The sequence below is a fragment of the Squalius cephalus genome (genome assembly GCF_949319135.1).
Source record: "Squalius cephalus genome assembly, chromosome: 14".
Taxonomy (NCBI): Eukaryota; Metazoa; Chordata; class Actinopteri; order Cypriniformes; family Leuciscidae; genus Squalius; species Squalius cephalus.
Genome location: NC_137135.1, coordinates 16,906,617 through 17,047,088, shown reverse-complemented (window position 1 = coordinate 17,047,088; position 140,472 = coordinate 16,906,617). Strand labels below are relative to the sequence as shown.

The window sequence follows — 140,472 nt, the reverse complement described above, 5'->3', positions numbered from 1 at the left end:
TCAGCCGGATCCAGGCCGTATCCAGATCAGAAGGTGGACCTGCGCCTGGACCCATCCATGATGCATCCCTGAAGTGCCAGCCTCATCCGCCCTGTGAAGGCCTCATCGACACGACTGATCCTCAACAAACTCGTCTCCATACCGGTGTGATGACTACAACTTCCAACCAGATAGAACTGGATAAATATTCTGAATTTTCTTATTCTATCTGACCTCTGATCTGTAATGCTGCCTGGATCATAATCATACACTGTTCGCTCGATGGCCAGAGGAGAACTGAACGACTGAGCCTTCTTCCCAAGGTTTTTCTTTCTCCGTTCTGTCACTGATGGAGTTTTGGTTCTTTGCCACTGTTGCCTTGGCTTTTGGCTTGCTTAGTTGGGGACATTTAATATTCAACAATATTATTGATTTGCCTTAAGGTGGACGATGACGCAATTTTCTTCTAGAAACAAACTTTGTTGTATTATATTCATGTTACAGTATCACTGTGAAGCTGCTTTGATACAGTCTGTATTGTAAAAAGCGCTATATAAATAAAGATGACTTGACTTGTGTAATCAACAGGTGAGGACCAACATGGTTGAATATTTACAAAATGAGATGACTGGTGAATTGCTGCACATTCCTTGCCTCAGGGATGAAATGAGGTGGGCCTTTTTGTCAGACCTTTGACATTGATTAACATTTGTATTTGATAAAGAAGTATTAAAGAAATGTATAAAATAAAATAAAATAAAAAATGAGATTGAAATCATACAGTGGCCTCTCTGGTTTATTGTATTACAGAGATAATAATTATTTAATTCATAATATAAAAAATATTTGTTTCTAATTTTATTAAGGCAATGAGACAAGAAATAACCCAGCACATGAGTAAGATTTAACCCAGCAAGAGGGTTAATTTCACCCACTGGTTGGGTCAAATGAATGACCCAGAAATATGGGTTAAATGGTAAAACCCAGCACTTGGGTCAAACCAACCCAGCGCGTGTTCTGTCCAATAGTGACCCAGCGGTGTGGTTAAGGTTGGGTTATTTTTTAACCCAGCAGTTTTTAGAGTGTAATAATAAGTGTGTGTGAGTGTGTGAGTGAGTGTGTAATATATATATATATATAAAAAAAATATATATATATATATATATATATATATATATATATATATATTAAAAAAAAATATATATATATATATATATATATATATAAAAATATAAATATATATATATATATATATATATATAAAAATATAAATATATATATATATATATTTTATTTTGTTTTGATTTTCCCTTCTGGGATTTGATCTGGATTTCCCCCTTGGGGTTAAAGTGCAATGAGAAACAACAAGCCAAAAACACAAGATGGCCCTGCCTTTATAAACAGTGAAAATGTAACATAACTTAAAATGGGTGGATTGGGGGGGGGGGGGGTTGGTTTAGTGACCAACATTTGGTCACTAAACAGAATTTTATTAAGTTTAGTGACAACAAAATGTTTACATGGTACAATGGCTGGTATGCTACTGTTTTTATGCTTGACACAAATTTCACAATTTCAATTCAATTCAATTCTTGTGATTTGATTCTGATCTTGATTCAATACTGATTATTTTGGATAAATATTAGGTAACGTTAATGTGTTATGTTAATTGTTCTCCAAACACAAAAATCTCACCTAATGCTGTAAACATACAGAGCCCTGTCAGCTGGTATTATTATTAAAGGTTAAAAATAACATCTCAAATTAAATATAATGCGTTTTTTATAATAACAATGTTATAATATTTTAATGATATAGGTAAAAATATAATAAATATGTAATGTAATTATCATATATAGCAAAATACTCCTCTCTATAGCAATTTTTTAAGTCCAACTAACATGCTATGGTCATTAAATGGCTTTCCTGAGGTAAATGTAATGTTATCTGACATTGTTCTCCAGCTGTTTTATGGACCTCTTTCCACGGTTGAAAAACACTGATCGATCGATGTTATTACAAGTTGAACTGTATCTTTCAAATTGCCTATTGATCATTGTGTTTATTTACTATTAACTAGTAGTAAAGAGTAACAGATGATCGGTTCACGTGCCGCTTGAACTCTTTAAGAGATCTGTCACGTCACATTTACAAGTGCCAAAACAGTGTTTATTGTTTGAAATTCGTAATTAAATTGACAATCTAAGAGCTGAGAATTTGTTTCATATCAATAGTAACCTTCTCTGTCTTGTCTATCGGTGTCAGTGTCATCTTTGCATCGCGATTCTTCTCTGCGTGAGAAAATGGATACGGCGCGAGAGCATGTAAAAAGTGATACACGGTGAATTCCTGAGAGTTGGCAGCCCTGCAGATCCAGTTTGTAAATGTTTTTGGCGGGTGTGCTTGTACTGTTGCAGTCTTGTTCATTTGCCATGTTGTTTGTGTATCTCTATGGCAAACGCTGAGCCCATTCGGAACTACGGGAGCCCAGAGGGGATCGTTGGCGGATGTTAAAGAGAAAACCCATTTTCATTCAAACAAGTCGACGTGAACTACACATTCGAGTTAATCGATAAAATCTATTTATTGCCCAGCCCTACCCCACCCTATCTCTCTTTCTGTCTCCACCATATCTCTCTATTTCTTGGACAAATTTTATATTTCTAGACGTGTGCTTGTACACCTAAGATAAACCAGGCAAAAAAATTATATAAATAAAACAGGTTGTATGGAGATAAAGAGAAATTGATTGCCATGTGCAAAGTGAGCTGTGATTGCACCACGATTTACGTCTTTATGTGTCCTGCAATTGTACATGCCGCGTAGAGATTTGAGTGTTTCTGATGATTTTTTTCATAAACACACACACACACAAAAATGTTCTTTGCCAGCTCTCTTGGGGAGATTGGTATAACAGGCAACAGGACTGTCAGAAGAGCATAAGAGAGACAGACACATCAGGGAGATGGGGAAGGCATGCTTGAGGGACTCCATCTCTTTACATCCGCACACAATATGACTCCTCACTTTAAAGATCTGTACCGGTAGTTTTTGCCATTACACACCGGTTAGATGTAATTCTGACAGGAATTACAAACCAGAAATGAGCAACAAAAATATTCGACAAAAGTTGTGTGCTGCATGAGCTACCAAGAAAATGCATAGAGGAAACCGAAGGCTAGTTGTCACTTTTTACTCCAGTTTACAGAGTCTTGACTTCAATCAATCAATCAAATCAATCAATCAATCTCTAATTTACCAGCAGCAGGACGTTATTACAAAGGAAGCTGCTAGTCAACAGATTTTCAGCTAAATTTTTATAACAATGAGGCTATAAAACAAAACAATCAATTAAACAGCACAAATGTAAAATGTGGCATTCAGAAATATTAAAACATCGTTTTGGCCAACAAGCATTTTAATAAATAAATTGTAAAGACCTTAATATATATATTTTTTTATTAACTAGTACTGAACTAGTTATTTGAAACAACATACAAAAGCACTGCTGGAGAAATCACATGTGTAGCCTACTTGTTCTTATGACTCTAGTTTTTTTGATTTAGCCCTTCTGACAATTAGCCTCGGTTGAACCTAATACTCGCACACAGCAAGGTTATTATACTTAACTAAAACTAAATCCATAAAAAACAGATTCTTTACTTGAAATAAAATATAAAGACCTAAACTCGTCAAAAAAAAAAAAACATAGACATTTAAAACAAAAACAATGACTATTCAAAATGACAAAAAATATTATAACTGATTTATTTTGACAAAAATCATATATGTGTGTGTTTGTAGCTGTATTTAGTTCAAATACTGTAGTGATTTAAAATAGTTTTCCTCACTGGATGACTCCTGTAAAATGTTCCCAAAATACTGCACATAAAAGTAAATTGTGGAAAAAATGAATTGAGTCCATGTGATAGTGAATTTCTCTTCTTTTCAAGTTCATTTCAACACTCCATTCCTAAGTCTTGTCGGCCTTTATCTCAGCAAACATCAAAATCCCTATACAAAAAAGGAGAAAATGAGCTATTGATTTTTGCACTAACGCTTTTTTTCTACTTTCTCCCCACAGCATTATCATTCGAGAGTCTAATTGAAGGTCAGAGTCGGTTTCCTTGTCAAAGTCTGCCTCCTGACAGTCAGCCTGGCTCACAACAAAATGAATTATCTTAGTTTAAGCATTCTCCAACTAAAAATCTCAAGCAGTTTCCACAAAGTGATATTCTCTTACCCTCTCCTATGTGCGGGTAGTTAACAGTGCGTCAGACTGGCTGAGAATTCAGCTTTATTAAGTAATTTGTGTGCCTGTCAAGAATAATAAAACTGTCAATTTTTACTGTACTCAAGATTATGTACCATCCTGGTGAATGTCTGAAGAGGCCTCATTGGCAAAAAAATGGCACACGTCAAGAAGGATTGCTAATGATTGGTCTTAAAAGAAAGAGGTGGCTTTCCTCACACAACAGTCAATACAGAAATAAAATTGATTCACAATCGTCGGTTTAACAGGACAATTGACCTATTTTCTGGCTGTGGCAATCATGTCTGAAGCCTATTCTTACATGCGTAAATCATGGCTCAGTTGTCTGTTGATACTGGAATAGAAACACGGTATGACAAAAACACAGTACATGCAATAAGATAAACTGTTTAAACTGCAAGTAGAGCTGTCCATTTAATACATCAATTGAGCATGATGTCAATGACGTAATGTCTTTGAAAGATTTTAATTTGACTGCTTTTCTAAGCAAAGTCAGATGTGTGGGATTATTTGTGATAATATCATGTAATTAATTTGATTGCATTTTTAATCAATTGACAGCCCAACTTATAAGTCGTAAAATAATACCACTAATTTTTATATTTTTATATATCACCTTTTTCACAAGGTTGGCTTTGAATTTATTGGCAGTCTCATAGAAAAGCGCACTGTAAGTGAACTATTATTATTAAAATCATAAGTTTTTTTTTTATGAACTTGACATATTTGATGTGAGTGTACATTTGACTCAATGTTGTCAGCCAAGTCATTGCCAAGAAAATACTGTTTAAATATAAAACGGAGCGTAATGTAACTTCTGGCACCCACACAATGAAGCTTTGCCAAACACCTTGTGCAGCAGTGCTATGCTTTTCATTAAAAAAAAGTACTCTACTGAGAATGGACAGATTGTTCCATTCCCGAGGAGACTCCTGCAAAAAACACGGGTGAAGCAATCAACGGATGCGAGCGCCCACCATGTGATGGTGTCAAACAGGTGAGACAATGTACTGCAGGTGGAGGGAAATCTGGTGATTCAGACAAACAGATGGTTTACACCTCAGAATACATGTACAAAAAAAAAAATTATAATAATTAAAGAAAATATGTTGGGACATACTGGAACTCAGGTTAATAAAACTTTTTGTAAAAGGTTTTGCTAAATTATGTTACTGTAACTGTACATCTTGAAGGCATCCACTATCTTGGTATTGCCCTTTGAGCTATAATAACATTACGCAATACTAGGCTATATAGTATTAAATGTAAAACAAAGATTTATAGAAAATGTATATTTTATATACATAAAATATACTTTGTCATAATTTTAACTAAGTTTTTTTAATCTCATAATTATGATTTACCAGAGTCATAAGCATAAACATTACAAGTAACATGAGATATGTAATCAGATTACTTTTTTCAAGTAACTAGTAAAAAGTTTCTTTTTCAAAGATGTAAAGCAAGTTACTTTGTTTTCCCATTTATTGACTGACAGCTCTCCTCTCCCCATGTTGAGAAAAATCAGGAGTAAGTGCAGAGGCGTTGTGTGTGCTGTGTGAAGATGATGCTAATTGTAGTTGTAGACTAAATGTGAGCATGCATTTACTCATCTCACTTGCACAAAACAGAATCAGTATTCCTCAAAATGAATAAAACAGGGAAATGCAAGCTCAAAATATTACGCAAACCTGCAATAATGACATGTTAAACAATACAAACATACTTTGGCCAGGGGCCAATTCCATGATGGTGGTTGAACAAACTCAAGGTTACAGGATTAGTTTCAAGCTGACAAAACCAAACTAATTCAACCAGGCTTTGTTGGTACCATGACACTGATCAACTCTCTCTGTTAGCTCAGGCTTTGCTCCCGAGTTCATGGAGCAGTGTGACATCAGTAGCAAATAGTCAATCACTTGGTTCAATTTCGGTTTGATATCACTTACCCAGAACATAACCTGCCCTGGAGCAGGTTAGCCGTAGAGCGCAAGTTACTAAACCTGCTTCATGGTATAGCCCCTTGTTTCACAGACAGGGCTTAGATTAAGCCATGGTTAGGCCTTAGTTCAATTAGGACATTTAGGCTAAGTAGTTTTTTTTTAATAAACATGCCTTAGAGGGAAAAAATTACTGGTGTGCATCTTGAGACAAAACAATGGCATTGCCATTTTAAGACACATGTCAGTGCAAGTTGCTTTCAGTTAAAACAGCCTTGTCTGTGAAACCGGTGGCTATATTTAATCTCACTTTATAAACCAATGTCTTTGCTGCTGACCTTCGACGATCCAATTCTAACATACTCGTAAGCAAAAATGACTTTAGATAAACATCACATTTGTGTTATATATATGACATACAAAGCTGACATAAAAAGACATGTTCTAAGTCATTTTATATCATGATTTACCAAAGCATGGGATAATTAAAGTAATTAGTAAATATATGGTACGCATTCAAGTTGTTATAAGTCTCCCAACGCAAGGTGAAATGTAAACAACATCCGTTCCTACAAAGTCATTGCATATTCTTCAGACTTATTTATGGTTTACTGAGCAGGTCACTTCCCTGCTTGCTTGAACAGCTGCTGCCAAGCTAGCCCTTTCAAAAAACGTTGTTGTTTTGAGGACAACACTTGACCTGCTTGCTGTCAGCTTTCTCATTGCTTATGAAGCTATATGATGACCTCTTAAAACAGCCTTTGCCTGGGTCAAATGAATTATTTATCTAGGTTTTGCATGACTGTGACATGTAAATGCTTCATACCCAAGAGCCTCCTCTCAACTTCAGTCCCGTTGAGCATTTCTCTGCCTGTGACAATAGGCATAAAGTTCACTTGTCTGTACAAAACTTTTATTTACATATTTTACCCACCATTTTCCAATAATCCATCATGTATGCATTTTTACGTACATTCTCTATTGTGTCTTACACTGTAGGCAAGGCTCAAAAATGGTCGCATATGCTCCTGAAATTGAATCTGTGCGACCTACAAATATATTTGAGAGCATTTGTGCGAGTGTAAATAATGGTTGTGGTGCGACCTGTTTTCATTTCTAAACAAAACGTTCGCAAATTACTGCACAGTGTGTACCTTATGTGAGCTGATACGTGTGGCCGGACAATCATTCTATCCAACGTTACATAACCAATTAAACTTCATCCTTGCGTTCTTAACTTTAAAGCAGATTTTAGATTGGTTAACATTAGCTGTCAATCACTCCCACTCCCTTTCACTGCGCTCCGTTGTCACGTGACAACCGCGCAAAATTTAAAAGGCTGATTAGACGTTTACTTGACTGACAGGACAGCTGTTTCGTTGGTTGCCTAGAAACATAAAAACGCAGCGCACTGCTCGTTCTGTGTGATCAGGGCAGTGCTGTGCACCTCGCGTTTTCGAACATGAAAAACGTGTTTGGTGTGATCGGCGAGAGAAGATGAAACGAACGCTGACAGATTTCTTTTGTAAGCCGTCACCTAAAGAGGTGGAACACGCCAATGCTGATGGTGAGGATGTTTTTTATTTTTAGTTCATTTTTTTTATTAATATTAATACATGGCTTATTTAATTATATAGTAATTTTGACAAATATCATAATAAATACTTTGCTTGTTTCATTACTGGATAAATCAACATTTTTTGAACGAATCTCTTGAATGAATGATTCAAAAAGTGTAACAATGTAATCGATACAATTGTTATTTGAAGCTTCAAGTTACTTTCAAAAGGTGCTTTTCTCTATTTTGATCGCTTCTGTAGACGTCAGTGTTTATATCCAAACCATTCTTTAATTCTAGTTCCAATTCAAGTTCTTCTGTGATAATAAGAATATTTGTAACACAGAAATAACAATACTGTGTAGTTGAATGTACTCTCTGTGTCCTTAATTTTTGGTGGGTGCTCCTACATTTTTGCTGGTGCTCCTAACTTTTTGAAGTTGGGAGTACCAGTGCTACTTAAAGTTAATTTCGAGCCCTGACTGTAGGTACCTTGCTGAAAGAAATACCTATATCTTAAACCAGGTTAAACTGGTCTACTAGTCTACAAAACAAATATTACAAAATATGGGAATAAACAGATGTAACCCGTGATAGCACTCTAGAGTGGGGTTCTATAACAGATCAGGTTGAATGGGCACAGTAGCAGGACACTATACTGAACGTCTAAGTTCGTAAGGAGGATTTGAGACCACAACTTGTGAAAGAAGACAAATTTAGGCTACTGAAAACCATAAGTAGTCATGTGACAGAAGAAAGATTTACTACCTGGGTAGTTTTAAACTCGAGTTTTCACTCAAGGTATCCGAAGTGTATGGTGTGTTGCATTCTCTTACCTGTTTGCAGGGATTGATGACGGATTAAGGATACTGAATTCGCTCCAGAAAATGACACGTTACGACATCAGTTAGACACTGTTTGATCACCTTGAGTCTACCTTGGATGGGTGTACGAAGTACTGCATCAACAGGAAACAATAAAATAAAATAAAATAAAATAAAATAAAAACAACCTGCACAATGCAGAGAACTTATCACTCATTCACTTAATCTTAATTGGCAACAGATATGTCACATGAAATTACTCTTTTCTTTCTTCAACTGCATTTTACAAAGAAAATCCTCGTAGAGTACTAACCCACCTAATCAACACTAAACAGAGCAATGTCTGACATTCCATGAAATTAAACAACGGGATGTCAAACATGTCATTAAATAATCACATAGGCCAACTGTTTTTTGCTTTTTTGTTTTTTGTTTGCTTTTTTTTTTTTTTTTTTTTTTTAACATTATATCCCCAGAGAGTTGATTAATACCAAACTATCACAAAATGGCACCGTTTGCATTCATGCACATTAACGTTAATTGGCATGAGACGACATTTGCGACGATTGGCAAGTGTGATCACATTTGAATCAACTCCGATTGGTTTTATGACAAAACTATATTTTATCACTTTGTCACAACATGCATATTTCAATATGTATTTATCATCTGTTGTTTATCAATCAGATTTCTTACCATAAATCATTAATTGAACTCATATGACCGATTACAGAAAAACAATGGAGGAACAAAACACTCACCTGAGTTCCACGAAATACAAGTATGATGTTTCTCCCCTCGGATTTCACTGGAAAAATAACAAACTATTTGTTAGAGTCTATTTCACTATTTTAAAATAGTTACGCTCTGAATCAACAGTCTATTTATCTGCTCTCTCTCTCGTTTGTAAAATGGCTGCTTCCTTCTTTCTCAATTATTTTACTCATCACAGAGAAACGCCCCCTTGTGGGAAATAGTAGGTACTACCTTTTTTTTCTAATGTAGGTGGTAAAGTTTCATGCAGTGGTTTCACTTGAACAGTTAAGCGAAACCCCACACCGCTGCTAATTTCATTTGTCAACTCAATCACAAAGCCAGTCTCCTCAATCAACAAAAGTTCAAATGCAGTTCACTTCACAGTTCATGTATGAATCCGAGCGCGACAAACAATAATGCAAACAGTTAAGGACAGGTCAGGATTTGTTTCAGCGTTGTGTACATAGACAGTAAAAGAAATGGACATAGCGACCCCATAGATTTCAACGGAGAAAAGTGAAGTCAATTAGCTCTCACTTCCTGATGGCTGACCATACTGTGCAGACCATAGATATCATATAAAGGCTAGATGTCTCGTCCGCACTGCTGGCCAATGGAGCTCGACATCCGCACACGGCGGCCATCTTACGACAGGGTGCTCGCTCACTTATAACATGGTGCATGTACTTTTAAATAACCATAACTTGCTCAATTTTCTACCGATTTTCAAACGGTTTGGTTTGTTATAAACGTCAGAGATGTAGCTATTATACTGCATACATATGAATAATTATGTTCAAAATGTTTAAGCATTCAGAATTATAGCCACGTTAATAACGTTTGTAAGAAACCAAACCGTTTGTAAATCCGTCCAGATTTCAGCGAGATAAGAGGATTTGTGTGCGTGCTGCTCACTCACCTTAATTCACAGAGTCCTGTCCTAAGATGGCCGCCGGTGATGCCGGAAGTGACTCCGCCTTAATGGTGCCTTCACGTGCTATGGTAATTATGGTAAATACCAAAAGCCGACATGGAAAATGCACATGAACACCCCCTCATGTGGTATTTTCCACTGGGCAACTCTAGAATATTTTGATGCACGAGTTGCCGAGATGAGATAACCTTTGACCTTTTCAAAATGGCGGAAAGCAACGCAAGAGTCGTGAATACTGTTAGCGGATAGTTTTTGTAGTATACAATGTTGTGTCATTAACGATTGTAATATAATGCGTTAACACTCAATTTTCAACTTCGCCGCAATTTCCTTGGTTCATATTTAATCATTTTATGTCATGTTTTATTTTTTTAAATGATTAATTATGTTTTAATCATCAGAAAGCACCACATTTACGTTTTTTTTTTTTTTTTTTGTAAAGATAAAAAAGATACTCTACTGACACAGACCTTGCGGGTACTACATTACGACATCAAAAGCACTTGAACACAACACACTGGTAAATACCAGTTCACAAGTGGAAAATATCATCTTTTCCATAGCACGTGAAGGCAGCATAAGACATCTAGCCTTTATCTATGGTGCAGACTCACACCAGAGAATGTCTAATAAGGCGAGAACTTCCACTCCGGCTTCTGAACTGGTTGCAGTTCCACTCTGATTCCATATGAGGGCGCTCACAGGACAAGTGCAGAATGAATGGAGATCTATGGCGCTATATCCATCAAACTCCACTTTTCTCAGGATATAATTTTTTGTCTAGTAATTTGAATGTTGTATTCGAAAGGAGATGCAAAGAAATGACACATTGCTGGGTGTTAGATTTTTTAGAGTCACTTATTTGCTTTAAAAAGTTTTTTAAAGTGTCAATGACGTCATACACATCGTACGACCAGAGATACTGCTTTACGGCAATCCTTTAGTCACTCTGGTGCTTTCGCGCTCTGCACTTTCTTTTCTCTCGAGGCATCGACAACACAGCTGACACAGGTAAATGCACGTGCTAGACGAGTTTTTGGTTTGTTTGTTTCTGGTCCCGCTTCGGATGCCACGATGCCATCAAGCGGTATCTCTGGTCGTAATCAGTCATTAGCACAGTTCATTAGCAGAATGCTAGCGTGTTATGGGCAACAACATCTCAACTTGTAAAAAAATAGAAAGGACATAAGTACTCGTTCATTCAACTTTCGACCTATAACTCATGTTGAACTTGCAAAACCTACAATCAAATCTGAGATTTCTCAACGGCAATCGGGTGAAAGAGACAAATTTAGCCGTCTAGCCCCATAGACTCCCATTCATTTTGCACTCATGGGCGATCGCTCCCAGTGGAACTCTGGTGGAACTACAACCAAAATTCGGTACAATAGGACTTAATAGGGAGTGGGCAGGCTCTCCGTAGACGGGCTCTACTCACACTGAGCTTGACGACGTAGATGTGACGTGAGCAACCCGTATGTCTTCTAGTAGCGGTGCCTAGAGAAATCTGAATCATTCCCTTCCGAATCTTGCAGAGACGGAGATCGTGAGTAGGAGCTGTCCATGAGCTAGGAGCAGGAGCAACTTTTGCTAAGTATTCTGATTAATTATTTTGTCATTTGCCTCCACGTCCCCCCGATTGCCCGCGAGCTTCTCCTCCTGTCCATACGGTAATCTTTCTACTGTGCGACAGAGAGTCGCGTGGTTATGACGCAATCGTTAGCCTATTTTTACAAAAACTGCTTCTAAGGGGCCATAACATAAGATACAAGGTAATGGAGCCTTTTATACATTTTTGTGTTTCTTTAGAAATAAATAATGGACAAATGGAGTCTTTAAACGCCTCAGATGTAAAGTTATTCGCTGTCAAAGTGACGCCAAAATGAATGGGAGTCAATGGAATGCTAACAGCAGGTGATGGTCTGCTAATCAATGGCGGCGTCCGGGGAAGCTTCAATGTTTTATGAAAGATTACACCCCTGGTTGTGTAGGCGATCAGCACTGTGACTGACTGACCAATGAAATCTTTAAATCGGTGGCAGGGGCGGGTTTGTGTATAACTGGATGCCTCCATCAAGCTATGATTGGTCCATTCACACTGGTCATCAACAAATCCCGCCTATCATGTTCATTTCTCTAATCGCTCTGAAAATTCACCAAAAATAACAATCTTTGAGTCGGTTCTTAGTCAAACTGAAGGTAAATACATCCTTGTGCCTGAGCAGTGAGACCATCATGACATCTGCATTGTTTACCAAGCTGTTGACTAATGATCTGAAAAGAAGGTGAAGAATTAATAAATGTAAAAATAACACTAATTTGATATTAAGAATACTTATCTATAATAAATATAATGTTAATATAGACATTTAAAATAGTATTATATTGGTTGTTGAATGTGTAAGGTAGAGATTTGTACACCAGAAGTGTAAACATTGTGAAAATATTAATTTACATTGGACTAAAAAAAAAAAAAAAAAACAGCTAGAAGTCCTCATTTCAGAACACCACCATACAGACTGCTTATATTTTCAGGCAAATATAAGGAATCAGTTTAGAGATGTCTTAAAAGTTAAAACTAGCTTAAGTAAGGGTAAATTAAGCACAGATTGAGTTCTGAACTGAAATGTGACAATATTTTTTCACTTTCCCTACATGTTTGGGATTTTGTTGCCAACTTTTGCCTCTGAAGAATTCAGTGGGTATTATTTTTCCCTTTTGAAAATCCTTGAACGTAAAGTGATTTACTTTTACAGGTTTCGGATTTGACTTTTTTGTTCTTCAAGGACATTCATCCTGCTGCCAAGAACTGTCAAACAGGAGCATCTCAGTATAAAGAGGTGAGAGGACACCAATTAGAAAGCCATCTCTGGCCAGGAGAGCCAGCGGCACAGCTTGCCACAGGAAGTGGGATGCCTGACTTCCTGCGTGGGGTCACAGCTGTTTATAGAGACACTGATATTTCGAACCAATACAGGAGCCGTTTAGCTCGGAAGGAGACAGAGCTCATTTGAATAGCAAAGTACCATCTCAATGTCACCAGTGAATTTACATTGTCTTAAACATCTGTCGCTGGAACAAGGACTTCAGGGAAATTATATGAGCATGTGGGTGTCAAAACATTTTTTTCAGAGCAAGAGGCAGATTGTTATGAGCAGGGAGAGGCAGAAATGCAATTTCATCATTATAGATATGAGATATTCATTGTGAGCGTCTCTCATATCTATAATGCGATGTTCATTTTGAACGCAAATACGTTACGCTTTATATTTGTGGTTTCATGTACACAAAAGCATTACGCATGGGATCATTTCCACATAAATATGTTCCACACGTTAAACTTTTATAGATTTCCCCCTTGCTGTACATTGATGTGCAGTTGTCTAATATAAAAAAATATATATAGGCTTTTGCTGAAGTTTTTGAAACAGATTCTTTCAAAGTCATAACACATGACCTGGACCCACAAAAGTGCTTCTACAATCATTTAACCAAAATAGAACTTTTATTACATCAAAATTGCTTTTGAGATAGAAGTTAAAACACATTTTCACTCACCTAGAATCCTCATCTTGGTATCCTATCACAGTTCGGACTGGGATACTCTTCTCTTGGGTGAACAACTGGAGGTATGGAAGTGATGACGAGGTGTGATTGGCTCCTGCTATGCGCAGCTGTCCATGTCCATACTTGCCCCAGCGCAATTACACTCCCTGATCCCTGGCCGCTCCGCTGCCATGCAGTCAGACCCATTAATCTCCCTGGCTGAGTGGTGTGCCATGTGTTAACAGGGAGGTCCCTACTCACTCTGCACCTGGCCAGTGCAGTCAGGGCCTTGCCAGTCATTCTGCCTTCTCCACACGCCTATCTTCTCTCATTGATTACACCTAACAAACCGGCTGCAACAACATGGGAATGTCTTCAAACATCTTCATTTGCTTTCAGCCTGTGGCAATACTCACCAAAAATACATTAACAGTTTTAAGTCAGCAGAAATTGTCAGTGCTGTGGCCTGGGGGTTAGCGTATATGCACTGCAACATTGAGCCGTGGTGCTAATGTGGGAAATGTGGGTTTGAGTCTGGCTAGTGAAATTTCTTGTCCCTTCCACTCTTTAGCAATATAGCTAGCGCTAATCTGATTTGCTGACTTCACGCAGCCTTTAGGAGCCAATGTGCCCTGCAAGTGGAGTCAGAAGTATCATAAATATTAGTTTCGATAGATGATACAAGAACTGCAATGTTAGAAGGGGCATGTCGATTTGAGACATGGCAGGAACACTTATCTATAATATAGATAATATGTACACTCTTGAGAAAAAAAAAGAAAAAAAAAAAGGGCCAAGCCAAAAAGGGCACAATATTTAGTGGTCTTTTAATGGTCTTAAAGGGATAGTTCACCCAAAAATGAAAATTAGCCCATGATTTGCTCACCCTCAAGTCAGGTGTATATGACATTTTTCTTTCAGATGAATACAATCAGAGTTATATTAAAAAATGTCCTGGCTCTTCCAAGCTTTATAATGGCATGCCATTGAATGGCTGTTTCTGTTCTGAAGTCCATAAAAGTGCATCTATCCATCATAAAAGAACTCCACACGGCTACGGGGGTTAATAAAGGCCTTCTGAAGCGAAGCAATGCGTTTGTGTAAGAAAAATATTCATATTTAAAACTTTATAAAGTAAAATAACTAGCTTCCAGCCAAACAAACATCCAGATTCGACTTAAGTCTAAACGCAACTTATGCGACGTACTGCTGATATTTACGCTATGCCTTGACGTACTACGCTACTTCTGACGTCGCAAGTTGTGTAAGTTGCGCTAGGCACAAGTAAATTGAGTATGGTCGTTTGGCCGGAAGCTAGAATTTGATTTTGTAACATGATAAATATGAATATTTTTCATACACAAACTCATCGTTTCGCTTCAGAAGGCCTTTATTAACCCCCCAGAGCTGTGTGGAACACTTTTATGATGGATAGATGCACTTTTATGGACTTCAAAACAGAAACAGCCATTCACTGCCATTATAAAGCTTGGAAGAGCCCAGGACATTTTTTAATATAACTCTGTTTGTATTCGTCTGAAAAAAGAATGTCATATACACCTAGGATGACTTGAGGGAGTAAATCATGGGCTAATTTTCATTTTTGGGTGAACTATCCCTTTAACCATTTTAATCACAAATCACTGGTCAGGAAATTAGCAAGAATTGCACAAATACTGATAAAGTAAATTAGTATGGGATAGCCTTGCCCTTTGCTTTCTTTAAATGTTTAAGCTGTGTGGCTAAACTTACAGACAGCTTTTTACAGCAAGAAGAGTCAGTGTTGTTCCCCTCAGTGTTATTGGCTTCAAACAGTTCATGAGTAGATGAAAAATGTTTTCCAGTTATTTAAAAGTGAGACCAAATATCCACTACTGGGTTCAAATCTAGATTCTGGCCCAGGCCAAAACATTAGCCTGATGGACTTGTTCTCAAGCCACTTATTCATTGTGTTTGCATTTTGGGCAGGAGCATTTTCTTGAAAAATAACATCTCATCAGTCCTCTTTAGATAACAACATTCAGTTGTGGGAAGCAAACCATTCTGCAATATTCTCCTGTACTCCAAAGCATTTAATTACTTTTCAGAGTGAAGTAGCTCACCAGTACCAGCAGCTGAAAAGGTTCCTTACACAATGACACCGCTTCCTCCATGCATTTGTCGTTATATTTCTCACCTGATTTTCGAAGACACCATTTTTGAGCATCAACATGCAACTTGTGTTTCATTGTGATTAATCACTCCACACAACTCTGCTGAACCACTCTGAATCAAACTTTCTATATTCTGCCAAAAAAACTACTTTCTGTCGTTGATGTTTTCTGAGATGGCAATAGATTTTTAAGTATGGTGGAAATCAAGTCTGTATAGCGAATGTTGTTAATCACTCAACTTTCATGTTCTGCTTCACATTTAGTGAGATACCATGTTAAAAAAAAAAGTGATAAAACTTAATATTTTTCATCATTTTGAATTCAAATGTTATTTGGGTTTATATTTCTTTTTTGTTTATACTACTTCAATGTTATGTTTCAGAAGTGATTGCGTAATAACGAATAATGCACGACTCAAGGTATGAGTTTCCCATACACTTAAAGGCAGCATAAGTGTGCAAAGGATTTTTTTTAATTATTTTAAAAGTACCGGGTTGATAGAATGAGCACTTTTGAGGATGACATAAACACTGCAATCTGGCATAAAATATTCAGAATTTAGTTTGTGGCATCTAGTATCAAGTTAATAAGATATTCACAGGCAAAGATGTGTATTTGTTTTTTTCTGAATTATATCCGTGAAATAGTCTGTACTTATTTGTCTTTATACTTAGTCTTAATTAGTCTGCACTTAATAGTCTATACAAATTTGTCTATATTTTTTGTGTTTTCACTACAACCATTTACTAAAGCTGCCATACCATTACTATTATTACACCAAACGGTAGAACACTTGATTTTGATTGGTCAATCGCGCCATCCAGCCGTATGTTATGAAATGGATAATATAAATCCAGCCGGTTGTTATCGCAGAATAAACCCCGACAGGGTGATCAGGACCCCGACGACTCGGATCAATATTTAATGTCTAATTATTTACTTATGTGTCAAGTAGCCATGTAATAAGTGGGATAATGTATATCCAGCCGGTTGTATCGCAGAATAAACCTCCACAGGGTGATCAGGACTTGCATCACACTGAAGGGGTTTATTCTGCGATAACAACCAGCTGTGTACATTATCCCACTTATTGCATTATGTACATCATGCCTTACTTATTATTGTTATTATTAATTATTACTATATATATATATATATATATATATATATATATATATATACACAATACTTTCTTTTTAATAATTGAATGCCTGTCAATTATTGTATACAATACATTTTAGATAAAGCCACCTACATGGCAACAGTCTTGGCCAGAATAAGCTGCAGTACAATGTGCACTAGACCTTTCTTTTGCTGATTAATCCAATATCTGGCTATATTTGAGACTATTTATTCACAATTGAAATAGAAAAAAATAAGAAGGTCAAAAATGACCTTTTATTCATTTTTATTTTATGTAGAAATTTTGGGGATATGTTGGCAATGCCTAAACCATTATGTATTGATTGAGGACACAGTATATTCTGAAAGGATAATTGCCTGGATACCTTCAGTAATTTACCGCTTTTGTGTATTTTTTTTTCTGAGTAAATTAGCAATCAGGCATATCCATTTGAAACAGCAGATACTATGCACCAGAATCCAGTCTTCTTTTTTTTTTCTTCTTTCGGTCATTGCTCGTTGATTGGCTGCTAACTTGTGATTAACACTGATAATACAGAGAATTAATAGAGATCCAACATAATGTTAATTTAGGAGCACTGGTTTAATCATGGTCTGAATAACAAGGTCCCAAAGTTATGGTTTAGCAAGCCCTTTTTGTTCACTGAGATTAAGGGAGGGTCAGACAGTGCTCCATTGTTCAACTGGGAATGGAAACTCATTTGCGAAAATGAAGAATGTCTTGCCGGCATAAATCATGTTCCCTAATCCCTTCACTAATGCCACATAATGCAAATTGTCTCTTGCTAACAGATCATACAATAGAGAAGAGGAGTGAGAAAAAAAGTTCACAGTATTCCTGCCATTTCTGGTTTAATTAATGTGATCAAGACTACACATGTTGATTGAAACAGGGACAAAACAAGTCCCTAAATGCTGGAACATGATTTACAAAGCCAAGCTTTAAAAGCTTAATTATGTGTGCCAGATTATTAAACTTAAATGATTAAATAAAGGTAAAATAAAATAAAATAAACAGTTTTGTCTTTTATTAGTTGCTTTCTGTGTTGTTAAACATCACAATGGTTAATGTCATCTCTGGTTGCTATTTATTGTGAAATGATGTCTAAAGGAGTGGATGTATTCTGTTTAAAAGGTATATCCACTGAAGCAGTGTTCGTTTAATGCACACTGGTTTTATTTGTGTCGTAAATGTCTTTTTAATTAGCCAATTTAACAAAAATGAGGTTAGGACTGTCAAGGGGCTCATTAAGTTGAGGAAGGTCTCAAAGTCCCTCTTGTGACATGTGTATGGTTGTGATGTCATGCAGGAGGACAGGCTTTCACAAGTCGAGTTTAGTAGTGTACTCACATGGTTTGCAGAGCTTGTAATTACATGCTAGTGTACACTTCATCCCCAGCTCTCTTGGGCACTGGACATAAGACAGCTAGAGAGATTCTAAAGCTGGTAAAGCAGGTGCTCTGTCCTGTAGCACACATACCTAGTAAAACATAGTGTTTTTATTGTATTTATTATAATATCTACACTATAGGCTACACGGTATCTGATGTACTGTTCGTCACAACATCTTAAAGGTTTAGTTCTACCAGAAACACACATTATACCAGAGATAAAATGGTGTAACAAAAGCATATATTTATTAACAGCCCAGAAAGCAAATATTTATAAAGTTCTTATCCGTAGCGCGCAATCCGAGGGTAGTGGAATCTGCATTTCCTGCCTGAAGATGAAGGCAGGGGCGCAGCCGACCCCCCGGGAGGTATGGGAAGGGACCATCCTGGTGGTGGTTGGGAGGATGGAGGGGAAGGGACCATCCTGGTGGTGGCAGGGAGGATGGAGGTGAATGTAGGAGTCAGCATCTGCAAACTCAGATATGTGTAAGTACCGATCTTTTATACTGCAAGTATTAGAACATGATTGGTTAGATGTGAAGGTAATAATTAACGTAATGAAGATTGAGTCTTCCTGGCAGAACTTACGCTAAAGCTTTCATTTCACCAAAAAATGAAAATGATGTTGTTAATTACTCCCCCTCATGTTGTTCTAAACCCATAAAACTTTCATTCATCTTCAAAACACAAATGAAGACCTTTTTGATGAAATCTGAGAGCTTATGTCCCTCCGTTGACTTTTATGCATATATAAACATTAATTAACTCACACATCAGTTGTGGTAAACAAGCTCAAGCATGTTCGTTTGACCTGCGAGAACCAATGAGATTCATTCTCATGTGTTACGCAGCACGCTTGAGCTTCAACAAGAACCAATGAGGTTCATTGTGTTACGCAGCACGTTTGAACTTCCTCAAGAACCAATGAGCTTTGTTCTTGTGCATTAAATCAAGTACACTTGAGCTTCTGTTTATGTCCGCTGATCAATGTTTATATGTGAATAAAAGCCTAATTCAATCTGTTTTATAAAACACAGTAATCGAGCCTTTTCAGAAAATTAGGACTAAACCATTCAATTCATTTGGATTATTTTTACGTTCTCTTTATGAACTTTTTGAAGCATCAAAGTGGTAGTTGCATGGACTGTCACACATTTTGTTAAAAATATCTTAATTTGTGTTCCAAATATGAACAAAAGTATTTTGGGTTAGGAACGAAATGACGGTGAGTAAATAATGACATAGTTTGCATTTTTGGGTGAACTAACCCTTTAATATTGAATAATAAACGATAGCATACAGTGGGGAGAACAAGTATTTGATACACTGCCGATTTTGCAGGTTTTCCTACTTACAAAGCATGTAGAGGTCTGTAATTTTTATCATAGGTACACTTCAACTGTGAGAGACGGAATCTAAAACAAAAATCCAGAAAATCACATTGTATGATTTTTAAATAATTAATTTGCATTTTACTGCATGATCAAGTATTTGATCACCTACCAACCAGTAAGAATTTCGGCTCTCACAGACCTGTTAGTTTTTCTTTAAGAAGCCCTCCTGTTCTCCACTCATTACCTGTATTAACTGTACCTGTTTGAACTTGTTACCTGTATAAAAGACACCTGTACACACACTCAATTAAACAGACTCCAACCTCTCCACAATGGCCAAGACCAGAGAGCTGTGTGTAAGGACATCAGGGATAAAATTGTAGACCTGCACAAGGCTGGGATGGGCTACAGGACAATAGACAAGCAGCTTGGTGAGAAGGCAACAACTGTTGGTGCAATTATTAGAAAATGGAAGAAGTTCAAGATGACGGTCAATCTCCCTCGGTCTGGGGCACCATGCAAGATCTCACCTCGTGGGTGATTAATGATCATGAGGAAGGTGAGGGATCAGCCCAGAACTACACGGCAGGACCTGGTCAATGACCTGAAGAGAGCTGGGACCACAGTCTCAAAGAAAACCATTAGTAACACACTACGCCGTCATGGATTAAAATCCTGCAATGCACGCAAGGTCCCCCTGCTCAAGCCAGCGCATGTCCAGGCCCGTCTGAAGTTTGCCAATGACCATCTGGATGATCCAGAGGAGGAATGGGAGAAGGTCATGTGGTCTGATGAGACAAAAATAGAGCTTTTTGGTCTAAACTCCACTCGCCGTGTTTGGAGGAAGAAGAAGGATGAGACCAACCCCAAGAACACCATCCCAACCGTGAAGCATGAAGGTGGAAACATCATTCTTTGGGGATGCTTTTCTGCAAAGGGGACAGGAGGACTGCACCATATTGAGGGGAGGATGGATGGGGTCATGTATCGCGAGATCTTGGCCAACAACCTCCTTCCCTCAATAAGAGCATTGAAGATGGGTTGTGGCTGGGTCTTCCAGCATGACAACGACCCGAAACACACAGCCAGGGCAACTAAGGAGTGGCTCCATAAGAAGCATCTCAAGGTCCTGGAGTGGGCCTAGCCATTCTCCAGACCTGAACCCAATAGAAAATCTTTGGAGGGAGCTGAAAGTCCGTATTGCCCAGCGACAGCCCCGAAACCTGAAGGATCTGGAGAAGGTCTGTATGGAGGAGTGGGCAAAAATCCCTGCTGCAGTGTGTGCAAACCTGGTGAAGAACTACAGGAAACATATGATCTCTGTAATTGCAAACAAAGGTTTCTGGACCAAAATTAAGTTCTGCTTTTCTGATGTATCAAATACTTATGTCATGCAATAAAATGCAAATTAATTACTTAAAAATCATACAATGTGATTTTCTGGATTTTTGTTTTAGATTCCGTCACTCACAGTTGAAGAGTACCTATGATAAAAATTACAGACTTCTACATGCTTTGTAAGTGGGAAAACCTGCAAAATCGGCAGTGTATCAAATACTTGTTCTCCCCATGTATTTAAAGAAAATATAGATTTTTTTTAATATAGCATATTTGTTTCATTATGTATTATACACAATTAAAATTGAGATGTTTTTATTATATTTTATTTCATTTCATTTACTTTTCTATTTAATTTAAATTCTATTTAAAGTTATTTTAAGATCCTGCCTGAACTAAACATGAAGTTATCAATACTTAAAATTTACCCTCCTTTTATCAATTACCTATTTAGATTAAGCAAGTGAAATAAGATTTCCTAAATTGTATAAAATGTATAGTGGGGCAACTAGTATACACTTCTGACCCCAAACTTTTGAACCATACTGTATGTGCATTTTCTATGAGAAATATATATGTCGTGGAGAGCCAAGTACTTCTTGTTTCAAACTATTGACATCATCACATGAAATAAAACTCTTATGAAATACTTTACATACACTTCTGTACTTTGTAAATAACAAAATCCATATGCTTGGAAGTAGAATAAGAAAAATTGGATTATATCGTAATAGACAAGGTGCGTTTTGTATTCCTAAAAGGTATAAGTTGACCTTTTAGTTTACTAAAAGTTTGAGCTAAAAGAGCCAGAACAGTTGGAACAGTATGAAATAAAAACACAACCAAAAGCGCAGTGGTTCTGTTTGGTCCCACCATTAGGAGATCAAGCCAGCAAGCAGAGAAAAAGGCCATCACCATAAGCTCTTTGGAGAGATTCATTGCTGTGATGAAGTTCACCACATTGAGCACTCATTGACTCAAATCCCGCATGTCTTGTTAAATGGCAGTTTTGCTCTGAAGGGACTTGCCCCACACTCACAAGGCAGATGTTGTTGCCGAGAGCGACAGAGTCTTCAGAAGCAATGTGATCCTCCAGGACCAGGCAAAAACAAACACAAAGCAGCATTTTATCTGGGGGGTTTTCTCTTGTTTGGATCTACAGTGTACACAGAGAAATGTGTGGCTCGTCAAAGACCCTTAAGTGAGATCACATATGAGGGGGAATATAGGCAGGCCAGGTGATAAAGGATTAATTCATGGAGATCTTTTTTTTTTGGTGCACAGCTGCCAGGATAATTAGAGCGCAGACACACAAACTCCAGCGGATGTTCTCCTAAAGAGCTGCTGGGGCCATGTCTTGTCATAGGGTGTCTCTGATGTTGTTGGGTCAACAGTTCTGAGCTTCTGAGAGCCACTGTGAGAATCAAAACCCACTCACACATGCAGGTGGACCAGTCACTCATGACCTTATTTATTTATTTAGCTTTATTTATTTTTTTTTAATTAAAAAAAATATATATATTTTTTTTTTTGCTTCCAAGTGTTTTATTTTTCTAAGCATTTTATTAATTTATCCAAAAGAACATACAAGTGTATTAGCAATGTGGATATTAGCATAGTGGATATGGTATTAGCAATTGCACAGCTCTGCAATTCAGCGCGCTAGTCAAGTCACGTCATGTTTAGATCTATTTATATATCACTACACAATTGATTACTTTAAAGCAGCAGTTTGACAGTATTTTATTTTATGTATTTATATGCAATCCCTTGGCAATGTTCTCTATGCAATTGTTATTTGAGCATTAAAAAATGTAACTAAATGAAATAAGAGCGGGAGAGAGAGAGAGAGACTGGTTGAGACTGAAGGTAAGCTGTGCCTGATACATTTTATTCTTACGGTTTTAATTAAATGTTACACTTAAGTTCTATACAGATGAGAATGTGACGATTTTAATACTGGTCTGCAGAAAAGCACAGGGGCGCTCACCCAATCAGAAACTCGGCCCACCCTGGCCCCATTGGAGTTTTCCCCCCTTTTCCACCTCGCTTTTAAATCGCTTATGAATGCCTGTGCGGCTGTACGCATTTTACCTTCAATTTCGAATTAGTTGCAATTCGGGAGCGGCAATTGCTTGAATGGTGGGCTCATTATTATTCTTAATGAAAACCACAACAACAAAACAGTACAATGACAAACTTAAAACAGAGATATTTTCTTAAAGGGCACCTATTATGACTCTTTTCACAAGATGTAAAATAAGTCTCTGATGTCCCCAGAGTATGTATGTAAAGTTTTAGCTCAAAATACCCAACAGATCATTTTTTACAGCATGTTTAAATTGTAATTTTTTGGGGCTCAGAAAAATGCGCTGTTTTAGTGTGTGCCCTTTAAATGCAAATTAACTGCTGCTGTACGGCACACTGAGCTCGCGCTCAGAGTCAGGACAATCTCATCTGATAATATCAGAACAGAAACTCTCAGTTGCGGTGTTCATTTCGACTCGGAGTCGGACAATTATGCCCACAGAGCCAGAGAATATATGCTGTATGGACATAGAACAGGTATAGTTTAGTTTAATTATGGTTATAACTTATTTGTCATCTGCTTTTATCCACTAATACAAGCCTGCTGTAGCAAAACCCGTCCGAATGATGACCAAAATATACTGACGAGTTCAGTGAAGTTTATTGTACATCACACAAAAGATGAGCGTTAGTTTTACTCCAGAGAATCTCTGTAAGAGCTGAATAAACATAGTATAAGAAGTGCGCATTAAAGTCTTATCCATAAACTCTCTCTCTCTCCCTTTCATTATCAACAACATACACAGCGAAGTACACAAAACACTCGTTACAACTAACAGTAAACAAATATACACACCTTTTCAGTGGGTGCTAAATAAACTGGTAAACCTTATATCCGTAAAATGACTCGAAGAGCTGTCATAAAGAGCGCGCTCGCACTTTCATTTCTTCCGTGTCCAGTCACGTTAGGCCTGTTGCTCCGGAGAGTGTAAGCTTGATCACAAACAGTACAGATCCATCCTCGAGTAACAACGGGAGTAAATGAAGACTGCTATGTTCATTCTTACATCCATCAACAACACACCTCAATCGCTTAGGAGACATTCTTGTCTACAGCTGCTCAAGCGTCGAACAATGGCGGACTCTGTGTCCAGCTCACTCAGGGCGGGTCTAGGCTCAAACTGAAGTGTCACTCAACAGTCGTGGGAGGGGCCTGCTCAATTCTACGTCACATTGCGCCGAATCTGAGAACAGCTCATTCTGAGACAGTTTATGATTTATTGAGATTGTAAAAAAACCACTGGGTGGATTTTTATCATTTTAGGGTGGTTTTGCTCACACACTGCCAACACACATTTATGTTCAAACACCATGTAAAAGTGAATTTTGCATAATAGGTGCCCTTTAACAAAACGAATAAGATGGCTTAATTAACAAAACGAATAAGCACGCCAGCCTCATTCTTGTGGTGCGCTTGAAGGGGTGTAAGTGTTACTCCGGATGCTGCCACCTTCATCAGGAAAAGTTTACAAAACTCCTCATTAATGTTTGCAGGTCCCCTATTAGCATCGGGTTTAAATCCAAAATATTGCCAAATAGGATGCAGTGTTGCGGTGGGTGACACTGTGATGTAATCAGCTGAACACCGTGTAACACCGGTAACACTGACTATCGTAGCAAGCAGAGATCATGCTTTTTAGCCACTTTGCATCAAAAATCTTGCCATGCAGTTTAAGCAATCAAGCTATTTTAAACTGTTCAAGCACGATAAAACGCGATAGACAACTAGTAAGTTTTTCTCTGTGCATACACCCAAAGCGTGCACAGAGAGCCGCATCTAGACAGTTCTCTTTTGGGACTCATATGTTCACACCTCATTTATTTACAAATAATTATAAATTCTGTTATTTTTCCTCTAAGTAATGTGATCTGAAGAGTTTTGAGCGTTCTCTCCCGTCTCACTGGTCAGAAATGTCATCAAAATGAGTAAAACAAATCTATTTAATGAGTTCCTGTTTTTTATATTTATAACACAAGTCTATGATATATGAGTTATCACACAAGCAATAGTGCTATTTTTCTGAACATCAGCACGTTTGCAAATGTGACAATACAATACAGTTCAACAAAAGAGTTACAATAAACATGTAACTTTCATAGACACATTCTGTTTTTGCTCCATCAAAGAAAACAGAACGAACAGCAGAACCGCTGCATCTCCGAGCAACACAGTGTTTTATTCTTCAAAGAATTAGTGTATTTGAATAAATCAGATGAGTAAATGATTTAATTAGGCTATACATTCATAAAAACATTTTGTTTGCTAAGTTAAATAAATTAGCATTTTGAACGAATTGGTTGAATGAAGGATTCAAGGATTACTTATTAAATACTAATAATATTTTAAAGCCAAAACTTAACGTCCAAGTCAGCTAGATCAGTGATTGTTGTAAAATAAAGTACTGTTGCTAAACTGCAGGACGTGCTCGATAATAAAAAGAGTTATTAAAACTGCATTAAACCGCGAAGGTGAAGCTGTTCCCCAAGGGGTTGTCTTTGCGTGTGCTCCGAGACTCCGAGAGTGCAACACAGACAAGAAAAGTGAACTTTGAGCTGCGAGTTTGCGCCTAAATTCTTAAATACACACAGAAATATGTAAAAATGCCCGGCTTGGTGAGTATTAACTTAAACCCCATCGATTATGTCTTCAGTGAACATAAAAAGTTGGGAAATAAGTTGCATGTGTAACAGTATATTGGATCTGTGCATTTGGTCTTAAAGTGACAGCAGCCTAATATTCCTGCTGCCGTCTATGTCATTAATGTTAATCACACAACAAAAGACAAAGAAAAGAAATCACTCACTGCTCTTTAGTAGATTTAGTATGATTAGTCTATATTTAATTTATTCAGTGATGACTATTTTTATTAATGTCGTGTTTTTATTAATGTTGATTTCTCACAATTTGTGTGCTTTTTCTGGGCAGGTCAGAGTGAACTGCGGCGCTAATAGAGTCTAACTTTAAATAATAATAAATTAAAAAACATTCACCAAACCCGATCGAATACCCCCAGGACACTTGGAATATATGTTGCATGGGTTTGTTCTGTGATACTTTTGTGTCTTTTTAAAAAGCTTGATGCTGGGAGCTATTCACTGTATTATATGGATGAGCGGAACATTTTTTTTAAATACAACTCTTGTGGTCCAAAAAAAAAAAGAAAAAAAAAAGAATGACATACTACAAAGAACAACATCAGGGTGAGTAAATGATAACTTAATTTTCTTTTTAGTGTGAACTATCCTTTTAAGAATGATTCTGCTTTTCATCACCTCTGTTATATAGCTCAGCACCTTGCCTGAATCTAACAAGATGTCAACACATCCATGCATGAACTTGACCAAATAGACTTCATTATAAGAAAACTGTCCTTTTAGATATAGCCTACCCTTATTTTGTGTGTCCAGTGAAACAAATATATATGATTAATAGGCACTAGCTGAACTTTGATGTATTTGATAAAAGCATCAGTTCCCATCACCCTAATGGCACATTCCTTATGATCCTTTATGCAAAGGCTTGCAGGGGATCAAAGAAACTGATTTTTACCCGAGGCTATAAAATATGTATTAAAAACGAGTTACCCTTGAACGATATATATAAACAGGTTGAAAATCACCCAATTTATTCAATTGATTAGGGAGACAATTCAAAGAATGTTCACTATTTACATGTACTAGGAAAGATACTAAATAACCAGCTGTGGTCATTTAAATGGGGAAAACAGCCTCACCAGTATTGAAATGGATAGTTTTTCAAAGTCAAGCACACATTTAATACTGTTGATCATACAATTTGTGATCACACTGTTGGATCACAAATATCACATAATGGCCCATGGAGAAAGCACTTCCTCAAAGTTTTCTATTGCATTAAATCAGCTCTACATTTGTATTCCAAATGAATATTGTCTGAGGCTATGACACCATTCAGAATCTATTATTATTTTTTTTTTTGTCTTCATTTAGACAGTACATCTAGAAACCCTGAGAGATTGACAATGGCTGTCCGACGGACAGATCTATGATGGGAAAGTGTCATGAAGGTGCCAAAAAGTTGCGTATTATCATGTGTTGGCATGCTTACAATTAAACAACAATATTGAATTCAGAGCTCAGCAACAAGAATGGTAGGTTGTATAGTATTTGGTGTCTTCTAAATCCAGCGCAATATTTCGAAAGTGGATCCTCTCTCAGTTACAGATGCCGATGAATTACTTCATCAGGGCATCATTAGGCATGCAGCTGAGAGCTGCTTTTAAATGCACTTTGACAGAAGCATACAAGAAAGAAAAATAATGTTTAGCAATAAAGTTTTAACTTAAGTTATGTTTTAAGTTTTAACATTTATTTCAGCAATTTCATAGGGTTGTATGCATGGTTTAAGGACCGTTCACATCAAGAACGATAACTATAAATATAATAATGATAACTATTATAAGTTCACACTGCAGTATTGTCGTTTGCCGCTTTAAATGCATGAGGTCTTTAAATCAGGATGGATTCTGATTGGTTGTCACTCTTTTATCATTTATCGTCTGGAAAAGAAAAAAAAAAGTTCTAAAAGTGATTCCAATGGTATTGGCAGATATTGGCCTTGCAGATATTGCATGACTTGCTTTGGCCTAAGATTCTCCACTGCGAGTGTATTCAATTTTTTGTTTTCTTTTTATATGTCTACATACAGTTCCCTCCTTATAATCGCAGGACATGAACTATAGTGCACAAATCAATATTTGTAAATAATTTTGCAAGGATTTACTGTGTGATTTAGCATTTCCTGTGATTGTTATAAAATGAAGAAGAAGAAGAAAATCATTAACATTAAAGCTTTAGTGCTTCTCTTTGTTGTCCATGAAAGACAAGATTGTGAACTTTAAGACCTTCATGAACCCATGGTTAAGAATGTGCTGATATTTTGGGTGCACTTGAGGAAGTGACAGAAAAATGTTGGGGAAAAGTGTAGGACTCCATACAAGAAGAGAAAGCAGAGACACAAAAGAGTGATCAATTTCTCTTTTCTCAGGCCTGCACTTAGATTATACTCCTCACTCAGTGTGCAATGGGACTCTGCAGAGCAGCACAATAGGTTTTTGTTTGTGAGACAGAGTCTCGTTTTAGCCTGTATTTTATATATATATATATATATATATATATATATATATATATATATATATATATATATATATATATATATATATGTTTCTGAGTGCATATTAAAAACATTCTTTGGATTCGCATAACGACAATTGAAATCTAGCAAGTTCAGCTTTAATAGTTTGAAAGTGACTTCTGGCATGCCTAATCTATTTTGCTTGGAGTAAAAATGTAGCACAGGGTTGTGTATTAGTTTTATTTCTTGATAGTCACAATAAATGAAAATATTACTGGAGAGGAACAATTCATGTACTATAAAACAAAATGAGATCATAAAGGGTATGCAACGAAGCATCACTGTAGCAGATTAAATGAAAATCAGGCAACCAGTAAGGCTTTAAAACTATACTCTGTCTAATAATAATGACAAAATGTTAACGCTGACATGCATCTTAATATTCCATCTCTAAATAAACAAATGCATTTTTTTAAATTCCACAACTTTTAAACAACAAATGAGACATCAAGGCATCAGACAAACATCTCTGAAAGGGCAAGAAGATGAGATGTGCATTTAACTACAAAGGAGAAAAATAAATAATATATCTATGTACAAAGGAGAGAAATAAATTATATATATATATATGTATATATATATATATATATATATATATATATATATATATATATATATATATATATATATATATAACATAGGCTAATTCTAGGCTTTTTAATAAATGTAATTGTTTAAAGGTATTTTATTCTTCATATCGGAGACAGTTTGGGTCTTCATAAATTAAAATTTGTTTATGCATAATTTGACAAGGGTGATAATAGAAACACATTTTCATTTCCCATTATAATCTTAAACAAGCTGTTTACATTCCAAAGTAGGCATTCTAATAAGTTTTAAAAATCCTTTAAAAATTTGCTGTTTTTTGTTGTTGTTTCAACATCATCTTCACAAAGCAACACATATTGTTCTAAAAATCGAAACAATTAATGAACGTGCTAGAATAACTAAAACAGAAAACAAGGGTGTGCGTGTTTGTGTGCGCGCGCGTGTGTGTGTGTGAGAACCCCTTTGGGTAGGCTACGTTAAAGTCATGCAATCGCAATTACAGGTGCATTCTTTCATGCTGAGGAGCTGACAGAATGGTGTGATATAAAAAAATGTCCTTGGTAAAATGCTTGTGCTTTGAAAACCTGCATATCTTGAATGATCCCTTTTCACAGTTAAAATATTGCCTAACACTGTTTGGCATTATAATGTGGAAAATCTTGATATTATGGAATTAAACGAAGATATTATGAGACGTTCAGTTCAACCCTGTGAAACTTTATTGCATCGTTCAGCAGCCGTGGATTCGTATATTCATAGCAGAAAATCTTCACACTCCTTATTCCTCAAGGCAAAATGTGGGCAAACATGATGTGGAATTCAGAATGGGTCCAATGAACAGGTCAAGTTCAAAACACATAGCCTGTGCTTCTTTTCTCTTTTTCTGAACATCTATACACTGACAATTTCTGCAGCGTACAATGCCATACAATTCATTGACAATGATGCACATTGCACAAACTATTAAAGATATTGACATTTCATTTATATCTGGCTGACTTCTCAAGCAATTAAACCTCACATCGCTGTGTGTATTCATCTATTGAAAAACAGGTCATTTATTAAAGAAGCCAAGGCCTGGGAACATTAGAAAAATAAAGTCAACTTAGTCTTGAACATTCTTTGCAAGGCTGTAAGATTATTCAACCATGGCAATCAATTTTCAAAACCAGACATGTTTCTGGCCCTGTCTTTCTGTTCTGAAAGGTGTCTTGAGTTGTTAGTTACCATGGCAACATTTACCCTGACCATACCCTATTGCATTGCTTTTCAATCCTCGACCTGCATGGGCACCCACAGCACTGCACATTTTGTATGTTCTTTATTTAACACACCTGATTCAGCTCATTAGGAGAGAGCAGCGTGAACTGAACTGAGATCAGATAGGAGAAACATACAAAATGTGCTGTGCTGTGCTGTAACTTATTTGTGCTAGTCCACGTCTTCAAGAGCACCCTTAGGGTACGTTTACACGTCAATGGTGTACTAAAAAAAGTAAACGTTTTCTCTTCGCGTTTTTTTGCGCACAGATTACAACGTTATCAAAAGATCCCAGTTCAGATGGATCTGCGAAAAAGTCTAAAAATGCTGTATTATGCATTCCTGGCCAGTAGTTGGCGATGTCACTTTGTAAAGAAACAATACGCACCTATAGGAGGTTTTACACAACATCGTTTTTAACTAAAAACTTTGCATTTTGGCTGTTCACTTACACGACAGCTGCAATTTGGGGGCCTGAAACTAACTTTTGAAAATTAGTTTCAAAGTGCACGTTTTAAAAAACTATACTGTTATTGTATATTGTATTATATACCGTTAAACGATACCGTTATTAGCGTTAATATTACATAAAAACGCAAATTTGTGAAAAATGTGACGTCATGTGCTTGCGTATTACGTGTTCAGTCTATAGCTGTGTTGTGTTTCTTTACAAAGCGACATCGCCAAATACTGAATAATACAGTACAGCATTTTTAATCATTTTCACAGATCCGTGTGAACGGGGATCGTTTGGGCTACATTGGCGTCTATGTGAAAAATGCAAAGAAAAAAAACCCTGTTTTTTTCAGTAAATCGTTATTGTGTAAACGGTACCCATATAACATGTAATACGCATGAGCAAGACATCACCGTTTTCACAAATTTGCGTTTGAAAACTGAACGGTTTTCAAAAGTTTGTGTTTTCAGGCCCCCGAATGCCGCTGTCGTGTAAATGAATGCCCATAATGCAGTTTCCCATTTTTAGTTAAAAATTGTGTCGTGTAAACAGTCCCTTTTAACTGTTTATTATGCTACTTGGTATAAGGTCATTTTAAAACACCTAAAAGACCAAATTAAATCTTAAGAAGTTTTGCAACTACATTTAACATTTTTTCCTCTTATTATTTTTCCTCTTATCTCTTTAATACACAGCATAATTCACTGAAAACATATATTGATTGATACCATTCTGTCTATGTAACACTTCCACCAGTCCTGAAGAAAGATCACATCATTAAAAATGACAGAATAAAGATATAACCTTTATGATCTGATCTGAATTTTAATCTCAAAGCTTGAAAGATGAAGCTAATTTATGACTACTATTCATTTCAACCAGGTAAGTAATTTCCTGATGCTTATAAATGATTGACATGAACATTATGACCTGCTTTAATGTCTTATCAATACAATATAGCTATAGAAAATATAAGTCAATGTCCTTGTGCTTTCTTGCCTTGAGGCCACTGAATGAATGAGATGACAAAACTCACTATCACTAAAGCTCCTGACAGCCAACAGTATAACTCGTACTCATTTGTTGGAGCTCTCCACACTGATTGCTGAGTGACTCATCATTTTGAAGGAAATTGGCTGCTGAAGCAGTTTGTAGGAACAATGTTGCCTCAATTTACAGAGAGGGGCAAGAGACTTACATTTACTGTATGTCTTACATGTTTTATAAGTGACTGCTCTGGTGCAGATTGCTTTTTAAATCAGTATAGTTTTTAGTTTAGTTATCTATTAGCAGTGTCTTTTAATGCTCCAGAATGAATGAGCTTATACTCGTATGAAAATAAGGCCCTCAGAGAGGAAGTCTACACATAGCAAAGGCATTAAAGGATTAGTTCACCCAAAAATGAAAATTCTGTCACTGTTTACTCACCCTCATTTCTTTCCAAACCCATTCCAAAATGTTTTCCCCTCTGCTGCAACTCTCAAATTCCCATTTACTGTACATATATTCATATACGTATGAGCCTATAACATGTTGCATGAAGGTTTTGGTCTCAGTGACTGGTTCTCATGTGCAAGTGTAAAAAAAAAAAAAAGACAATTTTCAGTGAATAATGAATCACATTTAAATCTATTGTATGGTTTCAGAAGACTTGGAATTTAGCATGCCAATTCTATGGACTACTTTTTTGAATGGTTTATGTGGGGTTTTTTTTTTTGGGGGGGGGGGGGGGGGGTTGTGGCCCCTGGCTATTGTGTGTGATCATGTGATCACTTTATTGAAAAGATAAGCATCACTATCCTTTTAAACTACTAATTTTGTGTTCCACGAAAGAAAGTTATGATTGCACTAAAACAGCATTGAGTAATTGAACACAATTTTTTATCAATTTATTTTTTAGGGTGAAATTTTCCACTGTTCAATAAATAATAACATTTAATAACAACAATAATTGACATTAACCATTGTTAGCTAATTAACCTAACTGCTGGCTGGTGAATGTTGCCAAGCAACATTCTGTTTTACTGTGACTTCAAAGACGGTCGATTGAATCAGATTTTAAATATATATTTTATGTAATAAAATTGATAAATGAAGAAAGTAAAGGTTTGTGATTAGATGACATGCCTCTTATCCTCATTTTATCTTATCAGAACAACAACTTTCTGTTAACAAAAGCAAAAAACATGCTGTTGTTCAGAACCGAACACATCCATTCAGCTTGTCACTAACCTGCAAAAATTCTTTTTATTATACTCCATTTTTTTTCCCCCCGTTAAAATCCGGGCTGAAAATCAATGTGGTTAAACTGGCAGAACTCCAGCCACCAACATAGACCTGCAGGAGAGAGCTGCAATAATTGACACAGCATTGACAAATAAAGCTAATGAAAAAAGCTGTGTGGTGTGTGAGTAAAAACCCCATTACATCTAAATGAATAGATAAAATAGAAAGACAGCACTTAGTAAGAGTTTTAAAGATGACCTTATTTAATCATGTTTCAACTTGTAGAAAATATACTAAGATGAGATGCTTGAATATATTGTGTAAAACTCTCTTGACTAATTTGTTGATATAAATCAGCAATTCATTTTCATTAATTCTAAAAGTTTACAGTTGTAGCAAATTAGCTACAGGGAAATATTAACAATTAAATATAACTCGTTATAATTAAATATAAATATTTGGATCAGTTAATAAAATTAACTTGATGTAGCAGAATTAATATTCAGCCAATTAATATTTGTCCAGCAAACACTTAGTATTAATCATCTATCAACTCTCAGAAAGGTTATTTTCATGGCCACAGAAAAAAAAGCCTTCTTACTGGGTACAGTGGCACTCAGAGCATGTAGCTGTGATCGCATCATTAAAGGGACTTTGTTTTGCAAGCAGTAATGTCTCGGTTACGTATGTAACCCTCGTTCCCTGAAGGAGGGAACAGAGATGTAGTCGGACGTACCATACTGATTGGGATCACGCTTAGAGAGCCTGTCATCTTTGAGTACTGAAAAAATGAGTCAATGCACATTGGCGTACGAGATTTGCATCTCGCGCTCCGCCCTGCAGCGTTGGTATAAACACGGAAGCGGATGCACGCACCACTTGTTTTTCGCTGAGAAGCCAAGCGGAGCCCGGGGTCAGCGGTGATCCAGCACTAGTGGCGACGGGACTACGTCTCCGTTCCCTTCTTCAGGTAACGAGGGTTACATACGTTCCCTTTCAGTTCGGTCATGTTCGACGTAGTCGGACGTACAGTACCATACTGATTGGGATCCCAATTAACACGTCACCTAGTGCTGCCACCTTCCAGTGCCTAGCGGAAGCCTTCTGACCCCCCGCATTATTGAGGCGGATATGGGACAGGGCTTAGGCCAGGGAAGTCCACTGCTGTTCCGCATGACCCACTCAGACAGACTTGGATAACACTTGGAAAGCGTGCCCTTTCGATGGAAAGGGAGACGCTGTGGAAGCCATATCCTGCCCGTAGGGAGGTATCATGTGGAGGTTACACATATGGACTGGGCGTTTCCAGGCAGTAGTGTTGTTTTTGGCTGCCTGTTTTAATTTTAGTTTTAGTCTAGTCTTTGTGTCAAGCTGTCATTTTAGTTTTCATTAGTTTTAGTCATGTTCATACTCTTTTTAGTCTAGTCAAGTTTCAGTCGACTAAAAGTCTGAGCATTTTAGTCTTATTTTAGTCAGAATTATCCATGACTATTTTCGTCTAGTTTTAGTCGACGAAAACTGATGACATTTTAATTTTAGTCAATGAAAATTGTATTTTAGTCTCTTTTTAGTAATGCAATTCTATTTAACCCAGTCAGTATAGTATAGGTACCTAGTAGTATAGACGAAACCAAAATTTTCTTTTAGCCAAACCCATTTCAAACAAGGTTATCTTATTATATTATTGCTACCTTATAGACTCAAGAATACATTAAATCCATACACGGAAGACACTCTGATTTGAATTTACAACATATTTATTTTACCAAACAAACATGTTAGAAGTACACACATAAATTTATCTGTCCCTTTATCTGTGTCACACCCGTTTCACGCCCGTTTCACACATACTCCGTGTGCAGTGCATATGCGGTGCATATTTTTTTCCCACCCATGTTAACAGGTTAGAGCTTTCTCACTGCGGTGAAAGATGCGGTCCGGCAATGCGTTCCAGGTGCAGAGCGTATACAGCAGTGCAGCGATCGTTTCCACACAGAGTCTATTTTTGCTGTGCTGCACATGCTGAATTAAAGTGACAGAGCACACGGGAAGCTACCGGCTCAACACGTAGGCTATAAAATCTAGCGAACGTGTTTGGTGTCGCCCAGCCAGGCACCCTGTGCCAGTGCCCAGGAAGAAATGCGGACGGGACAGAGAAAAGCCAGGGCTGGGTCTGCCTCCGCCGGGGCCAGCGCTTGCAGGTTCACCACCTGGTCCCGAAAGGGAGTGGTAGGAACCTTGGGCACATATCCAGGCCGGGGTCTCAGGATTACATGAGAGTTGGCCGGCCCGAATTCTAGGCACGATTTATCTACCGAAAATGCGTGCAGGTCCCCTACCCTCTTGATAGGGCCAAAGCAAGCAGGAGAACTATTTGTATAGACAGGACTTTTAACTCTGCTGCCTGTAATGGCTCAAAGGGAGGTCTATGCAGTGCTGTATATGCAATACCAGAGACAAGTCCCAAGAGGGTATAGAGGGAGGGCGAGGTGGATTCATTCTCCTCGCGCCCCTCAGGAACCTGACGATCAGGTGGTGCTTCCCCAAGGATCTCCCATCAACTGCATCGTGATGTGCAGAAATAGAGGCAACATACACTTTGAGGGTGGAGGGAGACAGCCCCCGCTCCAACACCTCTTGCAGGAAGGAAAGCACAGAACCGATCAAACATCTTCAGGGGTCTTCTCGGTAAGAAGAACACCACTCAACGAACAGGTTCCACTTCAGGGCGTAAGTATGCCTCGTAGAGGGTGCTCTCGCCGAAGTGATGGGGTTGGAGTCTCCACTCTCTCTGGGCCACAGGCTGTCGTGAGAGCTCGTTGGCGGCACGATTGAGCAGGCCGGGAATATAAGTGGCACGAAGCGACCTCAGATGTTTCTGACTCCATAGGAAGAGGTAGCGGGCGAGTTGCGACATGCAACGGGAGCGTAGACCACCTTAATGGTTGATGTACACAACGGTCGCAGTGTTGTCCATAAGGACCAGTACATGCTTGCCGAGCAGCGGCATTTTGAGGCGTCTCAAAGCTAGGTGTACTGCTAGCAACTCGAGGCAGTTGATGTGCCAATGCAATTGGGGGCCTGTCCAGATCCCTGCTACCGCATGCCTGTTGTACATGGCCCCCCAGCCCCCAGCAGTTGGAGGCATCTCTGGAGACCACAGCATGCCTGGACACTTGTTCTGGGGCACTCTGGACCGGAGAAACGAAGGGTCTGACAACGGGCTAAAGGTTTGGTGGCAGGCCAGGGTGATTGTCGCACAGAGCATGCCGCTCTGCCATGCCCACCTCAGGACTCGGCCGTGAAGCCAGTGCTGAAGCGGTCTCATATGGAGCAAGCCGAGTGGAATTACTGCAGCTGCGGCTGCCATATGCCCCAGGAGCCTCTGAAAAGTTTTCAGTGGGACCACTGTTCTGCTCTTGACAGTATTCAAGCAGTTCAGCACTGACCGGACACGTTCCTCTGTGAGGCGTGCCATCCTTTGGACCGAGTCCAGCTCCATACAGAGAAAAGAGATCCTCTGCACGGGGGCAAGTTTGCTCTTTTCCCAGTTGACCCGAAGACCCAACTGTTATGATATGTTGGAGCAACAAGTCCCTGTGTTCACACAACTGCTCCCGAGACTGAGCTAGTATCAGCCAGTCGTCAAGATAGTTGAGGACATGAACACCATGCTCTCTCATGGGATCTAAGCGACCTTCATAAAGACGCGGGGCGACAGGGCCAGCCCGAAGGGTAGGATTTGTACTGATACGATCAACCCTCGAACGCAAAGCGCAGGAATGGCCTGTGTCACGGGAGGATGGAGACATGAAAGTATGTGTCCTTCAGGTCGATCGCTGCAAACCAATCTCGGGGACGGATGCACTCGAAAATTCAAAAACTCGTTTCTGCGTTAGCATCTTGAACGGAAGCTTGTGAAGGGCCCGATTCAAGACACGCAGGTCCAAGATTGGTCGTAACCCACCGCCTTTCTTGGGTACAATGAAGTACAGGCTGTAGAAGCCGGTCTTCATATTGGCTGGAGGGACCAGCTTTATCGCATCCTTCGCCACTAGGACTGCGATCACCACGCGCATGACACGGGCATGTTCACTCAACACCGAAGTGTAACGAATACCGCTGAACTTGGGCGGACGCCGCCGACCGAACTGAATCGTATAGCCGAGTCTGATGGTACAGAGGAGCCAACTTGGACCGGTTGGGAAGCGCTCTCCAGGCTTCCACAAACCGGGCCAGGGGGACCAGAGGCACCACAGACGTACCCGGGGTGGGGCAGTGAGGTGGAGGACAGGGACCCGGTTAGGAAGGCCCGGGGGCGGCCCGAAGCGGGGTCTGAGTGTGCGGTGTCATACTTACCTGACTCCACGAATCGGCAGGGGGTGTGTGAGAAGGTGTGACCGTGTCCTCGAACCGCACCCAGCTGTTGGCTGGCGATACAATAGGGGACTGAGGGTGGCAAGGCTTTGCAGGGCGCACACCGCCAGTCTGGCCCTCTTGGGACCCTGGAACAGAGGAATTTGCTCTTTCTTTGAAAATGTAGGTGCCGCTGGACTCCGAGGAGTGGGGAGGGAGGGAGTGGCCCTCCTCTGGGGGAGGGAGTGGTTCTGTGACCATCTTCCAAAGAGCTCCTTCCTCCATCCCTGTGTGGCCCGTCTCAGGGACGCTTGTTCTTGAGCTTGCCACCTGGCTTGGTAGCGCCTGAAACGGGCTGGGCGGCCCAGGCAGCTCCACGCTGAGGCATGGGTTGCTGCGGTGACCTAGCGGGAGCGGAGGCAGGAGCAGGAGGACACCCTCGGTGACGAGCAGGCGGAGGATCTGCCACCGGCAGATGGGTGGAGGCAGCAGCGGCCTCCGTCTGCTTCTGGGCAGCAGAGAACTGTTGGGCGAAGTTCTCCACCGCGTCGTCGAACATCCCAACCTGGGAAATGGGAGAGTCCAGGAACCGAGTCTTGTCAGCATCCCTCATGACGGCCAGGTTGAGCCAGAGATGGTGCTCCTGGACCACTAAGGTGGACATCACCAGACTGATCGTGCAAGCTGCAACCTTCGTGCCCTGGAGGGCGAGGTCGGTTGCGGTGCGGAGCTCACCCATGAGCTCACGGTCTGGACTACCCTTGTGCATGTCCATGAGTGCCAGGGCCTGGTGGACCTGGAGCAGCGCTATGGCATGCAGAGAGGAAGCGGCTTGCCCACAGGCTTTGTAAGCCTTGCCCGTGAGAACGGAAGAGAACTTACAGGCCTCAGAGGAATCAATCATCCAACCGAGATGGTTCGGGACACGGTAGAGGATTCCACATGAGCCCGACTGCCTCGGCGGCCTGTTTCAGCATAGCTGTCATCTCTGGATCTGGCTCGGGCAACGCTACTCTCCCAGAGGGAGGTAGCGCAGGCGAGTCGTCATCTCCAGAGCCCAGCTCACCCTCCGACACTGCGATTTACATCCTGTCCTCTGGAGGGGCCACAAATGAAACGGCTGGTCAGTCCACTACAGAGGGACCAGCACGTTCAACGTGGAGCTCCACCGGCTGCGGTGCGACAGAGGAGTGAGGGACCCACGGGGATTTACCGGGCGTGGAACCTCTCACTGTAATCCTCAGATCACCCAACCCACACCGCACTTCAGCTCTCTTTTGTGGTTGGCCAGAAGGGACACTAGAGTGGGGCATGGGAATTGGGACTCCACCTTCACGTATGAGTCGTGATCTCAACACCGCGATGGTCATGTTCCCACAGTGGGAACATGAACCATCCACAAAAGCTGCTTCAGCGTGCTGTAAGCCCAAACATGTGATGCAACTATTGTGACCGTCAGAAGGGGACAGGGCACGACCGCATCCAGAAACACACGGGTGGAACGGCATCTTGAAAATTACGCAAACGCACCCATGTTGCTCTTTCAGGAAATGGGACCCTCACCAGTGCCGGAGCACACAGGGGAATGACCGCGGCAACACTGACAGGAGATGGTGCAGCCTGTAACAGTGAAGCACTCACTTCTTTGCCCTCTAAACGACCGTCAAACAAACACACACAAAGGATGCTGTTAAAACAGCAGTTGAGAGCTCAGAAGCTCACAATCACCGCTGCACTCACGCTGTAGAACCACCAGCACTGGGAGAGTCTTTCAGAAGAACACTGACACACTCACTCGTTGAAAACAACAACACTCTTCAGAGACATCGACAACGATCGGCTCCAAAGTGAAAGACAAGTGGTGCGTGCATCTGCTTCCGTGTTTATAGCGCAAATCTCGCACGCCAATTTTTGGCGTAAGTCGACTTGTGTACGGCCGTCTGCCGGTAGCTAGTTATTTTAGTCTATAAATTTTTCTTACAATAATGCAACGATAATGCAATAAGCTTCATTTCAGAAGGCCTTTATTAACCCCTCGGAGCCGTTTGGGACACTTTTATGATGGACAGATGCACTTGTATGGACTTAAAAAAAATGGTGTCCATTCACTGTCATTATAAAGCTTAGAAGAGCCAGGACATTTTTTTATATAACTCCGATTGTATTCGCCTGAAAGAAGAATGTCATATAGGATGGCTTGGGGGTGAGTAAATCATGAGCTAATTTTCATTTTTGGGTGAACTATCCCTTTAAGAGTCAGTTAAGAACAGAGCCATCAGCGGTATTGACTATAAGTGATATTCAAAACATGAAATATCGATATAGTGTTAATTAAGGTTGTGACAATATACCGGTATTGGCGATTAAATGTAATATTTAAAACAAATAGTGCACATGATAATATGACACATAAATAATCCAGCGCCAGTACCTGGTTGACATCCCAAAATGCAATAGGTGGCGGTATTGTACCTTAACGCTACCATCTGCCATAAAGCAGAAGACAGTGAGCGCAGAGCATGCAAAATCATGTCGCCCGATAAGACAGAGGAGATTCTCTACCAACACTCCAATAAAGTAAGCTCGCCAGTATGGGAGTTTTTTTTTGGGGGGGGGGGATTTAGAGAAAATTACTTTTACAATTACAATTTTGCAGGACTTGCCAATCAACAGTGAGCACAAAAGGTTGCAAAACCACCTACCTTTTCACCCACCTCCTTGTCCATCATCTTGTGGATTTTGCCACCATAAAGAGAGTAAATTCCAATTATTTTGCTAGTACTGAAACAGGAAATGTTTCATTAACCTGCTCTGCTGATGCATTTCTGTGTTAAATTTACATCCGGCTTTGAACCAAAAGTGTGCTCATTCGGATAAAAATGTGTGAATTAACGTATGTTTACTTCAAATATTTTTAGAGATGAATATTTTTGTTGTATGTTTACCCAAAAACGGACGATGTGAGTATTATGGAATGCTAAACTCTCACATGTAATTTATTTCATTCATACTCGTCACTGGAGGGCGCCGTCAGGCAGAAAATCCACAAGTGAGACCCTTAGAAGTATTAAACTTTTGACATTCCAGGGAATCCCTAATATGGACAAAGACATTTAGTTATTGCTTTAGCTGAATAAAATGCAGATAGAGATGTTTTGACTGATCAAACATGAAGAGAATTAACACACCATTGTGACAGTATGGTTTATCTGTGTTCTTCAAGCTATCTTGATTATTTGCTTAAAGGAGCTGTATGTAAGATTGTGGCCAAAACTGGTACTGCAATCACTTTCAAATTACTGTATAGAGCGGTGTATCCCCTCCCCCTCCCCATGACTCGAGGTTGCCAGATAGGCTGCAGGATCCAGCAGGAACGTAGGCTGCAGTTTGTAGCTGCAGCTGTGGTAACTAGAGCAGAGCTGGCAACCCGGATGCAGAAACACTACTGACTTCGTGATTGGTAGATAGATGGAGGGCGGCGCTTCAGGCCAAAACACAAGATGACAACATCAACATCAGTTGAGGGCTGCAACTTCACTTTTTAAATGACAATATCCTGGCCGTACTACTTTTGTCAGTGATATAAGTATTTGAAATAAACATGATTTCTTAATGTCTAGTGACATATCAGGGCCATTTTATGATTAATTGAAATACATTTCTTACATACAGCTCCTTTAAAGATAATGTATAATGCACTGCTAATTGACATAGGCTTTATCACTGTATAGAATGCTATACAATTTCTGCCTCACTCTGTGATAAGAAGTCACATCAGTTCACAGAAGGAAGTTAGCATGGTTTAAAAATGTTCCATAAATCTCAGACTTATATCATTGAATTAATTCATTCTGAAGATTTGTCAACCAGCTGATGAATGTTTTCTTTTAAATTAATCTACAATGTTTGAAGTCCAAAGGCTTCATGAACTATGTATTTTAATTTGGCTATGCCATTCTTGGATTTGGGTTCCAAGTGGGGATGCAAGTGAACAGGTTAAAGGGATACTCCACTTTTTTTTGGAAATAGGCTCATTTTACAACTCCCCCAGAGTTAAACAGTTGAGTTTTACCGTTTTCGAATCCATTCAGGCGATCTCAGGGTCTGGCGGTACCACTTTTAGCATAGCTTAGCATAGATCATTGAATCGGACAGGACCATTAGCATCTCTCTCAAAAAAATGACCAAAGAGTTTCGATATTTTTCCCATTTAAAACTTGACTCTTCTGTAGTTACATTGTGTACTAAGGAAAATGAAAAGTTGCGATTTTCTAGGCTGATATGGCTAGGAACTATACTCTCATTCCTGCGTAATAATCAAGAAACTTTGCTGCCGTACCATGAGTCCAGCAGGCGTAATGATATGACGCAGCGCCTGAAAATAGTCCCCAGCTCAGTAACTTCCAACGTGACCAGGACTAAGTTTGTCTAACCTATTAGACCTATTTTCAGGCGCTGCGTCATATCATTATTACGCAGGATTATTACGCAGAGAGATGCTAATGGTCCTGTCCAATTCAATGATCTATGCTAAGCTATGCTAAAAGTGGTACCGCCAGACCCGGAGTTCGGCTGAATGGATTCGAAAACGGTAAACTCAACTGTTTAACTCTGGGGGAGTTGTAAAATGAGCCTATTTCCAAAAAAAGTGGAGTATCCCTTTAAGGTACTAGTTGTGTTGTTAAAGCTTATTTATAATACTGTTGAACTTGACAGTACTCTCTCTCTCTCTCTCTCTCTCTCTCTCTCTCTCTCTCTCTCTCTCTCTCCTGGCTATCTCTTAGGCAGTCAAAGAAGCCAGAGAAAGAAAGAGTCACAATTGTTGTATACAATGGGCTGCATCCGAAATCTCATACTTCCCTACTATATAGTAAGTGAAAAACAGTGTGTGGCAAAAGAAGTATGTCCGAATTCATAGTGCTTATAAATCAGTAGGCAAAAAGTACTTAGATGACCTACTTCTTCTGGTGAGAATCTGAATTGTGCATTCGATGGACATTTTGCTATCACATGAGGCCACTAGAGAGGATTTGTGAATGGCAGTGAAGCGACAGAACTGATGCTGTAGGTCACATGATAACGGCAACATGGCGAATGTAGTATGTCCAGATTACATTCATACTACACACATTCATACTATATAGAATGTACTTTTTTAGTGGTCGTGAAGTAATTACTTATTCAAAATAAGTACATGCTCAAGAGGGTATGCGATTCCGGACACAGCCAAGGTGTGATTCATTGGCTAAAAAAAAAGAAAGCAAAACACAAAATAAAAGGTGAATTTGACAGATAACATTGTTTTTGTTTTGTTTTTTATAGATATCGCTATATATCGTTAATGTGAATTATTTTGTCCACTATAATCGTAGTGTGAAAAATCTGATATTGTGACAGCCCTAATCAGCACCTTGGTAACAAAGGGTTATGCAAGCTTATACTAACCTCTGTTTAGTTATTTAAATGCACAATATACTTGCAATGCCTTAGCCATTGAACGAGCGTCTAGAAGTAGTCTAAGATAAAAGTCTGGATGGTTCAATAGTTTGATGGTGATGAAGTTGCAATCATCCGGGTTGAGTGAAGGACGATGAACTTCAGTGATGTTAGTCTGACTCGGTTATGGTCAGGGAAGTTACAACAGGGCTGGTTGACACTTTGATGCCCCTCTGGCTGTGCACCAGGGCAGAGGTCCCTCTGCAACGCGGTTGGACCGGATGTCTCCAGTCTTTTCCACACAAACAGCTACCAGAAGAAAAAGAGGAGAGAGGGAAGGGTCACTGAGACAGTGTCCTTTAAACTTCTGTGGCGGTCACACCTCACGAGTTTGGCTTGACTAATGAAGAGGATGTAATTTCAGGCGACAAAAGTTTCTTTGTTTGGAAGTTGTCTCATTTGCATAAGCAGAGTGGGCTGGCAGTTTTGTGTCCCTTTATACTCTGATTAATATAACAAGAATACAATGCATATTATGAGGATGTGATATACACCAGTGGGAAGGAAACTAAACGAGGATGATTTTGACATGAAGCATGAAGTCAATAAGGTTATATTATTTAATAGTTAGGCAAGCATAAAACAGTATACAATACAAAAAGACACTATACAAAACAGTAATAATACACACAATGTTCTGGGGATGTGCATGTTCATTCATAGAAAGGTTTGTCTATGAATTAATGGAGAGAAGTCTGTTTTATGGGCCTGTGTCTTTTCTATGGCCCGTGCCGTTGCATGTGGCCACCTTTCTCCAACTGGAATGTCTCTGAAGTTCACTGGTTAGTGTCAGCAGGGGAATAAAAGTTAATACTGATCAGTGGAAAGCAGATTTCTAGGAGCTTGCTTGGACCTGCTTGGACCTTTGCTTTTTACGGTCTTGAGGGGTCTGTTGGATATTTCATTAAATATAATGAATAATTGTGTCTGATTGGTCCAGCTGCTGCACTGTTTTAGATGTTTACCAGTGTGTCTGTTTGAAAAGTCTTTCTGTACGGATTCAGATGTCCTTTTTTTATCCAGCTCTTATAATTCAACTCTAATGTAAGGATTTTGGCTTTGTGTGTGTGTGTGTGTGTGTGTGTGTGTGTGTGTGTGTGTGTGTGTGTGTGTGTGTGTGTGTGTGTGTGTGTGTGTGTGTGCGCGTGCGTGCGTGCGTACATGTGTGCGTTCACAATTAGACAAATCTTTCTTTGTAACAGAGATAAAATATTCAAACATACTGCAATCTATCATATTATGTTTCAACAGTTAGTCTATTGTGAAAGCGATATTTCTGTGCATATTTTTACTCTATCATACAGTAAGTAGATGTGGGCTAACTGACTTTGACACCTCTGTAGTTGTTATTGACTGTACTGTGAAACTTAATGCAAGCCGAATTACTCTACAACAGAAGGTGGTATTAAAGTGATCAAAATAGGCACTCTTTCAGACAGGTTAACAAGCATCAAGAAATTAGCTGCTACTTCTTGACAGATACCTTGAAAACACCCCCACCTCCCTTGAACTGAATTGATAAATAGAAGTGTTTCAAGTAAGCCAGTGAAGGGTGTGAAGAATGTATTGACATGGGAAACCTGCAGAGCTACAGCAAGACTTTATGGTATATAGAGGGTGTGGTACATTTGAGTTGAACTATCATGCACTTTTTTGACACATCTGATGCTTTCATGATACACAAGCTCTTTTGTTTTCTTATTGAATGGCTTTTCATCCTTTTCTCCGTGTCCCTTGGACTGAGCATTACCATTCTGCTCTCTAGTATGCTTTGGTCATCATTAATTAAGACTGCTTGGTGTTGGCTTATTGACCTCCATGGCACAGGGGATTTTGATGGGTTGTGAAGAGCTCATGGAGTCTGGCCCAAAGCCTATTTTTCCCCCCTTTCGGTCATCCACAGTGTTTGATGCATGGCAATTTAAATCCCCTCTTCTAATTAAATGTGATCTGCACTTGAGCTAAATGACATTTTTACAGAAGGCTATCTGGTACCTTCAAGACAAGGTGACATTCCACTTTCCATTATACAGGATTATAACAAGTAGCCGGACTCTCAGAAAGTATGACTTGAGTGGTGGCTCTCCCTGCAAAAATCAGTTATGGTGATGTGTAGGCAGCTTTGAGGAATCAAAGGGATTTGGGACTTAATTCACAGCTTAGCCATTGCATCCCAGGTGTCAGCACAATGCAAAGTTCAGCACTAAATCATTAATAAAATAATGTCATCAGTTATTTTCTGCAGAGTTTGTTAAATGCTGGGAATTCACATTTGTAATCAATGGATTCTTGCTGTATATATACTACACACTGGATAAAAACACTGTATACAACACTTCTGATCCATGAATCAGACTGGTCCAGCTACATTCCAAGAGTTCTCATAATTACAGTCTAACAGCACTGGGACATTTGTTTCTATCACTCTGCTTGTCTGTGTTTGCTCCAGTGAGTCTCCAGTGAGGATTTTTCATTGACTCTTTCTGTAGGTTACATTGTTATACCAGTAGGTGGCGACGAGTGATTGTCTTGACAAGTGTCTTTACAATAAAGGTGATTATACACAGGGCAACTTTTTGAGCAATGTTGCTGTCAACAGGCAACCAGTTGAGACACAGGGCCCATGACCGATCTAAAGTATCCAGATTTGTTGCCCATTCTCAATGGGAAAGTGCCCAAGCAACATCGCTCGACAACATTGCTCAAAAAAGTTGCCCCGTGTATCATCACCTTTAAGCATTCATTCAACCAATTCTTTCAAAAAAGCTGATAAATTCATAAGCGATGTGTGAGTCATTGAATCATTCACTCCACTGATTTGTTCAACAAAGCTGATACATTTATACATGATGAGTGAGTTGAATCATTGAATCATTCACTCAAAAAATAACTTCTGGAACGAAAGTCTTTATGACGAGTAGTTTGAATCATTCAGAAACAAAACAAGTGAATGTCTTTATAAATGAGTCAATTAATTATTTACCCAACTGATTTATTCAAAAACAATGAATCATTTTGGAACAAAACACCAATATTGTGATGCAGTGCTTCTGCTGTGGATTTGTTTGGTGCTATTTTTGTTTAAATTTAAGTCACTATCAACTACAATATCACTCAATCGTGCTGCCACCTTGTTAGGCCAAGAACTTCTCAGAAACGATCCAAGCCATTGCCGATAGTAATAATGTAATGTTTTTGGATTAGTAATGGTATCTTTGGCACATCGTGTGAATGGCAGATCCTGAATCTGTAGTGTGGAAAATTCCACACTAGACACTACAGAGGGCTTTTGGAACACTCTTTTGCTTTTCCTTATTTGCATACATGTTATTTGGACTGTTGTATAAAAGAGATATTATTAGAGTTTATTGTTACTTTGCAACACACAAACCCAGTAGCCCGTGACTTTTATGGAAATATTTTGTTGGTAGAAAAAAAAAGTCACTCCTAATTTGCTGATGTTCAGTGCAACAGTTATGTATGCATAAAGTTCAACATTCAATATGTGCAGACCAATATATTCGACCATGTATATATTGGAAAACCAGGACTATTATGGAAGTCAATGGATCTCAAATGTCTATTTAAGATGCTCTGTTACTAAATTTGATTAAATTTGATTGTTAAGGTCAGTATTTATAGTTTAAAACATGGATTAACTTGCATAAAAGTGAATCTTAAAGTTTAAAGAAAAAAAAAAAGTTTTCTGTTAATGCTCCTATTGTGGAATGCTACTTCCAATCAAACTTATTGTTAGGCCAAATTTGTCTTCCAAGGGCAATGCTGCATCTGCCAGGCTGAATTACATTCACATGTTCAGTGACATATAAACAGTGCAAACAGCTGTTGTAAGCAAATAATTCATATTAAAAGATAAAGCTGTCTTAACCCCTTACTTTTTTACAAGGCTGTGTTGTACAAAGCAACAATTTGCTAATTGTTTTTCTATCACCAAGGTTTGGCATCTACAGAGATTGCATTCAATTGTTCATTATCTACAGTAAGAAGATACAGTAGTGTACTGTTACGCAAGTCTTGTATACATCCTAATTGGCGTATAAAATAAAGAGTGTTGCAGGAGTCTTGTGTTTAATATTTTCTCACATACTGTGTGACCTCTGAAAAGCCTCAGCAAGAATTATTGCTTAACATGATGGCACATTCCCAGTCACTGCAGATTTAGGGTTGGCAATACCATTAGCACATTTGCAAGCCTTTGGAACAGAGAAAAGCAGCAGTGTGCCGCCAGTGCAGTCAGCAGGGAAGATCAATGAAGGACAAGAGCGTTTAGTGGCTGGGACTGAGAGCCACATTCCCTCTTGCATTGCTTGTAACATGAAATCAACTCCGTAAGCTCTCAACATTTTTCCATATATGACACAGAGAGGGTCGTATTCACTCCAGCAGTGTAATTCATTGGGTGATGAGCATCGGGTGGCCAAATATTCATGATTTGACGGGAGCGTCCCCCACGGTTAAAGCTAAGTGTCGGGAGTTGATCGGAAATCAAGTTTTGCGCACTGAGTTGTTGATACTCCTAGACAGAATAATTCTCTCATCAGACATCATTTTTTAACCAAACATGACTGGGCCTAATATGACTGGTAGCTGCAGATCCAATTTCAGTGGCTTTGCTGGAATCCAATTTTATCTAGCTTTGTGATAGCAGGGCTAGTTGAAGGTGTGATAAATTCTGCTTGATAAGAACAACTAATGAAGGACTGGTAGAGGGAAGAAGATGATTATGTTTTACATACTAACCTTGGCTGCCAGGGCCTGTCCTTTAATGACAGCATAATTCAGCATTCACCTTGGGAAGCTGCCATGGATTTTAGTTTATGAGGTCACCTGCATAACCTCAATCATTCAAGTACAAGCTCAGTCTTTGCATCAGTATCTCTCTCTTTCCCATTTTTAAGGAAAGGCTTGTGCCACTGATGCACTGCTGACTTATTCTTTTCTCTTTCTTCTAAACCTGATTCCTGAAAGGGATAGTTTACCCAAAAATGTCCTTTCAAACCCGAAACACTTTAGTTTATCTTCGGAACACAAATGAAGATCTTTTTGATGAATCTGAGAGATTTCTGTCCCTCCATAGACAGCTACGCAACTGAAGAGATGAAGAAGTTCATAAAGAGATTGTAAAAATAATCCATATGGATTGAGCAGTTTAGTCCAAATTTTCTAAAGGGACTCAATCGCTTTATACGATGAAAAGATTGAATTTTAGCTTTAATTCACATATAAACCAGTGATGTTATTGAACAAATTAAGTGGCTTGTTGTTAATTTGTCACCATGAAACCTAGGGTAAATAAATAAACTATTAAATGTTATATTTATGTACTTAAAATAAATAGCCTGCAATTGTACTTCTGGTACAGTAAATTGGTATACTTAAAATCTGCTAAATTGGAACAACTAATTTTGTACTTAATGCACTTTGGTTATCCAGAATTAGTGCTGAGGTCCAACTAAAGATACTTTATAATACTATTTATAATTACTAATTATAATTATATCAGTCTCAAGCGATACATTTTAGTATCGTTTTTTTCACTAGGGAATCAAAACTATGGAATATTCCAGTTTCTGTCAGGACCACTATCATCAAAGACGATTGACAATTAGCATACAGTTTGGATTGGCGGTATAACATAAATGTATTGCAGATATCATTAATGTCAATATTTCATGTACAACATAATTTGAGAATTTAGTCTGATTCAAAGGGGAATCAGAATGCCAAATCCTGAACGAGAGGATGAGCTGGGGATGGAGGAGGGTAATTAGCTCCTGAGAACGCGATAGCTGCTGATAATACTGAAGGAGCTTATATATGCTTGCTGTGATAGGCGTCGTATTCCATAGGTAGACGTAGATCAGCTGAGAGTCAGCGGATGCGAGCTTGACCAACGTGACCTGCCAGATAAGGCTACGCTTGATATTTATTACAAATGATTTATCTTATTAATATCAAAACTGTTATGCTTGTCAGTATTTTTGTGTAAATCATTATACATTATTTTCAGGATTGTTTGATGATTAGAAAGTTCAAAAGAAAAGCATTTATTTAAAATAGAAATCTTTTGTAATATTATAAATGTATTTACTGTCACTTTTGATCAATTTAATGCATCATAGCTGAATAAAACCCCTGTGGCTCAGCTTTTACACACACACACACACACACACACACACACACACACACACACACACACACACACACACACACACACACACACACACACACACACTCTCTCTCTCTCTCTCTCTCTCTCTCTCTCTCTTTCTCTGTGTGTGCATGAATGTTGTATGAATTTAATTACAGTATGTTGATTAAAACTTGTTGTTACCCTTTCATGGAAGGGATCTCAAGTTTTTGAGGTCCACGAGCATCATAGTTCACTGATATGTGAAGTAACTTCTACTGCCACCTCATATTTTGTGAGCTCCTTTTGTACAGGACAAAGTGTCCTGTGGGATTTGCATTATTAAAGCACTTTGATGTGCTTTACTTGTTTTTATTCTGGAGAATGTGTCATCCCGTGGTGTGCGAGGAGGTAAAGTATAGCACTGATATGTTAAAAGGCACCGCCAGCCTCCAACCAAAGCATTGGGAGAGGATGCTTTACTCCTCAGACATCACAGAGGTGCCATCTGTGAAATAGTACATAAGGTGATGTGAGCGAATTGAAGGGCTGAGGAAGTTTTCCAGATAACCTTCTCAGACCCTTTATTTTCGTTTATGCCAGATCACTTTATGATAGTGCCTAGCTTGCATATTCCCTCAGGGAAAGGATTTTCTGTCTGTAGCACTTGTCAACATTGACATCCATACACAGATCACAAAGGGGCTTTAGTTCTAATGCCGCAAGTGTGTGTGGCACAGTGACATTGCTGTGTATGCATTTTTTTTTAACATAGCAATTTCGTACCCATGTCTCCATTCCCTTTAGAATTTTGAACGTCAGATACTCAACTGAATTTCTGCTGCATTTTTAATAAATCAGACCTAACAATTTTGTTAAATCAAATGCACATGTCTTTTACCTTCTTTATGTTCCAAACATTGAGTCGATAGACTTTTTACAGCACCTAATGTATTTTTCAAGTAGCTATTTTTCAGGCTGCTTGTACCTTTTTGCTATAAGAACCACTTTAATGCTAATGTGAAATAGCTCTCTCCGAGAAATCACTGCAAGGTCTGACAGGCCTTGCCATTTCAGCTCATTTACCAGGGTCTGTCATTGTTCCCGATGCCATAGACAGCAGAAGAGCTTTGTGAGATATTGGAAAAGCTTTATGTGTGAGATAGTCATGCATGTCTTTGACCAGCTGTCCATGGCGATTTCTTAAAGGATACAGGCAGGAATGAGCAATTTAGATATTTTCCCTGAAGTCCCGAGTGAAAGACGTTGCTTTTTTTACCTTTTTTTTTTTTTTTTATGTAGTTATTAAATAGTTAGGGATTCAACACAGCAGTCAACTAGATATATTAGAGTTGTTAGGCAAAAATTACACATTGCACATCCATTTATGTAAGTTATGCATGCTATTTATATATGCGAATGAATGCATCTTTCATCATTTTGAGAAACCTGTCAAGTGGTCTAACAAACGATTTTGAAATGCCTCCGATTGAATTAAGAAAATTAGTGGATATGCTGTAGACGGTATGGTGAATTGCTGCTCTCTAGACATGCATTTGGGCTGCAGGAAACACACTGTTCATTTTCCTGTGTCACTACATTGCCACCTAGTGATGGCCACTCTCTTATCTTTGTCCGGAAAGATCAGAAATGATCTGAGATTGAGAAAATACTGCTGGCACAACATTGCTTGTGAAAGTTGCCACTCAGCATATGATGCGGTGCGTATACAGGGGTATATTGGAGACTTTTTATCAATATCATTCAAATAGAATGGTGGGATATTGTGAAAGGCATAACCTGCAATGATTGAAACCACTCAGAAATGCAGCCTGTTGAATTTTGCATTATGTTCACTGTAATAAACAGCACGAATAGACTTGTTTTCTTTGCCGTGCTCCTGAAGTTACACAGTAACTTGGATTGTAATAAATGTTTAATCTGCAAAGTGTATTACTTGACATAGGTTATTACTTGACAAACTGCATTTTAAAAAGTGATTATCGAAGTAACAATAATGCAATGTTGATGGTAATAATACATTATGAATGACGCTCCACATGAGAAATTCATTTGTCGACTAGGACCTCGCAAAACTTATTTGAATATCTGATGCAAGGTTGAATGAGGGAAATATTGTGAGATTTGGTTGAAGTTTGATTTCCTAAATGTTTTCTGGGCATTTAAATGCTGAAAACAAGTTCTAAAGGCCTAATGTGAATACCAAAAAGCCCCCAGTGTAAGAGAGTCTCTTTTCATTTATTCAGGGTTGTGGATGTGTTTGTAAGACTTGCCTAGCTAAACTTAAGAAACAACCTTAGGGACTTTTCTGTCCAATCAATAGTCTATTCATCAATCGGAACTGGCTCATCCCTGCTTGCTTGTGCTTGATCAACGGTTTACATGCACTAGGGACAAGGCCTTAACTTAAATCTCCACCTCCAGCCCAGTGAAAAGTAGGAAACTATAGTATAGTTCTTAGGCTATTTTTTTCTGACGAAAACCACCATAGCATTGGCGAACTTGTCTCAGGAGAAAATTACTGTACAGTATGTGTTGATCTGATGTGACAATAAAATAAGAGTCAAGGATCATACTTGGTTTTGTGAGGTTTTTTTATTGACTTATTTGCATTTTCTTCATATGATTTAATTGCAATGCCATAGTAGTTTGAAATCTTAGGTGAGGAATCAGATCAAGCAATTATATATGTTGCTATGGTTGCAAGACAGAAGTTAACATGCCCAAGACCAAGTTATAATGGTGGCTCTAGCTTTCTGGAAGACATATCTCTCCGAATAATAATAATGATCATCACACTTACCACTTACAAGTGTCATTATATTGCCAAAAATAAAAAGTTATACTTTGTTGATCAATCTAATCCTTATACCCTACTGCAGAAGTATCATGTCCATTGAAACTGAGGGAACATGTCAGCCATCAGAATTTTTAGCCAAATGGATTTTAAATGCATTTAAATGCATGTTTGTCTAAACACTGTGGCAGAAATTCACATGTCTAAATTAGATCAGTCTAATCAAGTCTCATTTTCCGCAGATCATTGCTTTCAAAAAACTGAAAATTTTGCCATCATCTTCCCTTGCTCGTTTCTCTCAACTTTTCCCTCAAAAAGCTGTTATTTTCTATATAATAAAAAGACATGCTGATCACTGCCTGTCATGTACGTGCAGTTAGGTTTTTCTATTGTATTATATAATACTTAATTCATAGTTTATAAATATATTTCATTATATTGTTTTATATAATATGTTTATTCTTTGTTTATTAAAAGAAATTCTATATTAGACCAGCATTTGTCACCTTACTTGCTAATCAAACACTGTGCCACTAACATATCATATGTTTAATGAACTACTAAGCTGTTCAGTTCATTTATTTTTAATTGGTCATCTTGCCTTGGGAAGCAAGTGAGCCAGTTCTGCCATTGGTTTCCACTCCAAAAAAAAAATGTAAAAAAATACATGATGCACCTGATAATTCATCATTTTGTTGTGTTTGTGAGTGAACATTACATCATGTTGTTAATAAAAATTCACATTCTACTGTCAAAGAAGGATTTTCCTCTCTTTATTTCTTCCTTTCAGACAGAAGCTGGTCGCACAAACTAAGCAACCTAATTGGACAACTTTATAAGCTGAAGTTCACCTGGAAATGTAAGAAGTGTAAAAGTGATAGTAACAGACAGTAATGTTCATACACCTTTATCTACAGATGAGATGAGACACATTCCTTAAAGAGACATTAGTGATGTGTCTTATCCGAAATAACCACTGTCAAATGCCTTGCGCTCATTAATATAATGTAATATCTAACAACACAAGTAAAAAATCCTAATATGATTTATATGCTTATTGTAGGCACAGATATATTTAAGTACAATCATTATTCACAAAAACAATTAAGTTGTTTAAACATAGACTTGTCTCTGACCTTTGCTTAAAGGAAATTATGGAATCAATACAGTTACAAATTATGGTTGTTAAAAATGTAACTAGTATTTTATTTTCTTACCAAAAAAAAAAGAAAGACAAAGAGAAGTTACCGACACTTTCAGTCAATATAAATGGGGCCAGTTTTAAAAGTAGAAATGTGAAGTGTATAATTTTATAAAACTGATGAGGTGCTCGATGATGCAGCTTCAACTCAAGCTCTGATATACCCCCCACAGTGGCTAAATGTAGGATATGATTACGAAGGGTACCTAAGATGTAGGTGGAGTTTGGGGAGGTGGAGGGATGCTGAAACAGCTGATGCTAGAGAGAGGTAAGCGGCTGCTTATATACTGTTGATTGAAAGATTAGAGGGGCTTGCTCCTCCCTAACTTACGTTCAGGAACTTCATATTATTTGAGCTGTAAAGCTTTTTAGTTTATCATTTTCACAGTTTTAGGGTTTTTGATGTTGCATTGTCATGGCAAGTTAAATTGGATATAACTTTATAGAGAAATATTATAATGATAATAATGTTAGTACATAGTGTTTCAATAGTTCATGGCCATATTATTAAAACAGTGTCTATTTTAACATTTACGGACTGGTCCCATTTGCTTGTAAGTTCCTCACTGACCCCAGTTGCATAAACAGTTTTTTTTATGTTTTAATGGTGCAGTAAGCGATTTCTGAGAAAACGCTGTTGAAAGTGGATAAGACTGAGCAGCACAACAAACTTGTAGCCAATCAGCTGTAGGGGGCATATACCATAGATATGTATATGTAGAATCCACATTCAACCGCTCCAGACACGTCGGTGCATCTGCCATCTTGGAACATTCAGCATGTCATAACTCACAGTAAGAATAAATGATGCAACAACATTGCGCAGCTTCTGGTTGTGAAACCGTCGAGATTTAAATTCCCAAATAAATGGCACCTTTCACAGGTGAGAATGTGTTGGTTTGTGTTTTTATAAGTATTAACTCAACATTACAGGTTTTTACTATGGTACTTTTTAATGTTGTGTTGTTTTAGTGTTAGTTTAGAAAAATCATCTGCTGAAGTCTATTGCAGATATAGTTATTCATACGCAGTTGTAAATGCTCAGTCAACTTGTTCTCAAATGTTCACGGACCGGCTTTGACCGTTCCAATATGGTGGACGACTTGCGTATAGTGGCCAAAAGAAACAGCCGCTAATGAGGCATCTATGTAAATATATATATATATATATAGTGTATACACTCATGATGGCGGAGGAGAGAGAGTGAGCAAGAGGGAGATTTGAAGAAAGACTGTAGAAAGAGAGATGGCTGAGAGACATTACAAAAGAGAAAAGGTCAGAGGAATATCACTGGAAAAAGAAGTGTTATTATCAGGCAAGAGCTTTAGGGCCCACGTTAATATTAGAAAAGCTTTCCAGTGCTGGAAAAACTTATACACAAAGGCCTGAAAACGGATGCCGAGTTTGCATTGTTTCTGCTCCATCCACGAGTAACATTGGTTTTGCTGTTTCACAGAACCAAGATATGCTGCTGTTGTAATGTTAGCTATGGTAGCAGGACAGTTTTGAGTGTAGGAGATTGTTTGTCTGGTGCTAGTTTGCTGCTGGCAAGTGGCAACTAACAATGAACTCTTGGTTGTATATACTCTTGTGAACTGTATGTTCATTTTTGTTCTTGCTTGTCGTTCGTTCTTCATCTTCACTTTATTTTTTTGTGAAGCATTATTTTGCTCGGCTTGAGCCATGATAAAGAGACATCCACTATTGCATCGCGTGTTCATGCATTTTAGGGGTTGAGCAATGAAGGGAGGGGTGTGTTCGTTTGGGTTGATTTCAAATATCAACAGTGTTTCTCGGAAATCACTTTCTGCAATTTAAATACTGCTATGACCAACTAAGTTGTTCAAAGGGTAGTCTCGTGTAGCCAGACCTTCAGAGTTCATGTGCATCTGGCTGACATGTAAAGCAACCAATCACAGTTTGTTTTGTTCAGCGTCATATTTAGGGGCACGAAAATGTAACAATGTCCCTACAATAACAGACTGGCGTGTAAAACTCTTGGACATATATTAAAGAGTCTACGCCACGAACTTCACAAATAAGTCAGTTGCAAACACAACAGCTTTCTTCTTCCGTGAGGGTGTTTGGCATTACAGTGGCTTTGTTTCCAGGTGGACCATTATAGAACGCGACATGCAAGTCTCCTGGAAATCAATTCAACCATCAGATGATGACTTCGAAAACTCCTGAAGTACTGTCTGTGGGTGTGATGTCTGAGGCTGAGAGTCAAGGGCTAATTAGTTTTACTTTTTGGTATCAAATCAGACCAATCTACATTTTTATGTAACTGACTTAAAAAAGTTATGAACAGTCTTGAAGAAAAACTAACTGGCCCCAGATGTTTGCTTTTTAAAGAATTGAAGGGACAAGTGGAAATTATTTTTTGGGATAATCAACATTATGCCACAAATGCTTTCAATTAGGCTTGACTTGTACTGAACCCAGAATGTGCCTTTAATATGTCCATGAAAAGGTGTGCTAATAAGCATGTCCTCTTTAACAGTGTAGTCATCAGCCTGTGTATTGAAGGTGCACAGGCCACATCAATACAAGAACTCAGATCTGCTCTATTGATGTGGCAGCCAATAAAAGTGAAACAGTGAAAACGGGGACCTGTCATTAGGACTAAACATAAATGTAGCAAAATTGAAATAATTCAGTTTGGCTTTTATGAAGGAAATAAAGGAGTGCGAGTCAGACTCCCTGAGTGTTTGACAGATAATAATAGCACAGGTGTCAATGAGCTCAGAGCAGCAGCTAAAGTGTTGAGAAGGGGTATACTACAGAAATAGAACGCTAGCAAGACTACTGCAGCATGCAAATTAATTGATAATGGATCTTTAGTAGCATGCTTGTGCGGTACGTGTTATCTTTTAAGAAAACAGAAAGGTAATCATATTTTTATTAACCTCTGCGGGGCATTCGCATAGATTGCAGCTCACTTTTCCCGGTGGAATTCCATGTTCCAGCACGGAGGCACTTAGGCTTGCCATTTTAACTGTAACCTAATGGGTGAAGATAAATGACCTCTACGTTTTGAACTTGGCCAGACCGCCTACGGCAAGTGGGTAAAGTTGTTGTTTGTCTCCAACAACTGCGTGTCCTTGTTTTTCACCATGGCAAGCGGTTCAGTTTGTGGTTGGACTCATACTTTTGTGCGGTTGTTAAATCATCCTTATAAATTAAACAGCAGGTGCTAATTGAGGAAGGGAAAAAACGCACCCATAATTATTAGCATCCAGCAGAGACACATGTCGGAGGACAGACATCGGATGCTCTGCTGCCTTGACAAATAAAAACAAGTCCAAAGTAACTGCTGCCATATGTGTCAGCAAATACAGGCAAAATTTGAAAGGCATAGCATTTTCTTTATCACTTTTCCTCAAATAAGTATTTGCTGTCTACCTTTGTATTAGCAATAGAGTAGTGCAAGGCAGAGATGAAGAGACACATCAATTTATGTGTTTCCAAAGAAGGATATAGTCATTTTTTCTGGTAAAGTTGATTGCACATTTTGGGATTGGATGTACCTTAACCACACAAACCTCTCGATCTATTGTATTGTGTAGCCAGTATAAACTGATTTAAAGAACATCTGGATTTCAAAGTGTGCCTAATGATGTCCCATTCATCTTACTCTAAATGGCTTAAGTGCATGTAATTATATTTTTAATTAACCATGAATCTGTTTCTGTCAATTGCAGCAATTTGTCATTTTCTAATGAAATATACAGTACAATGTGAGACGGGATGCATTCAGTCAAATTAAATAACATATCTATTTCCTCAGATCGGTTTAGATTTTCTTTTAAGTATGACAGTGGAAAATGTTTTAATAGATCCTCATCTGTTTTAGCTGCAGCAGCTTCTGAGGTTTCATAGTTGGTGGCAATTTGATTAATTCAATACAAAATTGCCTTTTCCTTCCAGTTTTGTTCAAAAATTTTGAACCAAAATGTTCTCTTTTATTTCAATACTACAGTTGGTTTTGCATTTAATGCAAAACCAACTCTAGTATTGAAATCAAAGAGACCCCACTAATTAACATAAACTTTTAATGCATCAATTGACACTTTTTTTCACTTTCCCAAATGGAAGCATGTCTTGACTTTGGTGTTGAGCATGCATCAGTCAGACAGTCGTTCTGTCTCCTTGCTGCTCCTTTGATAGTCTTTTTTTTTTTTTTTTTTTTTTCTTCAATGGATCACTAATTCCTCATTAAAAATGATGAGCTTCTTCATTACCTTGCTTTTGAAAAAGGTTACTCCTTAGCCCAGAGGAGCAGAAGGAAGTCCTTCGCCTCAACCTGACAGCTTTCTCCCAGGTTTACACATATTGATCAGGGACTTCGTTGCCTTTCCTCCATTTGAACCCAATGTGGCGTCTGCAGTGCGGCATACTAAAATGATGTATAATCAATGATTCATAGCACCAACCTGGCTTGTGCAAAGCCATCAAAATTATACAGTACCATAGGAGCTGACTTCATGCTGAAAAGACCTGGGCCTGTCAACAAAAGGTGGATAAGATGTGATTTTTGGTCCATAAGGTATGGCTTGACAAGAACAAAAAACATACACATAAAATGAGGGAGTATATGTGCTATGTTTAAGTTTGGATGAAACTGACTACGTTTATTTTGCTCAACAAGGCTGCATTTACTATGTATGTATGTAGCCTATGTATGTATGTTGCTGTTATAGCATATTCAATAAAGAATGAATATGTATGTGTGTATGTAGTCAAGTTCTTTAATGATGAATGTCTTATATACAGATAAAATGTCTAATTGTGAGAGTTCTGGCACATGGTAGAGCTACAAACATCTGTATCGAAAATAGAAGTGTCCTTGAGGATGAAAAATCAGTTCATCTTATTTCTGCTACTTGTGTGGGAGAGCAGTAATTGGAAAAGTTTAGTTGTTGAACTAGTTTGTAACATTGTACCGTGTGTGTGTGAGGGAGAGAGAGAGAGAGAGAGAGAGAGAGAGAGAGAGAGAGAGAGAGAGAGAGAGAGAGAGAGAGAGAGAGAGAGAGAGAGAGAGAGAGAGAGAGAGAGAGAGAGAGAGAGAGAGAGAGAGAGAGAGAGAGAGAGAGAGAGAGAGAGAGAGAGAGAGAGAGAGAGAGAGTCAGATTGAGTCTCGTAAATTGAATCAGGTCAACTGTATCATCAGGAATACAATTTAGGCCATTATATCTCTATTCTTTGCCATTGGACATAGGGGCAAAATAGTTCTATAATGGCTAGAAAATGATGTAGAAAGTAAGGGGCATGAAGATGTGTTGAGCATGACTACAGACATGGGTTGAAATAGTGAAGTACAAACAGATATAATTCCTCCTCTACCTCTTTAATCATTTTGTCTCATTTTAACAAAGAATCCATTAATAATGTCATGGATATTTAGACTGTGCTTTGATAAATGAGATCCTGCCCCCTCTGTCTGCTGGGATTCCCATCCTCTTCTGAAACCCTGAATTAATACAATATTGGCGCCTGCTCTCAAAAGGACTTTACACATACTAGTATTAATTACAAGTGGGATATGACTTTGTTCATCAATCAAATAATTTTCCTCAACTTGTCAAAAGCAATGCCGTCACACTATGCATGAAGCCCCCTCTGCTTTGTTAACAGCGCTATTGTTTTGACAGAGAATGAATGGAAAGCAGCTGCCTCTTGTTCGCTTGGTCGTCGTAAGCTGCAAAGTCACCCTGCTGAGACAAAGTTCACTTAAAAAACCCCAAACAGAGCGGAAACAAATTATCACATCAAGGTAGATTAATAGCACGTGTTACGGAATAATCATTGCTGCTTTCAACGCAAGAGACGTCTGTGACAAATGCTTGAAGATCTAACAGATCAGCTTTCCCTGTATTCACTGAGCGAGCTCTGATGTAAAGGCCAACTCAGATTGCAGATTATGATGTTCTGTTTCCTGTGCCGATTAAAGGGCCTGATGCACTAAAAAGTTGTGCCATTTTTTGTGTGCGTTATTCCAGCGCAAATGTCCCTTATTTGCAAACCACTTGCAATCCACTACATTTAAAACATTTATTTTGCTTAAGTCCAACAAGGTGAAGAGCTCGCACACATAATAGTAGAAGATTTCTTAAATGAAAAAAAAAAGAAATTTTCGACTATTATTTGTGCGATCTCCTCTCCTTGTTGAACTTTGATGTGTGTGTTTTTTAGTGCACCAAAGTTAGTTTTTTTTAATGTACTAACTCCTTCAGTATTTGGCGCGTTCTACTAGCCTGGTTCTACCAGACTCTTGTACATTTCATTTGTACAGAGAGTCTGGCCTCTCTCCATTGACAAGCGTTAACTTCCTTGTAGGTGGGTACTCTGTTGAAGTTTAAAACTATTGGATCTGCCCAGAGTCACTCTGGATCTGCCATAACCAATCGCTAACGTTTGGTCGTGACCAGTGGCGGCTGGTGATAATTATTTTTGGGGGGGCGCATTTTTTTTTTCCCGGGGGGGGGGGGGGGGGGGGGGGTCAAAATACAAAGCAGAAACAAAAAAGCTATTTTGATCTCTTTTTATTTACATTTCAGACCAACAAAGTAGTAACAAAAAGCATGTTTCCTACTTGAACATAATGTTGCTCTCCTTTATATACAGACCCTTTCCAAAAATTAGAATATCATGGAATAGTTAAATTATTTTAGAAATTCAACTTAAAATGTGAAACTAATTTTATAAAAAAAGGCTGATTGCTTGCAAAGTGAGATATTTTAAGCCTTGATTTGTTATAATTTTGATGATTATGGCTTACAGCTTATAGAACCCACAAAATCAAAAATTTTGAAAATTAGAATAGCCTATTACATGAAATCACACTGTAGTAGTTACACAGTAATCCCATGGTCATTTAACCAGGTTTTGGTTATTTTGGCAGTGTGGGCACTGGGCAGGTGAAAATCCTGCTGAAAATCATCTTCATCTTCATAAAGCATCTTCATAAAGCTTTTCTGCTGAAGGAAGCATGAAGTGCTCTAAATGTCCTGGTAGACGGCTGCATTGACTCTGGACTTCCAGGACATTAGCCCATTCAGACCCTGCGTCCATTACAATGGACATCACATGTCAACCCCCCTTTTTTTACTTCTGGAGCATTTCACCTAGTTTAAAGCCTGCAGTCCATTAGATTGGACGCTTGTCATCCAATCAAATGGCAGTAAAGCTCTGCATGTAGTAATTATAAAAAAAAACACTACTTTGAAGAGAAGCATGTCAGCACTTCACTCCAATCACAGAAGCAAGCAACATTTTCTATGGTTTTATTTACATTTTTTGATATGTTTGTCAGTATTTCATAGTTTGTATGTAAAATAGAAAGATTGAACTTATTAATTAAAGTTAAAAATCGATTGTAGAATTTCAAATTTTAAATCAGGATTTTTTCAAATGTGTCTGTCCATTAGAATGGTTCAAAAGCCTGTTACTGAAATCACATTCCAGTAATTGAAGTCCAGTAATGCTGATTGAAATTTCTTATATAAAAAATAGTTTTTGACCTTGAGAAAAAGCTTTAAGTATATACTAACAATTTTTATGTTTATTATTTAATTTTATGTTGGTACATTTTTGTGAAGTACACCTGCTTTGACCTGACGTCCATTGAAATGGACAAAAAAATTACAATTAAAGCCAAACATTTTTTTTTTTTTTTGGTCTCATTTATAGAAGCCTCATGAGCTGGGAAAATGTACTTTTATATTTTTCAGAAACTTAAAACATAATTCAGGTCTGAAGGGGTTAGAGCACTTCATGCTTCCTTCAGCAGAAAAGCTTTATGAATTGCATGGCATCTACTTTGTATTCTTTATAAAGCAATGTTCTATGTATTTGTCCCTGTCAAATAAATATTAAATAAATAAAACTCATGCTAACTTAGTGTTTAGCTAACGTTAACTTAGTGAAGATTATTAGTACCAGACAAAAAGACGACGTCTAACGATATGTAAAAAAATTGCACATTGAAACATATGTTTGCGATGTCTGCCATCATATTCCTGTCTCTCTTCAACGTCTCGTAAGTTAGCATGTGTTTGTTGTAGAGAGTTCATCTGCTGTCAGTCAATCCTGCATCACCATGGCGCACACACTTACCATGCTTCGTCCTCTGACCTCTGTCACTTGCCTGCTGCTGGATGTGTAAATCTGGTTGTTCCGATCCGAGATCCTTAATCTTTTTTTTTTTTCTTCAAGCGAAAGTCTTGAGAAAGGGTTTTTTTTTTTTGTAAATAAATAACAGAATTTGGATTAACTGCTGCCATTGCGTAATAAAAAGTGAGTGATCAGTCTAGTAGTAGCAAGCAAGGTTATTGGTTATTTCCCGCCGCGAACAGTTGAATGACAGGTGACGAGAACCAATCAGATTGGATAAAATAACATGTATCCAATTATGATTGGCCAGGGACGCAACGACTTGCGCCCCGAGGAGGATCTTTAAGAAACCAATCAGAGACTAGCATCAGGTCACATGCTACCCGAGAATTTGTGTACTCACATAAACACCCATGTGTCCGGCGTCCCTCGCCCATGAAACGTATTGAAAAACATAGTAAATAGTTAATCGATTAAAGACAGTTTTTATTAAATTCTGAGGCTCTTACTACCAGCCGGCACATGAGTAAACTATTATTTTTATTTTTTTTATTTCATTTTAATATAATGTTTTTACACATGTTAATTTCTGAAATGTTGATGGGGGCGGCGCCCCAGCGCCCCCTATGGACGAGCCGCCACTGGTCGTGACGTAACCCTATACTCAAACTAGCGCATGACCTCAACGTCATCGTTCTCAGCCACTCCCTCTGTTCGCTGATTGAACCGGTAAAAAATTTATCAGAGAAAACCAAAGAATACACCACAATCCCAGACGTAGTACTGAAGGGAAATAAAATTGAGCGGAAGTACGCAGGAGGGCGGAGCCAGGCTAGCGTTCTACAGCTTTTTGGCTGTTTTAGCTTGAAGTCAAAATTGAAAATCAAAATGAACAATTCATGCGATCAAAATTGATAATTTTTTGTTTTTTATGGAATATTGCCATATTTATCGTGATTGATTTATCTGTGCACATCTTTGTTTTTTAATTAATGCGCCCTCATAATCTTTAATAAAAATAACTTCCCCTCCATCTTGCAGCGTCATCTCTTTTTTCTTCTCAGATGATGGGTTTAATTGTGGTATATAGGCTTTGAAGTCTTTTAGTTTACCTCACCTCCCAATCTGAGTCGCTCGTTCATCCCGTGACATCTTCATAAACTGAGCTATGCAGTTGCTACCGGATACAGAATTGATTAGTTCACCTCTCGAGTCTTTGGGTTCGAGTTGTTTCGTTCTTTTGTCACATAACTGTATGTTGTTATTATATAGGTATCTTTGCTTTATCAAAGTGATTTTCCCCATTATACGGATAAAGTAATTAGCATTACCAACTCTTTATTACCACATTCAATCTTATGAAAAAGAACCATCATGACAGAAATGTAAAAAATTATAAATTGTAAGAAATAAAAAACCTACATTTTGAGACCAGAAACAAATCATATAACTGTAAGAGTAAAAAAAACAAAACAAAAAACGCCTTCTGAGATGTATGAGATCAGATATGCACTTCAAAATCTTGCCGGAGATAGTAAATCCGGGTACTTTTTGCCTACTGCCTTAATACTCTGCATTTAGACATACCACTCACTGACTTGAGTATAGTGAGTACTGCTTGTCGACTACTGAGGAAGTAGGCATGTTTGGACTGAGTTGCTGTCAATCTACAGGGAAGAGGAGAGCAAAAAGAGAATTTGTCTTTGATTATTGTAAGTTAATTTTGAAATATATGAAAACATTTTACTTTTAAATGCATTTTAGCATGTTCTTACTCTGGAAGTTTATTATTTTAATCTCAAGCACCACCAACACCATGTACTGTCACATCAACCATTAATTTTTTATTATTTAAGCTCTATTTGTGGAAAAAATGCTTGATTGCAGGCACAACATTTTTGGCATTGTTTGTGGAGTTACGTGATTTGCATAATTCCTTTAATGAATTCGGTGTTAAAACGATGCAGATAGTGTGCTATCAGCAGCCCACCTTCATTCTTAGTGAAAAGTCACAAATGAGTGTTTCAATAATCAGTCTCATTATATGTATTTGCATTACTACCAAGATCATGTAGTGAATTGTACTTTGGCTTATTGTTTCCTACAGTGTCTCTGTGTGCACTAAAATGAAATGCTTCAACCACACAGCTTTGATCACTTAACATGCTGCTTCACTGACTACAGACGAGTTCTGCTTGTCGTCAGTAGAATTTTGTCAACAAGACTTCAGTTAACAAGAATTTCTGATAAGGGCTCTTAAAAGTGGAGATGAGCTTTACACAGTACTGTGAAATTCACCATAGCAGTTTGTTTTTACTTTTCCCCCAAATCAGAAATATTCACAAAACAAGCAAGATTACTATCTCTGTAGTGTTCACCTTAACCTTTGTTTTCATTCCCAGATTACATTTAACATCACACTGCTTTCATTGTGCTTCTAAACTAGATTAGACTAGAGCCACTGCGTGATACATGGAACCATTTTCAAGACGATGTTTAGGAAATATGTCTTGCTAACCTCAACACTGCACCCGCTGAAACACAGTGAATAAGATGTAGGCTCTTGTGGATATATGTTTGATGGAATTGACACACATTATCGATTTTCCCTTCCGAGAAAACACACAATGTAGACCGTCTAACATGTCAGCTGGAGAAGTAAAGAGATTTCACTTTCACCAAGCGCTGCTCTCACACCGAAAACATAGTTGGCACCCCTTTCTTAGGATGCAACCACTGTCTATTTATTCAGCCTGGAGCAAAGACTGATATTGCTGCATTTGCATATACATGCATTTGTAAAGATCCAATCAGACATCAAGGTGAAAACACAATTCCAGAATTCAAAGCTTAGACAGGGCTCAGAGAAACAAATGCACATAGCCTGGGGTGGTGGGGATGCAGATAAAGCAGCTAACTGTATCTTGCTGATAGGACTGAGTGAACATTACCTTCTTTATAAATTATATATAGATGGTTGGCATTTTTGGTAGACATTTTTGTCAGATTTTGTTCACATGTAGGTGCTTCAACTATGGATACATTTGTGTCTGTGGACTTTTTCAAACAACACTTTTTCACATTCTCACTAGTTTATTTAATGAGTAGGCATACAAGCATCACAGGAAAATTCAGTCATTTTTTTCATGTTAAAGCACATTTCAAATGCTGTATCGTATTTAATAGCATTCTGTGGTGGAAATTACATTATTTGGATTAAAATGTCGGACTCTTTTGTCTAGCAAAGAATAATTTCAGCTAGATTTTTAGGTGTCCTAAATACACACAATTAAATAATATCTGAAATAGTGTTTATACTTTCGTCATTATGTGCATAAAATTATATTTATTTATTAATATTTTATTTTTTGTCTTGATAACAATAAAATGATAGCAATATTTTTAATATTATCTCTCCTATTTCACCTTGAATGCGTTTTTCATTGACACTTGTCTCCTTGGTCACCAAAAAATTTGAGAAAAAAAAAAAAAAAAAAAAACTTAATTAGGAGTAAAATGTTAGTTGGTGATGAATGATGAAAATGTAGGATAGTTGTAATTTGTGTAAACAAAATGTAAATATTAAAGTGTTTTATTTTTATTCAGCTGTTTTATAGCTTTATTATATGATCTGCTGTATCTAATATTTTTATGATAGATTTTTGTGTATCAAGTTTAAAATTGGTCTGAGTCAAGGGTAAAAAAAAAAAAATCTATACGTAAAAGTCTTTTCAAAAGTAGTAACAATGTTCTTCAAAACTTTTCAAAAAGAATAACCTTCTTACAACACAAGATAAAAGCTGAAATTTGTTTTAATCAAAATCACCCCCTGAATAAAGGCACCAGAAGTTCATAAAACAATTTTCTTTTCATCAAATACAAACTTATAACCACCACTTCATGTTGACAGATGTATTAAAGATTCATTTTAATAACAGCTTTATTTATTCTTTGTGAACTTCTTACTTATTTTACTGGTGCAAAGTCAAGTTTATTCTTTAATAATTGTAATGGAAATAACTGCATTGCTGTAATCTTCAGTAAATAAGTACAACGAGAGAGACTTTCTTCATAAAAACCTTCAGCATATTGTGGATGGAATAGCCTGCTTGAAATAATGATTATCATATTATTCCATTCACATCAATATGTCACATTCAAAATATTTTACACCCCAGAAATGGAATTTCTGCTTGCAACAGTGCGGCAACTAACCAATGCAAGGCTCAAATACCCAGCTAAAAACATTATCACTCCCGTGCCTTCAAAAGGATTTTATGGTAAAATCTCTCATACTAGTTAGACTGCGCTGATTTAAAAAGTTGAAAGAGAGCAGAAGTCAGGAGCTCTGGAATATATTAAACACAGTGCAAGAAGATAGCAGAAATATTCATCATTCTGAGACTTCAGAATGCATTACCAAAGAACAATTTCAACAAGCTCTTAGTACCTCTCATTAGACGGTGTATCAAACCAGAACAAAACTCACTTCTCCTAACTACGTGGAGGAAGTGGATTGGAAAATTAAATGGAAGAGACAGCACAGCCTTTGCCATGGTATTGTCGCCAGGCCTCGTTCACGCTCAAAAGTCCCTCAGCTGCTAAATTACATGCTCTTTAATATCAAATCATCGACTGTCTTTGAATGCCTAAGCATATCAGAAAACACATAAAAAATAATTGCTTGAAGACACGATGTCTGGAGTTCGCTTGTAGATGCCCAAGCACCTTTGCTTTTGAAGATAATGCATTTTAAAGTTTGCATGGTGGGAAGAGTTGGTAAAGCGAAGACCTTCTGACCTTCTTCTTTTTAAAATCTGGAGTTGCATCACAGAGCATCAGTGGTAAGTTTGCAGACTTTCTTTTTGTGAAGCAGTGACACAGTTGCTCAACTCATGGTGAATATCTTAGGAGTAAAAATTAATTGGGCTGGCATTGCTGTGTCAATTGCCCCTCCTCTTTTCTTTCTTATGCATTGGAAGCAGTCCTCAAATGAGTCAAGTCTCTCATCTCCGTCTGCTATAGGGAATCAGATAAAAGCCTCTTCAGAGAAACCTGTTCCTTTGCATAAGCACTACAGCCAAATCAAACAGCCCTTTTCTTCATTGTGCTCTGACAGCAGTATGACAAAGGTACACCTTTGGTTATTTTCCGATGGGACAATAGTTGTATCATGCACATCAAGGGAACTTTTAAACATTTCAAGGGCCCCGAGTTGTACCATGCATGCAAATATTCTCTTTGCCTGTGTGCATGTGTGGCTTGAAAGACAGCAGGCTCACATTCCCCAGAGAACAGTGGTTTGAGAGCACAGTTTTGCCCATCTTTTGCGCGCTAGCTTCATCCATATGCATTGCATGATCTTTTAAAAATGCATTAAAAATCAAATGTGTCGTTTTGCTTTTCATTCCTCAATTTTTCCAGTTACATGTTTATTTAAATGTCCATGCGTTTTATTAGTGTACTGAATAGAACTGAGTAACTGAATGCACTGCACATATATTGTCTGCAGAATAAACAAGCTCATGTTTTTATTTTTATGAATTAATCTGAAAATGTTTTACAATTTACAAAAACACCAAAAGTTGTTTTCTTCTTAAACATGGAAAAACATTCTTAAATGATTTTGTATGACAACTTACTTTTATTATTATTATTGTTGTTGTTTAAAAATTACCATTTGATTTGGACAATAATAGCAAAATAACAATGCATAAATGCATGTCAAACTGCTTTTTTTAAAGCTTTTAATATAAAGCAATTAATGTATTATCGGGCATATCGTTATTATGGCAACACTAAATTACTTGCACTGCAGCATTTTTTGGCTCGAGACTGGGATTCTGAAATCTTTATTCCCCAACAATTGGTCTGGAGACGAAAGTGTAACACGGAACAGACAAAATAACCATCCAATTCACTCAACAGTCTTTGCAATCACATATTGAAATGGAAATTACACCCTCTTGGAAGTGCCTAAGTGATTCATGAATTACTTTTGCATTGATTGTGTGTTTTGCATGCATCCAACAACTTGCATTTTGCACAGTTGCTGATAACATATGGAGTGTTGTAATTTACAGCCGATTGTGTATTTTCACTGCTTGAAAGTGACACAAATAATTTTTGATCCATTCTGCAAGATTCATTTATTCTGCCACTGCAAAATAATACACCATTTTTTTTTTTTTTTGTCTTTTTTGTTTTTTTACTGAGGAGCTACTGAAGAAATCTGTACAAAATTATAGTTCTGCGGTTAAAGACAGAGCATGATGTTGAAGAACAAATCAAGCAGATTGTGAGTTCTGCAGTTTGGAGAAGGTAACAAATGTGTCATGACATGCCGAAAATAAGCAATTCACCTAACAGAGTTGTAAAACAGAGCCATGCAAATGGTTTAGGTGAATTTGTCTATCTACAGAAAGCAGCTCCAAACCTCCCAATGGTACATTGAATTAGTCTTTTTAATTGTCTCTGCCTCTTAGCTAGAAAAAGTAATCATTTTAAATGCACATCTGGGGCCTCATTTATAAAGAGTGCGTACGCACGGATTTGATCTTAGAGTGTGCATACGCTAAAATCCACGTCAACGTTCATATTTATTAAAACGGTCTTTGACGTGGAAAAGGGTCTGAGCAGATGTACGCACTTTTCCTTGTGGCAGAAAGTCGGAGTACTACAGATATTTGGAATCAAGCGCTTCTTGCCGATCGAGGTTCCCAAGTAAAGGATTTGGACGTTGACTGGTGCTTTTTTATATGTTGATGACATTAGGCGACGTTTACAAAGCAGAGATCGGAAACCATTCAGCTGCGCACAATTTCAAGATCATTTGAGATTTATAACTTTCACTTCTGGAAGGGAGGCGTACGCACAAAAAAAACTTCTTTCTCCGTTATAAATCACAAATGACCTTAAAATTGTGCGCAGCTGAATGTTCATTCTCTAAATCACATGTACGCACATTTAAAAATTGATCGTAATATCAAATGTAGTACGGTTTCTACGCAACATTTTATAATTGAGGTCCCAGAAGAGTTGACACAAGTCACCCAGGGAGTTGTTGTTTTCTCCGTCATTTAACCAACCCACAGATGACCTTCCAAATCAGGCCTGATAGCGAACACCATTGACTTGGCCTCATCCATGTCTCATTTGAAGCTCTCTTATGTACTTGGTGTGACACAACTATTTCTAGCTGATAGTGCATCTCGCCCCAAGTCTTTGTGATCTTAGATATCGTGTTTGACTTTGCCAGCTGATCAATATTCTATGAATTTTTGAAGCTCATTTAGTCTTGGGGGGAGAGAGAGCAGTCAGACGGGTTGGGCCATTACTGTGGATAAATAAATAAATAAATAAATAGGACTTTTCACAGTGCAAAAGTTGTGTTGCTGTTGTGCTTTAAACACAGTGTATTGCATGTATAAAAATATCTTGATTGAATTTATAAACTTGTTTGCCTTCATGTTGATCTTCGCACTTCATAACAAAACAGGGTTTCGGTTTGTGTAAAAAAAAAAAAAAAAATTTTTTTTACAGAATGTTATTTGCTGCAACCTATTCGACAGATATCTCCTCTGTTCCATTTGATCAAATGACCATAATACTGCAAGCTTTCACTGTCTCCTGCTGTCATTTCATTTAGCAATACTGGAATTGTAACACCCTACTGTGCTTTCTGCCAAGAGATTATTAGACACTTCAGAACAGGAGATGACTTCAGCGGTATACAAAGATGTTTTGAAGAAATTTGAAGATGACTAAACCTTCATCCTGCTTTGTAATTTGTGATGTAACAGTACTTTAGATACACTATTGGTGGCACCAACATAAAGATTAATTTAACAGAACTAGATGTCTAAAAAGTTTGCATGCAGAAGCAGGTCTGATCCAGGAAAGCGCATTTTAAATTTGAGACCTCCCATTCAACTTCAAGTCTTCTAAATATATTTTATACCTTTTTGTGATGAATAAACTGAAATTAAAGCATGCAACTACAACTGAATGCACTGCACATAAACTGTGTGCAGAAAAGACGAGTCATTGAATCATTAACTCAACCGATTTGTTCAGAAACACTGCTTTATTCAGCAATGAAACAAATGTTTATGAGCGAGTCAATTAAATCAATTTGTTTAAAACACTGATTCATTCAGGAACACCACTACTCTGTGTTGCTCACATGCCTGTAGATGCAACAGTTGTGACGTAAGTCGCACTTGTTGTTGTGACTTTTATTTTGACTGCGCGGCGGACCTTTATTTTGGCGGCGCTGAGAACACCAGCCAGAGCCACACAGTGCTTGCATTATCTGTGTTCATTAGTTTACGATCTTTCTAACAGTCCTGTCTAATACGTTATTAAATAGAACTGTTATACATAGAAAGTAGACAGTAATGAAAAGTTATTAGCGTATGCCGTGTGGTTGATGTCTAGTGTTGCTAGCTGAGCAGAAATACATAATCATGTTTCTCTTGGTTCCCTCAAAGTTGCGTTGGATTTTCTCCTTAGCGTAAAGGTTAAGAGGCCCATCTATCACTGTTTTCCATGTTAGTTTCTGGAGTAAATATATAGGCTATAATCTGTGTGTTTACACAGCATTTTTTTTTAAATGGCGGGTGCTGGTGTTTCGCGTGCTTCTGGCCAATCAGCATACACTAACGTCACAGATAGTTCCTATAGTGCTGGTTTAGACCCTACTCTGAAGTTCCTCCAAAAGGAGTTCCTAGAACTAAAATCCTTCCTAGTTCCTGCTGTGCAAACATGCAAAATAGTACTTCCGCCAATAGTTCTAGGAACTATGAAAAGGTTCCTCCGGTGCGAAAGCCCCAATTGTTGTATAAAAGCCAATTCACACTACACTGACAGACATCGATAATCACCAGATTACAATACGCCACTTCTCAGACATTACACGATCCGACAAATGCTGATTCAACATGTTTAACGAGAACAAACAGACGGTGACGGTTAACACACTGACCCTACAAACGGAGACAATCACTAGATTATAGTACATGACCAGACAAACAGCAACTGAATATAGTTCAACTGGCGAAAAGGAGCGCCGACAAATGCCAACAGACGCACAAATTCGACAAAACTGGACAAAGTGTATTTTGCCATTTGTTGGCGTCTGTCGACGCGGAGTGAATTGCCCTTAAAAGCAAAATTCTGATTCTGCATGAGCGGGTAATATCGCACTCTTTCTCATGTGCTGTGTGACAGTGCTTAAGTATCAAGCATAGAGTTACATATTCTTGCGAAATGTACAATAAATCATGGCTGAAAGTTTGTGTGCTCGTGGGAAGTACTTTTGTTACTAGAATTTCCCTTGAGAGAATGCAACCGGACCGGATCATAAGTTTAGCCACATGTCCAAGAGATTAATTTGAGATGGTTTGTAGTGGGCTTAATGATTAGAGGTACACTCTGCTGCAAGAAAAATAATCACATCAGCTAGTGTCATTAGCACTCCTTTCCCCAGAGGTTAGACCGTGTGGCACTGTGTACATCTGAAATTAATTCCCTGACCTAATCAGAACCACATTCCAAGACAAGGGTTTGATTTTCTTTTCTTAAGGCTGTTATAGAATTTATAGATTAGATACATTGTGCCTACCGTAAATATTAGTTACAGCCATGTAATTATATTCTGCAGTATTCCTGACTTGAGCATGCAGCAAAGGAAGCTCACATAGTTCATGCCTCACATACCTCAGTGTTTATCTCCATCCTGCAACAAGTTTTAATATGCTTGTTTATTATGAAGTTGTTATAATCATGCTGCCATTATTAAAAAAAAAAAAAAAAAAAAAAAAAAAAAAAACATATTAGGGAGGCTATAACCATGAGGGTAAATTGGACTTGACACTGTGAATTTCAAATTGTAAATCAGCCATAGGCAAGACTTTCGCTTTTTTTAAGTCATGCTGAAAACACTCTAATGTCAAACCAATTGTCATTGCTGAATGAGATTGTAGTATCAGTTAATAAGAAATCCATGTTTTGCTTTCAAAATGAAAACATCCTTATCTTCATCTAGCACCATCAGAGGAAGTCATTAGAATTGACAGCGTCTCCTTTGGTCTTAATTCTACTAAATCCACTATTATGCATAAACAAATAACTTCAAACGCAGCCTGCATAGTTTTTGTGCTGAAACTTTTGGTTAAAGGTATAATTTACTCAAAAATAGAAAATTCTGTCATCATTTACTCACCCTCGTGTTGTTCCAGACCTGTATGAATTTCTTTTTTCAGCTGAACACAAAAGAACATATTTTGAAGACTGTCTTCCATTGACTTCCATAGTATTTCTTTTTTTAAGACTCCATACTGTGGAAGTCAATGGGCCCCATCACCTGTTTGGTTACCTATATACCCATATCAAAATATCTTCCTTTGTGTTCAGTAGAAGAAAAATTCATACAGGTTTAGAACAACATGAGGTGAGTAAATTATGACATAATTTTTGGATAAACTATCCCTTTAAGCTTAGACCTTGAACTAAGTGAGAATGACAGAACCGCAAGATATGTTATGCTGTTCAACTTTTTAAGGGCGATTATTTAAATTGATTATGTAAATTGTTGCAATCGTTTTTTTCTTTACTGTCCTGAAAATGTATTTTGATAGCATTGCCTTATTTTGTGCCTAGATCATTGTGACTACATAGTGTGAATAGGCAGAATTTTCAATTGGCCAGCAGTCTTCAGCTGTCACAAACATGGATCTGACTTGTTTTAAAGGCTATAAGGGAATGACAGGCCACTGTAAAATATGCTTTCAGACATTACCCTATGATGATGCCAGTTCTTCAGCTGTGCCACCACTTGCCACAATTTATATGAATCATTCCAACACTCCCCTTGCTGCTTGTGACATACAGTATTTATTGTAAATCTATTCAACACAAGTATGACTTTCAAATATGGCTATGCTGCACGCTACTGAGGAATGAACATAATACTTTGCACTGATCATAAACATAACTTTACAAACCAGTGCCTGTCATAAAGTTGTAGGGCGTGTGATTATGCATTTTGCATGTTTATCATGTTGGATGACAATATAGAAAAAAAAGTATAAATCTTTTAAAATGTATTCAGAAAATTAAAGGGGCATTATTCAGAATGCCATATTGCTGAAATAAACATTGACGTCTTAAGAAATCAAAGATTATAAATGTATATTAATGTTAATTATTGTACAACTGTACATTATATTTAATTGATTTTCCACTCAACTTAATGATTGATTGGGCACATTAATTCAAAATTAAAAATGATGTGCAAAAAATAATTGTTAATTTTGATATTATGGTGACTTTATGTTCCTCTAACAGATCTGTGACCGTTTTATATCATCAGTAGTTTAGTAAACTAGTGACCGGAAAAAGGGAATAATTAGAATAACAGTATAGCAGCAGAGAAACTTAATCTACGATAGAAGAAGAAAGATGTTTCAGAATGTAGTCAAAATTCTGTATACCTTTTCATGCCTTAAATCTGAGCAAATATACCAACCGCTCAGGAACGAGAATCTCTTTGTTAGTTTGAGCAGGATTTGAGTAAACTCTGAAACAGTGCTTATTGCTCAGTTATCCACTTTTGCTATAATGAAAAGCATGTCCTGAATCTGTCATGGGAGATTAGGTGAATGTGATTACTGTTGTCCTTTTGCCAGTGTTGATTTTATACCCAGCGGCAGTACAGTCAAACCATCCCGATGTGTTTTACCTTTCTTTATACAAGGGAAGATTAAAAAGATTGAATTGGTGATAAGGACTTAAAATAAAGAAATTGCATCCAAATTGTGGTCAAAATAGAAGGAAAAGGGCTATTTCACTTTTACAGTGCCATGCAAATGAATTTACCGTTGTACAAGAATGTTCTAATATTAGTACTTGTGGCTATATTTGCATCCATTTTTGAGGGTGTTAATACTTTACTTATGAAAGTGTCATCTCATTGCAGTGCTTTGCTAGGGAATTTTGTGCCAAGAGAAGAAGGCACAAGTTGGAAGTGGCTTAGCTTGGCCATCCTTTGTTTACTGCCCATTATAACATCCGGGATGGAAAAAGGTCAAGGCATGTGTATGACATCCAGCCAAAGATGTGCGTCATTCCTATGTGGTAATGTATTTCACACAACACAGAACATATGACATTTTATTGTGACATGATAAAGGACTTTTTTTTGGAAAATCGTTTTGTCGTACGCCTGATTCAGTGCTGCCAAAATGGGGGTTGTGGGATGAACTTTATGTTACTTCACTATGTGCTTACATAAACAAATATTGTTGTGTTTAGTATTTTGGAAACTGCCTACAGTTCTGTGTTGGATTCAATTAACTGAGCAGTTTTTATCTTTACCCGGTCCTATGTTGGCAATAGCTGTGAATGTTACAAGCGTGGGTGCTCTGCGAACAGCTACTACCTAACTGAGAGTGTGAAGAAGCCATTTTCTCTTGGCTCTAATTAGGATATGACAGATTGTAATGCAGTCCAGGTTCAAGAGACTTTCTTTGTAATATTTCAAGTATTGTTTTTATAAAAGCTTTAGTTCCCCTAAAAATAAATATGCTTTCATCATTTACTCACCCTCATGTTGTTCCAAATTGTATGATTTTCTTTCTTCCGTTGAACACAAAAGGAGATATATATTTAAACAGTACAAACAGATCTTTTCCATATAATGAAAGTACTGTAAATGATGACCAGAGTCAGTTAAGTGACTAGCACTATAACAGCATCTTAATGTTGTCTGTACTCAAAATTGCTGCTTGATTAGCTCACTTGATCTGAATTAAAATGAGACTTGCGAAATTTAATTGCGTTCAATCCATTTAAATTTGTATGACTGCATTAGGAGAGTAAATGTAAATGTAAATAAGTATTGTTTTATGTGTTTTCAGAGGAGGCTTAGGATAGTTTCTGTTATGTTGGATTTTGTGTGTGGTTGCCATTGTGCTTAAGATTGGAGTTTTTGTGTGAACTTTATGAGCGGCTGCATGACAGCTGTATGGTGTGTGTTGCTTTACTCACTGAGCATGAAGTGTGCTGAGATCTTAGACTTGGAGTATACTGCCCTACAAAGTCAAAATTCTGTAAATATGCTAAAACTGGAAGTTTGAAAATGGCTTTGAAGTGTTTTGATCAAATTTTGATCACTTTGATATCAGCTTTCACACTAAATCTTACCCTGATTTAACCAAATCCATCTGTCAAAAGACGAATTATAGTCTAAAGCCCGGGACACACCAAGCCGGCCGTTTTTGAGCGTCAGCTGATTTAGTGTTTTAGGTGTGCACCGTTGGCTCTAGTCGGACGCCGTCAGTTTTTTTTTTTTTTGGGGCCGATTCAGCATGTAGGCCTATAAGCCTAATCGGCATCGGGCCGTCGGTGAGAGAGAGAACTCTGACTGGCTGTTCAGCAGTCAGTGCACAAGAGTAACAGCAAAACAGCGAGCAAAAAAGTCACAATTGTACAGATAGAAGCCTGTTCAAATTATATGTCATCTTACCTGAGTGTTCCTTGGCGAATATTTTAATATTAACAGGAGCGAAGTGGAATAAAGAAAATGATCAGCAGGATTTATATTCAAAACTGTAAGCATGCGCTACTTTATTTACGGTTTGTGTATCTGCAGCCTGCCCTGCAGCGTCGGTTTCCCTTTTTTAATGACGAATACAGATGAATATATAAGCAGAAATAGACAGTTGTCTCATTTACAAAGGTTTTTTTTTTACACTGGACACGTTTGCTGCAGCCTGAGTCCGAGCGCGATAGTTCCCCCGCAAGATTGGTCCGGTTTCATACTCAACTTGATTCTATTGAACCCTGGTGCATTTGCGTTCATCTTACGTCATCACAAATATGTACAGCGCGCGCATGATACAAAATAGAACACGGGTCAATATGTTGTGTATTTTTTATTAATGTGGTGCTATTATAGCCTGACTACGTCAGACTTCCTACTTCCGCTAATTTCATTTCGCTCCTGTAGTCAGTCTGAGATAGCAGCGTATCTTTCAGTTTTCCACCGGCCTGAAAACAGCCGGGCCAATCAACGAACAGAGGGCGGGCTGAGAGCCGTGACGTAGACGCTGATTGTACCGTGGTGGATGCGTACTTGCGTAGATTTACTTCACATAATCTGCAAAAGTCGTTCACAGCCATGTTCACTCCGGTATTTCGCTCGATGGTTTAGTTTTTGCATCATACATGTGTTTACAGTGGAAGTTAGATGCGGCTGAGCATGCGCATAACACACGCCATAACCAAACGTTATGTGATTGGCTTACGGGTAACCAATAATTTTAAACTTCAGACAAGCGCCCCCCCGCAAGAGAGAAAACACTTCTCTATTATGCTATTCCAGACTCTCTCTACGAAGCAAAGTGAAGTAGCAGAGTCTGGTATTACCAGGCTAGTGCTATTATGCGAAGCAGAGTGAATGGCACTTGAGTCGCACCCTTAGTAAACTTGCACAGTAGCCCACCAGGTACAGCATTGCACTTGCTTGGGTACGAGCCCTGTGAAACACGAGTCATGATAAAAGCTCTAAAAAGTTTGATTTTGTTACACTATTGTTAGGTCTAGGAGTAGCTGTCCAATGGAAAAATTAAATCAAATGCGATAGAGCATTAACCTTGTAGTGCCACCCACATTGTCATTTCATTTCTGAACTACTATATGTATGATGAAAAACGTAAAAAAAAAAAAATTTAAAAGTAGATTCACTTCATTTTTCAATAAAACTGGATGCACTTTTAGTGCCACAAACTGAATATTTCACTTTGAAAGTGTCGCGAAACATGCAAAAAACAACGTAATTTATTTTTGTAGAACTGTCGCCACTGGAATGTATTTCCAATAAGCCTGGGTTGCATGAATTACAAAAATAATTACTATGACTGTCAATATGAGGTTGAGTACACGATGAGAGATTATTTTGGGATTAACCATTCCTTTAAAAAAAAAATAAAAAAAAAAAGTTGCGAACCAGCACCAGCATTTTTGATGATTTTCACAAAACTTTCATGGCCCCTAGAATATTTTCTTGTATGAATATCTGAACATACTGTAAAATATATCAAAAGAAAGAACAGAACCACTGCAAAGACTATGTCCGGTTTGGATTCAGAACGATAATCAAAACATATACTGAGTAGATTAAGTCCATCAACACCAGTAACTTTAGGCAGTTTCGGTTTATAAGCTGTTGAATGTTTGATGATCGCATTAGTTTAAGCTTACATGTGCATATGCTTCGATCGCTTGTTTCTGCTTGTTTTTGGATCCGGATATTCTGTACTCTTTCAGAAGATGTGTAATAGCGCCCCCTACCCTATAACAGTGAAAACATAGATTGCCAGAAAATTCTGTCGGGGAAATAGTTACATTTAAAGTCCATATTGAAGATTCTGACAAATACGAACCCTGTTGAAGAAGTTCTGTAAACCCAGTTACTCTAAAGAAGCATTTTTCATTAGCAATCCAGTGTTACAAGGTGCTAAGGTCAAAAGATTTATCAGATGGGAGCATTTGAATTTTAAAACTTATTGAGGGAGGGGCCATGTTTGGTGATTGAAGAGAGGTAAGAGAACCAGCTTAATTAGTTTCATCTGAAGAATTATTGGGCTCTAATATAATGGTGTGATTCATCTTTCTCACCATCTGGTCCAAGAGAAGTGCTCCAGTGGTGCTGATTGCTTTCACTGGTGCTGTGTGGAGGTAATAGGCTGTTCAAAGCCGACTCCACTGTGGACAGCTGAACAGAGGTGGGGCAGCAGCATCTGGGCTTGAGGTTGTCACCAGCTGCCTGTCAGGCAAACTCCCTTAACAAGCAAACGAAACCAACTCTATCCAGCATTATGCGCTTATGCTGAAGGGGAACAATCGTTATGTCTTTGGAGGACTGGCAAACTGATAGCAAGCCTGATGGCCCACAAGGTCATTGGATGCTAGGGAAAAATTATTATCTTAAATGGTGTTCCAGTTTCTTGTAATTATTGTACACTAATTTACCCTGGACCCGAGTGATTTTGCACCATTTTGAAATATAACGGATGGACCATGGTCTCGTCGGAGCAATCATACAGATAATCTGTGTAGGAAAAAGGTTCAAAAGACGTCTGATCAAACTGTTCATCTCCTGCTGACAGTGTTGTCAAAAAAAAACAGTCAATAATCAAAGGAATAACAAGCTTGATTCAAAGGGCACTGCGTTTCATACTCTCTCCCAATGGGCCCTTAGTCCTCAGTCCTTGTCACGAGAATCTTGATGTCTAATTTTAGAGCTCTGAATAATTACAGAGTCTGGATGACATTTTGCAGCCCGTGTGTGGTCTCGGCTAACTCACCTTTTTGACACAGACCATCTCCCTTCACAATTATATGAAGCGCAGTTCATGAAGGTCTGCTCTTCATACAAACAAAATATCTGTAGGAAGATTTTTGTTCTTTAAACTCTTGATGCATGGAGCACATTACCTTGTAATCGCAATTCAAAGTCCCAATTAAAACCAAACGGGGCTTGCTCTTCATTACCCGATCTCCAGGCGATTCTTGGGTCATTAAGCTCTACCTGTATCGGTGGAAATGTTTAAGAGGTGAACATCTGGAGGTTACGAGATTGAATATAAAATGCAATGTCTCTGTGTCCTCTCTTTGACTTTTGTCCAGAGAGGCCAAAGATAATGAAATGTAATGCCGTGTGATAAGGATCTTGGCAGCGTTTTCTGCGACGCGATGCACAAATCATCAACGTTTGATAAAGCAGTAGATCATTTATGTAGAATGTTAATTATTTAGCCTCACACTGCTTATTGAAAAGTGACAAAATACAAGATTTTGGTGTAAGTCCCTACCGTTATTTTTTAGAAACCTTGGGTTTACTCATAACATAAAATATAGATGCAGCTATATGAAGTCTTTACATTTTAATGCCGTGATAGTACAGCATCATTCCTCAAAGCCCTAGAGATCTAGTCTTTATTCACTGCTGTGCCTAAAATCCTTTTTATCTTAAGAACACCTCTGTGGTGTCCATGACACAAGGTAGCACATCTTTTGTCACACAGAGGGAATAATACCCCCGAATAACCTTTGTTAAGCTTGATAATATGAGCTCTGTGTATGAAAATATGATGCACTTGTCAAGAAGAAATTCTCTGAAATTGCACCAAAAAGATTAGTACGACATACACACTGTGGGAGGAGTCTTAGATTTGACTATATTTAACAGATTGTGTGGGAGGAGCCTGACATTTGAAACATTAAATGGTTAGTTCACCCAAAAATTAAAATTATGTCAGTAATTACTCACCCTCATGTTGTTCCAACCCCGCAAGACTTTCGTTCATCTTCGGAACACAAATTAAGATATTTTTGATGAAATCTGAGAGCTGGCTCACTCCTTCATAGGCTGCTAGGTAATCGATATCTGCCATCCCAGAAAAAGTTAGTAAAGACATTGTTAAAATAGTCCAAGTGACTACAGTGGCTCAACCTTAAGTTTATCAAGCGACGAAGATACTTTTTAGTGCGCAAAAAAAAACTAAAAATAACGACTTTATTCAACTATTCATTTTCTTCTGTGTGGGCCTCTGAGTGAGTTCACGTAGTGTAACAGCGCAGCGCTTGTGGGTTGTACGTCAGAACATAGGCTCACTATTGGCTGACGCTGGTCATGTGTGTGATGCTGGCCAATAGTGAGCCTATAATCTGACGTACAACCCAGAAGCGCTGCGCTGTTACACTACGTGAACTCACTCAGAGGCCCACACAGAAGAAAATGAATTGTAAATGTGAAAAGTTTTATGCCAGATTGCAGCGCTGTCTATTAAAGTCTTCAGATCTTTCATAGCTTCAAGGATTGTATAAATGTATTTCTTTAATTCATTTTTGTTTGAATAATTTATACGTTCATCTATGTTAAATGTATCTACCACTGGTAGATCCAGATGCTGTTAAAGTTCGCCTCAGGCCGACTTCAAGGAGTTTTCGTTGATCAATATTTTTTTAAGTAGAGGTACCAGCTAAATTTTTATTAATTATTAACTCTGCACTTTTGAGAACTACTAAAGCAGAATTAGAAGCAAATTGAGAAATTAATAAATATTAACTTTAGCCAGACTTGATCCTTACCAACAGTTTTTTATCCTGTGAGGTGATTTTTATCTGAAACTACATGTGTTTAAAAAAGTATTTTTCTACACAGAACTGTTTTATGATTTATGGGAAGCCCACATAGTTCAACCATGCAATATTCATATTTAATTCCGTCCTCGACTTTTTCAAAGCAAATTTTATTCTTGCCTCAATATTGATTGGAGAAGAATGCGGGGAAGAAGTTTAAAACTGATTTTATTTCAGTTACCTAGATACTCTAGAGATTCGAGTGGTCACATTCTGCAATAAACATAGGCTGCATCTCACAACATCCTACTAAAGCAATGTTTGTTACTGTAATGGAATCAGAATAACTTGACAAATATTGGCAGCCTGAAGTGAAAAGGACACATGGAAAGAACAACCAAAGGCCTTTTCTTCCTGGTCTCACAGCAGGTGGAATAACAACATAAACTCACAGGGTTCAGGCTTCGGCTGCCGAAGAGACTAGCACACTATAAAAAGCAGCAAGATGAGTCAATGTTGCCATCTTGTGGAAAGTGAATATCCAATCACATGGCCAGCTCACTCACACAAAGAAAGGCTCTCATTACATAAAGTCAAAAGAGAAATGTTCTTTCTTGATATATGATAAATTAAGATGACAACCTACTCCCAATTAGCACAATTAAAAGTATTCCTATATATAGCTGTTTATATAGATATAATCACATTAAGAGGAGCATTACTTTTAAAGATGTGATTAAAAGAGGCTTATATTCAATATTAAACAGTTGAAAAGCACTTATGAGTCATGACAGTCTTGACAACTCGAGTTAAAACAACAACAACAACAACAACAACAAAACTTTCATTGCCATTGGTTTGCCTTATGGAGCTGCTGTAATGATCACACTCAGTGCAGTTGTGAGTGTTTTTAAACCCTCTCTTGTTTCTGTGACCATCGTCAAACACTATTTAGTGTCTCGCTGGAGATTTGGATGCTTGTTGCATTCAAGATGATCCACAGTAATCAGCTCCTTTGAGTCCGTCCTTCTGAGCAGCAGCACTTCTCGCTGTGTCTTTATGTTACATCATTCTCCACATGGCATATTATTAAGCTTATGGGAGCATGCTGGAAGAAAGCCTTGCCCTCCGATTCTTCGTTGCACTGAGCCTCAGCTGTTACGAGCGCAGATGGATCACTTGCCGACCAACCCAGCGCAAGCCATTGAAAGTAATTTATGCATGCTTCTGGAGGACATTCTTGGCATTGACGTGACTCACATTGCTGTGATGCCTTTGAATATGATATTAATGACATGAGTTGGCTCTGTCAACAGGGATGATTTCTAACCGGAACAGAAGAACGACATCGCCCTGGTGGATTTCTGCATTGCACCTACACTCCTAAAAGTAAAGGTTCCAAAAAGCAGTGACGCCATAGACAAACTATTTTTGGTTCCCCAAAGAACCTTTCAGTGAACAGTTCTTATTTTTTATTTATTTTTTCTTAGTGTGAAGAACATTTCAAATCTAAATAATCTTTTGTATAATGCAAAGGTTCATGGAACTATTGATGCCAATAAAGAACCTTTATTTTTAAGAGTGTACCAGAACACAGCCATCTGAAATTCTGACCAGGTGCAGTGTCACAGTGATGCTTAGTTATGCAGTGGTGTTTCTTGTGTGCACTGCGGCAGATTACCGGAGCTTAACATGCCACACTGGAGATTTAGCTTTTATGTAGCCCATCCTCCAAGTGGCAATGCATGATCCAGGTGTTTTTTCCCCCCTGAAAACACTGTGAAGGGCATGTTTTAGGAAAATGCTAAAGCTTGAAACACAATGAAAGTGGCTTTTCTGTCACAGGGGGTGCTGGTTGCTCTTGCTCAACTCCCTGTGACTGAAAAGCTCAAAGGCATTTGCATGAAATCCCTCATTGGCAGACACATCATGCCTTTCAATTTGTCCCTCTTCACGGCATCATACCTATTAACTCTCCCTGAGTTTAATTGCATCTTCTAATGCGTTCTCTATTATTCCTAGCATAGTTTTTCAGTTGATTATATACCATGCAGTCCACCAAGTTACAGGGGCCATTAAGAAAAACTTTTCTATTATACTGATAAGTACAAATCTCTTTAATTTGTCCTAAATGAAATGGAATTCAGAACAACTTAAGGGCCATTCCTGTTGCGTAGTACCTTAGGAGCTCTGTAAATTTACTACAATGAACATGCCTCTTGTAGGGGATCAATATCAAGTTCAGGCACTTCAGTATTATTAACTATGACTTGATTGTTTACATCGGCAAGAAAATTAACATGTTGGAAATAAAGGCTAAAGTAAGCCATTGTTCAGAGAGGGTTTGACAGTTAGCTTAATTGAGGGTGTCAACTTGAAGTTGTTCTTTTGAGTGTGACTTTTTTTTCTTTTTTTCTTAAAATGTCCTTAAAATTATACAACATGACTGGATTATTTTAGAATGAGACAAACCAACTAACACCACAAATCCATTGTAAATGCTGATTACTAAGCATGAACCTAGTTTTAACGCACTTCTTAAAATAAGAAAGGATAAAAATGAACAAATTACCTCTAAAAGATTTATTCGCTTAGAGAGTTAGTTGCAACTGCACCTCTGACCCCCCTTTGTTAATTCAAAGGATTTTACAAAAGACAAACAATATGAAAAGCGAATTTGAGGAGAAATTATAATTTTTTTTTTTTTTTAAATAGGTATTTCCCTTAAAGAAAGGGGTAAAAATATATATTTCTTAAAAGGGTCATGAACTATATTTTTTATTTTATTTTATGTTCTCGGAGGTCCACTTATAATGTTATCAAAAAAAGATTCTAATTTAGAAGTAATCTATTTTCTATCCTGTTTTTTACCCTCTCTAAACACATTTTTATAGGCATGCCGCATTCAAGACTTGGAAGTAAACAACCAATATATCGTCACTGCATCATCTTTTATTTTCAGTCTGTCTGAAAAGCCTGCGTCGAACTGTCCCTTGTTTAAAAACGAATCCGCAGTGAAATGAAGCAAACAAACGAACAGTGTCTTACTGACGCGATCTGACTGGAACCTCTTTAAAAAATGAAGTTCATCCACGGTTTATTAATGTTAGGATCACAAGGATGGCAATACAAAGACAACGTTTGTTTTCGGACTAATGAGGAAGTTTAGAGTTCTGAAACTTACAATATATTTTTATGTGACCTGTTATATGTCAAAAGATCAAGGAAAATTTGAATTCTCAATTCATGACTCCCTTAATAAATTGTCTGGTTTTCATGTTAGAGGTTATTGAAGCACCCAGGGACAAGAATTGCACCATCCACTCAAACCAGAAATGATTTAAAATTCACTCTTGTGTCCACATAATTGGGATTTTGTGATAAAAGACAAGTGACTAATTTCATTAAAAGGGCCCATGATTGACTGTCTAGACATGAACTGCTGTGTGGGGCTCTCTGAAATCAAACCCTAGGACTTTAATAACAAAGAAGGTCAGTGCCACGTGCCATTGAGTCCGTAATAATCAGCTTTCAATACCAGAACTCTTTCACACTGTCCACATTCACCTTTTCCAGGAGCCCGGCTGAATGAATGAATTTAATCTAAGAGTGATTTGTTGCCCTTGTTGAAGGTTCTGCAGACATTCTGTACATCCAAAGAGTTTGTCTCGGTCCAAGTCAAAGGGCTACGAGAAAATTCTATTTTATGTGAAGCGAAAGATTAATGTGTGTACATGTTTGTGTTTTGCCAAGGGCGATGAATGGGTTAAGGTCGACGGAGACTCAAGCAGTGAGATGTTGTATGAAGGTCATGTGTGAACTATGGTGGGGAGTTTACTTTCAAGGACGTACATGTGTGCTGTTAGAATATGCAGTCAAGAAAACAGTCTGCTTTGTGAATACAGAGCTTGGACATACAAAATAAAAGACTTGTTGTGTGTTTTCATAAGCTATTTTCCTCAACACACAGTACAAAATATGTTTCTATATAAATCTCGTGAGACTGCATGACTGCTGTCATTGTGTTACCGGTTGATGAGACCCCAATACTAATAGTTGTTGTAATTTCAAAATAAACCTCTAATTGTCCCATCAGATTATTGTATTATAATCCTCTGACAAAGCAGACATATTCATAAACTTTTCAACTTAAAAACTAGCTGGCTTAAATTTGAAGAATAATCAGTTGCCATGAATTACTGATCATGTCTTCTTTCTTTTCTTTTTACATGTACTTTTCAGAAATGTCCTAGTATAGTAACATTGCTTCTGTTTTGGTGACAAATCTAAATTGACAGCTTGCAGAAGTGTACTACATACTACAGAGTGTACACTAATCAAATTCAGTATGTACTGTAGATATTTTTTCTACAATATTTATGTTTATAGCACACTGACGTAATTTTAAGTATATTATTATCTATTAAGATGATATTATCAAGCACATAATTTGATGATGATCTTTACAACGGAACTGAATCAACACTGAACTAACTTCAGCTGAACATTTTTTTCTTTTAGAGCTGCTGTACAGCCAAAATAAACTCTGCTTGCATCAATAAACCATTTTCCTGTTATCACTGTAAAGCTGCTTTGAAACAATCTTGTATTGTGTAAAGTGCTATATAAATAAAGGAGACTTGACTTGACTATTATCAAGGTTTGTTTATAGTCATTTCACACATAATTAGGAAAGTCCATGTAGTATCAAACTTGTTTTTCAGTGTTAAGTTTGCTTTTGAAAATGGCTGTGTAGTAAGTTTATATTAAAATATTTTTATACCATTGTTCATTTAATTTAAATGTTTATTATAACTCTTTTGAATGCCTGGTAGAAGACGGATATGTTATGTTTCGCAAAATTCTAGTAAAGGTGGATGTGAAAGCAGGTAACTTCTTTACTCAATTACATATTTTACAATGTGGAAAACATTTATAGTGAACTGGGAGCATGGACTTTACTGCCTCAAAAAAAATCCCTGAACTTTGCATTACCAGCTTTGAATATCCACACAATGCCTTGGTTCTCCAAATGAAATAACGCTTGTTAAACACATTAAAAAAGGCAGATGGGAAAGATGCACCGAGGCTGATTTTAAAGAGAATCTGCCTTCTCAAATTTTCAAGCTGAAGGCTATACTACAGTATGTCAACTTATGCAAAGCACCCTTATGCAATAGCACCTCTGTAAGATCAAATTAATCTTTTTGAAGTTGTTACCAGCGATAGGCTGAAATCCAGACTCTGAACCTGGATCAGGCAGGTGCAGTATGTGCTGCCATGGGCAGGCCTTCTGGCGGTGCGAATGAGCTTTGGGCTTACACAGTGCTGTGAAGCAGTTCCCCACCATGAAACCACCTACAAACGTTCCAAAAGTGATTAAATTAACTCGGTGTGCTGCAGTGCTTGTGCCCCTTGGCTGGCAGCTATAGACTATGACCCAGAGGTTAAACACTGCCACCTCTGCCCTGGTTTTCTGTGATTATCCTCTGAATATTTTTGGACATTGTTGGCTGATGTGAATAACTGCAAGTGACCTGCTTTTGCATCTGAACCTGCAGGTGTACAGTGCTTATGAGGTTGGGTGCGATTCTAGCAGAGCAGATTGCACCACAATACCAAGGGGAGTATAAAGTTGTGCTTTTCTCTGATGATTTATTATTAAATGATGTTAGATAAGAGTGATAATGATTTTTTGGTGCCTTGTTTAACATGACGGCCTGTTGTTTGAGGTATTTCCACACTTAGTACGTAACTTCAGAATAACATAATATCTCTGGGAATTGACTAGGAACTAGACTAACCCAGCCTGAGGTCTTTTTAGAACAGCTAAGCTTTGCGGGGTAACCGTTTATTCAGCAAAGTAATGGCCTGGAACTTTAATTGTCATGGGTAGTTCATCTTCACCAACAAAAGCAGCTAACAATGAGGTCTCGGTAGAATGCCTACTTTTCACCTAAACTGGTGGTGATTAAGCTCTCTCTACTTTTTGCAGCTGTGCAGAGCAAAAGAACTGCTCAGGGGGGTTTACGTGATGATCTATCAGCTGGTTCAATACTATATTTGATATTTAATTCATATTTAATTCTGGCTTTGTTTAACCTTCAGTGTCCTTAACAAAAATGTTACAGAGGACTGCTCTTTGAAAAGTTCAGCCAAAAATTAGAATTCTTTCATTATTTATTCACTGTTATGTTGTTCCAAATCTGTTTGACTACTTTCTTTCTGTTCTGTAACACGAAAGGAGGAATTATCGGAGAATGTCATATTTTTTTCTTGCAATTACAAGGAATGGAGACTTCCGAGCTTCAAAAGGATGCAAAAGCTCTAAAATCATCATAAAAGTAATACATACTGTATGATTCATGGGCTATATTTAAAGTCTTCTAAAGCCATCCAATAACATAGTGTGAAGAACAGACTGCATTAAAGTTGTATTTCACTGAAAATATTGACGTCCACCCATTGACATAGCTCTCCTTGGCGTATTTATGAGAGTTCCTGATGATGTCTGATTCATGAGAAAGTTCAAAAAACCGACCTAAATTATTATTAGTTTAAAATAACTGACTCACTGGATAGGAAGATTACCAGTGAAAAACAATTGAATACTGTAAATGTTATCATACATGACTTCAGAACTTTTGTTGTATAGCCCATCAGTTGTATGAAACCCTTTTAAAACCGTTTTGATGCTTTCATGGAGATATTGCATCCTTTTTTAACCTTGAACCTTGAAACCAATGAAAAAGCTTTAAGGGGAAGCTTTAATGTAAAACTTGATTAAATGTTGTTGTGGGTTTATTATTATCTTGTACTTCGACCTTATGGTTGTAATTTGTTTTCTTGTCTCTTTTTCAAGCTATTTATATTTTTGTTTGATCTGAAATGTGAGGCGCATCATATTTACGCTCAGCTTGTCACTGTTCCTAAAACTTGTGTCAGACAGCAGACTTAGATGAATTTTGAAGGGTGTTTAATTAATAATCATGACACAGCCTTGGGAGCATTTCTGATGTAATTGCAGCCTATTATTTACTAACGCTCCTAAAGTTGTTAGAAGTGTTAAACTTGGGCTTATGTTTGATAGACTTTTGTTGTCTTATTCGTTTCACATCCCTTATGAAAAAGAAGTATACTTCAAGTTATGAAGTATACTTAAGTAATGTTCAAGTATATTTTTAAGTATACTTTATGTAGTAAGTATACTAATATCAATGTGTACATGGATAGCTGGAAAATTCAGTGAATGGTGGGGAAAAGTAGAATTAGAGTAAATTCCTACACACTACCAGTGGACTAGCCTACACAAAAATTCAGATACGCAGAATTAGAAACATATCTGTTTCATATCAATATTCTAATCAAAATTTTCAAACAATGTAAGTTTTATGAGACTGTATATGAAAAACATGTAAAAAAAAAAAAAGTTTATTTAATAGGCTACTCAATCAAAAGAGTTAACACAACTACAAGCCAAGTATACTTTGAATACTTAATTATACTTTTAAGTATATCTCGATCAAAAGATTGAGTACAAGTACTGGCCAAATATTCTTGGACTTTTCTCTCAGTATAAGTCAAGTACACTTAAGTGTAATTTTAAGTATATTTCTGAGAAGTACATAAAGTATATTTTGAGAAGTATATAAAATGTAGACTGAAAGTATTCTTTCTTATGTTTAGTTTAAAAGAAGTATACTAATAGAACACTTGAATGATCTTCACTCCTCAGTTTTTGTGCAATTTTTTTCTCCTGTGAGGATATTAAAAGACAATCAGTATTTCAGTTCAGATGAAGACATGATTTTGTTAATGATTTTTTGCACTCGTCACTGAAGTGTGATTAGTTCTGTGTGTTCTTAGTTCTGTCCGTTCTTCCCTGGTTCAGATGTCACAGATGATTAGAAATGCGTTGCAAAACAAAGTCCATTGCGATTTATACACAAGGTTTCCTACAAGTAATTTGGATATGCTTGTCATTCATACCTCTGTTAAAAGTTCACTCACAAGCTTGTCTGGGAAATTGACATTCATGTTTGTGGAGGTTCAGTCCTCTTGTGTTTGTAATAGTGTCTCAGTATATGTAGTCGCTGAATTACAGAATATCTCCCTTGGAAGTTGAAGCCCATTAAAATGATAGATTGCACTGTGTCGTAGTTTATGCTTAGGGACAGTTTACACCCACAAAGCAGTCTAATTGCATTCATTCCGGTGAAAAATCCACAAACGTTGAATCTGGGCTCTCAGGCGAGTTGGCAGCAGTCTACCTGACATCAGAAGACTGCCTTTGAGGGGGAAGAACGAAAATTTAAATTTTGACAATGAAAAGACAGGCTCTATATCATCTGAAGTCAGTGGACAGGCCTACCATGCATAATTTCAAAGACGGCACAAAGCCTGTACAAGCAAGCGATGGATGGGTTCATTTCTTCTTCTCTAAAGCTTGTTGATCTGCACATTCCTCCCGTCACATCTTGTTAAATTGAATGACAATCAGTGCATCATTCCAACCTCTGAGACAAAGTCTCTACTTCCCATTTCAGGCTAGAAACATCTGACAAACATCGCACTTGCCTCTCATGCTGTGTGTCATTTTCTGGCACTGCAGAAAATACCTCAGAGAATGTATGAATAGCAATTAAGACATTTTCAAATGAGGTGGCTTTGGTACAACAGTTCGTCTTTCTCTTCCTCTTCCCTGCCTTGCCATATCACTTCTGACATTTTTGACAGCAATTACTATTTTTTTTTTAATGTATGTACGTATATATAGGTCAACACTGTATATAAAATAATATCCACTGTATTGTTGCTTTATTTGTATTTTCTGTTTGTCTTGAGCTTCTAGCATATAAATAACCCCCAAGTTATATTTGTTGTCAGAGTTGTAATATTTGTTGTAGGGGCAAAATGTAATATTCAAAAGAAAAGAAAAAGAAAAAAATGTTTTATAGAAATATTTCTTTTGACATTTAATCTCTGCATACCCAACATAAATGCATTTGCTGATCTGATGCATAGTCCTAGATTATCCATCTCCTCAACAGCACTATGAGTATTCTAAGTTCCATATCAGTCACTAAAAGTAAAAAAACAAAAGTCCTCCGAAGCCATACTATAGATTTGTGTGAGAAACAGGCCAGTTTTCAAGTTATTGTATATATATATATATAAACCAAGCGGCAACCTTCCAGTCTCTCTCGTGAAGCCAATACAGAAGTGACTTAAACTGCAATTCATCGACTGGCCGCTAGAGACAGGCTCCAATTCCATATATCCCCCATATTAAAATGGCCAACTTTACAGCAGAAAAAAAATGTTTATAGCCTGGTACAAAAATTGGTTTTGGTCTATATAGCTATTATTTTTTATAGGTTATTATGTTGTTGTTGTTTTTTTTATAACTCATCCATTTAAATTATATGAAGCCTTAAAGTTCTGCATTGAGTGACAGATGAATTGCCTCTGCTGTCTGTTGTCTGTTAGTGTTACGTCACCTCAGCTAATTCCAGCTGCTGAACTTGCCATCTCTGCCATGTTTGTGCTTTTTTCAGGATTATTTCATACAATTTAATACACATATTAAACCTTCGCCCACGCCTTTGGATTCCGTCATCGTCGAGGATCGAGAGAACAACCATCGCTGGTTTTCAGTTGTTTTCCTCTGTGAAAATTTACTAATGGATGTCTGACAAGTTTTCAGATATAGAGGCTTCACTCATTACCATGCTCTCATGGAACAGATAGACTATATGTGCTTATTTAACTTTTTAGTGTTAAATAAAAAGTACCGACAGATGAAATCATGCAAGTGTCAGTGCTTTCTCCGTGCATGCAATAAATGCACATCCTTGAATGAGGGTGGATTTCTAGCACATTTGCTTGAACTTCTTAGGTAAAACCTATGGTTAAACTCAATTTGAGAGGCGGCCAAACTCAGAATTTAAAATGGACTGAATAAAGCTCTCTACGAACTTGACGTGCGATGCTGACTGACATGTATGAGCATGATTCACTGTCACACACACACACGCTCAGAGCAATATTGTAAGTTACTGCATAATACATTTTTAACCATTAATAATACAGCATCACGACACACAGTCTCACTTTTAGCTATCTCTATTAACTATTATAGTGTTTCTAAGGGCAAAATCATGAACTTTAACTATTGGCTTTACATCATCAAGTCAGCTGTCACTTTAGCGCGAGGCCCTGTGCGGTCGCACACTTGGTACTGCAGTGCCAGTAGCATCTAGCATTAGCTCCTTAGCCTGAGCAAACTCGATCACGTCGAGCCAGCCGGGCATGGTTTCAGCAACCAGGCACCTCAGCTCCACCCATGTCCCGCCTCTTTGCCCATTTTGGGTGACCCGGGAGTGACGCAAAGCCAAGATGGTGACGGCCGGCTCCGCCCACTTTAGGCTTCAAAAAAGCTGATCAGAAACCTACGGGTGAAGTCACGGACACTATGTCCATATTTTTTTACAGTCTATGATATAAACACATACAGTTTTGGGGGGTAACGCATTAAAAGTAACGTGAGTTACGTAATCAGACTACTTTTTCAAATTAGTAGTAGAGGAACACATTACTTTAAAATTTACAACAAAATATCTTAAATTGAGTTATTTTTTCAATGAAGTAAAGCAAGTTTCTAAGTTTTCCCATTTATTGACTGACACCAAGTGCAGAGGCGTTGTGTGAACATGATGCTTATTGTAGTTCTAGACTAAAAGTGAGCATGCACTTACTCATCTCACTTTCACAAAAACAGATTCAGTAGGCTATTCCTCAAAATGAATAAAAACTGAAATGCAAAATAGTACGCAAAACTGCACTAATCAAATTTAAATTACACAAATATACTTTATGCATTTAATCTCAATGTATTAATCAATGTCTTTGCTGCTGACCTTCAATGATCTATACTAATAGCAAATATAAACATCACATTTGTGTTTAATTTTTTTGTTTTTATTGCTGAAGTTAGAGTTTTGAGCTTTCTTCTCCCGTGTCCTATAGTCTTTTGCGATCCAGAACGGGAGCACAGCTGATTGATTTGTTTGAGCTGTGCCCTCTACTGTACAGGCGTGAATTTGCATTCCCTTTCGTTCAGTCACTACGAGTTACGTCAGTGAATGACGAAATGGGGGCTTCGCTTAGAAGCCTATCACCTTCAAGTTTTAGAAAACGAGCAAATGGCAATGGAAATGTCATGGGTCTGCGGAATTTGCATAGCGTAAGCCGACCGCATGGGTATAAAAAGAGGACGCCGGCAATCTCGCATCATGTTTTTACTTCGGAGCCAAGAGTATCTCTTCACTCTCTGCAAGCCTGTTCTGAGTTCTTCGTGGTTCTACGAGACAAGCGACTCTTCAGGGTAATGGTGTGACAGCGTGTTCCAGCGAGATCACATTGCCTGCTTCTGATCTGTGCAGTGATCTGCCATCAGTGTGTGTTTCTCCTTGGGCGCTTCAGTATTTTCCTCTCATTCACAAAGGAGCTTGCACGTGGCACGTCTTTTTAAAGATGTCTCGTCCGTGCACTTCTGGGTGCGGTCGGTCTGTTTCATCTTCTGATGGGCACAACCGCTGTCTAGCATGTTTGAGCTTAGATCACGCTTAGGCAGCATTTGTGGATGACTCATGTTCTCATTGCGGGAACATGACCATCGTGACGCTTCGGTCGAAACTCTTGTGCGCCACAATCCACAGGTGTCATCAGTGAGATTTGCCGCCCCAGAGGATGATACTATGACCCTCCACCCTGTCCCGAGCACTCGTGGTTGTATGATTGGTTTTTGGGGGAGGCGAGTGATGACGTCCATCGGTGCCCGCCTCCAATACCTTTCTTCCAGGAGTTGCATGAGGAGGTCACGAGTTGCACCGTTGTCTTCCCGCGATCGCTCGGTGGCCTCCTCCGCCTTGATGGGGCCGCGGCTAAAGGGTACACTGGGGTCCCTCCGGTGGAGTGCTCTGTTGTGATGCAGCTGTGTCCTCAGTGTGTCCTCAGAGTGCTTCAATCTGGCGTGGTGATCCTAAGCACCCCTCCAAAGCCTGTAGATTTTCGTCTACCCTGGTGGCGAAGTCCTACAGAGCTGTGGGGCTAGCCGCCACCTCGCTGCATGCCATGGCCATCCTGCAGGTCTACCAGGCCCGGATGCTCAGGGATATGCACGAGGGTAGAGCTGACCCATGCAAGAGCTGCGTGCTGCCACCGACCTCGCTCTCCGGGCGACAAAGGTGACCGCATGCTCCCTGGGTCAGGTGATGTCCACAGCTGTGGTCCAGGAGAGGCACCTCTGACTGAACCTGGCCGATATGCAAGAGTCTGAGCAGACCCGGTTCCTCGACTCTCCCATATACCAGGCCAGCCTCTTCGGTGGCGCAGTCGAGGACTTCGCTCAACAATTCTTGACGGCCCAGAAGCAGTCTGAGGCTATCAAGCATGTTCTGCCCCGGCGGCCAGATGCTGCCTCCACCCAACCGCCAGCTCAGACACCTCAGACTGAGGCTCCCGCCCAGCCCCAACAGCAGCCTTCACCCGGGCCGTGCCATGGAGGTGGCCGCAGGAACAAATAAGATAAGAAACAAATAACAAAGGAGAATAAATCCTCCTCGCTATCTTCTTATACACTCTTGGGACCTCGCAGTGGTCTTATCTGCCCTGCAGAGAGCTCCACTTGAGCCATTGTGATCAGTTGAGCTTAAGTTCAACTCCATCAACTCCATGGCCTTCATCAAGAGGGTTGACGAAGTGTGCCTGGAATTCGGGCCAGCTTACTCTCATGTGATCTTGAGACCCCTCCCTGGTTACGTGCCCAGGGTTCCCACCACTCCTTTCAGGGATCAAGTGGTGAACCTGCAAGTGCTGCCCTTGGGGGAGGCAGACCCAGCTTTGGCACTGCTCTGTGCAGTATGCGCCCTCCGTGTTTATGTAGACAGAACGCAGTGTTTCAGGACCTCAGACCAGCTCTTTGTCTGTTATGGTGGGAAGCGGAAGGGAAAGGCTCTCTCCAAACAAAGGTTGTCTCACTGGATAGTGGACACCATTGTCTTGGCTTACCAATCGCAAGGTCGACCATGCCCCCTTGGGGTGAGGGCTCACTCCACCCGGAGTGTAGCTTCCTCCTGCGCTTTAGCGCATGGCGCCTCACTAACAGACGTCTGTAGAGCTGCAGGCTGGGCGACACCCAACACTTTTGCGAGATTATATAATCTCTGCGTAGAGCCAGTGTCCTCTCATGTACTCGCTTCCACTAGCCGGTAAGCAGGACCTGCTCAGTGTCATCGCTTGCTGCGCCATTCCACTCCATGGACTGGATATGTGCGCTATTTCACTCAGATGAGTTCTCCTTAGACCCTGAGTTCATCCTGCACTGTTGATGCCGTCACCTGAGTGCATGCCCGGTTTATCAGCCCTTGTGATTGGCTAGGTGCACCATGTGCATGGTTCCCCTGTTGGGCGACCCCCACATGTGTATTTCCACGCTAAGCCTCCTCCGAGCATGGGTTTTCCCTCGGCAAGTTCCCTCTTGCCATCTCAAGGTTGAAACTTTCCACCCTGCAGGCTGGACACCTCTGAGTTTTCCATATGCTTCCAGCTCTCGGGTCATATGTGTATTCCAAGTCCTCCCCTCGGGTAGGCGCTGTGTTACATATTCAACCTGGGATATGCCACCCAGTGTACCTTGGTATTCCTGCGTTAAGTCTAGCCCTTCATCCGTGCTAGTCTCACGACAGGGAGCTCAGTCTTGCACAGGGCACTGGAAGACAGCTGCTGTGGCGTGATTGGATTGGGACCCCCATTTCGTCATTCACTGACGTAACTCGTAGTGACTGAACGAAAGGGAACGTCTCGGTTACGTACTTAACCCTCGTTCCCTGAGGAGGGAATGGAGACGTTACGTCCCTCTGCCACAACCGCTGTACCGCTGGAACAGCCTGGAGTTCAGTCTTGGCTCCTCAGCGGAAAACATGATGCGAGATTGCCGCCGTCCTCCTTTTATACCCACGCGGTCGGGCGGAGTTACGTTATGCAAATTCTGCAGACCCATGGCAGTTCCATTGCCATTAGCTCGTTTTCTAGAACTCGAAGGTAATAGTCTTCTAAGTGAAACCCCCATTTACAGAGGGTTACATACGTAACTGAGACGTTTCCTTTAGCCTGAGGCTTATTCATTTCACCTTTGGTGTGAAAGTGCCTTTACATTGGCCAACTATGGAACTTTAGGAAAAATTGTGAACATTTATGGATTATGGATGTCAAAAAGTAACTCTTAGGCAACCATGCTCTGACTCTCTCTTTGGGTTTTTTTTTTTTTTTTTTTTTTTTCAAATCACAAAGCATGGTTTGTCATATAGTGAGTAGAAGGGTGTGGAAAATGTGTGTGTGTGTGTGTATCTATATACTGTTTATATAATTTCTTCATATTTCATCTAATATTATGCAGGATTATTATCTCAATTACCTGCCCTTGACCTAGTTTATGCAAGTTGACATTTATTTTTCATAGCAGAGACAGAGAATGCCTTTTTTAAAGCAATGGGACTAGAAGTGCAACAGCACCATCTGCTGTAAACCCACAATTATGCATACACATTAAAATGTAAAACCATGTTCTTTAGAGCCAGGTTGAGTCTGTCTCACTGTAAGTCATTGCAAGGTCTGCTGCAACTTTTACTGGATCTAGTCCAGACTGTCGTGTTTATATTGAATTCTTATTTGAGCTCCGCAATAAGTATGCAAAGTAATTTGATGGTCCCAGTGATATCGACAGGAGCGTAGATTACTTTTATGTAATGTCCAACAAAATCACACTTGCAGTATTTTTTTGCAAGATGAAATTAATTTGTGACAGATTATTATTAAGTTTTTTGATTTCAGAGAAAGTAAAGTAAATATTCTCCAAATTAGAAAGTTGCTAATACTAATGCAACTGATGAAACTTGAAATGTTGCGAGTGGAATTTATATGGGTCTGTACTTTCTTACCTTCATTCAGAGGTCTTGGCATTGATTTCTCAGTTCCTGCTTGGATGAAACAGACACAGCTTTCCATGAACCAGAGGTCAGGTAATTTCAGAAGGCTTTTCAGATATTGCCATTTCCAACATCTGGTGGGACTGAAACAACACCTGCAGCCGTTTTAGCCTTTTGCACCCCCTCTCCACCCGTCTTCTGATGTGCTGCAGCAATTGCGTTGCATTAATAATAAATTTGTATTCCCTTTGAAATGTTCAGTCTTTGTTTTGCTCTTGCTCTGTTGGAGAACAAAGAATATAATTGCAATCTATCCATTTTATCAAATACAATCTGGCTTTGGACATTGCTCTGTCCTTTCGCATCACTTTCATCTCGTGACATTTCAGACTATCAACAAATAACACATTAATTTTTTTAAAGGTTACACTGCACCAATTCAGGTTCTTTTTTCTAGCCTTGGACCACTTAGGTGAACCTCCTAAGTCTCTGGGCCTGTTTGATTGAAATGCTATTGCCTCTTTTAATTTCATATTGATTCAGTTATGTCCTTCATGTAGAATAATGATTCTACCCATGTACTAGTATTGAACATCTTGCTGTTATTGTTAGATTTTGACTTCAAATCCATAATGTTTACCATAAAGAAAGTAGCCAGACTGTTGGTAACATGTTGATTTTGTTGCAGATGACATGGTTAATCTTTGTGGTAGTGATACTTAGTGACTTGTTTCAGTGGTCACATTTTCATTTTCAGATAGAATTCATTATTAGTTTCAAGACAGTAGTGTCTGTTAGATGTCTTACACAAGACATCTAACAGACACTACAGCTGAGGCAATATGCATCAAATGCTGTACAAGAGACAACCACTGGAGGCCACTGGAGTATTACAAAAAATAAAAAAGGGGGCTTGAAACAGCATATGCAGGACATGCAGTGCCTATTCAGATGGTACACGCCATGGAAATACTCAGGAAAGAGAATAACTTTTTTATTTCTAAGTTTCTTCAGCATGCCATATAAAACAATGAAAAAGTCAACGAAAGCATTTTCTGTATTACTAATGCGTCACACTAGTAAACTTATTCTTCATCAGCATGTTACATTCCAGTTAAGTCAGGTAATGAGGCTCTTCAATAAAACATTATGGCAGTCAAACAACAAATGAATGTCAGTACATCACAAAGCAAGAATTTATATATACTGTAACAGTTTTAATGACGTCATGGTTAAAGACCCCATGAGACCAAGAGTTTTGTGGCATTTAGTCCATGTCTGTAAGCTTTGAAGTTATACTTGTACTTGTAAATGCAGACTAAATGATCTTTTGGCAGATATACAAATGTTACATTTTCATGGCAGTGACAAAACTTAAGCCGATTTAATATGAAATGAGCCTTTTGATATATCCCACCCGAGTTCGAATAGGGAACATTTCAACACAAAACTGTTTGGCAAGTGATTTCATGGGGTCTTTAAAATATTTAATAATGGAATTCAAACATATTGAAGTAGCATGCCAATATGTTATGATAATAAATTACACTGGACCAGGGACTATATACAATACAAATTACAAAACCTTTTCATAAAGGTGAAATATCAATATGATATAATAGTATATTTTCTACTGTAAACCTTATTACCATTAAAATCATGATTTACCAACACGTGCTAATTACTTTGGTGGTTTTTGTTTATTTGTTTAGTTTTTTTGCTTCTATAGTAACTTCGTGCTGAACCTAGTCTCAGACAAAATGTGTCTTCGGATGAGAATTGTATGAGTGAGTGTCCACACTCCACAACATTTTGGGTAAACCAGGATGATTTGTTGCAAGTATACAACTGGAAGTATTCACAGTGGTTTTTAAAATTGTGTATCTAAGATCAAAATACATTTTTCACAAAATTGCACAAGTAATCAAGTATGCTGCTGTCTTTGAAATACATTTGATTTTGATATAGTTAAAAGATAGAAGAATGTCAAAAATGTTGGATGAAATTAACAAGATGTAAATACTAAAATGAAAAGTTCTATCTAAAAAAAAAAAAAAAAAATCAGCCTGGATACATTTTCAAAAGTATTCTTTTTTTTTTCTCAATATAAAATGTGAAATTTTCTTATATAATTTTATTACAGTTAAGTAAAATCTTATAAGCATTTTTTCCCCAGTCTCTAATAGTGCTGAAATATCTGAGCAAAAATAGAGTGAACTGTACACGGTTGTTAGTTAGTTGAATCCAGTATTGATGATAGCTTTGATGAACTTTCTGCACTACGTGAAAAGAGCATTCCAAGAGTTGACATTGCACGCCTTTTTGAGGTCAAAGTCCAGGGACTCTGTGCCTTCAAGGCAGTTTCACGACCACCACACAGGCCCCAGCTCTCCCGATGTTTAGAAGAACCTCCTGGAATAACAAGAGACAGAGGTTAATGACCAGTGTCCGACCGCAGCAAATTCCCTCCTCCGCAGTGCTCTCAGTCACACTTACAGCCCATTTCAGGTAATATTATGAAAGAGAGAGCAAGAGGGAGCCATGGGAAGCTCAGACAGGAGGCAAACTAGACTTGAATAGAGTGTTTCTAATGCAGACTGGCTAAGGAAAGAGTGGCTTGTGACACAGTGGAAAACAGATGAATGGCAGGAAATGCTTGCACTTCCTGTTCACAGACGCACATCATCCACGCATTGAAAGAATATTCACAAAGCTGACTGTTTTGACATAATCCAATGTTCTAGAATATTTCTAGGTTCAAGATTTATTATTATTTTGAGCACACGACATGGTTGGTAAAACTATGGACAGCTAAGATTTATTCAGGAGTATTTCAGTTCAATACAAGTTAAGTTTAACTGACAGTCCTTGTGGCATAATAACATACATATTAATTTTGAATTGCTCCTCCTTTCTTTAAAAAAAAGCAAAAGTTTCAAAATTATAGCCACAAGACATAAACAATATGCATGTTAAAGGGATAGTGCACCCAAAAATGAAAATGATCCCATGAATTACTCACCCTCAAGTTATCCTAGGTGTATGTGACATTCTTCTTTCAGACGAATACAATCAGAGTTATATATAAAAAAAAATGCCCTGGCTCTTCCAAGCTTTATAATGGCTGTTTCTGTTCTGAAGTCCATGAAAGTGCATCTATCCATCATAAAAGATCTCCACACGGCTACGGGGGTTAATAAAGGCCTTCTGAAGAGAAGTGTGAAAAGTATTCATATTTAAAACTTCATTTAGTAAAATAACTAGCTTCCAGCTAAACAAACATCCGGATTCGACTTAAGTCTAAACGCATCTTATGCGAGTAATGCGACGTACTGCTGATATTTACGCAATGCCTTGACACTCTACGCTACTTCTGACGTCATAATATTTCCATAATAAAATATTATTATTATCATAATAAAGAGGTAAGTTGCGCTTTAGGCGCAAGTAGATTGCGTTTGGCTGTTTGGCCGGAAGCTAGAATTTTACTTTGTAATGTGTTAAATATGAATTATTTTCTTACACAAACGCATCGCTTCGCTTCAGAAGGCCTTTATTAACCCCCCGTAGCCGTGTGGAGCACTTTTATCATGGATAGATGCACTTTTATGGACTTCAAAACAGAAACAGCCATTGACTGGCATTATAAAGCTTGGGAGAGCAACATTTTTAAATATAACTCCGATTGTATTCGTCTGAAAGAAGAATGTCATACACCTAGGATGACTTGAGGGTGAGTAAATCATGGGATCATTTTCATTGTTGGGTGAACTATCCCTTTAACATGATTTTACTGTGGAATAAAATCACTAACTTTTTCTGTGTTGTTATAAGCAGTTAACATTTACTGCCATGACAATGTAACATCTAAAACACTAAACTGACCATATAAATAAGAGAGCAACTTTACAGCTAAATTAATATACCAGTGATAAAATGATAAGCTTTACATTTCTGCTTTTTGTGAATCCTTTAATTAATTGGCTCCATTTACTTCCATTGTAAGTGAGTCACTGTAAAAAAAAAAAAAAAAAAAAAAAAAAAAAACTAGAAACAAAAGTGTTTTTTTTATTTTCTTGCTGAAAACGCAAATAGTTTTACAATCAGTGACTGAATAACAACATCATTAGTGCTGGTTTTCCTGTATATTAGCAGAATTGCAAATGTGATATTGTTTAATAAAATTTAAGTTGAGGTAATGATTCAATTACCCTTTCATAAATTGACCAATCACTTGATTCATTCCTGAATGAATCAGTCCTTTTGAAATAATCAGATGATTCAATGACTCACTTCTACTGGCAGTTTTAGTTTGACTAGTGAAATATAAATAACTTAAATGTCCAAATTTAACTAAGGCCTACTCCTAGCTCAGATCTAAGCCCTGTCTGTGAAACCGGGCCTAAGTGTTTTTCAGTTTAAGCGGTTTAGAATGTCCTACTGTTTTTCTCTTATTTTGTTCCCTCTGATTTTGTTCACAATTTTTTTTTTCACGTGACATAAAACATATTGGTTACTAATGTAACCCCCGTTCTCCGAAGGAGGGAATGGAGATGTTATGTCAGAACTGACTGATGCAGTGGGATCTCACCTGAGAGCCCAATCACCTTTGAGTGGTAACAAAACAAGCCAATGTACATTGGCAATGAGTTTTGCATGGCAAGCCACACCCCTACATACAGGTATATAAGGCAGCATGCAACTCACTCAATCAAGTTTGCATGTAAGTTGCATCTGTACTTGGTCTGACGGAAGGACACACTTCCCAAGGGGAAGGTCGATAGCTGCTGTTCCTTTCTGTTTAATCTATACAACCATGACTGGTTGAATAACACCAAGGACAAGTGCCGAATCCAGATGGAAAGGGACACTACGGAGACCACACCCTGCCTGTAGGGAGGTAACATGTGGAAATACACATATGGACTGACCCTCTGGGCAGTGCTACATATGGAAGATCCCTGCTGTAGGTCCTTTCTAGACAGGGATGGAACCATTACCAATGCAGAGACGGGGCAGAGTGGAATCTGCTCAGGGAAAGACACTGGTTTACTGACAGGGAAACTGTACCGTGGAAGAATACTCATATAAAGCTGGGACCAAGATGGGTCTTGTGCATGTTGACCACTAGGGTCCCACCTAGTGGCAGGTGCAATCCTGCATGAAATCCATCTGGGCAATTAACATGGGGCCATTATGGAACCCGTGGACAAACCTATATGGATCCCATTTTTCAGCCCATTTCATACCCATATGGGCCCCACATACAATCACAACATACAGGGCATCTAACCCAGTACAGGGGCTGACCGACCAGGCATGCACACGAGTACTAGGCCTAGCATTGGACGCCTCCGCTGTGTCTGACTGCCGAAGGATGCTTGGAGAAAACTCCCTCCAGAGTTCGCCAGGCGTTTGTACTTGGGAGGAAACCAGCTCCACACAGAGATTGTAGAATCTCGCAAATGTTAAGTTCAAGTTCAAGTTCACTTTATGTATATAGCACATTTACAACAGCCACTAGGCTGACCAAAGTGCTTTACAGAACAACCAGATGAATAATAAGAAAATAATACCTGCATAACAACACATAAAACACAAATAAAAGCAACAAACCTAAGAGCAACCTAAAAACCGGAGTAGCAAAACAGTATCAGACTCAAATATAAAATAGTAAAACAGAAGTGGCAAAGCAGTATCAGACTCAAATATAGAATGGAAAAACAGAAGTGGCAAAACAGTATCAGACTCAAATATAGAATGGAAAGACAGGAGTGGCAAAATAGTATCAGACTCAAATATAAAATAGTAAAACCAACCTAAGAATAAAGATCAATATGCTAAAGAAAACAGGCAGGTTTTTAATAGAGACTTGAAGACAGACAGGGCAGGGGCCTTTCTAACCTCTAGAGGCAGGGTGTTCCAGAGTCGTGGCCCTGCCACTGCAAATGCACGCTCCCCTCTATGCTGTGTAAGGATGAACAAGTTCTGAGAGATAGGCAGGAGCTAAGTTATGTAGAGATTTTTAAAAAAAAGTACAATTTTAAAATCTATTCTCTGGCAGCCAGTGTAGAGCTTTAAGAAACAGAGAGATGTGGTCATATTTGCAACACTTATAAGTCTGGTCGCAGCATTTTGGACTAACTGAAGACGAGCAATTTGAGAACTTGATATACCGCTATATAAGGAATTACAGTAATCTAGCTGAGACGTTATAAATGCATGAACAGCCATTTCCAGAATTTTCAGAGTGAGAAAGCCTTTGATTTTGGACAGTAGACGAAGTTGGTAGAAACTGGAACTGATTACGGATGAAATTTGTCAAATTTTAAAGGCTGGTCAACAAGAACACCTAAGTTCTGCACTCCTGGGGATTTAAAAGCTGACTCTCTAAATCAGGGCTTATACACTGGGAATTTTCATTTGGGCCGAAAACAATGACCTCAGTCTTGTCTTCATTTAGAAAGAGGAAATTTTGGGCTAGCCATGCTTTAACCTCCTCTAAGCATAGCAGAAGAGAATTTATCGCTACAGGGATGTTTCTCTTGATTGGAATATAAATTTAGTTCTACCAGAAAGACTCGGGAGAATAAACACTGTGACAATTATCCATTTATTAACAACCCAGCAAGCAATAAAGTACTTTGGCATAGGCCCCGTCCGTAGCTCGCAATCTGAGGGTCCGGACTCTGCATATCCTGCCTGAAGATGAAGGCAGAGGCGCAGCCGACCCCCGTGAAGTATGGAAGGGACCATCCTGGTGGTGGTGATGGGGAGGATGGAGGGAAGAATTAGACTTGGAGGTGGTGGGGAGGATGGTGGTGAATTGGAGCGTCAGCATCTGCGAACTCAAACATGAGTAAGTACCGATCTTTTATACCACGAGTGTGATAATGTGATTGGATAGATGAAAGGTAAAGTGACGTAACAATTAAGTCTTCCCGGCAGAACTTTATGCTAAAGCTTTCATGTGTTGTCTGCGTAAAAAAATGAAATGATACACCATGTTTCCTTAGAATAGCGCCCAGAGGTAGAATGTAGAAAGAAAAAAAGAGAAGGAGCCAAAATAGAGCCCTGTGCAAGACCACAGGTCAGAGGTGAAGGTAATGATTCAGTCATTCAGTCACCAGTCAGGAGAAATTACCCATCTTTACCAAAAACTTTCTGTCAGACAGGTATGACTGAAACCATGCCAGAACAGAAGCTTTTAGACCCACCCAAGACTCTAGTCTAGATAAAAGAGTAGGGTGGTCAATGGTATCAAAAGCTGCCGAAAGATCTAAGAGAACAAGATCCACAGTATCTCCGGAATCAGTGGAGAGATAAATATAATTTAACACTCTCAGGAGGGTGGACTCAGTGCTGTGAGCAGTCCTAAAACCAGATTGAAAAACCTCATAGATACAATTATTTGACAAAAAGTATTGGAGTTGATCCAGCACAATTTTCTCCAATAGCTTAGAAATGAAAGGTGAGACAGCGATAGGCCGAATTTTTTTAAAAACATAAGGATCAAGAAGCCTTCACTAGATCCTTATGTTTTTAAAAAACATAAGGATCTAGTGAAGGCTTCTTGAGCAGTGGAGTGACCGTAGCCACTTTAAGATTGTCAGGAACAGAGCCCGTTTTGAGACACTTGTTGATAAGAGATACCATAACTGGCCCAACCGAATCAATGATTCATTTTAAAAATCTCGGGTGAATGATATCATTAGGACAAAATGAAGGTTTGAGCTTGACAGTCACGTCCTTCAGTGTCTGGGGGTTGATAGGATCAAAAACCTCCCAAAAACCAGAAGCAGGTGTCAAGATTGGGGGGACAGTTGAATTAGGGCAGACACTAAGTCTTAAGTCTTTGGAAGTCTTCACATAGAGTATCTGAGGCAACAGACAATGTGTTAACAGATGGATTTACAACAGATTGAATGATTTGAATGACCTTTGGGTTAGAGTGATTGGATTCAATTAAGTTAGAAAAATAAGCAGCTTTCGCAGACTTAGCAGCATTCTGGTATGATGTTAGAGAGTCTTTGAACATTTGCAATAAGACAAGTAGCCTGTCCCGCTTCCATCTGCATTCAGCCTTTTACAAATTTGTCTTTGGTGACGAGTGTAAGAGTTTTGCCACAGTTCAGATTTTGGTTTGCACTTGTGAGGCTTAAGGGGAGCAGTCACATCTGCTACCTTAAGCCAGGCAGAACTTAAAAGGCTAAGATGTTGATCCGCATCCAGGTCATATAATGGTTGATCCAAGTGCAAGTGTGAGCATAGTTCAGCAAAGCACAGATCGAAGTTTGTGCTAAACTGTGGAGAGTAGAACTGCAACAATGTTACAGGTGCAATAGTGAGTTGAGAGAGCTCCGGAAGAGACAGTGAGAATAAAATAGGCTTATGATCGGAGAGCAGAAAATCTGAGTACACAATATCAGTGACACTGAGCCCATAGGAGAGTACTAGATCTAACGTGTGGCCCTGAATATGAGTAGAGTTTTTAATCCACTGCGATAGATTAAAAGCATCTATTAGATTAATAAACTCCTGCAACAAGGAATTTGACAAACAGCAAACATGAATATTAAAATCGCCCACCAGTAGAAAGTGATCATAATTTGTGGCAATATTGACAATAAGTTCAGTAAATTGCCGTATAAAATCCTTAGGAGAATGTGGAAGGGCGGTATATCACCCCTAGACAGACAGGACTATTCCAGTCTAGGTGGAGAAGCTGAGCTTCAAAACTGGGGAAGGCTGTTACAGGGACAAGCCGGCAGCGTGAGGAGAGAGAGTTATTTAAAATTGTTATTATCCCACCCCCGCGTCCATTCGGACGAGGAGAGTTAAAAAAATGTACAGTCAGCTGGAACCAGTTCTGAGAAGGGTGTTAAAAGATAACTGTCGCCAAAATGCAACCTAGGGTCTTTTTGTTAATCTACCCGAGGCAAACTTTCATTTAAAAGCATAATTAGAATGGAAACGCCACTTTTAAGTTTGGCCGTATTTTCGTTTTCGGTCAATTACCTTTTGAATGGGAGTTCTTTGGGCACTACTATGATAGCATCAAAAATCGCTATTTTTAAAACACCAAGAAGGCTCGACACAACATGAAACTTTGCTTGAAGTATCACCAGGGGCTCTACACATGGACTCGAGCATTGAGAACATTGTCTGTGTACACAGAGTTTACTAAAAAGAAAGATTTTGAACAACTCACAGTAGCTGTGTCTGCCGGCATTTTGACAGTCAAAAATTTTGAGTAAACTCTGTGTACACAAACAATGTTCTCAATGCTCGAGTTCATGTGTAGAGCCCCTGGTGATACTTCGAGCAAAGTTTCATGTTGTGTCGAGCCTCCTTAGTGTTTTAAAAATAGCGATTTTTGATACTATCATAGTAGTGCCCCAAGAACTCCCATTCAAAAGGCAATTTGACCGAAAACGAAAATACGGTCAAACTTAAAAGTGGCGTTTCCATTCTAATTATAGTTTTACATGAAAGTTTGCCTCAGGTAGATTAACAAAAAGACCCTAGGTTGCATTTTGGCGACAGTTATCCTTTAAATCACCAACCTTTATCCAGGATTCTGTGATGAACATAAAATCCAGGTTATGAGATGAGTAGAAGTCATTTAATAAAAAGGTCTTATTCACCACAGAGCGGGCGTTGATTAATGCCATCTTAGGCGGAGGAATAGTGGCAGGAGATGAAGACGCTCTTCTTAATGAGCGCAGATTTTCGTGATTAACTCCTTGCCGCCGGGAGCAGAGGCCAGCTCTGTGGAGATCAACCCGAGTGATGGGACTCAGGTGTAGGGGAAAAACAGGACGGAGACACTGGTAAACCGAGCGAGTCTCAGTTTCCTCAGTTTCGCGAACATTGGCTTGTTTTGTTACCACTCAAAGGTAATTGGGCTTCTTAGTTGAGAACCCACTGCATCAGTTCTGACGTGACGTCGAACGTGACTGACTGATAGGGAACTATGAATAAGGTTAGAAAAATCAACCAGAAATGTACTGTCTGGACAACATCACTTTCTGTGGATCTGTATAAATAAGTAAACAAGCACCAAAGGAGAAAAAAAAAATGAAAGAAAAATAAAAAAGTGTGTAATCAGGTCACTATTTATTTATTTATTATTATTATTATTTTTACAATTAATATATTTTTGTAGTTATGATCAGCTCTAAAAAATTAATCAGGTAGAGAATTATGAGTAAAACAAACAGTAAAGCCTGATTTAAACATGGACTCAATCCACCTACCTCAGTCCATTCATTGTTCTGTGCATCATAGGACTCAACACTGTTTAAGTAGGTCTGACCATCATAGCCTCCGACCGCATATAACCTGTCTCCCAGCAAACACACCCCCACTGCATCCCGGGGGACGCTCAGGGAGGACACTGTGGTCCATGTGTCTGTTTTGGGGTCATACCTGTGAATGCAGTACAGAACATATGAGACGAAATACAACACAATAGAAAAACAATGCTAGCACTTTCAATATAAGCCACTGAAAAAAAAGAGAGATAATTACACAGAGCATGTAAACAGCATTAAGTCTGTAATCTAGACAGTGGAAGCCTTTGAAAGCACAAGGACTATGATTATCATCTCTAACAATGAAATCTATTGTGCTTTCAACACGTAGAGTAATGCGTTTAAGTTTCTGATGGCCTTTGTTCATTAATTAATGTATTTTAATTAAATTTGTATTGTGTTTTAGCTACTTATTTCAGTTATTTACTTACACATTGGCTCCAAAATGATTTGCTCTTAGACACTGAGCCTTTTTTCCTCAACTTTTTCACCATTTGATTTAACATTTGATAATGTTAACAAGGTTTACTCCACATTGGTATAGGCTGTAGTTCGAATCATCACCAGAAGGAGGCGTTTAACACCAGATTACTGAACTACTGTGGCTTCCAACCACATTCCTCAATAACAAGGTAACAGTGATTTCACAGTGAAGTAAGGTGTGTCCAGATTTGCAAATAAATGTGCAAATTATAGTACTTGGCACCCTTAACTATCTGCCAATACTCACAACCTGCTTTTGTGGGGTGTTGTTGTCATTATTGTGAAGATAATTATGTGTTGGATTTCTTTCTTCCCAGATGTTGTGTCACTGTAGCTTACCTCTCCACACAATCAGACAGACGAGAACAATGGCTTGAAGCTGGTGCATCATGTCCTCCGACTGCATACAAGAAACTGTTATATGTGGCCACACCCACTCCTCCCCTCCTCTTTGACATCGGTGCACACATGCTCCATTTGTTGGTGTGGGGATCAAAACATTCCATTGATCGCAGACAGGAGCTTCCATCACGACCACCGACAGCAAACAACCTGTAATTATGTAAAGACAAAAAAACATTTGCAGCTTATTTTACTGTAGTACAGTGAAGTATTTCAGAGTGAAACAGGATGCTCAATGACTTTAATTTTTTTGCAAGTAGGAAAATGACACAATTTCCACATTTTATTGGTTGTCTGGCATGTTATTGAAACAGGAGTTTTGTAGATAAACAAAGAAAATGTTTTCTCATTAAAGTCAGCATGAAACTGAAGTTGTTGTGGTCTTTTCTTCCCTATTGTGACGTATATCCATGTCAAACGGCTTCTCAAAAAATAAAAAAAGAATGTATAGGGTGGGACTTGATTTTGTCCATCGGGAATTGATGTGATCATTGGATCATTGTGGTTTGCTATTGCTGCTGTTTGTGGCTGAAGAAATGTCAGTTTTGATTCATGGTGCCTTTAAAGTAGACATGGCCTGTACTTGTACACCTATTACATAGATAGAAAATAGCTGCCAGGGGCCATTGCCAAGGTGGCTTCTGAGTGAACTGAAGCCCTGAATGTGAGTTTACAATTAATTACAGACCACTGCCCTCCTGCATCACCACAGTCAGAAATTAACTTTTTTATTGAGCGGTTTTATTTGCCCCCTGAAACAGAAATTGAAGTAATCTTTTATCTAAATGTCAAAACTTGCTCTTCTTGCATATGTCATAGACATCAAGTGAGCCTATCACAAGGCTGCACTGCAGTTAAACAAACCACATTCATACACAACAATCAAAAAAAGTTTTAGTCCTGGAGTTTTAGTCACACATCACAATACATTAGTAAAATCATTAGCAACTTCCATTTTTATATATATAAATGTTTTTTTAAAAGCAATAATTGCATGGTTTAAGTGAGCACAGTAAGACCACATGCCTTAAGAAAAATAAATAAGTTAAAATTTCATGTTAACTTTAAGTGAAATATGAAAGAAATGTGTATTTTTCATTTTCAAACTACACACTGATAAAAACGAAATATTTGAGATAAGTGGTATATTTCAGATGAGGGTTTGTGAACTTCTTTCGCTTTCTTTCAGGGTTCTGTGGATTACTTTGTGAAATGTAAAAATTCTTAAATATTGTGGTTAAAGTTTATGGTCAAATGAAACAACATTTTCTATTATACTTTTATTTTATTTTCCATTATTGATTTTATAGGCATAAAAACCCTCAATAAAAGACTCACTGTCGGACAACACATTGGTGCAAAGAAACCTTGGACGTGACCAACGTATTAAGAAACTAGGTTTAGCATAATACACTAATGTTTTTCAATGAAGGATATTATAATGTCAATGTCAACTTTATGTATATAGCATCATTAAAAACAAAGATCGTTGACCAAGGTGTTGTACAATTTGTCTGAAGAAATCAGATATGATTAAAAGCCAGAGAAATGTTTAGAGCTTTGCTTTTAAAAAAAAATAAGTAGGCTTTTCCAAAGTTTTGGTGGAGCAATGACAAAAGTACGATCATCTCTAAATTTTAGCCAAACCTGGGGAACATTTATCAGTCTCTGGTTGGATGACCTTAGAGACCTTACTAAGGCCTTTTACAATGTTATTAATTTCGAGCATTTTTATATCAGGGAGACCTTGGGTTTGCAGATAGTCTTAGCGAGGGATCCCTGGGTCAGAAGAGGCTGACAATCCCTGTCCTACAGAGATTCAAAAAGTTGTTCTGTTGAAAAGACTGATCAATTAATCACTTTGAAAAGTAGGACAGTGGGCTCTAGAGGTAGGCTTGAAGGGTTTGTTTTTGACCTGGTCACAGTCATCAGTCAATGTTCTGCTAGATTCAAAACCAGCCTCTGTTTTTTTGGATAAAGCTAACAGCAGCTCGCCTGCCACTCAAGTGACTTTAATGTAAAAGACACTAGAGATGCTTTGGTCTCAGAGCCTATTAACTCCCGTCTGGCTGTACAAGGTTACGCAGAGTATTGGATACAGAACCTAATTCAGACCTCATCATGAGGAGAATCCATGGAGGAAAGCGATCAGCCACAGCACACTGCACATACTGTATACTGCTGTTGATAGAAACGTTTTTGTTTTTTTACTTTTTGAGTGAATTAAATTCCAAATTAAAATGTTTTATTTACATATTACAATATTACTACAGTAGTAATATAGTGTAGTATCCCCTGTCTGAATTTAGATTTTTCAGTTATTCTGTAAGGAGCAGTGATTTTTTAAAATTGTATGGTAGCACAACAATCCTACAAAAGAAAATAAGAACAAATGAATTCCTTACTTTCCATTGAGAGCAGTGACTCCGACAGTGCTGCGCGGGGTGGACATACTGGCCACATAATTCCACTGCCTCGCCTGGGGGTCCCACCTTTCTACTGTGTTCAAATAGCTCCATCCGTCATGGCCTCCCACTGCATACATGGGCCCCTCCAGCACAGCAATTCCTTTTTGAAGAAATAAATAAATAAAACAAGTAAAGAGAAAGACTCTGGGCTCAGCTTTTGGTGGTGCACGGCATACATTCGACAAATGCACAGTCCAATATTAATTGTCTGTCTTAGTCTTTGTATTGTAGTGAAACTGGCAAATGGCAAAATTCAAATGGCAATACTATGGATTTAATTTCCATAGGAGCACTTCATCAGTAGCTAAAGACATTCTTCCGGTCTGACTCTGAGGACGAGAGCCCTGAGACGCTGTGGTAAGCATTAAGTATTCATGGTGCATCTCGCTGCTCCCTTTACAGAAAAGGTCCCTCATGTTTCTATTATAAATCTCTGGCTGTCGCTTTTGGGGGCTTGACATATAAATCGTCTCCTGACCGACATTTTGTTTCTGATATTGCAGTGCACTTTATAGACCTCAATGAGCAACCTTTGAGTGTCAGTTTTATGGGATTATTGTACAATACATTTTCTCATCTACGAGTTTAAATTACCTGCCATATTTTTTATGTACATTTTTTATGGACAGCCCAGATTGCCTTTATTAATTTACACGGTTGTTTTGATGTGTGACCACCCGGTTATTTTTATAGTTATTTCCTGATGCATGGGTGTTAAAGTGTCCCATCTTATTGAAATAGTTGAGCAGCAATAAGGCTTGCTTTTATTGTATAGCACATACACTTAATTTTCTATTCAATTTCAATTGTCAATTTAGGTTAGTGTATTTGGTGCTTAAATTATCAACTTTCACGAGTAAGATTCAATGTCAAGAAAGCCAGCACCATTAATGCAATTTTTATTGTATTCAATTTTTATTGTAATCAATTTTTTTTTTTTGCATCTGTACTTAATATGTTAAAGAGGACCTAATGCTGGCGACACCTGCTGGTCAAGATGTTGTACATGCAACAATAACAGACAAAACATGTAGGCTTTAATGCCACCTTTTGCAAACTAATTTTCATGAAAGTGTAATCTATTAAATGTAATCTACAAATCATTACGTTGCTGAATTCACGTGCCTTTGCTAGTTCGATACACCCTCTGAACCATTCGAAATAAAGCTTCATGGAGCTGTGTTTCAAAATCACCCAATCACTAAACTAGACTTGAGTGGAGGTGTTTATTTGTGTCCAACAGAAAACGTTGTTCAATATAACAGGTTCAAGTTGTGTTACTTATCTCCTCTACAAATTACTCCCTAATGCACCTACCCTTATATGGAAATTAAAGCAAATTGGCTTAATAAATTAATAAATATTCATTTATGAACTTTACCCTCATAATAATAGTATTTCTTCTTCTTTAACAGCTGATTAGCAATGTATTCCTTTCAGTTAATAAGTTAGGCCTACCGGATGAACTAGCTTCATTAATAATCATGAGCAAAGCCTTATAAATCACAGCATACAGAATGGCGTTATAAATGTGAGGTCGTTTCTGTTCTCTTTACAGAAGTTATGTTTAAATGTTGTTTCCCTACTCTAAAAACTACAAAGCTTTGATCATAAAACTAAACATTTAAATATCATCTTACTGAGACATTATTTGGAGATATAGAGAGACAACTGATATTTAGATTCATTTTATGAAAGAAGTTTTCTTTACTGTTATAAATATCTCATTGATTTACATTGCAAGCTATCAGTATTTCATCCTGCATTGCAACTGCACCAAATTGCATATTTTTGCTCCGTTTTGGCCTGTTTTGTTGTTGTTGTTGTTGTTTTGCCTCTCAAATGTGAGTTCCATATTCTCATTTATCATAATATATGAGCCATAAAAGTCTGATGTATCAAATGATACTCAACAAAAACAAAAGCAAATTGTTTTTTTTTGTCTGAAGGTTCAGCAAAATATTCCATTTAAATTTTTTTTATTTTATTTTTTGAGTATTTAATACCGTCAATAACAGAAGCAGGTAGTGAACATTACTATGTAACAGTTAATATATGAACATGCTGTGTAATAAGATTACACAAATATCTGAAGCATTCAAAGAACGCACCTAATCCGTGTCTGTGGGTTGACATTGGAGGCATGGTGGACCACACTTTAGTGATTGGATTGTAGCACTCCACCATGTTAGAGGTCTTGAGCCCATCCCTTCCTCCTACCACATAGAGTTTGTTGTCGATCACTGCCACCCCGAACTGAAGTCTTCGCCCATTCATGATGCCAACCTGGATCCATTTGTTTGTGCGAAGGTCATACTTCTCTATTGTTGTAGACCCTAAATGTAGACAGACTCTTAGTTTATTGTTAGTTGTATTTGCATGCTGCACTGCTAATAGCTGTCAGTGACAAAAAGTCTCTCAGAGACAAAATCAAATAGATAATGACTTGAATTCTGATAAATAATGGTCCACCTTTAGAGGCGTCCATCCCTCCAACAGCGTAGAGCGATCCAACAGTGGATTTCCGTGGTTTGGTTCTTGGGCTCTGTAGCATGGGACGGCGCTCTGGTAAAAGATGGTACTTCATGGCTTCCATCAGGAGCTTCTGGCATTCCAGGTCTTCTGAAAACATCTTATTGTTTTCCAGATCAGCAAGAAGCTAAATCAAGAAAATAGTGCATTAACATCCAACAGAAAAAGGGACTAAACAGTGGAATGTTGAAGAATAACATTTATTCATTGCATTCAATTGTATGAAACGACCAATAGTCTCATATGCATGTTATTGGCAAACCTGTGGCGGTAAAAGGGGGAGTCGAATATACGCCAGTAACACTCCTAGATCCTGCTGCCGGGGCTGCACATCATAGCGAACCCACATCATCAGTGCTTGAAAAATCGTTTCTTCATCTGGAACATTGATTTCATCACTGGCCAAAAGCTTGGCAATTTCCATTGTGGGTAGCAGGAGGAACTCCTGATTCTGAATGACCTCTAGAAAGTGTTCCTGAAATATTAAGCAATTGTATTTGCTTATATTATGAATCTGTGAGACATTGATAAATGCAATGAGACATTGAGTCCTGAACTACATGTGCAATTCCAAAATAGATTTATTTTGGCCTATTTAAAATATCAGTTATATTTTATGATTTTAAATATTTAAATGTTTTCTCGCTGTGTCTAATGCAGCAATCCAGTTAAGTCTGACGTTACAAGTAACCACTTGTACAACAAACACTTCTTCAGATTCCAAACGCAAACTTATATACACTAATGTGCTGTAGTACTACCAAAAACGCATGATTCTAATCTTTATCTCCATACCGTGTGACCCTTTTTTTTTTTCTTTTTTTTTTTTCTCAATAGTCATTCTACTATCAATAGCAGTCAATGGAGTGTTAGTAGACTGTCTGCTTAAAGGGGACCTATTGTGCAAAATTCAATTTTACATGGTGTTTGAACATAAATGTGTGTCGGCAGTGTGTGTACAACCACCCTATAATAGTAAAAATCCACCTACTCCACCCAAAGTAAGAAATGTATTCTTATTAAAGCTACTAAAGTTATTCAATCAAGAGCAGTGAGTGATTTTCTATTTTTCTTTTGTTGTTTGATTCATATTAACAGCATATAGCAGTGGGTACTGTATATTACGCTGCTTTCACTTTAATACACAGATCTAATATACACATGCAATTTCTTTCCCTGGTGTTTATGTTCACAGACATAACCGACTGTGTTTATGTGAACTTTGTGTGTTTTTGACATAACCTTGTCTGTATTTAAAGTTTAAGCGCAATAAGACGTGAAAGAGAACTTGGTTTAATACTAATGTGATGCGCCGTCTGACATTGAGATTTCTGTGCGCATGCTTCGGATGTGTGCGCTCAGAAAACCATATATCAGAAGTTTAAAATGATATGGCTTTAAAATGCATGCAAATAAAAAACTGTCATTATGAAGAAGAACTGCAATGTCACATGAGCGTGACCACGATAGAAATGATAATCAAAACCGGTGTTTTTGTTTTTGGCAGAGTATCCGATGCGCAGTTTTCTCATACAGGCTCCACCTTCTTCTGGACAGCGGGGTGGGGAGCAGCAGCTCATTTGCATTTAAAGATACATGCACGAAAACAGCATGTTTTTCATTCCACTCAAAAATGAAATATATTTACAACATGGTATAATAAATTATCTGTGGGGTATTTTGAGCTAAAACTTCATAGACACATTCTGGGGACACTTGGGACTTATATTACATCTTTTGAAAAAGGGGCATAATAGGTCACCTTTAATATCTGCTAACACTTTATTTTGATGGCTCCCCAATAGACATTCTACTGACTACAAGTAACTTTTAGTCAACTTTTTCTACTAACCCTAAAAATATAACCTAGTAGTCTCTAATGAGAGTTAGTTGACATGTAGTTGCAAATTACTGAGAGTTGGCTGACATGTACGTAGTTGCAAAATTAGTAGAATGTCTAAAGTGGATTATCGAAATAAAGTGTAATACCTTTACTTTACTATTTTTTTCAGGAGTCGTAAAAATATTGGAGTTTGTGAGCATGGAGAGTGTAGTGCATAGCATGATTATTATTATTTTTTAAAGCTTCGTTTAAAATAGTGATATGAATGATTAGCGCTCACATACTACTGTTAAGATAGTATTTTCACTTGAAAGGGAGTAGAGGTTTGGACCTGAAAGAGTATTCGATATGTCACGACTTAACAAGTGGATGGCACTGACACAAAATATAACATCTTTGTTTTGAATGATGCATTTTTGAGAATCTACTAAATGTTTAAAAATATGTCATATCAGCAATATAATGATCTGCTCCAATGCGTCCACAAGGACACCCGAGTTGCTCTCTGATAAAACCATTTTGCAAGGATCAACTTGTAGCAAGTGAAGAGGATGCCGGAAATCTCTCTAACAAGCTTGTTCATTACTTATGGCACTTCCAGAGTCTCCTTTGTGCATCAGAAGTAATCCCCATTGATTATGTTGCAAATAAGGGTAGTAAACATCCTATTGATCATTAATCAGATCTAAACAGCATCATCCCTGCTAAAGCCGTGCCTGGGCTCTCGGAGCTTAGCTCAGACTCACATAATTAAATGAGTACCATGCATTGATTTTCAGCCCCTCCTCAATATAGATTTAAACCCTACTTCTTCTGGTGACATTGATATAGATTCATTATTCGCAATTACCATCACAAGCACCCTGGCAATTAATTGAATACATTAATTCTGTTTCACTGCAAACATTTATTTAAAGGCCTCTCAGGGCATATATTTCAGGCAAGGGCATTAAACTGAACAGCAAGTAACAGGTCCTGCAGCAATAGTGTGAGAGGCACAAGGCTCCGTAAGATCTAAATGGATTAAATTGTAAGGGAGGATGTGAGAATTTAATGGGTTGCGCCAAATCTAATGTATTTATGAGGGGAAATTTGACTTAGAGCAGTGTTTGTGTTGTCAGTCATTTATCTAAGCGTTGTCTCAGTTGCTTTATTCTGCACATGCTTTTCCTCTTGTGACTGCAAACGAATCTCCCTTTTACATTCAAAAGAAAATACATTGACTTCCAGCATGCTACAGGCCATAGATGTCTTGAACTGAGACATTAACCCATGTAAGACTGCAGCTTCTTACACACACACACACACTCACAAAAAAAAGATGCAATGTCAGGATGAGACAGAAACGAGGAAAAACAAGCTAAAAAATAACTTTATAATCTAAACACCACAGCAAGCAAACCAGGAAGCTCTGTTAACGCTGTGTTCATTACCGAAGCGATGGAACAGGAAATTTTCTGCTTGTGTTCTCTGATTAGATTAACCTCTCTGCTCTGGAAAGCCCTTTGTAAACAGCCTGTGCAGATGTCCTTCAGGAGATAACGGCTATCTTCCTAAGTTGTTTCCGCACTTGGGCAGAGAAATGCCCATCAAGCAAATGTGCTCTGTGGATCCTTGGGCTCCTGAGAATACTTAATGTATTGGCATTATTTAACCAAAGCTGCTTTTGCTATATTTCTCACATCAAAGAGCTCTGCACACCCCTTTAGACTGACCGCATGCTGAGATACAAAATGTCACATCAAGTAATTTTATGCTTGGAATTCTCTGTGTCAGTGACTAGGTTTTAAAACTTGTGGTATTTCCTGTTTTTCAATATGCAGGAAAAAAGTTGACAGGTACAAGATTTTATTTTAAAGTTTACCTCAAAATGAAAATTCTGCCACCCTAATGTTGCTTCAAACCTTTATGAATTCAGTTTGGTCGATGGAACACAAAAGGAGACGTTGAGAAGAATGTTCATGCTGCTATCTTCCATACAATGACAACTGGAGTGGTCAAGCAAGGCAAAAAAAAAAAAAAAAAAAAAAAAAAAGATTGCTGAAAAAATCAGTCCACATGTTTCATGCACTACATTCTAAGTACTCTGAATTCACATGATATATTTCAGTCTGTAATTTACTCAAAATCTAGCCTTAAACTTTTTGATTGACAGTTCTGATATCCATTTAACTTTCCTTGTATGGAAAAGAGCTGCTTGGATATTCTGGGATAAATTTCTCCTTTTGAGTAAGTCATCTTACTTTAGCAGTAGTTTCTTACATGAAAATACAATGTCTAGAATTGTACTGTGATAACAGTGTCATTTTCTGTGATAACAGAAATTTTAATTTAATAAATAAAATAAATAAATATTGCGATATAATTTAAGATAATTGGGTAAGCATCTTTAATTTTCTTTTGAAATCATTGTGGTGATTAGTTTTTCTTTTTGCTGGGATTTTAGACCTTTGTCACTTTTAATTACATTTAATTTAATTATATTACATTTTCTTCCAGCCAATGTAATAGTGATACAAAACACAGAATTGATTTTGATCTTAACTTACAATCTATAGTATCTATATTTCCCTATACACTGTATGTGGAAATATTGTGTGTTATAGTACAGAAATAATTCATAATCTTTTTACAATTGAGGTGGGAGGGTGTTTTCCTTTTTGGTACAATAATGCTTGTTTATTGTCAGGATTATTGGGTTTTGTATGCTAAATGTTGATATCTCATATGAATATTCCCCAGATGGTTGTTATCTCTAGTGAACCTTTAGTGTGCGATATACATACTAAAAAATCTATTATTCTGACAATCAACAAGCCTAAATTTAAATGCATCTGTACATTACAAAATAAGTCAAAAGCAACAGTAATATAAACCGGCAAATAGTAAAACAATGAAACCGCATAATTTATTCATGCCAGAGTGCATGCTGGGAACATCGCCAGCTTGTACTCTAGACATTATACTAGTTAATCTGTAAATATGCATGAGCTTACTGTAATGCAGACACAGATAATCATTGGGATTCTACAACCATCATAATCATTCAACTCCCATTCACTGTGAAAATATACAGGCGTTATTTAATTGTAATTCTACAATTACGACTGTGAAAATTACTGTAAAAGGTCAGCAACTTGCAGTCAGGACAAATGTTAGTGCTATTTATAGCTAATTTATAATTTCTCCTAGACAAGCTACTTTGTATGCCAGGTCCTACCATAGTGTAGTTGTGAGCGACATTCAAAAGATCCATGCATCCCTGTGCATCAGCAAACGAACGGATCCCCAGGCAGTTGGATGGGTGCAGTTGTTTCATCAGAAAGTTGCAGCAGACCTGAATAACTTGTGAGAGCTGGAGGAGGCAAGCAGCAGCTAAAAGACTTTCAATTGTCTCCTCTTTTAGCTCCAGGACTCCTGTAAATTTAGAGAAAATACTCAAATATGCAGGAAACTTTTCAGAATTAGTCTAGGAATAAAATGCTATGCTTAACTGGTGCAATATGTTAAACAGTTAGTTTGTGTTTGTAAAATAGTGTTTTGCCCACTGGCAACAACGAAAAAAATGGATCTGTTTGTGGATGCCACACTTCTGCTACTAGTGCACGTAATAAGTCCGCAAGTGGAATGTAGATACTCACCAGTATAAGCAAAATGAACCAGTGCTTTCAGCGCCTCAGGATCAACACCCTCCATTTTAATTTCCTCTTGTTTTGCCTCCCTCACATCATTTGTGAACATTGCAGCAAAGTAGTCTGAAACTGCACTCAGGACAAGTCTGCAAATAATTTGGCAAAATGTTTAAACATGCAACCGCATACTTCACGATGAACTCAAACAACCTCTCCAGAGTCGTCTTCGTAGAAAATTCCTCCCATACAAAAATATTTATCTCAGTGCTGTGTGAGCAGCTATTTTCACCAGGTTGTTTCATGCGGCTCTGGGATGATGTTGATTGAGCTTAGTGTCAAACTGGGACATGCAGTAGAGCTTTGGCTACAGAGATTTTTCCAACAGAATAGCATCAAAACACTCAGCAGCGGCCGAGAGATTTCTTTAAATAAACACTGTTTTAGAGTCCTTGAAGAAAGTTCAACACGCTCTGTAGTCTGAAATGGAGCATGCAGCACAGTTTTGACACTTCTTGGCGCTACTATTTGCATATCTGTCCTTAAAGGAACAGTGAACACAATTTGAAAATTCATTTTACCTTAATTTATGCTGTTGCAAACCCATGACTTTTTCAGAATTTTGATCAAGGTACTCATTGCAATTTTCCATGAAATTACAGTGAATTGGCCTCCATCTTTCAAGCTTCAAAAAGAATGCAGAAGCACCATAAAATGTCTTTGTGTGATATATTTCAAGTTTTCTGAAGCCATTCTGTATCTTTGTGTAAGATACAGATAAAAAAAAATATGTCCACTTTAGACATTCTAGTAACTATAAGTAACTACGTGTCGACTAAGTCTTATTAGAGTATTAATAGATTGTAGTAGACTATATTAAAGGAACCCAAAAATGAAAATGTAAAATTAATTTACTAACCCTCATGTCATTCCGAACACATAAGCCTTTCATTCATCTTCCACCATAACTCTCATACATTAAAAAGTATAAAAGCTCAGTAGTAGGCTACTTGTTTGATGCACAAGGACCAATGAGGCTTCATTTTTGTTCTGAAGAAGAATGGAAGACTTTTGGGTTTGGAACCACATGAGGGTGAGTAAATGATGACAGAATTTTCCTTTAGTGTGAATTCTTTTTTATTATATTTCCTTACACGAAGACTTCAGACATATGACTTCAGAAGACTATATATAGTACATGAATCATAATGAACAGTTTTATGGTGCTTGTGCAGCCTTCTTGAAACTTGAAAGCTCCAGTTCACATTTATTGCATAAAAAAACAAAAGAAAAAAAACAGGACAGCTCTGTAATGTTTTCATGTTTTTGGAGTCTGTTTAGGGGTGAACTATTCCTCTAAAGTTAACTAAGAGTTAAACGAAAGCTTTACTGATAGCATTTAGTTGTTTTAAGTAGCTGCACTAATAGTTTGATTTTGTCTAAGAAAGATGAATGTAAATTCAATCTCTTTTCAGTTGATTTCTAGAGAAGTATTGCACTGAATTTTAAGCAGCGTTCCCTTATGTCCGGTTCATCTGTCTGTTTTTCAGTGAAAATAGGACATTTGAAACGCCTTGATTCGGTGGAGACTCACCTGTGTGCAGGGATCTTGTGATCTCCAGCTATCAAAAGTACATCACACAGCTGCTTGTGCTGAAGATAGGTCTCCATCTTTCGAAAGGTCTGTTCCGCATGATTTGTGGCCTGGAAAAACTCATCTGAGCAGTTGGAGCTCATCCTAGAAAGACTATTCAAAGCCAACCTGTGGGAAAGAGGAAGATCGGAGTTGAGCTGAGACCGAGCGATGTGCACTTCTGTCAGTTTGATATGGCTATTTGATCTACGCGGGTGACAGGAAAAACTTAACTAACACCTGCACAAGCTGCTGTGTCCACCTGTGACTTCATCTTTTATTTTCCCCTCAATTGAACCGTCAGTTCTGAGGTTCCACAGAGTTACACTGACTGACAGGTCATGTTGGAGAAAATGTGTTTGGATTGCGGTAAAGCATGAGTCACGGACATGTGCATTTCAGTGTTTATAGAACACTCTTCCAACTCTAATAGCTGTTTAATAGCTGTTTAGATCAAAGAGAAAAATGACATTTCTGTCATCATTTACTTACATCATATCATTACTAACCTGTATGACTTCCTTTCTTTGGTCCATACAAAATGAATGTTTGTTTTTGACCCCTTAAACTTTTCTTTCTTGTGTTCCACAGAAAAGTAAAAAAATCTAACAGGGTCTAAATCTAACAATTTTAACATTGAGCTAATTTTTTTGTAAATTTGGAGTGCTGTCAGTACAGAGAACAACGACAAAAATCGGTGTTGCCTACACCGTGTTATCCTCTTTTTAACATTTGCACCCTGTTGACTTCAATGGGGCAAGTTTTAAACCTGCTTTTAGCCTCTTAACATCCTTGATGTGTCATTACAAGTGCCCAGCCATGTGAGTGATTCCTTCAGAGTGAACACGGGTGAATCTGACTGCAGTAGATGTGAAAGATATTAATAAAAGTGATGTTAATTCAGCCAGCGCACATACCTGTATTTTCTTCCTGTTTTCGGTCGAAGTCCACAGTAATCGATTGTCGAGTTCACGCGCGTGATCATAGGTAACTAAACGCCTGAAGAGGGAACGAGCGTTGCGTCGAGAATGACGCTATGGGGAACGCTTTGCGTGATGACGTCTTGAAGCACATGTAAAATCAGTCCAATGGTGTGGCGGAACGTCAGAGGCGGGTGACGTCACGTACCAGGAAACTATAAAAGCCGGCCCGAAACAGAAAACGAAAGCTTCGTAAAAGTCTGAAGTCGAGCTGACAGGCATGAAGGAGATATGGCAAGGCGACGCAACGCTCGTTCCCTCTTCAGGGAACCGAGGTTACAGTCGTAACCGAGGCGTTCCCTTTCAAGGGAACTCCCGTTGCGTAGAGAATGACGCTATGGGGAACGTCTATACCAACGCCTCCATAGCTACGAATGTCTGTCCTGTGTGTAATCTGGAGAGCAGCACTAGGAAGACAAAACATGAGACCCTGGAGCAGAGTCTAGATCCAGAGAGTAAAACCTGACGAAAGTGTGCGGTGAGGACCAGCCTGCCGCATCACAGACGTCCTGTAATGAAACTCCTGAAATAAGGGCCTTAGAGGCCGCCATACTCCTCTTCGAGTGCGACCGGACAGCCAAAGGAGAAGGCTGCCCAGCCGCCTCATAAGCAAGTGAGATAGCCTCGACCACCCACTTGCTCATCCTTTGCTTAGACACTGGACCTCCTTTGTTAGGGGACCCAAAGCACACAAATAATTGATCACTTTTACGCCACAGGGCAGCTCTGTGGACATAAGCGTCTAACGCCCTCACAGGGCAAAGCAAATTATTAGCCTCCTGGTCAGCATTTTGAAAGGGAGGAGGACAGAAGGCCTGCAGAACAATAGGTCTGACCACATTAGTGGGGACCTTGGGGATATAACCCGGTCTCGGGTGAAGAAAAGCTTTAACCATACCCGGAGCAAACTCTAAGCATGACGGAGCAACTGACAATGCTTGAAGATCCCCTATTCTCTTGAGAGAAGAAATAGCCAGAAGGAAAAGAGCTTTCAGAGTTAGAAACTTCTCAGGAACCTCCTCAATGGGCTCAAAGGGGGCCAGGGACAAGCCTTGTAATGCAATGGACAAGTCCCAAGGTGGCACCCTAGAGCGAACTGCAGGCCTCAGCCTCCAAGTGCCACGAAGGAAACGAGATACCAGAGGGTCCTTCCCCACAGACATTCCACCCAAAGGAATGTGGTAAGCACCTATGGCCGCCACATAAACCTTTAAAGTGGACGGGGTCAGACCTGCCGTGAACCGGTCTTGCAGGAACTCCAGCACTGTACCAATTGGGCAGTTAACTGGGTCCAACCGACGGTCACTACACCAAGAAGTGAAGACTCTCCACTTCAGGGCATAAAGTTTCCTCGTGGAGGGAGCTCTGGACTGAAGAATGGTCTCCACAACCTCAGTTGAGAGACCTGACTCTATGAGCTGGGCCCCCTCAGAGGCCAAGCCCACAGGTTCCACAGTTCTGGGCGGGGGTGAAATATTGAGCCCCCTGCTTGGGACAGAAGGTCTCTCCTGACGGGTAACTCCAGAGGATGCCCGTCGAGGAGGGACACCAGATCGGGAAACCATACTCTGCCCGGCCAGCGCGGGGCTATAAGAAGCAGGCAAACCCGGTCCCTGCGAACTCTCTCCAGAACTCCCGGGAGCAGAGCCACTGGGGGAAAGGCGTACAGACGTAGCCTCGGCCACGTCTGAACCATAGCATCCAGTCCCAGAGGAGCTGGATGCATGAGGGAGAACCAAAGTGGACAGTGAGACGTCTCTCGAGACGCAAACAGATCCACTTGTGCTTGGCCGAACTCCCTCCATATCAGCTCCACCACCTCGGGGTGGAGCCTCCATTCCCCGGGCCTCGGCCCCTGCCTCGACAGAGTGTCTGCTCCTATATTCTGGACCCCGGGGATGTAAGCTGCCCTGAGTGACAGTAACTTCCCCTGGGACCACAAGAGGATATGGCGTGCCAAGTTGGATAACGGGCGCGAGCGCAAACCCCCTTGGTGGTTGATATAGGCGACTACCGACGTGTTGTCCGTATGTACTAGCACATGGTGTCCCCTGAGATCTGTGATAAAGCTCCTCAGAGCCCGGAAGACAGCTAACATCTCTAGGCGATTGATATGCCAGGAACGATGATGGTCTTCCCACAGACCTTGAGATGAGCGACCCTCGAGGATCGCTCCCCAACCCGTGAGGGAAGCATCCGTCGTTAGCAGTTTGCGACGACAAGGAGCTCCCAACACTGGGCCCTGGGACAGGAACCAAGGTTTCTTCCACATAACCAGGGCACGTAAGCATCGCCGCGTGACCCTGATTGTGCGAAATGGGTTGCCCCTCGGGGAAAACCCCCTGGTCCTGAGCCACCACTGCAGGGGCCTCATGTGCAGCAGTCCAAAAGGTATCATGTTGGAAGCTGCTGCCATGAGACCCAACAGTCTCTGGAACTGTTTGACAGTGAGTAGCTGGCCTAGCTTTACACTTTTCACAGCTGCAAGGATGGACTCTATACGTGGCGGTGACAGGCGCGCCTGCATCGACACTGAATCCCAAACCACGCCTAAGAAAGTGGTCCTCTGGAGTGGAGAAAGCACACTCTTCTTGGCGTTCAGCCGTAACCCCAACTCTTTCATATGGGCGAGAACAACATCTCGATGTTGAACCGCCATCTGATGCGACTGAGCTAAAATCAACCAATCGTCGATGTAGTTCATGATGCGAATACCCTGGAGGCGCAGGGGCGCCAGAGCTGCATCCACGCATTTGGTGAAAGTGCGGGGTGATAAAGCCAGGCCGAATGGAAGAACTCGATATTGGTATGCTTTGCCCCCGAAAGCAAACCTCAGGAACTTCCAATGACACGGACGGATGGAAATATGGAAATATGCGTCCTTGAGGTCTATCGTGACAAACCAGTCCTCGGACCTGATCTGTGGCACGATCTGTCTCAATGTTAACATTTTGAACTTGAGCTGCATGACTGACTCGTTCAGAACTCGAAGATCTAAAATGGGACGCAATCCCCCGTCCTTTTTCGGAACTATGAAATACCGGCTGTAAAACCCGGTTTCCCTGTTGGAGGGAGGTACATATTCTATGGCCCCTTTCTCTAACAGAGTGTTTACTTCCTGTTCCATAACCAGAACCTGCTCGGGGCCCACCACTGTGGGCAGGACCCCCATAAACCGAGGTGGGCGTTTTTTTAATTGAATCTGATACCCTTTTTCCACGGTCTGCAGGACCCAACGAGAAACATTTGACAGTAGCTTCCACGCTGTCAAAGATTCTACTAGAGGTACCAGCCTCTCGAGACTGGTTTCTGGATTTTGTTGTTGTTGAGTAGTCAATTCGTCGCCCTGTAACGGCGCACCGGCAGGGAACGACCGAACAGACTGCTCTAACACCCTCCTCAGAGGGGGCGGGCATCCCGAGGCCACTACGTTTCCGGGTGGTCCTTGAGATATGTGCTCGCCGGAGACCGCTGCGCCCTGTAACACCGGAGGCGGCAGGGTTGGCAGAACGGTCCCCTGAGGGTACCGAAGAGAGACGGGCACCGTAAAAAGAGGTGTTAACCGCTCTGCTTCGGGGGGGACTACCCTCATTTGTCCTGAGCCCTCGGACGTCAGGACTTTTTCCCAGCAGCCTTCTTGGCGGTAATGACGGTCCGCAGATCCGTCCTACCCCTCGAAGACTGCTGGGTTTGAGCGCGCCCTCCGTGTCCCCGTGATTTTTGTGGGGGAGCACGGGAGGACACACTCTGTTTTTGAGTGGCACGATGTTCAGCGCTCTTTTTAGAGGAGTGAGGCTGCTCCCGCTCAGCAGCCTCAAAGAATGAACGGCGGGGGAGAAGTTTTTGAAGCGCAACTGCCTGTTTAGAAGCTTCTTGTGATTTAGCAACCGCACTGTTAACAGCATCGCCAAACAGACCAACAGTGGAGACCGGAGCATCTAAGAGAACATGCTTTTCTTTATCTTTTATGTCACTCAGATTGAGCCACAGATGCCTCTCAGTGGCCACCAGGGCTGCCATAGACCGCCCGATTGATTTAGCGGTCTCCTTGGTGGCCCTGAGAGACAGATCTGTGGCTCTGCGTAGTTCAGCCACCGTGTCCGGACCAATTCCCCCGCCCTCCTCTAAATCCCCCAATAATTCAGCTTGATAAGCCTGCATGATGGACATCGTATGCAGACACGCTGCGGCTTGACCAGCGGCTGCATATGATTTATGAACCAGTGATGAAGTAAATTTTACTGGTTTAGAGGGAAGTGAGGGAGCCTTCAAGGAAGATGCCGTTGCTGGAGAGAGATAGCTCGCAAGCGTCTCTTCCACCTTCGGCATCTCCCCATAACCATACTCTTTATAATTATGAATGGAAGAGTAGTGTGATGTCTGTGGTGTGTCGGGGAAAAACGGAAGGCTTCTGCGCTGAGGCTGTGCACGAGATGGCAGGAAGCGTTCGTCGAGCTTACTTTTAGAACGAACGTCCTGCCTATCCTCTGGCCACTCAATAGAAAGTCTGTCAACTGCTCTAGTGATTACATCGAGCAGTTCCTCAAACGCGTGAGACTGAGGTGGCGAATCCTCAGACTCAACTTCAACACTCACAACATCCAACTCCTCAGAGCTGGATAGTTGCAGTACTGGTGCCTCCATCGGGGGGGAAGAAACCGCAACGCGTGCTTCCACACCCTGATGAGAGGCACTGGATCTGTCAGAAAGAGGCTGAGATAAGGCAGAGCCCGTCTCAACATCCACTGACAGATCCATTTGCGAACCCCAGGTCTGAGATCCGAGCCCTGGGGAACGTGGTCGGGATTGAACCGAGCCAAACGGGATCGGAGCGTACGCAATGGAAGCGCACAGCAATGCACACAGTCACCACCCTCGAGTGCTGACTGGGCATGCTCCTCTCCCAAACAAACAACACAAAGAGTGTGTGTGTCACCTCCCGTTAAATAACGCGGGCAGGGATGGACACACACTCTATACTGCTGCTTGCTCGCCATATCTGAATAAATATATATATATATAGACAGACAACACCAAATAACAAGGACAGATTTCAACACAGAGCGCAACTGAAGACTCAGAAAGCTTTCGTTTTCTGTTTCGGGCCGGCTTTTATAGTTTCCTGGTACGTGACGTCACCCGCCTCTGACGTTCCGCCACACCATTGGACTGATTTTACATGTGCTTCAAGACGTCATCACGCAAAGCGTTCCCCATAGCGTCATTCTCGACGCAACGGGAGTTCCCTTGAAAGGGAACCTATGCGCGTGAACTCGACAATCGATTACTGTGGACTTCGACCGAAAACATGGAAGAAAATACAGGTATGTGCGCTGGCTGAATTAACATCACTTTTATTAATATCTTTCACATCTACTGCAGTCAGATTCACCGCGTGTTGACTCTGAAGGAATCACTCACATGACCTGTGCACTTGTAATGACACATCAAGGATGTTAAGAGGCTAAAAGCAGGTTTAAAACTTGCCCCATTGAAGTCAACAGGGTGCAAATGTTAAAAAGAGGATAACACGGTGTAGGCAACACCGATTTTTGACGTTGTTCTCTGTACTGACAGCACTCCAAATTTACAAAAAAAAATAGCTCAATGTTAAAATTGACCGGAGTTCTCCTTTAACATATCATCTGGGTGAACATATTCCTGAAATGTGTTATTTGGACATGCAGATTTAGGGGTTATTTGACTCTTACAGCAGAGCTTCAGTTAGTGAACCCATGACATACCTAACAGGCAAGGTCTTTGAATATAAATTTGTAATATTACTTGGTAATAAGTATGTCATGAACAATTTTGTGCCATTTTCCATCCATTTTCTCTGCAGCACACATGCTGTTAATGTCATAATAAAAGAAACACATGTATAGCTTTTTCAAAGAATGATAGCAATGGCCGATTTTACCTTCATAATATTAGACTATTTGATGGCTTTATCAATTTTTTGGAGTTTGCACCCACAAAAACAAGCTCCGCCAATGACTGTCATCATGTTGGTTGATGCAGTTTTTGTATGTGTGAATTATACACTGTGCGGAAGTCATAACAATACTCTTTTTTCTTCCAATTGGACATTAGTGATTCTATGTATATCTTCCTTCACACTTGTCAGAGCTAAAATTGAAACCATTAGAGCTAAACTCCGTAAATAAGTGGATTGAAAGCCAGAGTTTTCCAAAGGGGCAGATTACCATTTGCACAAACTTCACTGTTTTTATTTATTCTTTTGGATGCACGGGACTTTGCGGGGATCTGGTCTCTTCATAGAGCCTTGATAATGTAAATTCTGAGCTGCTCTCTCTGCAGACCGGTAGATTACAAGCCATTGTGCTGCATCTGAATAATCCCTCTGACTCACAGCAAACAATCTAAAGCCTTTATTTTGCTGTCCTTCACGGAACAAATCCGTGGCTGACATTTAACCAGTCCACAACACTGTTCAAAAAAGTCTAGCTGCCGTAGGGACGCACAGTATGCATTTTAATTACTTTTCTGTAATTAAATGCCATAAAAAAAAGGCATTTTCAAAAACTCTGCAATTATGGATTGCTTTGTATGACTGGTTATATTAACTGCAGTCAACCGAGATTTGCATAACAAAAGCAAAGTATTCATTGTGATATTTTTAATAACTGCACGTCCTGTTGTCCATTTCATCTTTAACAAGAGTTGCAAAACCATAAAGTTGGGAATGAATATTAAGCACCTGATAAAACGTTATGATCTCGTAAAAGTTTTAATTACAAAGTAAATCCCAGTGAAAGCTGCGCTCACTGGATCAGTGGTTTTGTGAACTGTGACTCCGTCCTTAGAGGTGTAAAGCATGAAGCAGAATTTCACCCTTGTGTCCTCGACTTTGAAGGCAGACCTGCTCCATCATATGAGCTAGTTTTTAAACATACTGCCGTATAAATCACATTAATTCACTATTCTCACTTTATAGCAGAATACCTGTGATGAGTAGTCAGTTGGCCCATTTAAAAAGATGGAGCTGGCTTGACATGAGTTGGCTTGATGAGCAAGGTGACTCTCATACGGAATACATTATCTTTATCTCTCTGGTCAGCTGTCAGGGGTAGGTGATCACACTGATATTTACAAGCGGAGGGGGGTTGACTTCTAAACATTCAAAATTGTCCTGGGGTTTCTCTGATCTAATGCAACATGCAAAGCCAAACTCATGCTGTCTGGCTGACGGATCATATCAAATATTATTTCACATATACTTAGGCTATTGTAGAGCATCCAAAAAGTGGGTTTGCTTAAAATATTGTACGTTTGCATGCTTCCCTTTTATTATGTTTTGAGATAATGGTACCTTAGTTGAACAGACCACAGGATAAACAGTTTAAGTGTTCAGATGAAATATGTGTCGTGCTTCGGTTATTGGTTTTAAAGCCAGTAGCTGCTGATGTTGCATAAGACAATCAAGTGTTAAAGAAGACATTAAATGTACATCACATTCTTTGCATTATGCCAACATGTTTTTATTAATTAAACGGGACACGTTTGCAGCTGCACGACATTAAAACTTTAACAATAGCGTGTTTATATTGTGTAGACAGCAAAGGCTACCAGTCCCAGACTCCTTCTGGTCATTATAGGGTTGTTTTTTATGCTAAATAGATGGGTAATTTATCTCCATGACATTATAACGACATTTTGGCACAGAGCTGGGTGTACTGAATAAGAAATAAGCCAACATAAGAGGGGCTGTAAAAACCTAGATGCATTACTTTTGCTCAAAGGAAATGCTGAGAGGACTTTTATGTCTACCAATATCGGAGAACCAAATTGCTTCTGTATCACTTTCTGAAAGGTTGTAAATTTACTGAAAATGTTTTCTTTCTGCTTGTGAAATTGGCTTTTTATATAAAGGGTCTTTAAGAGCCACAATGCATCTGAAAAATGATGTATAGCAAACAAAACCACATTTTTGTAACCCTTAAATAATATCGGAGTTTCATGCATATTATATTATGTATTAATCTTACATTGTAATTGCTTTTGAAAAGATTTATCGTTGCTTGTTTCTATATGTTTATCTTTTAATGTTTTTTCTGTGTTAATAATACACTGGTCTTCGAGTACTACTTGCTGTAAAATTTAAATCATTATGCACTATAAACAGGAAGAATGAACAGCTCAGTAGTTTAACTGCTAGTGTATATGAAATATTGCATACTATGTATTCAGAGGGCATTTATAGGAATCTCTTGTGGTGTATTACATAACCCATCATATCTCCATATCAGTACAGCATCTGAGCAGTTATTGAACTTGAACTGTATCACTCCATTCAACCAGATCAATAACAAGTGGGAAGTTGTTACAGTTACCTGAGCGTTTCTTGACAAGTGCCTGCCAACAGGCTCTTCAAACGCTATTTCAAGAGCCTAACACAGAGTGGAGCACCACAAAGTGATTTTACATCATCCCCTTCTTTCAAAAACAGATCCTTATCATCAGTAGTATCATCTGCCTTGAATATTTTATTCTTTAAAAACTGTGATTTGTTAAAGTGCACTAGCTCTGCATATCTGATAAGTGTTTTGATCAATACTCTCAACAAAAACTGCACACAAATATTTATAATCATGCTTTCACAATTTTAGTGGTGCAGCTCAGAGTCGTTGTCAATCAAATGAGAATTTTGCTAGGAGGTAGTTTTGAAGGATTTTTCAAGGATCTTATGAAATATGTGTCAGCATCTCTGCCCACGTGTGTTCTGCGCATGTATTCGGTTGACCTTTCAAGAAATAGCTGCTAGTGGTTGCAAACATACTGAAGCAGCCCTAAGCGATTTTAAGTGGCAGGATCTTATTCCTCATAGAGCAGCGTGTCAGTGTCTCTTTCCTGGTTTCTGAAGCCTGCTTTGTTATTCAGTGATGCACAGTGCAAACATTATGTTGAAGCTGCACAACAGTGCTTTCCTGCTTAAAAAAGAATAACTGAACCAGTTCTGTGTGTCTGTGGGGTTTTCATCCATATTGCAATTTGCCTCTCTTTTCCAAAATGTCATTGAACAAGATGTTTCATTGTTAATGTAAACAATGAAATTGACAAATTCAGCTTCTGAATCTTCTCTCCATGTTCAACCCTTAGATGCATACCTCGGGTCTTTAGTGACCTGGGGCTTCATTCACTACCCTCCTCCTCATTCATTTTTTTAAGTTAGACTTCAAATTTCTTAGTGTTCCTCAATCTATTCATTAGAATCAATATAGAAAATTATAAAAAAAATGCCTGTTTTTCCATTATTTTTTTGTAAAAATTGTATAGGGTCTCTAAAGACCCCAGGTGTGTAACAGTGTAAGTATATTTTTCTGCACAACAGTAATTTTATCTTTGATGACTGAATAAGTGCAATTCACCTTTATTCCACAATGTGGCAATATCTAATACACAATGATGAAGTGTCGTTTAACTCATAGTTACCGCAGGCAGAAAACAAAAGAATAGGAAGTATCATCAGCAAAACTTGAAATGGCTCAGTGATTTACTGCAGAGCAAGTACTGAACACGATCAAATATTAGTGTCGCTGTCACTTGATGGTGGATCTGATAAAGAAGCTGTCAGCGAAAATGATAGTTTTGAGAATATGTTTGAGATGGCGAATATGAACCAGATGCTAAATTAACTGGGAAAAGAGTTCTGACAAGGACAGTGATGATATCTGCTCAAACCCTTCCAAGCTCCAAAAGGTAATAAAATGTATTTAATTTAATCTTCTGTAATTGTTACTTTAATATCAGGAGAGTTTCATATTATCATGACAGGTAGAGATCCATCCATGTTAGATATAGATCGGGGTTGCTAAAGACCCAAATATGTAATAATGATTGGCGAAACATTTATGCATTTAAGGGTTAAAATACTACAAGTGCAAACAGTACCGTCAGATGCTGAGACAAAATAAATACTGAGTAGGCCTATGTTCAAAAAGTCTATTAAAAAAATACCAGGCCAATGTTTGCAAGGTGTTTCATTTTTTGCCTTGCATATCTTTTAAAGCACCTGGCATATCTATAATTCTTCAGTTCATAGAATACTGATAATATGCCGTGTGTGTCTAACAGGCAATTCCATAACAATAAACTAAGAAAGATGAATGAACTTCACTTCTAAAAGAGGATTACAGCTATCTTTGCTCGCTCAAAGTCGTGCGTAGAAATCATCTTTATCACCCAGACAGCTTAACTTGGGTTTCATTCCTCCAGCATTTTCACCCACTGTCCTTTAAGTCTGGTGTAGTGAGTACATGGGGGCTCAACCTCATTTTTAAGATGGATCTGTTTTCATGTAAGCCCCAGGATTTGTGCTGAAGGAACTATTTTCTTTTAGCACAATTGCTCAATTCCAGCATTCAAAGAACATGACCGTTTAAGAGATAAATATCCAGCCATCAGCATTAAGAAAGAGTTTTGTCCAAATCATTTGTCAGAATGGGCATAAACAGATTGAGTATGAGTCAAATATTGCCTTAAACAATACAATTGTAAGGGATTTTCCACCTTACAAGATTTTGATTTTGATTTTTTAACGATAACTTATAAACCTTTAAAGACAGCCTTACTGTGAGCTACGAGGTTGGTAATTGATAGTATTTGCTTCTTTTGAAGCCGCCAGCACATTATTTCAACTTTTAAAATAATCGAGTTTAACAGCAGAATTCGTGGTGAATTTTTTTTTTTAAATGTAGAGAAAATTAAACAGAAACAAACTGAACAGAAAATGCTATCAATCAGAAAGTCAAAACAAGCAAAAACTCAAAAGAGCTCTTTAGCCCCACCCCACTCCCATGAAGCACTGCAAATGACTTGTTGAAAAAGAAGTTGGTGTTGATAGGGAAGTTTCTCCCTACACTCTCAAAATATTTTAATATTTCAATATATGCATATCTTGCAATTAAATCAACATATAAAATAAATACTGTTTATACCATGGTCTGGGTGAATACTCGATTCTGATTGGCTGCAGGGTGTCCATTAAAAAGTGATAGAGGACACCTAGTAAAGGAGTTCTGGTGAAACTGACTGTTTACCGTTCGAAATTAATAAATAAATGCGCTGGCTACATCAGCTGTGAGTAACCATAGCAACAGGCAGTCAAAGTATCCGTTTACAATTTATTGTATCAAAACAAAACTGAAGGGTTCTACGAGCTGAGCGTTGATACTATAAATATCTCCGAAACCAAGTTATTGTTTGTAAAAACTTTAGATTTCGATTGTAAAACTAATTAAAAATATATAAACTAATGTTTTAAAAATGTGTTATTTGGCAAGTGACCATGGTATAAGCGGGTTAATGCCCTTCGAGGTGTCCATTGTCAGGTATTAATGGACTTCGGCGGAGGCAACCGTCCGACGCGCCTCGTCGCCGTCCATTAATACCTGACAATGGACACCTCGAAGGGCATTAACCCGCTTACAATGGTCACTTGCCAAATCCCCTTCTTAAGGGCATTAACCCTTACATAATCAACATTTTTAAATGCATATAGTTTTATATTTCTCCATTGTTTTTAATTCGATTAAGCTGTTCACAAAGCTTCCATGGGATTGTAGGTTTTTCCCTCACTAAAGCCGATAATTACAGTCTTGTCTTTGTATTTTTTAAAGATTTTCAAACACTTTTTTTCTTCAAATCAAAGTTTGTAGCAGGTTGGCTTGGTTCATGGCTTATTTTGAAATCCCTATGGTAGAAATGAACGGAAAAAATACTTCCGGAACCAACACCGCTGGAAAGTGTGCAGACACTGTTGCAGTGGAGCAGCATTTTAATTATTGTAAAAGGTCCCCTTGAAAGTGATACCTGACAGGGTTAATTTTTGCTATAATGACCAGCTTCCCAGACAGCAACATAATACCGGCCCAGATCCGGCCCACACATCTGGTACACGTGGATTCCACACGTACCAGATGTGGGCCGGATCTGGGCCGGCACTGTGTTGCTATCTGCGTTCCCTTTATTTCCCCTACCTATAAGTTAGGCACCTAAAATAATAACAGAAATATCGTAAGGGGCAGAAAGATTTTTCAGAAATATTTTTTTTGTTTACGACCCTATCCATATTTGTTGTTATAAACCATCCAAACCTCTTTAACAAGGAAAGCCATGTAGGCCAATAGAACAGTTGTGGCCCTTTGTGACTGTGAACACATAAAATTGCTGCTACTGTAGCAATCAAAATAACGTATTGCCTTAAAATGCCTACCAACAGTATATGAATTCCACTTGTCAAAAAGTCAAGTCCTTTCAGCATACTGTCAACCCTGACTGAATAGATCAAAGGTGTGGTTGGTTCCTTTCCTAAAGTTAAGGCCTGCATGCTGAAGTGAGAAAGGATGTATTTTTCATTAGACTACACAGCTTTGCATTTGAATAAGGGTGTAATGCCAAGAGAAGCCATTTTTATTGTTAATGGTAATTAATATTAATCCTGCACCTATTTAGTGTCAACACAGTGTCAAATGATGATGCACTGCATTTAAAGATCAAGGTTAACTGCCAGGAATTGGTTTTTAATAATCCACATTCTGTGAACAACTTCCATGAATGCATTATTAATGAGACAACAACAAAAACATTACGAGTAGCAATACAGGTCACATATCTTCAAGGCCTTTAATTAGATTGTATTGCATTTAAACATACCTCTTCCAGAAACAGCGGAGGAACAATTACCTAGCGTATCATTATGTCTTAATATTCAGTGCTATAACATTCACATGTGGTAGTTAAAACATGGTGGAGTGCATTAAAGACATTTTACTTTGATTCATTGTTTTATTTATTGCCCTTTTAAAGAGATGAAAAGAGTTATTCATAAAAACACAATACCCCCGGGCATGTTTGTAATTTTTTTGTCTTCAGGGTTGTTCTTTTCTGTCTTTCAAGAGCTGCACTTTAAAACAAAGATAAAGTCACTGAGGATATTTGTAAATGAAACCACGCACAGCCCTTCAGAAGACGAACAGGTGTGAAGATGAAAGCATGTTTTTTTTCAAAGTGATATAGAACCTCCAGGTCAGACCTCTTCTTATTATCATAAGTATTGCACTTGTTTTTTCTTCTTCTTCTTTATCTTCAGACTATATTGCCCCTTCAGTGTGCAGTATCTCATCACAATTGCTAACCAACTGCAAGTTAAATAGTGCTTACCTCAAGGGTTATAAAAGCTGTGCAGAAAATGTTAGAATTCCACTGAGGATCAGCACACAGAAACATCTTATGCCATTAGGAGTCCTCTGACAGAGGGGCTTTCCTGCACTCTGTACATTATTTAAAGAAGTACAGTTAAATGGGCTAGGTAAAATATACACTATGCATGAATTCGTTATGTTTTCAAATAATCTTTCCCCCCATCATATTCAGTAAGAAAAATTAAGCCAGATGTTTGCTAAGCATGCATTTTTTTCTAATATCCTATTCTCAGCGAATGCAAATTATGAACATCTACAAATTATGCTGAGGCTAATAGACATGTTGAAAAGCTGAATGATAATTCGATTGAATGTGGAACACTCAGCAGTGTTAGGATAATTTATCGCCTGGCTTTAAAGTATTGACTTAAAATGACAACAAGTCCTGAATTATCAATAATTATGCTAATAGGTGCATTTCGAAAGACAAAATACATTCTGCAGAAATGAGGACGTGAGTGTTAGTATGTGGCACTTTTACACATATAGTGTGTTTTAAACATACTACACAAATATTTGCATTGTATATTATAGTGACTCCTATATATTAGATGAACTGTAAGACAGATGGTGTTTTGTTTAGATATTTAATGTAAATGTGAATTATGAAACTAATTATAAAGGCTATTGAGCTCTCAGTCTGCTGCTGTCTCAATCTACCCTTTGAAAAGAACACATTTTCTAAACGTTCTCTTTTTTTCCTGCTGCCCTTTATTAAAAATTTTAAATAAGCCCTTATGAAGTTTAGATATTTCTAAGGCTGATGTGAAATGCTTTTTTTTTTTTTTAAACATAAAAACTTAATTCACTGATTAATTAATAAAGCCCCCACAAAATCAAGCTTCAAGCCAAAGTCTTAATTTATAAGATTGTAAAACAAGCTTTTGAAAAGCCAATTTTACTACAATGTTTGTTAGAAATAGTGTTCAATATTTATTTGCTCCACCTATTTAAGCTTCAATGTTTTATATATACTTTAAACAAACTAGCATTGCTGTGCAAACATTTCATGTACAACACATTCATGCCCCCACCCCTCCAACACTACATTCCTATTCCTCTACCTGGACAATGTCTCTTGACCTGTCAATGCTTTATGAACATACTATAAATCTCTCCCTGAAATGAAGCTCTACTCATCCTATGACAAGATGGTGTCATTATTTTCCAAGGCAATTGAGAGGAAATTGAGATATCATTCAACGTAACAGCTGCTGACTCAAGTCTCTGCTGTTTCCTTATTAAAGGGTCAGGGCTAAAATTCCTCTTATAGACAGCATTTCATCAAAAGAAAGGGATGGTCTTTTTTTCTCCTTCTTTTTTTCTCTTTTTTTACAAGGACTGTTCAACTAGCAATGTGCCGAATATCTTGCCACTGTCGGCTCTGGCTTGCTTAGTGGGGACACTTAATATTCAACAATATTATTGATCTGACTGTAGCCTACTGATGCTGTTGTATGAGAACTGATCTGAGCTGGTTGATGACATTATTTTTTGCAGAACTGCTTTATAAATGAAATGAAATAATTTAATAATTGATTATCTTCACAACGGAACAGAATCAACACTGAACTGACATCAGCTGAACAACAGCCGAAAGGCATCATTTACCTGTTATCACTGTAGGCTAAAGCTGCATTTAAACAATCTGTATTGTATAAAGCGCTTTATAAATAAAGGTGACTTGACTTGACTTTATTATTATTATTACAATTTCAGCATTTAATAGCCTAAAAGTGTTAAAATTGTATGTAATTTAGGTGAACATGATTGTCATGTGATTATTTGTGTTTCTGATAGACATATAGCCTACCAAAGCATTATTACTGTGTGCACTATTTAATGGACATATTAACATTAGGACTATAGGATATTTTTAGCCTCAATGTATTTAAATCATATATTCATCATCTATAAAACTAAACACTTTTGTACAATATTTATGTTATGTTGTGTATGGAAACCTGTTTCTACAGAGCCTCTAAGCCTAAAAAAGAAATGAGAGGAAAAATTATTTTGCTAAATGTTTTGCGTTCCCCTGAGAAACTTTGCCTTCGCTCACAAAATGTTTGTTGTTCACCTGAGCAACTTTGGATACGCTCACAAAACATTTGCGTTCGCTCGCGAAACCTTTGTATTCTTACCAGGGAACGCAAAGTTTCTCGGGGGAACGCAAACATTTTGTGAGCAAACACAAAGTTTATCGGGAGAACGAAAAAAAAAAGTCTTTACCATGTTCTTTTTGAGCTCCATATGTTTCCACCATGAAATAAAAAAGGTAATTGTGTATTTTTATCTCACAACTCTACAGAGCCCCTAAAGGGACATGGCGATGAAAAAAAAATTAGATGGGAGGAAAAAAATATATGTCAATGCTTCTGCCCAAACGTTGCATTCGCTTGCAAACCTTTTGACTTCTTTGCGAGCGAATGCAAAGTTTCTCGGGGAACGCAAATCGCATGGAATTTTTTTTTTCTCCATCATCATGTCCCTTTAAGAGTTTTTTTCTCACAATTGCAAGTTTATATCTTACAATTCTGAGGAAAAAAAGTTAGAATAGCAAGAAATTAAGTCAGAATTGTGAGATATTAACTAATCGCAAACTCGCAAACAAATGTGAGTTGCAATGGGTAGAGTGGGGGAAAACGCCCCCCACCTGTTTTTCCCAAAATAACCACTAGAGGTAGTCAAGATACATTTGCTGTTACTACGTTGATAACGGGTACAAATCTCCATGGAGAAGCTGACACCAGCGACATATTTGAAGAGAAGAGGATTACATGGTAAATGCTATAATTTTCAGATATTAGTAAACAAGTGTTTAAGAGAATTTTTTTTGCAGGATATCACAGTGATGTATGATATATGAATAGTGAAGTCTGTAGTTTGAGATCATATGTTATTTATAAGGAATATAATTATATTTTTATTTATTTATTTTTTATTTTTTTTTTAAAGTCATAGCTTGTGGGGTAAAACGCCCCCTACGCTGAGGGGTAAAACTAGGGGTATGTAAAGAATTTACATAAAATAAAATAAAAATTACTTCCAGCAAGTCATTACAGTGAGCTAAGGCAATACTAATTTTAAACTCGCAACCTTTCACTAAATTTCATGAAATGATTGCAGTGCATTCAAGACAATGCACTCAAACTACTGAATGGTCATTAGCATTTTATCAAACATGTTATCATGTCTGTCATGATAGGCTATATATGGTCATCTGCTTGATACAGAAAATTAGTATTAGTACAGTTTAAAAAAAAACATTGATCCAAAGTTCTCCACTGTGATTTCATGAGAATGCTTGATATGAACTATTAATGTGCGCATAACAGTGTTGTAGAAAAACACCCATGACCCTTTGCAAGGCAGCATGCTGTCGGCTTGTTAGACTATTGAAGAAATGGTAACACAGATCACTGAGAGTGCTCTAAGCCCTTTACGCCTGCAGGGATATGTAGGACACCAAACATTTCTCTCAGTTTTTTTTTAATGATCAGAAACAGATGTTTCACAGAAATATTAATTTATTCTAAATGAGTGTTTATAGTACACATAGCTTAAAATACCATCTATGTTTGTAACTAGAGATTCTATATGTTAGATTTAGTAAGATATTGAATTTGATGTTAATTTGAATGAAAAACACATCATATATTTAGTTCTGCTTGGGATACCAGTCTGCTCTCCACTAACATTATTTTACTGGTTCAGTTCATCATTACAAAATCACCATGACCTCTGTAATTAGTATATTTCATACGCCTCTTCATCTCGCTTTCTGTTTGAACAAATAATACTAAAACAGATAGATATTTCATTAACCCCTCTGAATTATTTATGTTGAGCAGGTCAGCAGCCTCGATATTACAGAAGATCGACAGAAACATTCTAAACATAGTATTCAGCAGTTTTCATCAATTCCCATAGTGATATGGCTTCCAGGCTGAATCCAGATTAATTTCTTTCCTAAAATATTTTATTCATTACTGCCTTGGCTGCCTCACAAGATTTTGATGTTCCACACCGGTTTGACGTTTTACTGGTAATGAAATCTATGAGTGTTGCATCAGATGAATATAGCTTACATTTTATATAGCTTACATTATTAGGCATGACATGTTTGGCACTTCTTCTAGTAATGTATTCAATTTGAATAAATGTAAAAGTAAACATAATTGTGCATCTGTTTTGAGACATTGCATGTCAATAACTCTTTCTTAGCCTTTTCATTTCATTTTATTAGCAGTGCAAATGTAGAGAGGACAGCAAACGGAAGTGGGAATGGAAACCTAAGCCAGAAACCTAACCGTTACGCCATGTTAAAGATAAGTATGGAACATTTCTGTGTTTAAATGATTTTAATAACAACCTATGAGACCAAATAACAAATAATGTGTGCTAATAATTTTACATACATATTCTCTTGTTCTGATTTGTAATTGCACTCCATCAATGCTTTACCACCTCCTGTTCAGTTGGCTCTCCCCTACTGATGAATGTCTTACAGGGAAATAAAATGCATAAATAATAAATAGTCATTATCTTGCCTTTTGGGTAAAAAATGTGCAATTGGGAACTTGGACTGATCTCACTATTAACTCACACACAGAGATGCACAACAAAATCCCGAGTCTAGAGGCACATTAAATGCCTCATTTCCATCACGTTGTGCCTGTAAGGCAAATTTATGCTTTATTTACGCATACTAAATGAAAAGTGATAAAAGGACGGGGAAGAAAAACACAGAATAACAAACATATGTAACAGCAGATGTATCATTGTATACCTAGAGGCTCTGAGGTATTATTTAAAGCACATGATGGGGGAAGTCTTAAGAGATCAAATCTCTTTTGTTTTATCTAATTCTCTGATTAAATATTCATAACACAATGCGTGATAGCCTCACTGTGGTGCTCAAGAAAACATAGCAGGTAACTTTCAGGGGTTAATAGTTTTCTAGTGTATAAGATTACATTTGCAATTTGTTTTAATGTTGCAGCTAATGTCATTTCAGTCTGAAAATAGGTCTTTTCTATGGTAGATGAAGAATGAAGTCATGGTACTTTAGTTCGCAAGACCATATCAATCAGTGCAGCGGACTAACACAAAGAAAGCTTTTAGACAAGCAAAGTAATTAACATAAGCTTTTAAAGAGTCAAAACTTGATGTTTGAGAGTTCATGTCTTGCGTAGATAAGCAATACGTGAATATGTCTCAATAAGGAATAATCTTGCCAGATTTACCCATTTTATTTATTGTATTTTACTTAAATTGATTCTATTACCATTTTTACATATTTGAGTCACCTGACATAATAGTATATTATTCTTAACCAAGATTTAAATTAATGTAAATATTGTCAGAAACACTTGATGAACGGTTATAGTCTTATAAAATAGGACTGTATAAGCATAAAAGACTACAACTGTTGATCAGGTGTAGAATGTTATGTACTGTATGTTGAAACATTTCTTTAGAAAAGAGTGTGTTTTGGGTTTTATCTCTCATGACATCATCTTTTATTGTGGGTCAGTCTCTCCACTTCCTTATCTGAGAAAATGTTTACTTCCTGCATTACACTACAATGACATTATACTAGACAGAGCTACTCGGTGGAAAAAAACAAGACCTTTCTCTTCGAAACATCCAGCACTTAATATGTGAATTGAAACGTATCTGTGGAAGTAGGTAGTAGGCCTTTATAATCTCATAAATTTCGATCGATCGGCGCAAGCAAATTAAATGTTCTCTTTCTCTGAACTGCACTGATGTGTAAATATCATCCCCACTAAAGATAATTCATCCGGTTGCCCTTCCCAAATTTATAGCCCTTGCGCCAATGGTCTCTGATGTAATGGTATACTCTCTGTAACATTTATAAGGCAGAGGATGCATGCATTAACAAGCCGTGAAATATTCCAGCTTCAGGTTATGAAAATGCAGGCTGCTAAAATGAAGAGCGAACCACCTCACGGCTTACAGAATGTGTTATACTGCCAGCTAAATCCAGACGCCTCTATGTTTTCCTCTGTGTTTTGTGAGATGTCTGCTTGATGAATAATTTATCCATGGATATTTCAGAGCTGTGTTTCTACAACCCGTATGCCATGTGAATGAACTATTCCCAGGTGAGCTGTGGTGGCAGCTGCAATGGTGGAGTTGATTGAAAAATTATATTCTCCGAAGACCAAACCAACGTGTAAGCGGCGGCCCTAAGCACTGGCAACACAGCGAATGAAAATAAAACAAACTGTCAGTTCTGAGAGAATTTCACTGGCGTAATGAGCTCAAATAAAGTGACAGTTAAATACTGTACTTGTACTCAATCCTGACGCTCCCTGGGGCTTACCGTAAATCCACTCCGTGCCAAAATAACACCTCGCTCATCTCTCAGCACCGTACTGTCTGTTTTCATTACTGCATGAAGGGCAAAAATAGGATTTTCATCTAAAAAACGCATGTATTTTATGCCTACCGGCAAAACATAGCCGCTTGAATGTGTTAGCTGACAACAGCAGGCACCTCTTCACACATTTTCACACACGGTTCTATTTCTGCACTGAGATTCCTTTTTTTTTTTTTTTACCTGTCTGTGGCTTCCTCTTCACAGGGATCCTCCGGATTGCTTTTCACATCCTCATGGCTGCTCTTCGCCTCCTCTTTCCTGGCACTGCAAGGTGAGTTGCTCTTGGGAAGCTCCTCGCTAGCTTGGAGGTGCTGGATGATGTTTTGCTGGTGCCATGATTGATTCCCCGGCCTGACATAAACAGGCGTGGGTCCAGGGTTCGGAGCCAGAATGCTGTGCACAGGGCTGTTGCTCTTCCGAAGTCCTCCTCTGTCCCGAGAGTGACTCTTTAGCCGGACCGGTGTTCCCCGGTGGTCGAAACCTTCCTGTTGGATATAGCCCCCATTCCCAGCTGAGGTTTGAGTGCTGTGGCTGAACCAGCGCCAGCGGAGCCTGAGGATCTGCTTCACGTCAAACTCTTTTTTTCCAGACACAGACATCCTATTCGCCCTCAATCGCAGTGGCACATGGAATCCGAGGAATAACGAGGCAGAACGTCTGAGTCTCGGCTTCTGAGGCTTTACCTCTTTTGTCTTTGTTGCCGGTTCTGGCCAAAAAAGAGACGATGTCTGCAGCTTCTGCCTTGTGTCTTATTTCCCCTCTTCTCCAACTCTGTCTTCTCCTTGTCCTTACTTATAGAACACACATGATATCCTCTGCCTGTTCCACCCTCCTCCCTTCCCTTTGTCGTTCTGTGTCTCTCTGCACATACGACACACACAAAACACAAAAAAATGAGGAACGCTTACAGCAACCTGATCTGATTCCAGCAGCAAAAAAAATGAACAGCTCTTACCCGAGAAGGTGAGGTGCCAAACAGACAGGACGCAGAGGTCAAACCTTAGTGGGGGAAATCTTGTAGCACAGGAAGGAACGCCAAAACCAGCACCATCTCTTTCCACGAGCAGCATCATCTGCACTCGCACTCACACTCTGCCCCTTTCCTTTATGTGTGCAAACATGCTCTTTCCCTCGCTCCAGCTCTCTCTCGCTCACGCATGCACATAGACATGTCTTCTCACACAGCCCCCCCCCCCCCCCCCCCCAATCTGATGGGATCCCGAGGGAGACAGTCTCAGCCTCTCAACGAAGGAGGAAACCATGCAGAAAAATTATTCTCTCACTGTCTGTCTCAAGCCACAGTGACAGATAAACACCAAAGAGTATCACTGTTTTGACTTCTTCATCGCAGCACCAGTCAGTGTTTCATCTCTAATAAATGTTCAGGAAATGTCTACAGTATTTGAATGTGTACTATGCTGTTGAATCGCAATAAGAATGCTGTATGTTAAGAAACCTATACATATTTCATCTAAAACAGTCTACGCACTTTGAACAAAATAACAAAAATGTATGAACGGTGTATTAGTTTTTAATATGCCTAAAACTATTTTGCTTAGGGTTTGGCGATGATACCAACTGATTATTTCTGGTTCTGAACTTATTTTATTTTTTAATACAACACACAACCTGAAAAAAAGACAAAAATAAAATCCTGCATGTGTCTTCCTTGAAATACATACATTTTTTTATCACAGTGCTAATATTTCCTGATGTCTGCACACGGGGATGTGATAACATTAATTCATTTTCTACAGCTGAGGTTGTTTATCCTGTCCTATGAAAAAGGTGGATCTAAATGCACTGCAGTGTGTCATATTGCTCATTGCCTCTATTTGTATCCAAAGATTTGCTGGTCTTATACTGCAGATACAGTCAATGATTTATTCATGTGCAGTGCCTTCAGTTCACAGTTCTTTTGTTATGCTCAAAATATGGATACCATTGTCCTTTATGGTATCTATTATGGTGAGGAGGTTCCCTTTGCTTCATTCCTTAGTGTGATGGGGGTGCTTTGAGCCTCAGACAAATTTGCAAATCAAAACATTTAAAAAAAATAAATAAATAGAGAGTGATAGATATTGTTATAAGGTGATATGCATCAAATCATCAAAGAAGTACCAAGTTTTTTTTTCTGGTCAGCATTAGATTTCATTACTATATGGTTTTGTTGGTAACACATTACATTAAGGTCCCTTTAGTTAACATCCCAGACAGTAACATAGTGTCGGCTCAGATTCGGCCCACATCTGGTATGTGTGGAATCCACGTGTACCAGATGTGGGCCGGATCTGGGCCGACACTATGTCGCAGTCTGGGATTAGTTAATGCATTACCTAACATCAACTAATGAGTAA

General features: G+C 38.6%; 1 protein-coding gene and 1 long non-coding RNA gene across 2 annotated transcripts; one reads left to right on the top strand and one right to left on the bottom strand.

Annotated features, from left to right (window-relative positions):
- Positions 1-52,533: 52,533 nt before the first annotated feature.
- LOC307171120 lies at positions 52,534-105,118 on the top strand. Its single transcript, XR_013823496.1, has 3 exons — positions 52,534-52,603; positions 53,119-53,213; positions 105,055-105,118. It is a non-coding gene; the product is annotated as an uncharacterized lncRNA (long non-coding RNA).
- Positions 95,173-139,311, bottom strand: klhl4 (kelch-like family member 4). The gene is made up of 12 exons (XM_079892530.1): positions 139,071-139,311; positions 138,296-138,976; positions 117,462-117,629; positions 115,880-116,016; positions 115,459-115,655; positions 110,658-110,870; positions 110,336-110,522; positions 109,975-110,199; positions 107,801-107,963; positions 105,333-105,545; positions 104,454-104,625; positions 95,173-96,606 (listed from the first exon to the last, which is right to left on the bottom strand). Exons 2-12 carry the CDS (start codon positions 138,712-138,714, stop codon positions 96,547-96,549), a joined length of 2,154 nt encoding a protein of 717 aa, XP_079748656.1. The 5' UTR covers positions 138,715-138,976; positions 139,071-139,311; the 3' UTR covers positions 95,173-96,546.
- Between the last annotated feature and the right edge of the window lie 1,161 nt (positions 139,312-140,472).

Bases quoted from the DNA above. Each gene is read 5' to 3' on its own strand.
- klhl4 (XM_079892530.1), bottom strand. From the start codon at position 138,714: ATGTCTGTGTCTGGAAAAAAAGAGTTTGACGTGAAGCAGATCCTCAGG. The intron at 110,871-115,458 runs GTAGGACCTGGC...TTAATATTTCAG, and splicing joins TCGCTCACAACTACACTATG to GAACACTTTCTAGAGGTCAT. The intron at 105,546-107,800 runs GTAAGGAATTCA...ACATAATTACAG, and splicing joins GTCACTGCTCTCAATGGAAA to GTTGTTTGCTGTCGGTGGTC.